The sequence below is a fragment of the Eutrema salsugineum genome, unplaced genomic scaffold, assembly GCF_000478725.1.
Source record: "Eutrema salsugineum unplaced genomic scaffold, Eutsalg1_0 scaffold_10, whole genome shotgun sequence".
In the NCBI taxonomy this organism is placed as follows: domain Eukaryota; kingdom Viridiplantae; phylum Streptophyta; class Magnoliopsida; order Brassicales; family Brassicaceae; genus Eutrema; species Eutrema salsugineum.
In genome coordinates this window covers 9,068,580-9,190,475 of record NW_006256908.1, presented here as the reverse complement: position 1 = coordinate 9,190,475, position 121,896 = coordinate 9,068,580, and the positions used below count along the sequence as shown (strand labels likewise).

Here is a 121,896-nt window from a genome sequence, read left to right as displayed (position 1 = left end):
CAATTTTATCTGCATTTGCATATATGTTTATTTGTTAAATCATTGTATTATTATATATTTTTTTTTCAAAAAAGAGAACAAAACTCTGAGTTGTGACTCCATTTTTTATTTAAAAGTGTGTTGAATTTCTCAAAACGGGCTATCTATTGAAGATTTTGCATAGATGTTTATTTGTCCAATTTCTAGCACATTCATTAAAGTTACTCAAAACCCCTTCCTAATGAAGGAAAGTTAAATCCTAAATTGAAAAATGAAATCCCAAATACAATGTTTTAATTTAATCATTTGACATTTTACTTTAAAAACAAATATATTTCTCTACGTCTGAAACAATTGGAGTCTAAGTTAACTAACTTCAAATAATCTTCTTTACTAGCTCAGAAATAATTTTGTTCAAAAATATTTATTTAAGACGTAGGCGTTAGCATTAACTAGACAAAAAAAATGTTGAAACTCTTTTAATGCGTTCAATATGCAATAAGCGCATTGTATTGTGTGAAGGTAGCAAATGCATTTAGATCGTTAGAACGTACTGACCCACACTATATGCAAATTCAAACTTTTCAATTTTCAAACCAATTTGCCAATTAGGTAAGAACATTTGCCCTCTTTACAGGAAAATATTTTATGACAAAAGATGAATCACCTTAATGCTTTGCCTATAAAAAAGTACTCCATCCGTTTCACAAAGAATGTTGTTCTGACATTCTTCACACAAATTAAGAAATAAGATGAAAAATATTTTGTATCCTTATTAATTTGCAGAAAATGACTCTTAGAATTATATTTATAATTAATTTTCTGAATTTATTGAGGTTAAAAATGGTATTTTATGTTAAAAATTACATTGAAATTCTAAAACAACATTCTTTTTGAAACAAAAAAAAGACACTCTTCGGAAGAAGTTTCAAATAGGAGCGAAAATGAAAAAAAATAAAATCAGATATTATAATATATAATTCTGTTCTTGGCGAAGAAAAGACAAAAAATATGCCGGGAGAGGTAAAGAGTATACTCAATAACATATCTACATTTGATCTTATATCAAATTAGAAATTCAAAAAGAAGAAAGAAACTTACAATTCCCTTTATATGTTTTATAACTCTGGAAAGTCAGAACCTTTCAGTTAGTTAAATAGTAGATAGAGATATACTCCTCTTCCTCCATCATCTGCTGCAGAACACAACAACAAATTAACATCGAGTAAGTCTTTACTAACATTACGTTAACATTATAACATTACCAAAATTAATGTGGGTTTAATCTCTGAAAGGATATGGTAGCTATGTTTGAGTTCAAGTGGCTTACCTTTGCAAAATTGGGTCAGCTATTAGTTTTTGAGGTGAGTGTCATCAAGAGCATCGAATTCCCAGTCATTGATTTCATCTGCCAAGAACTCTTCTCCGTCGTCCAGTTCCAACTCAAGCTGTTTCTTTGTCGGGTCTTCCTTCTCTGAAGACCCTTTTTCACTGGTTGGCGAACTAGACTGTTTCAGGACTGTGTCGGAAAGTGGAGTCTCGTGAATCATTTTCAAGGACGGTGAGCGTGAAGAAGAAGAGGTTCTTGAAGGAGACTCAATATCTAGAAGCGGGCGTTCGATGGACTCAAACTCTTCTTTTGTTTTGTCCAATGCCTCAAATAGTTCTTTCACTCTTTTATCGTCTTTCCTGGATCAAAGAAAACCAAACCAGGAAGGAGTGATGTTTTTTTACTGAATATGAATAAAACGTCTTAAAATGAATGGGCATAATTTTCTAACTTTACCTGGAGATACCTTCCGTTTGTGAATAGAATGGCTTTTTCATCGCATCCACAACACTTAATGTTGTTACAAACTGGTAAAGTTAACAAAGGAGAATCAGAAGAAAGGTTACAAAAAAGAACGGGGAGAGCACAAACTTGTACGACAATTTCTTGTCTATGCAGCAGGAATCAAGCTTGGAAATTTTCTGTTTTATTATTTAAATTGAGAGAAGTGGTCTAGATGTCTGTTTCATAAAGCCAAGTACCTTGGCTTCGAGGTCCAGATACTCCTTCTCAAGCTGTTTTCTAGAATCAGTTGGCTTTGTATCCTTATCGTCTATCGTTTTCTCTGTTTCTAACCTGATATTCCCCATAAACAGATCAAATAGAGCAATCAGCCTAACTCTGGTCAAATAAAATTTACAGGAACAGAGAAGTGATATATTACCCTTTACTTGGTTCCAAATTTTCGACAACTTTTCGAATCTTGGGTATAGACGGATCCAACTGTTCCTGAGTTGATTTTAACAATGTGAATATGAAATTAATCGTTAGTTTCCAGTCTGTAACCAAGTGAAATTCATTCAGCATAAGGTCCGACATTATAGGAAGTGGAATAATTTTTGTTGTAATGTAAAAAATCATCTACTGTTTTGTGATTAAATTGGCATTAATTTTGGGGTAAACAATTAAATTTACCTTGTAGAAAGAAAGGAGTTGAACAATCAGGTCGATGAAATGGTCACCATATCTCTCCATCTCCCCACTTGAGTATCGATCCATGGTGGAAGGAATGTCAAAATACGGGATCAAATGCTAAGTAATTAAGGAAAGCAACATAATTTCTGACTTCTTTGCATAGTGGAGATAAGACATACCTCACTTGTTTTTCCTTTTGTTGAGAAAATTTAGACTGGAGAATCCAGGTATCTTCCAAAAATTTGATCCACTTATTTACAACATCTGCCTCTACTCGGCATGAACATATTGAACGAGTCAGCTCTTCTTCCTACACCGTAAGCCAGCCAAACATTATGAACTATTCTAATGGGCTAATTTCTATACTTTATCTCTGCTTACGTTCCATCAAGCTAATAAGAACAAGTAGTTAGTTACCTTTGACTTCAGGTGCATAAGAATTTCATTACTTGCATTATCAAACTGCTCTCTTTCTTCTCTGGCATTGCGAAGGCGAGCCCGGGCAGACGTTATTGAGGTGTTGACCTTCAAAATACATGTGAACTCTGTAATACGACCTACAAATCTAAATCTCTACCAGTTCAGTAAATTGCACTGGAATAAGTTCTTATGGAAGTTACTGTTTTCAGCTGAGCTTCAAGATCATCCTTCATAATTTCAAGGTTTTTTAACTCTGCCGCTACATCCTGAAAATCATATTTGTGCATAATAAGAATATGTTAAAAGAAATCCAAAGCACTAAACCATTATTACATTAACAAGGTCAAAGAGATCAGGGGATAAAAACCTTCTCTAGCTGGCTGACTTCATTAGTTTTGGAAACTCGGTAGCTAAGAGCTTCTTCTTTCTGGCTTCTGCTTTTAGATACGGAAAGAGATACAGAGGTGAACTATGGTAATTTAGAAAGTAGATAAATTTGAAATTACCAGGTTACATTTGCTCTCACCTATGATCCACGATTCTTTTTTCGGCTTTCGAGGTAGAGTTGAGTAAAGATTCTGACAGAACTTTCAGTTTATCAACCTGCAAAACATAAATTGAATTCAGTTAGATTTTGACCCTATTTTAACACCAAAACCAACAGTTAAATGCGAAATTAGGTATATGAGGTCGTACACTAGTGACATCAAGGCAGTAATTATAGAACAGAGTTGAACTTTGCCAAATGAATCTTTGTATTTCCAAGATTTTGAACAAAATGTATGAGACAAATACCAACAAACTAACAAAAGCGGCAAATGTTCTGAATTGTCTGCAGTTTTTACCTTCTCACTGTGGCGTTGAACGGAATCACCATTTCTTAATGATTTTTTCTTCAGCAAGAGTGCTTCTAGCTTCGAAAAAGTGCGAACTTGCTCAAGAATTTCTCGGAGAGCCTGCAGCAACCCCATTTTTTCAGTACATCTCACAGGAATTGATCCATAAAATGTATTGAAAAACCATGAAGATACTTGAAAAATAAAACAATGCAATAAAGATTTCCTCGAAGCTATATGGGGGACTTCATTTCACATGGCTAGCATACATATCAAGACTTCAGTACCTTTCTATAAAAGCAAGATTGAGGCAGTAAAAAGAAGGAGAGACAATCTCACCTCTGTTGATGCAGCATTGGTTCCAGCGGTTTTTGAACTATCTTCATTTGAAGCCTGCTCGAGAACCTTGACCTTCGTATTATCGAGTTTCTCCATGAGCGTATGGGCTTCAGTATCTATTCTGAGGCAGTCACAAATGAGAAATGAAACGAGAGAAGTAAATTCTTAAGACTTTGACGTTCTCAAAACTCCACGCAAAGCTTCATCATAGTGAAATTTAGAGAGTGTATAAAAGGGTTCTTATCCAAAGAATACCTTGCAAGATCAGCACTGATTTTTAGCCCTGAGATTGCACCTTGGACATATTGAAGAAGTTCCTCGCGCTTTGCCTAGAAAGAAAAAATTAACAGAAAGAGGCATTACAGAATGCAAGATCTCTAACAGCTTGTTCAAGAACAATTAAATCCATTGAGCGTGTTCTTATTGCAAACCAAGAACATGTGAACTTTGAAATCATCTGGTCAACAATCCATACTAAGAAACAGAGTCTAGATGACAAAACACCTGCTTTGCAAAATCCAGCACATCCTTACCAGAACTTCATCCTTGTACTTCGAAAACACCGTTGCTAAGTCCTGCACATTTTGAATCACTGCTTCGTGAACTTCCTTCTCTCCTGACAAACAGAGCCTGTATGTATCAACCATGACCATTTGAGTCGAAACTCAACGCTTGAAGTAACTGAAAACAAAATATTCAACTGAAGGGAAACCAGCATCACCCAAACAGTTCCAGAAGCAGCTGGACTTCTTCCTCATTTGGTGCTTCCAGAATCTGTATCATAGAAAAGAGTTAACCGTATCAGCAATAAATAGTCATCTTCAATCTCTATTGCAATGTTTCAGAACCAAACAGCAGAAACCGTACAATGATTCTGTCTTACATAGCTACACTCCACTATCTAACTTACCATAGATAATACCATCCCTTCAAGCGCCTCACTGTGAAGAAAGACATCACGGAAAGTCATTGGCTCACCGGGGAGACCAGGATCAACGTAATAAACCTGTCCAATCTCACAAACGATTTAGCCACCCCAAAAACATGACTTAAATAAGCTAAAAAACTGCAGAGACATGTGAAATTGGATATATACTCACGGTGGTGAAGTTTTTGGGAGAATCCTTGGCTTCCTCGGAATACGGTTGATTCTGATCGTCGGTTTTGTGATTGTTAATCTCTGAAAACGAATCAGACAATCTCTCGATCTCTCTTAGAGCGACAAGCCATCGTCTCAACAACTGAACTCTCTCGCCGCCCCTTGAAGAAACCGAGACCTCTTCTAACCTCTTCACCGCGAGACTAAAGCTCTTCACATTCCTCGATCCCTGCGTCAAACGCGATTATAACGCGATTAAAACGCGATTCGACAAAACAAGGACAAGAAAATTCGTTCGAGAAGGAGATTTTTTAAGGAATTACGATGCGATCCTGGATCAGTTTCGCGCCTTCGGAAACGGCATTTCCGGCGGTAAGGACGACGGAATCGGCGTAATTTCGAACGGTGCGGGTGATATTGTTCTTCCCGCCGACTTCTACTGCTTTGTGCACCGCCGATCTCAACCACGACATTGCTTTCTCCTCCGCAAATCACAAGCTCGATTTTCGATTTTTTCGAATTTTGGAAAAAAATTAGCGTCTGTTTTTGTGGTTTCTTTTGAATATTACTGGTTGGAGAAAAATAAGATGGCAAATGGAAGAGAAAACACGGAGTGCGATTCGAGCGAGAGAGAGAGAGAAGAGAACAAGTCAGACGCAGCGTGTTCTCTTCGACATTTTCCCGGGTGTTGCTATTTTATTTTTATTTTATTTTTTAAGTATTCGATTTCCACTAATAATTGTTTCATTACCAAACTATTACTATTCAACTCCAGTTAGTTTTATTTTTAGTCAATTCAACTCCCAATTAGTTATCTACTGAACATATTTTGTTATTTTCTTGCCTTATTTACACTAATTTTCCAGATTTAAACATAGGAAAACAATAAATTTATTGAAATGTCTTTTTGTTTTGTTATACTGTTTTCAAAAGTACCAAAACATATGTTTTTCTAAAATTTAACTTTCAAAAAGTTAATTTTAACTTTGTATTGTATGTTTTAGGTTTTTTGTCGTTCCAATTATTGTTTATTTCATGTTGATGTTATTCATCTCTAGCACTTAAAGAGTAAAATGGGATTTATATGGATAGAGTGTTTAGCCATGCATGGATAAGTCTAGCTTCTAAGATGCTCTGAGGTTCCCTAGCTATACGGCTACACATTTAATCAAAGATGAGGGTGAATTATCTCCTAATCTATCCTAAAATCTAATTAGAGTTTGAGAAGTTGCCGGACTAGGTGTACTGGATTTACTGAGGCTATCGAAGAAGGCTCAAGTAAGGTTGTTGAAGCCATAAAATATTTATAGATAACATGTTCAGCAGTTAGGAGATTTATATAAAAATATGATTTTCTAATCATGGCACACTTCCAACAATCTGTCGAAGGTCTCGCAAACAGATGATATTTTACCAAAAAGAAATTCTATGTAGTTTGTTATCGGACTGTCGCAGCCGTATTGTATATTAATATGAATGTCTTTGATGTGAGCTAACTTACACACACAAAATTGATGGCTGTAATTTTCCTTAACTTTGGTTGTTTATAGGATGATAATGCTTTCCGACATTTTTTTCCGCATTGTTTGGTCTAATGTAGTTCTTTAGAACATTCACGGAGCTTTGTTTTGATATTATTCTTAGTAGTACTAATACATAATGTTAGAACTCTTATGTCTAAACAATGCTTAGAGCTGTAAGGCATTTGGTTATGGTATAACAATATTGGTCATGATTCACTGGAAAATGTTTCAATATATAATATTTGTAGATGCCACTGGCAAATTAGAAACTTGTGCCAAGAGAAGATATTTTCTGTTAAAAAAGTTTGTTTGCTTTTTTAGGTGTTTTAATTTAATAATGGATAGTTCTAAGTTATAACCTTCTAGGGTATACCCTTTGTACGTCAAAATGACGATATGAAATTCATTTTCAAAGACTCAAGCATACAAACACTTAGTTTAGAATGGTATCTTGCAAGCACTCAGTGTGAGTAAGTTATAAAATGTTTGCTACATGTTTTGCTTTTTTCAGTAATTATGATTTCACCTTCTAAGCATTGACTTTTATACATCCATTTCTAGCAATCTATCTATGCTCAAAGGTTTTTACTTTTTAGATTATGAAGGTAGTATTCGCAATTTCGAATGACGAGACAATTGTGATAACTATATAGTGCATATGCCACAATATCGCGTCTGAACGTCAGAGAGCAAATCTTTTATTTAGTCAACGGTTTCTTCTCTTTTTTTTTTAATAAAAATTATTATTATTACATCAAGTTGAACTTTTACTAAACCTGGATTAGTTAGTGTTGGTATCTGCATAGCTAGTAGTATAAATAATTTCATTTTCACTTACAAAGAGGAAACATCAAAAACCAATAGTAATTCTGTAAAATTATATGACTACAAATAATTTCGATAATAACGGATAATCAAGGTAATTTCCCAAGGCTAAAACACATAAAATTAAGGATATTTTTCGTTGGTTATATGCGAAACTTTATAACATCATTTCCAGCAAAGTGGAACAGGCAACCTTTCTAATTAAGAACATTCTTGTTCGACCAAGTTATAGCTACCAGATTTCGTTGATTCTAATTTGAAATATTTGTTTGTAAGACCTTTAGTCAACTTTTATTATAGGAAAAAAACTGAAAGGGACAGTTGTCGAAAAACAAACATATATAGTATTGCATATTTCTTTTTCTGTGCGTCATGAGATTTCTTGTAAGAATAGGTAAATGGATTGTACTGATTTAGATATCTATATATGAAGCGTATAGTATAAAGTCCTGAAAAACAGATATAACAGCCATACCAAACATTTATATGCCTACTTCTCCACGTTAGGCTTATATTATGCATTCTTTGTTCGTATTATATGCCTATTTCTTCACGTTAAGCTTACTTTTATCTATTTAGTAATTAGAATTTTGGGGTTTTCGTGTTGCCCGCTCTTACTATTGAAGTCGTGTCCACATTTTCTTCCAATGACTTTTTTTAATCCATTCCTTTTGTCGTAACTATCAAGTTGTCAAAATTTTACTAATTACTGTATGCCCATGTACGTGTGCACCTAAAATTTTGAAATCCTTAAAATCAAACATGTGAATTTCAAAATGATTTTAAAACAGTAAAATATATTTTTGGATTAAAGTATTTGTATTTTCTTTTAATACAAGAAAATCCAAATATGCTAAGATTCAATGAAACATCATTTAGAAGCCATTATAAGAATGACATGATTTGGACAAAAAAATTAAGATCGATGATACAAATACAAGCACAAATGAAATTGTTTGGATTTTCTAATCAATAAAGTTAAAAAATGTAAATTTCAATGGACGTTGTCCTCAACAGATTGCCTTCAAAACCATGTGTTTTTGTCTAACTTTTCTTAATCCATAAAACCCGTGTTGCCAAACCCACATTATCTAACAAAAACCTCCAAAACATCGAATTTTCAAAGTACCCTAAGCCCCAAGAAATAGACATAAACATAAGGGTTTTTGCACAACTCTTCTCACCTACCCATATACTTTTAGGTTAATACATTACATCAATATATACAAAGAAAAAAAAAGAGCCATCGTTAGATACTTAGAGATTACCAACTATATTGACCATTTCGTATCTCTTTCATTCTTCTATAAAAAATCCTCCATATATAGTCTCTTCTCATTTCTATTCATATCTTCTTTGTGGGTATGAGCTTAAACCCATAACCTGAGTAATACTAAAAAAAAACATGTCTGGCTTGCTCGCAAAATTATCTCCAGCCAAACGCGTAGCCGGCAACAATGATCTTCCTCTGTTTTACGTAAATCAGACTTCCATGGAGCCTCAAAGAAGTCCAAGAGACACGCCTAGAGTTACTGCCACACTCGCCGAGCTTCTTATGAATGTGGAAGATGCAAGAAATGACCAAATCACAACTCGCCGAGCTTTGGAAATGGTCTCGCCTCTCACTTCCTCTGCATCCTCTTTCAATTCATGGACTTCGGCTCCAGCTTCTTCTATATCTTCTTCCCCGTTTGTTCTTTCCTTCAACGACTTGACCTACAGCGTGAAGATCCGGAAGAAGTTTGAGCCTCTCGCTTGCTGCGGGAAGTCGTCAAATGATTCCGCAGTGAACACTAAGATACTACTCAATAATATTTCAGGTGAAGCTCATGAAGGGGAGATGATGGCGGTTCTTGGAGCAAGCGGGTCTGGTAAATCAACGTTGATTGACGCATTAGCCAACCGGATCGCCAAAGATAGCCTTAGAGGCTCAATCACCTTAAACGGGGAAGTTCTTGAATCCAGCCTGCAGAAAGTCATATCGGCTTACGTGATGCAAGACGACCTTCTCTTCCCGATGCTTACTGTGGAGGAAACTCTAATGTTCTCTGCAGAGTTCAGGCTCCCTCGCTCTCTCTCCAAGAAGAAGAAGAAAGCAAGGGTTCAAGCTTTGATTGACCAACTGGGCCTGAGGAGCGCTGCAAAAACCGTGATTGGTGATGAAGGACACAGAGGCGTGTCTGGAGGAGAAAGGAGACGTGTTTCGATCGGGATCGACATAATCCATGACCCGATTATCCTCTTCCTCGACGAGCCAACCTCAGGGCTTGACTCAACTAGCGCCTATATGGTTATCAAAGTGCTTCAGAGGATCGCACAAAGTGGCAGCATAGTCATCATGTCCATCCATCAGCCTAGCTACAGAATCATGGGTTTGCTAGATCGGTTAATCTTCCTTTCCAGGGGAAACACTGTGTACAGTGGCTCACCAACACATCTCCCTCAGTTCTTCTCAGAATTCGAACACCCGATTCCTGAAAACGAGAACAAAACAGAGTTCGCTCTCGATCTTATCCGGGAGCTGGAGAATTCTGCAGGAGGAACCAAGACACTTGTCGAGTTCCACAAGCAATGGCGAGCAAAACAAGCATCAAGCTACGACAATAATAACAGAAACCCCAATGTATCTCTCAAAGAAGCCATAACCGCGAGCATCTCCAGAGGAAAACTTGTCTCCGGAGCAACAAACAGCTCCTCAAATCTAACATCATCGTTCCAAACTTTCGCAAATCCGTTCTGGATCGAAGTGATCGTTATAGGCAAACGCTCAATACTAAACTCCAGGAGGCAACCGGAGCTTCTAGGAATGCGTCTAGGAGCTGTAATGGTCACCGGAATCATCTTAGCCACAATGTTCACGAAGCTAGACAATTCCCCAAAAGGCGTCCAAGAACGTCTAGGATTCTTCGCGTTCGCAATGTCCACAACTTTCTACACCTGTGCAGAAGCAATCCCAGTCTTTCTACAAGAACGCTACATATTCATGAGAGAAACTGCTTACAACGCTTACCGGAGATCCTCCTACGTCCTCTCTCAATCCATAATCTCGATCCCTTCTCTCATCTTCCTCGCCGCAAGCTTCGCAGCCACCACATTCTGGGCCGTTGGTCTCGCCGGAGGCGCCAGTGGCTTCCTCTTCTTCTTCCTCACCATCCTCGCCTCGTTTTGGGCCGGAAGCTCCTTCGTGACGTTCTTATCCGGCGTCGTATCCAATGTAATGCTTGGATTCACCGTCGTCGTAGCGATCCTCGCGTATTTCCTGCTTTTCTCCGGATTCTTCATCTCCCGAGATCGGATCCCTCTCTACTGGATCTGGTTTCACTATCTCTCCCTTGTGAAATACCCTTACGAAGGGGTTCTGCAGAACGAATTCGAAGATCCGACGAAATGCTTTGTTCGAGGGATTCAGATTTTCGACAATTCGCCGCTGGGCCAGGTTCCGAACGCCGTGAAATTGAGTCTTTTGAAGAGCATGAGCGGTGTTCTGGGAATCAATGTGACGGCGGAGACGTGCGTGACGACGGGAATCGATATTCTGAAGCAGCAAGGGATTACAGATATCAGCAAATGGAATTGTTTGTGGATCACTGTTGCTTGGGGATTCTTCTTTAGGGTTTTGTTTTACTTCACTCTGTTGATCGGAAGCAAAAACAAACGGAGGTGATGAAACAGTTTTTTTTTCCTTCTGCTGAAAATCGAAAAAAAAAAGAAGAAAACTTTGTCGGATTTTAATTTTTTTCCCATCTATTTATTTGTACTAATACTTCTTCATTCTATAATTAATCAAGTTAATTAAAAAAAGTATACTTGTCTCTCTTGAATAAATCCATTGTTTACGAAGTAATAGATTCCAGGTTCTATTTTAGTATCTTCTTTTTATTCAAAGATAGCAAAATGCTTTATAGGACAAGAAGAAGTTAAAATACTAAAACGTCAAACCAAATTAAGGATTAAAAAACCTAAAATAAATATAAAATTGATAAAGAATCAAGGGAGAAAAACTCAATTTGCAAAGTGGTTCCCATTAAATCAAAATGCAATTTTGAGTCCACTTAATTCTAAGCTAATCTCAACTAATAATAATATTTCTTCAACAATATCCAGGCTGAATTTGATTTGTTTATCTGAAGAATAATTTAGAGTGGGTTGGTAATCAGTTACCTTTATATCCTAGAAAAAGTATATGCATGAATGCTTACTTCTATCAGCAATTTTGGGACCAGATAGGTGATGATATCACGATGTTGGTTCAGAATTTCTTTAACTCAGGCCTCATGGAAGAAGGAATCAATCAAACTCTCATATGTCTTATTCCAAAGAATCCTTCGGCGACGAGAATGTCCGAGTTCAGGCCTATAAGCCTTTCAAATGTGGCATATAAGATTATAGCGAAAGTCATGGCCTTGCGCTTAAAGCCACTCTTGAATGATGTTATCTCGGATTCTCAAGCTGCATTTGTCCAAGGCCGGCTCATCAATGACAATATCCTAATCGCGCACGAACTCCTCCATGCCTTGAACTCTAATAATAAATGCTCGGAGGAATTTATTGGAATTAAAACCGACATCTCCAAGGCTTTCGATCATGTTGAGTGGCCATTCCTCCGTATGGCACTTGAAACCTTGGGTTTTGATGAGAACTGGATCTACCTGATCATGAAGTGTGTCACCTCGGTTTCTTACCAGGTACTAATCAATGGGAACCCTTACGGAAACATCGCTCCTACTAGGGGTTTGAGGCAAGGGGATCCTTTGTCCCCTTACCTTTTCATCATTTGCACTGAAATGCTAGTTCGCTTATTGGCGAAAGCGGAATCTGATGGCAAAATTTCTGGCTTGAAGGTTGCCAGGTCTGCTCCTCCTGTTACCCATCTCTTATTTGCTGATGATAGTATGTTCTACTGTAAACAGGATGAGGAGGAGCTGAATCATGTTGTTAATATTCTGGAGGAGTATAGTCTTGCCTCAGGTCAAAGAATCAACTATCAGATATCCAGTATCTACTTTGGATGAAACATTTCCCCTTCACGGCGTAATGAGATCAAAATGATACTTAATATTGAAGAAGAAGGTGGAGAAGGAACCTACTTGGGATTGCCCGAATCTTTTGGAGGCTCCAAAGTTTCAATACTTGGATATTTGAAAGACAAGATGTCTAAAAGAATAAATGGATGGCAAAACTCCTTTCTTTCCAATGCTGGAAAAGAGATACTTTTGAAAGCGGTGGGTTTTGCTTTGCCAACGTATACTATGAGGTGTTTCCTGCTTCCCAAAACAACCTGTAACAAATGGCCTCTCTAATGGCGGAGTTTTGGTGGAAAAATGATAAAGAAAAGAGGGGAATGCACTGGAAGTCTTGGGAATACCTTTCTAAGCCCAAGAACAAAGGTGGCTTGGGCTTTAAGGACATTAGAGCTTTCAACATTGCACTTCTGGGGAAACAACTCTGGAGAATTATCACAAAGCCAGACACTCTCCTGTCTCGTGTTTTCAAAGCCAGATACTTTGCTAACTCTAACCCTTTATACGCTGGACCTGGCTCAAGACCATCCTATGCTTGGAAAAGCATCAGGACTGTGCAACCTCTTATCAGAAGAGGCATTCGAAGAACTGTGGGAAATGGCAAAAACATTTCGATTTGGGAAGACCCTTGGATTAGTCGCAACCCGGCAAGACCTCTTGAGGTAACTAAAAGCATCCCCTCATCATTACATCATAATGTTAGTGACTTGAAAATGGTGAAGGACCTTTTATTACCGGAGTGTCGTGAATGGAATTATGCTGCATTGGAGTGTTTCTTCTTAGAGAATGATAGAAGATTGATAGAGGAAATTAGACCTGGGGGAGAGAATAGTATCGATGGATTTTGTTGGGATTTTTCGAAGAATGGTCAGTACTCTGTTAAGTCTGGTTACTGGGCTCTGCAAAATAGTGTTGACAAGGATCAAAAACCAGTAGAGACTGATCAACCTAGTATCGAGCCTTTGTTCCAAATGATCTGGAAATTGGACACTAGCCCCAAGGTTAAACATTTCTTATGGCAATGCCTGAGTAATGCTATATCGACCGCGGCTAATTTGTTCTACAGACACATTGCTAATGACCTATCTTGTGCTAGATGTCAGATGGAAGAAGAGTCGGTGAATCACCTCCTCTTCAGCTGTACTTACGCCAGACAAGTTTGGGCCCTATCCAACATTCCCTCTCCTCCAGGTGGAGCTGTGTCAGAATCCCTCTTCACCAACCTTCATCGAGTCCTCACCATTCCACACTCTCATCCAAATGGCAAAGGTACCAATCCCCTAATGCCTTGGCTTCTTTGGCGGTTGTGGAAGAACAGAAACGAATATCTATTTAATGGTAAGGACTTTGATGCCCTTAGTGTGGTCAACAAAGCAAAAGAGGACACTGAAGAATGGGTTAATAGGTTGGATGAGGATGATAAAAGAGATGGAATTTCGGTTATACGAGAAAGTCGAACGCGATGGAAGCCTCCCCCCAGAACTGGATTAAATGCAACACTGATGCGACCTGGTCCAATAATGCTACTTGCTGTGGTATTGGATGGGTACTTCGGGATCATCGTGGAAGAGTTTTGTGGTTGGGAGCCAAAAAAATCCCGAAAACTCGAACCGTTTTAGAGGCAGAGTTGGAAGCCATGAGATGGGCCATTCTCTCTATATCTGCATTCAATTATGAGAGTATAATCTTTGAATCAGATTCTAAAGCCCTCGTAGATGCATTCTCTGATCATCACCAATGGCCCCTTTACTCTCCAATCATACAAGACATGCATCATTTGCTGAAACGGTTTAAGTTCCATCAGTTTGGCTACAACTCTAGGGAAGGAAATATCGTTGCAGACAGAATAGCAAAGGAGGCTCTTTCTTTTTTGAATTATGTCCCTAAGTTATATTTTCTTCTGCCCTTTTGGATCAAATCTTATGTTGAGAATGATTACAGTGTAACAAATATGTAATCCTTGGTGCAATGAAGTTGTTTTTGAGTTAAAAAAAAAAAGTATATGTTAATTTGTGTTTTACTGTAATTCTAATTTCTAACCTTTTTAGCCACGTTTAAGGATTAAACAAATCAATGCATTTTGTGGTTCTGAAAATCTCTATGTTATATGATTTCAATCCATTAATGGGCTTACTACTATTTTAGGCCCAACAGATTGCAAAACATTCGTTAAGATGGATTCTTATCTTTTTGTTAAACACCTTGCGTCGGTTTAGGAGACCACATCAAATCACTACCGTTGAATTTAGTCGGTTTAATGCGGAAGCCAATATTTATTTTACTCTTCGGCGTACCGACTTTGCTACCATACGCTGTTCTTCCCCCTTTCGTCTCGAAATTAGGGTTTCCCAGTGCTCTCCTTTACTCCCCAGGTATTAAAAATCTATGAAATCTGACTGTCTGGACTGTAATTTAGTGTTTTCTGAGCTCAGATTCAGGTTTTACATTGGTTTTATACTTCTGCGGTGTTGTTTTTGCTATGTTTCTGTCTTTCTGCTAAGAAGTTTTTCTGTCTTCCAAATACAAATTCATCTTCTCGTCTCTAATCACATTAGCTGAGTGGCGTTTGATTGAATTTTTACCCCTTTGGATATATTTCGAAAGATGCAAGTATTCTTGTGTAATCTATGTAAGATAGGTCTTGACTTAGTGAACTGATGCGTTGTTCTAGCCTTTTGATCCTATCTGTTAATTGAATTCCCAGAGACCATTGTGGTTTTTCTTCTTGTATCTGATTTTTTTTTCATTTTAATTTCTAACAAGTTATGCTCAAATTTTGTGGTTTATTCGTTTGTTTTTGTGTTTTATAGTTTGAAAATGCCTCGCTATGATGATCGCTACGGGAACACTCGTCTCTATGTTGGCCACTTATCATCCAGAACTCGTACCCGAGACCTTGAACGTCTTTTCAACAGATACGGAAGGTAACTGAATCTTCTCAATCTCCCTATTTATTAATGATTTCTTGATTTATGTGTTAGGGATAAATGAGGGTCTGAATGTGCTCTTTTTTTTTTTTTACTTCAATTTCTGAGAATTTGTTTGTTATAGTACGAGGAACATATGCAGAAAATTAACACCAAGTATAGAGTTTGCTTCTTTATCTCGCTCGTAATACACTGTGTTCTGATATTTATATACTTGAGGGAAGATTGTGGATCTAGGTTTAGTGTATGTTTTTAACCTGAATGATCTTATTGAAGGTCTCTGGGATTTTGCCTAACCTGGAGGTGTTTGATGAATGGTGTTTGATGAATGGGTGGACTTGGTGGAAATTCTCGCCAGGTGTATAGGGGTGCCTCGGCGATTCTGTTTTGTAGATTTTTTTCTAAGTGTTTGAATGAAAAGTGGAGATTCAGTCTCAAAATGGTGTTTAGCAGTACCTTAAAGTAACGATGATGGCCTTAATTTTCTGCCAATAATTTCTTCCGCAGAGTGCGAGATGTGGATATGAAGCGAGACTATGCTTTTGTTGTAAGTAAAATCTCCTTTTATCATGATGTTTTGATTTTTTTTTTTTTTTTTTTTTTTTTTATTGTTGTGAACTATGTATGGTGTTGGCAAATACACATTATGCATGTAGCTTTTTTTTTTTTTTTTGTGGCCTCATATTTGTGAAAACAGGAATTTAGTGATCCCCGTGATGCTGATGATGCGAGACATTACTTGGATGGACGAGACTTCGATGGAAGTCGCATCACAGTGGAGTTTTCAAGAGGGGTAAGTTTCTCTATTTCAGGCTTTATTGTTTGTTGTTTGTTTGTATGGCTTGAGTTTGTTCGTCAAAGTCATGGATATCATGTTTGTGTATGATAGGCACCTCGTGGCTCTCGCGATTACGATAGTAGAGGCCCACCTCCTGGATCTGGTCGCTGCTTTAACTGTGGTGTTGACGGTCATTGGGCTCGAGACTGCACGGCAGGGGACTGGAAGAACAAATGTTACCGCTGCGGAGAAAGAGGACACATTGAGAGAAACTGCAAAAACAGCCCCAAGAAGCTTAGGTATGCAATATTTCTCTTAACCTACTGTGAATCGTTTAGTTTGTTCCATTTTCTTACAACCTTTTTTCTTTGGTTGTACGATAGGCGGAGTGGAAGCTACTCCAGGTCACCTGTAAGATCCCGTTCTCCTCGTCGTAGAAGAAGCCCAAGCCGTAGCAGAAGCCTTAGCCGAAGCCGAAGCTACAGGTCAGTACTCTTCCTTGTAAATGCTTGTAAACTTCAAGAAGTTCTTGGTTTACATAAGCTTTCCGTAAGCTTTGTCTCTTGATTAAACCGTTTTAGCTCTCTTTTTTCATTTCTCTTCTATTCTTTATGGCCAGCCGATCAAGATCCCCGGTGAGAAGAAGGGAGAGAAGTGTGGAGGAGAGATCACGCAGCCCAAAGCGAATGGAGGACTCTCTATCGCCAAGAGGCAGAGATCGTAGTCCGATTCTGGATGATGAAGGCAGCCCAAGGATCATAGACGGGAGTCCACCACCATCTCCAAAGCCTGAAAAGCAAGACGGATCAGACCGTGATGAAGGTAGCCCACAAGACAATGGAAATGGCAGAAACTCTGTTGTCAGTCCTGTCGTGGGACGCGGTGGTGACAGCCCTAGAGAGGACCGAAGCCCCATTGATGATGATTGATTCCGAGCAGTCCCGGCTCTAAACCCATGGCCAGTGTGGCGACCAGTCTTTTTTTTTTTTTTTTTTTTTAATGTTTCAAAATTTGATATAAGAGACGCATGGATCTAGAGACGCATGGATCTATTACCCTTTTTTAAAAAAACACAGCAAACCTTTGATCTACTATCTTTTATTATCTAAACAATGATTGGCTTTTCAATTTCAGACACTTTTAAAAAAATTTAGACAATTTTCTTCAAAGGTTGTTGGAAGTATGGATAAGTGAAACTTCAAGTTGAGAAGACATGAGTTTGTAACTGGTAAGCTTTAGTGAAGAAAGATGGCCAACAGAGATACGTACACATGATGCTACTAACCGTGGCTGCTCCAACCATCATGTTCATGACTACGATCTGAAGCTGGATTGCTTCAAGAGGCGATGCACCTCCCATTATCATACCGGTCATGGCCCCCGGTAGCGAGATCAGTCCAACGGTTTTGCAGCTATCCAAAACCGGAGATAGAGATATTACCAAAGCCCTCTTCACCTGTTGTAGCGTCGCTTGTCTTGGCGTTGCTCCTAGTGCCAATGCTGTCTCCACCTTCGGTTTGTGACAAATCAATTAAACCAGGAATCTAATTGAACCGGGAATCTAATTGGTTAAGATTTTGTAAGTTGTAAAAAGGGGAATTTACCAACCAGGTTTAGTTGCATTTTGATGTCGTCTCGTAGCTGTTTCATGGTGACTCCGGTGACCGTCATGGCGTTTCCGACCATCATCCCGGCAACTGGGATGATATACCTCGGAGTGAAAGGAAAGACGTTGAGGACGACGAGAAGGAACATTGTGATTGCAGTTCCGGCGAGGATAGATACTCCGGCCACGTACTTTCCACGTGGCACGTGCTTTGCACGTTGTCCGGCGGTGTATCCGGCGACAGAGACCTGTCCAGCATCAAAAATTATTTTAATTAGAAAGAAAAAAAACAGAGCAGAATATTCTCCGATGCCTGATTAAATATCTCATTTAGGAATCAAATGAGATAGATTGAAAGTACTGACCATGAAGAGATAAGCGAGAATGATCCAGCCGGCGTTTTCCTGATTGAAGATGAACTGAAGAACAAATCCGATAACGGAGAGCTGAAGAAACGATCGGAAAACAGAGTAGATCATTTCTCCTTCCAAAGAAAGCTTCTGAGAGTAGGAAAGAGCCACCGCCAAAAGCACCACCGCGAGCGCCGCAAAAGGCTTCACCATGCCTTTGAGATACTCGATGAGCCATTCGTAATCCTTGAAAAAGGCTGCCCAATCAAGATCCATCTCTCTCTTTTTCTTTCTTTTCCCTTTTGTCCTCTCTCTAGTGGTGCTGTGGTGGAGAAGGGTATTTATATATAAAGAGGACAACTTGAAAAGGAGAAGACACTTTCTTCCTTTATTATCTCACGTGGGTCGAACCTCTATGCTCGAGTGATAGACAAAGTGGCTTAGCCACCTAGAGTAATCGAGACCTCGTCGAATCGATTCCCACAAGTTTTGTTTAAGGTAAAATATGTGTTAAATCCATGTGATCCAAAAGAAAATGAAAAAAGAATACTAATCGTGCAAACTAGTAGCTTTAGTAGTTAAATAAAAAAACTTCGTTCATGAAACTATATTAAATTTTAGATTCGAGAAAAGGACGTCCTATAGAACAAAGTCAAAAGAGCTGGAGGGTTTTTAGATGGAGATCTCTTGGTGCATTTTACCTCATTATACAGCTATATACATTTGATTACCTGTTGATTACTAAATTAGTGTTTTTCCAATAGTCAACTTTTCATTGGGTCCTACTGTCTATAAAAGAAAAAGATATTCTGGATATGTTATACACTATGATTTCTTCATTTATTTTGAATAATCTCACTGTTCTCCTTAATAGAGGTATACTGGCGTCATATTAGAGGGAAGTCCATGTGATCTACGAGACAATGAAGAACATGAACAATCTCTGGCAATCTACAATTGCTACCATCTTCAGCTTTAAACATGAAAACATCATTATTAATCTCGATCCAACTGCAACCTGGATTCGTCCTCAGTCCTTTATCTTTCATCACTTTCCTCACTATCGCCGCTTCTTTCCAATACCGGACACTGGCGTATAAATTCGCCAGCTGGACATGCGTGGCTGCACATTCAGGTTCAAGCATCAGCCGTTCCTCTGCAGCTCTGATTCCAGTCCACACATCGCCGTGTACACGGCAAGAGAAAAGCAGAGATCCCCATATGACCGGGTTTGGCTCCATTGGCATGTTCTCGATCAGCTCTAAGGCTTCTTGCAACAGACCAAATCTGCCAAGAAGATCCACTAGACAAGAGTAGTGGCTGAGTTCTGGTTTCAAGCCGTGTTCCTCCATGGAATCGAAGACCTTTCTTCCTTCTTTTACCAGACCTGCGTGTCTGCACGATGACAACACTCCTAGATACGTGATTGCATCGGGCTTTGTTCCGCTTTTGAGCATCATTACTTCAAAGAGCTCGATTGCTTGACTTGCAAGGCCGTGCTGCGCGTAACCAGCAATCATAGAGTTCCAAGAGACGACGTCTTTGTTACTAAACTGGTCAAAGATACAGAACGCATCTTTCAAATCTCCGCATTTGCAGTACATAGAGATGAGAGCGTTTGAGATATGAAGATAAGACTTGAAACCCATTTGGAGTGTTTGGCAATGAACACTTCTTCCTTGCCCTAAGGCTCCGCTTCCTGTGCAAGCGCTCAAGAGAGCCGTGAACGTGTAATCATTCGGAAAAGATCTCGAATTTCTCATCTTTGAATAAAGATTCAAGCAGATATCCACTCGCCATTCCTGCGCAAAACCTGAAATCATAGCCGTCCACGAAACCACGTTCTTCTCAGGCATTTCTTCAAACACTTTATGTGCATCGTCCAAATCACCGGAACCTCTGTACAAAACGACCAGAGAACTTCCAACGTAGACATCTGAGGTAAACCCACATTTCAAAGCTACGCAATGAAACCCAGAACCGCTTCGAAAATCTCGATTTGACCCACAAGAACTCACGGCGGACGACAAACCATAAGCATCGAAACTCCACCCATCTCGCTGCTGAATACTTGAAGAATCCTCCAGAAGAACTTGTTCCAGCACACTTGAAATTCTATTTTTGGTTCTTGAGAGGTCAAAACCCTCGGAAATTGCTTGATCTTTGAATTGCCTCGAATCTGTTTGCAGAAACTCCTTAACGATTCCAAGATGATTCTGGCGATTCGAACCTCCACAAGATTTCGAAGATATGATGTCTAAAACTCTCAGAGCGCGAGCTCGTCTCTCAATTTCAGTTGCCTGATTAGTTTTATCACGATTCAATGATCGACTGTAGCTGGATCGAGATTGGATATAACTGAAAGCTCGACAATAATATTTTCTCAGGCAAGACATGAAACTAAAAAGTCCGTTGATTCCCCAATGTTCCCTCGCTCTATATAAATACTTTTAGAAAGCGATATTTATGGGCCTAAGGCCTACTAAAAGGCCCATGAACTTGCCTCAATATATACAATGTGTATATCTCCGGTTTAGCTTTTGGTTAGAGATGAATGAAGGTGGGATTCGAAATTCAACGAGCCTGGCAAGGCCTGCTCAACACGGCGGCGGTTGACGGCGGCGCGTACGGTCACCTCATCCAGCACTTCACCCGTAAACGACTTCCTCTTCACGCGCTTCAGCTTCACGCGCGCATTGTCCTCTTCTCCATCAAGCCTGACAACTTCCTCGCTTCCAGGCTCATCAATTTTTACACCAGGCAGGACCGTTTCCGCCAAGCCCTCCATGTGTTCGACGAAATTACCGATAGAAATGCCTTCTCTTACAACGCACTTCTCATTGCGTACACTTCACGTGAGATGTATTTCGAGGCTTTTTCCTTGTTCTCTTCCTGGATTAGATCCTCTTGTTACTCTTCCAGTACAGCCAGACCTGATTCTGTGAGCATCTCTTGTGTGTTAAAGGCACTGTCGGGTTATGATGATTTTTGGGTAGATTCGCTGGCTCGACAAGTTCACGGGTTTGTTATACGAGGTGGGTTTGATTCCGATGTCTTCGTGGGCAATGGGATGATCACGTACTACTCAAAGTGTGACAATATCGCGTCTGCGAAGAAAGTGTTCGATGAAATGTCTGAGAGAGATGTCGTCTCGTGGAATTCAATGATTTCAGGGTATTCTCAAAGTGGGTTTTACGAGGACTGTAAAAAGTTGTATAAAGCGATGTTAGGTTGCCCTGATTTGAAGCCTAATGGAGTCACTGTAATAAGCGTATTGCAGGCGTGCGGACAATCAAGCGATCTTCTTTTCGGGATGGAAGTTCACAAGCTGATGATTGAGAATCATATTGAGATGGATTTGTCCCTGTGCAATGCTGTGATTGGTTTCTATGCTAAATGTGGTAGCTTGGATTATGCAAGAGCATTGTTTGATGAGATGAGTGATAAAGATTCGGTCACGTACGGGGCTATAATCTCAGGATATATGGCTCATGGGCTTGTCAAGGAAGCAATGGCTTTATTTAGTGAAATGGAAAACATTGGTGTGAGCACGTGGAATGCGTTGATTTCGGGTCTTATGCAGAATAATCATCACGAGGAGGTTGTAAACTCGTTTAGGGAGATGATAAGTTGTGGCTCTAGGCCAAACACAGTGACCCTATCGAGCCTTCTTCCTTCGTTGACATATAGTTCAAATCTGAAAGGAGGTAAGGAAATTCACGCTTTTGCCATCCGTAATGGTTCTGACAGCAATATATATGTCACTACATCCATCATAGATAACTATGCCAAATTGGGATTTCTCCGAGGAGCTCAAAGGGTTTTTGATAACTGTAAAGACAGGAGCTTGATTGTTTGGACGGCAATTATAACAGCATATTCTGTTCATGGGGACTCTGATTCTGCTTGTAGTCTTTTTGACCAAATGCAATGTCTTGGAACTAAGCCAGACAATGTCACACTAACAGCTCTTCTTTCAGCTTGTGCACACAACGGAGAATCTGATAAAGCGCAGCAAATATTTGATTCTATGATAACGAAGTATGACACTGAGCCTGGAGTTGAGCACTATGCTTGTATGGTAAGTGTTCTTAGCCGGGCTGGAAAACTTTCAGATGCGTTGGAGTTCATTCTAAAGATGCCAATTGAACCAATTGCTAAAGTTTGGGGTGCATTGTTGAATGGGGCTTCTGTTCTTGGTGATGTGGAGATTGCAAGGTTCGCTTGTGATCGTTTATTTGAGATGGAACCCGAAAATACAGGGAATTACACAATCATGGCGAATTTATACACTCAAGCAGGGAGATGGGAAGAAGCTGAGATTGTGAGGGATAAGATGAAAAGAATCGGATTGAAGAAAATCCCTGGAACTAGCTGGTTAGAAACTGGTAAAGGTTCACGAAGCTTCATTGCGAAAGACGATTCGTGTGAGAGAAGCAAAGAGATGTATGATATAATAGAGGGTTTGGTTGAGTCAATGAGTGACAAAGAGTGTATCATGAAAAAAGAGCTTGATCTTTCTTAAACATCTCATTTACATTTTCTTGCCCCTGAAGTGAAATGATCTCAAAGTCTTCTTTGGTGGGCTTCTCAAGAAGTTACTATGTAATGATTTGTTTTTTTTTTCCCCTTTTTTTTGTGGGGCTTTTCAAAGAGATGCTAATTTTGTTTTCCCCATTTTTTTGTTGTTGTGATAGAACATAACGTTGAATAGTTGGTAAAGTTCAAGTCCAAGCTATAACTTAAGAGTAATTAAGTGATTTTGATTGAAGTGGTGGGGTTCCGAAAGAGAATTAGAATATAACTCTATATGATTCATTAATGTGATGAAAGGGTTTCGGTAATTAGTTTGGTATAGGAGTGAAGTACAAGCGAGCTCAGTGTTTCAATTACTCAATATTGTCCTTGATTGTTGGTAATTAGTTTATCTAATTTGAGAAAAATACAAATCATATAGTAACTTATAGTGAGAGGTTGGGAGCATTAATTTTCTGCGTGACCACTAATGGTTATTCGATTGTGAAAGCCGATATAATTTCAGATCTATAGAGGGTCACAAGATTTTCCCCATCTCCTTAATTTATTCATTTACGGTACCGTCCAAAACTGATACTTGTATTGTTTTTGATATTTTACGTATGCAATGCCGCATAACACAAGAAGCAGAACAAACAAGTCAGATTTTAGTAATGATTTTACAAAAAATATTGACTCTTTTCGTATTGCTGTCATATTATGGACAAAGAGTTGAGTGACACTTGGTATAACTAGATTCGTATTACAAAATGGTAAAGATTTTAGTAATGGTTTTTTCCTTTGGAATTAACGTCAAAGAACATTATGGATATATATCTTATCATTAACAATCAGAATGAAACCGAACATATCTTTCATGTAAGACATAGATAATATAAAAAAAAAACTTGCAGAGAAAGGTTGACATATATTTTTCTCATGAGAAAGCTCTTGAAGCGAGAGATTTACCAACTCACGAGAATTGTAGATTTTTGTCACTTAGTCTTCCAAATTAACAATGGTAACAAAAGTCCAATCCCACACTGTCGTTTTGCTCACACCTACACTGTCGTTTTGCTAAACAACCTGACTTCTTTACGGTCCCTACACCACAGATTCTGTTTTTCTTTTAAAAAAAGTTCAAATTTTTAGAGGGTTTATCGGTTCATTTCTCTCCTCTCTCTCAAGTCCGGAGATTTGGATCTGGATCTGTTGTTTAACTTGAACTTGGAAATATTTTGAATTTTCTTTAAAAGATTGTCGTGGTAAGTTGATTTTAAAGTTATGATGTTGATATGTTCCTTATTGAATGGACAATAAATTCAAATCATAATGACATGATCTAACAACACATTGGTCTTATTATTGTTAGTTCACCTTTTTGCAGTTATTTCTGAAGTTGAGCTTTAAGCTTTTACCAATTTGGTTCTGGTTTAACCAAAAAAAAAAAAAACAACAGTATGACAATTGATCCCTTCAATTACAACACAAAATGCAGGTGGGTTTCTCTCTCTCTCTCTCTCTCTCTCTCTCTCTCTCTCTAAATTTATTTGTATATAAGTAGTATGGTGTATTTTTTTAGAAATTCTGAAAGTAAGAAGATGGAGGAAGAAGACAATGAAGGTCTGAGAACTGTGGAGTGTCTAAGAGGGAGACTACTTGCAGAGAGGCAAATTTCAAGGTCTGCAAAAGAAGAAGCAGAGCTCATTACCAGAAAGGTACATAAAATCCTAAGTTTCCCTTTCTCAAAATCTGGGTTTGATCAAGACTGAACCAAGAAAGAGTCATTCTTGTTACTTTAGTACCAAATAGAGATTCACTTGCTCTGTTCTCTTTCCGAGTATGATCTTGGACCAAAAAGGAGATGTTTTAAAAGTAAAACACTGATTTTTTTCTCAAAATCTGGGTAAAAAGCTGATTTTGTTTTTAAAGCCAACCTTTAATATCTTGGAATCAGATGGAAGAACTAGAGCGTCATCTGAAAGAAGAGATCAGACTAAGGGAAAAAGCAGAGAAGAGACTAAAGTTTCTGATGAAAAAGCTCGAATTTATTAAAGGGTCACGCAGTTTGGAGGGATCAGAGCAATTGAGTTCATCTGAAGTTTCCTGTTTATCATCGGTTTCCACCTCAGCCTCCAAGGAAGAAGAAGAAGTAGAAGAAACTCAAGAAAATGGAGCTGTGGAGGAAGATAAAACTGATCAAGCAACTGAAAATGTGGCATCAATGGAAGAGGTTTCAAGTTCAAATCTCAAAGATGTTTCCTCTGGTGAAGCAAGTGTTGTTGCTTCAACCTCAAGTCATGAAGAAGAACCACAGTCTGGTAATGATTTTTCTTGGTACTCAGATACAACTTAAAGAGTTCAAGAATCAAGAATCAAGAATATCCATCTCTGATCCTCTAATCAACCTTGATCAGAACCGTTTCTCGTAGTGGGTCATGACTCATGAGCTTACTAATACTGTAGTATACTACCTTTGTGAAAGGCATGCAATGGAAAGGGTCTAGAGAACAATGGAGATAGAGAGGGAGAGGAAGGAGAAGGGATTAATTAGGCTTTGGGACACATTTGAGTTTGGCAGTATTAAATTCGAAGTGTTACTAAGAGATGGGGAGGACGACACGACACACATAATGTCTGTCTCCTTCTCTTCTTGTGTTTTTTGTTATCAAAGAACGAGAGTGACGTTTCTTGGAAACTAGTGATGTGACTGAATAAAGGAAGCACTATACTATTCATTGCGATTGCAGGGATGGGCTTGTCTTTCTTTTATTTTTCATTTCTGATCAAATCTCAATAATAATATTCGAAGTTTTAAACCATGATCAGTTCAAAGGTCAAGAGTGACACTATCTTGAATCTTCCTACGAATGTGTTTATTTAGTTAGAGCTCTGTTACTTCACTATCCATTCATTTTTTAAATCAAGAGAATTTAAAACAATAGAGATTAGCAGGCTGATATCGATTGCATGACCATAATCATGGTTAGCCTCGGTGTTTAGATGTATAATTAGAACCTCAAAATAGACTTAGTGTAGTTAAGTCGTCCATTTCAAGAATTGAAACAGATAATGAATTACAGTTTTGGTTTATCGTCAACTACGCAGAAGAACAACCAAATTGATCCCAAAAAGTTTAAGCTTTGATGTGATCAATTCCAAGTTCGGTTTGTTTTGGACGTTTTTCTTTCTACATTGAAATGATGGTAGTGAAAGTTAGGATTTTTTTTTGCTTAAGTTAGATTTCCAGTGCCAAAAAAAAAGGGAAAATTTTTTTAAAATACCTGAAGTTATTAACATTTGCTAGAAAAATACCTAAACTATTTAGGCTCTCCAAAAAATACCTAACATATTTTAAAGTTCTATTTTAATACACAGACTTTCAAAATTTGAAAGTTTAACTCCACAATTTTGACTCCATTTAATTGTAAGCCGAAAACCGTAGAACGCCGTTTAATTTTTTACACGATGTATCTGAAAAGACATTATTACCCCTAAATTAATTTTGTCCAAATCGACAAACCCTAATTTCATTCTTCTCTCTTCTCTCTTCACTTCTCCTTCTCTTCTTTCTCGATGTCTTCACAGACGTGAGAATCTCTCTTTCTTCCATTCTCTTATTCATCAGATCTTCTCTTCTTCTCTTACCCATCGTCTCTTCACTTTCCCTCTCTTACTCATCTGTTGTTTTTCCCAAATCTATTTTGCCCCAAATCAAAAGAAATCTTAAAATTGATTTTCAATTTCCAAGCACCAATTGTCGAATCAATTGGTTTTGGGTTGCATGATATTTTCCAGTGATACAATTATTTTTAACGTAAATTTCCATTTTGGAAGAGTAATTTTAGAAGAAAGCCAACATGTTCACATATACTATTAAAATGAAATAGTCATCAACCCAAATTATCTGAGGAAATCGAAAGAGAAGAGAAATGAAATAGAGAAGATAGAAATTAGGGTTCTTCGATTTGGGGAAAAACTAATATATGTTTAAATCGATTTATTAGGGATAATAATGTCTGTTTGGATTAGTAAGAACACGTGGGATTAAAATTTAAACGTCGTTCTATAGTTTCTGTTTAACAATTAAACGGTGTCAAAATCATAGTGTTAAACTTTCAAATTTTGAATGTTTGTGTATCAAAATAGAACTTTGAAATATGATAGGTATTTTTAGGGAGTCTAAATAGTTCAGGTATTTTTCTAGCAAAAGTTTTTTCCCAAAAAAAAAAAACATACTTCCCAAAACAGAGGATATAAGATTTTAGATTGCCACCAGAGTTTTACATTTGTTTTTGTAAGAAACAGACATAAATAATAATGAAAAAAATACGGAGATTTATTTCTGTAAACGTTTCAATATTCTTGAATGGAATGCTTGAACTAGAAGAAGAAAGATCCCTTTATTTATTTAATTTTGTTTTCTGATGAAAAATAATATAAAAATAAAAAATTTCGATCGTGCATGACCGATCATGGCGGAGAAACACTTGATTGTCGTCCACAACTTCCTCAAAGACAGGTGATTTCGACTTTGTATTAATCCGTATTTAATTAATATAATCTCCTGATTATCGGTAATCTCAATCTCTCACGTTGACGATTTCTCGATCTATCATTTGGGGGTCTCTCGAATCCTAGAATTTCTTTTCTTCTTTTGAATCTCTTACCATCGTTTCGAAAATGATTTGTTGTTAATTTAAATGTTAAAATCATTAAGCTGTCTATAGATTAATGCAAAAAATTTCGTTCGAAACTTTGTAAGTGTGCGTTGTAATGTAAAGTAAAGATAATGGGAATTAGAATCAGTCTTCTTTGTGAAATATGTTGTTATCTTTGGTGAGCAAACGCTCACTGGAGGTAGATTCCAGGTAGGTTTTTCAATCATTTTTGAAAATTTTGTGGTTAAATGATTATACATTTATTGTTGTCATCACGAAGAATTTGATTAAACAGGGACGCCTATGGATTTGCCTTGAGACCTCAACACGTTCAGAGATATAAAGAATACCTTAGCATCTATACGGTGAGTGAGTTCTTGCTCATGCTTCATTTACTGTCTCAGATAAATAGTAGATGATAAATTGGCATATTGTACATAAATGAGATCATGATGGATAATAGAACTGTTATAGCAACATGCAAGCTGCTAGAGAGAGCATCATAAGCTTACTTTGCCTAAGAAATGCAGTGTAAACTGGAAGAATGGTTGTTGATACAGTAGTCAACTGATACTGAAACGTTTATGTCTTATCTAATCTTAATACTACTGGAGTAGGAGGAAGAGACAGAGAGGGCAGAGAAATGGAAAAACTTCCTTGACCGGCTACAAGATTCTGCTGCACTTAGCTCCTCGGAAGATGAGTTTCAGGAGGCTGATGGTCCGGACTCTGGAGAGGAGAGTGCTTCAGAGGAAGTTTCAAGAAACGGTAAACATGACGAATGTAAACTTGATGGTACAAAAGTGCAGCATCTTGAACAAGATAGCCCTGAATCAATTGGTGAGCTTTCAAAAGAGAGAGGACCAGCCGAGGAGGCGAAGGTTCCTGAAGAGCACAAATACTTGAGGGAGAAGAGTCTTGGAAGATACAGCAAACCTGTGAAGGATGATGATGAGGAGCAATATGATGAATCTGAGAAAGAGAAGGAATTTTCAGTCAAAAGTGAAAAATCTGACCAAGAGCGTGATAAATCTCAATCAGTAAAGGAAGCCGTAGATAATGTACACCTTCATCAAAAAAATGCAACGGAAAACCCTGTGGTTGAAGCAGATAAATGTGGATTGGAACATGAAAAAGGATTAAAAGAAACAAAGACCCGTTCGGTTATAGAATGGGCTCATAATAGTCCTTGTCTTGCGTCCATAGAGGCCATGATGTGCAGTCGTGTTAAGAAGGTAAAGAATATGAAAAACAGGAAGAACACTTTGGAAGGGGACCATGCTTTATCAATAAAAAAATCGCTGCCTTCCATTGGAGAGTCTGAACAAAAATCTGGTGAAAATGACCGTGACAGTGAGACTTCCACGGGTGGATGTGATTCAATTAAGGAAGAAAACGATGCTCACTGTAGTGATTCTCCAGAGCCATTTTTCCCTTGGTATGAAGAACTTGAGGTACTTGTTCGTTTGGGAGTGCCAAAGGATCTCAGAGGGGAGGTAATTTTATACATACTAAGTCATTGATTTTACCATCTCAATAGAATAAATTTACTACTCGTGCCTAACTTTTGCACTCACAGGTCTGGCAAGCCTTTGTAGGTGTAAAGGCAAGACGAGTTGAGGGATACTATCAGGACTTGTTGGCACAAATAACTGACTCTGATGAAACCAAAGAACATCCTAGCTCATCTGAAATACAAAGAAAATGGAAAAAACAAATTGAGAAGGTCGATTAGATGCATACATGTTGTTGGAATTTATCAATGCCACCGAGATCACTTCTTATGCTTATTTTTTTTGTTTTTAATTCTTCAGGATATACCTAGGACATTCCCAGGTCACCCTGCTTTGAATGAGAATGGTCGAGATTCCTTAAGGCGGATACTCCTAGCTTATGCTTGTCATAACCCATCTGTTGGCTACTGTCAGGTGCTGGCAAAGCACATTGTGCTGTTTTGTTATAGCTATTTACTGAATACATAATTTGAAAGTATGTTAAAGTTGTAGCTGTTTTTTGTTTGGTTCTCAACTGGTTCCTATAATGCATCTCTAATCAGGTTTACGCCATGATCATCTTTCTCATATATAAACATCAGTAAAGTTTCAACTAGCTATTTATACGGTGAATGAATCAAACGTATACAGAATAGTTTTGTAGCACACTACTATTTGCCAGGTCTGAAAGACCAATGAATCTGCTGGTTGAATTCTTCATAACATTACGTTTGATTCTTTATAAATTGTTACAATTGTTTCAGGCTAAGCTAATAATAACCCTGAAAAACTGCAGGCTATGAACTTCTTTGCTGGATTGTTGCTTCTGTTGATGCCAGAGGAAAATGCATTTTGGTAGGGTCAATACTAAATCTTTCCTATTTTTCCAACGCAGCATTTCAGAAAATGATGTGGGTTTCTGATCAAGAAACTTCCATCTCTACACCCATTTTTATATATGTTGATGAAATTTCTCAGGACTTTGGTTGGAATTATTGATGATTATTTTGATGGCTACTATACAGAAGAGATGGTAGAATCTCAGGTGCCTGTTTCATCCAGAGGGCTTCTGTTTAATTCTCCTTAAACCTTTCTGAAAGATGTATTTTAATCACCAATTCGGATTTACTTCTTCTAGGTTGATCAACTAGTCTTTGAAGACTTGATGCGAGAAAGATTTCCAAAGCTTGGTTCGTAAAATTCAAGTTTCTTTTCATTTATTTGTATTTTCCCCCCATTATACAGAGCAATGTGATCGTTTCTCCTATACCAAAAATGCTTCTGGTGCAGTTAATCATCTGGATTACTTGGGAGTGCAGGTAGCATGGATATCTGGACCATGGTTCCTATCTATTTTTGTAAATATACTTCCTTGGGAATGCGGTGAGTTCTTAGCAAAATCTCTGCATTCATGTTATGCCAAAAGAATAACATTACACATCCGAAACAAGAAGTTTTTGTTTTTGTATTTGATCTTGATGTTTTTTTGGGGCCAGTTCTGCGGATGTGGGATGTGCTTCTCTTTGAAGGAAACCGTGTAGTGTTATTCAGAACAGCTTTTGCTTTAATGGAACTATATGGTATTGCTGATACTTGTGTATGTATCAAATGTGATATCTTAAGTGTGTGATGATTGAAGGAAACATATTTTCAGTCACTCTTTTTATTTCCATAGGTCCTGCAATTGCTGCCACACAAGACGCAGGAGATGCGATAACTTCACTACAAACACTTGCTAGTTCAACGTTTGATAGCAGTCAACTTGTTTTGACCGCTTGCATGGGTTATTTATCTACAAATGAGGCTAGACTGGAAGAGCTTAGGGAAATACATAGACCAGCTGTACTAGAGATTGTTGAGGAAAGGATACACAAAGGTCGAGTTTGGAAAGACAAAAAGGGATTGGCTTCTAAGTTATATAGCTTTAAACATGAAGGCTCAATCCTAGACGAACAAAAGCCTACTCAAAGGAGTGACGGTGAGAATCCAGATGACGATGAATCTCGTGCTCCCAATTGTTCCCTGAACCTGGATGGCTCAAATGTTGATTCAGAATTAGACTCTCTACCAGATCTTCAAGAGCAGGTGACTTTTTTTTTGTTCAATACTCTTTCCCTTTCTTTGGCAGCCTCTTATTGGTTATGCGTGTCTGAGACATATCAGTTTTAACTTCCACAAGAGTTCTGTAACTGGCTCTTTTATATGAATGGTGGTAGTTGAATGTCATTTCTGTTTCAGACATGTGTAATCAGGCTTGTGGTTTATTATGATTGATATGAGCAATCTATATAGATGCAACTCCTTTTAAATTTCATCCATAACAGTTATTGTGCAGGCGGTATGGTTGAAGGTTGAACTATGCAGACTCTTGGAGGAGAAACGATCAGCTGTATTAAGGTTGTTATTGTTACCTAAGAGAATGTCTTTGATACTGTCTGATTTGATTAAGTCCAAACATGTGCATATTACACAACTTCATTTGTTGCAAGACAGTGGCAAATCGAAGAATGAGTGTCCTGAAAAACTTTGGAACTAATCCTATGTGTTATTCCTCTGTACAGAGCTGAGGAGCTAGAGATTGCTTTGATGGAGATGGTTAAAGAAGATAACAGACTGGAATTAAGTGCACGGGTAAATTTAGACTTCCTTCAGAGAGTGTTATAATTAGCAAGAGGAAGCTTCATAGAACATTTTTACTGCATATTGAGATTTCTGTTTCATGGCATTTCAAAACGTTAAGCTCTACATGATTTTAAGTCGGTGAACATCACTGATAGACAAATCTGTTACAAAATGTCTGAAATGCTATTTTGGGACACAAGAATGTATATTTTGATAAAACTAAATATGTAAACACTTCAACGTCACAGATTGAAGAACTGGAAAAGGAAGTCATAGAACTAAAACAAGTGCTTTCTGACAAAAAAGAACAAGAAACAGCTATGCTTCAGGTCTGTTTCATTCATATATCCGTTTTTTCCACAAGTGTAAAGTACTGCATTATCGGTGTTTAAGCCCTATATTTCTGTACAACTAATCTTGATCTACCTTCTGGCGCATGCTGTAGGTCCTGATGAAAGTAGAGCAAGACCAAAAGCTTACAGAAGATGCTCGGTTAAGTGCAGAGCAGGATGCAGCTGCACAAAGATATGCAGTACACGTGCTTCAGGTGCTTCGGTTCATCTTTGTCTGAAATAAATTTAGATAAAACATGCAATCAGAGATACATCATCTTATTGATTTTAGTGACGATTCTTCGTACACTGCAAACTCATTACATTAAACTACTATTTTGCGGCTCTTGCCCCAAAAATTTCTAATATGCACAATGTCTTCATGTCAATACTGATACAGGAAAAGAATGAGAAGCTTGTGGCTCAACTCGCTCAAATGGAGAAGAGAGTAGTTACAGCAGAAACAACGCTAGAAGCTACTCTGCAATATGAATCTGGTCAAAATAAAGCTCTATCGTCTCCAAGGTACATCAAAACTCAGTTCTTGTCTTTCTCTTTTCTTTGGCTGCTTTTGATCTGTACAGATCTTCCAAAACCTGGCAACACTCCAGAAACAAAATCTACCCACATAGCTCTGTTTTTTTGTTTTCTTTATAAGATGCTTAGTGTGTTGTGCACCTTCATAAGTCTTCAACGTTGTATAGGTTTGCTCGGACTCAAGGTTCTGCACAGGAGACCCTTAAAAAGAAGACAGGCTTCCTATCATTTGGGCTTGGATGGCGCGAGAGGAACAAGGTGAAGTAATAAACACTCTCAAGCTGATGTAATATACAGCTTAGAATCGTTTTTGTCTCGTTGAATGTATATACTTGGCTTTGTTTTTCCTCTCCCTCTTTTCATTTCCAAAACTTTTTAGACTGATGCATCTATATGTTCCCTAGTGTTATGAAATCAGCTTACCTTACTAATGTAATGGTTGAAGTAACAGGCAACACAATCTGAAGAATCGAATGGTGATAACACTAGTAATGCAACATCTAAAACCAAATCCGAAGATCTTTTAAATCTGGAGACAAGACGCTAACCGATAAAGAGTCTTCACTGCAAAACATTTTGGTAATTTCCTAGCATCACATGGACCTTCATTTGATGTCTCCGCCCATATTTTAGCTTCTTTTTTGCTTATCAGTTACTTGCAATAAGAGATGCGATTGAGCTATAACGCCAAATGCGTATAACATAGATGCCTAGACAGATTTAGAACTATCAATATTGCTTTATGCATATTGTTACATGATTCATGCAACTACCCTGTGGTGTCTGTGGAGTCGTAAAAACTTTTCAGGTTTTATGAATAACAAATTTTTTGTGTTCTCAGGATCCTGATCAGCCTGCTAAATATACTTCTTGGGGGATCGTTAAGAGGCTGATGCGTTGTCGGAAACTCATTTTTTGATGAAGTTACTCTAAGCTTTGTTTCTCAAGGCTTCCATCTTCAGGAGCTTGATATCTGCTAACATTAGATATGAAGCAAATCTTTGTATCAATTTTCTTGATCAATCATGATTAGAATAGTTTAAGATGCACAAAAGAGTAATTCATATTTTTAAGTATATTTTTCATATATTAGCTGGCATAATCTAGTTTATTATTGTCATAACCTAGTACCCTGTGGTCTTGCTTATACAAGTTTTTGACCGTGTATAAAGAAAGCATCGGGTTGGTGTGTGATCGATCATCGTTTTTGAAAGTTGAGTTTGGCAACAAAGAAAGCAAACATAGAAGCCAATGCAATTGGGAATGCGATGAGAACAGTGGCCGTAATCATCAAACGATCATGATGGAATCCGAAATAGTCCTCTAAGAATCTTGAAACCGTCGTGGATTCTCCAAATGCATTGATCTCTTCATGAATATCGCCGTACTGAGACGACAAAAATACGTTGAGCGTCCAAGAGGTCGGGGTCAGATTGTAAAGCCAAACCCACCACTTTGGGATTTGCTGCATTTTTATCAAAATCAAGAAAACAGTGATTAAGTATAAATAAACATCAAATATGATGACTTGTTCAAAAGATCTTACCGGTCCAGGAATCAAGAATCCAGCAAAAAGGTTGAAAACAACAAAGAAAAGCGACTGGAGAATAGCTGCGACCATGAAGTTTGGAGTGATGGAGATGAGGAACAATGCGAGGTAGTTGAAGCAGAGCAAGTTACAGAACATTGAGTAGAGACACCAAAAGACTTTGTAGGCAGACGCGTATAATCCCATCATAGGATATATAACGATCACAAACTCTGCGCTTTGGATGAATATGTAAGGAATCTCAGTCACAACCTGAGCAAACGCATAAGCAAACGCAGAGTACATTCCCGCAAATCTTTCGCGGTACATAACATTACGCTCTGTCTCAAAATACTGCAAAGCTAAAGAGCAGTTGTTTATCCCCAAGAAAAGAACAAGACCATAAACGGCTCCGAGAACTGTAAACAAATTCTGTTGAGTATCTCTGCCAAAACATACAAGAAGTGAATAGAAAGTATAATGAAACTAATGGTTTGCGAGATAAATGGTTGGGGATGGAGATTTATGTAACTTACATCTTTTGGCCTTGCTTCCAAAAGAGTACACCAAAGATCAAAGAAGAGATTAGGGTGTGAGCGATTCGGACCAAGTTGTAAGAAGGACTTCTCCAGTAAGACAAACTCATCTTCCATAGACAAGATTTGAACTGTCCCCACCAGTTCTGTGCAAAAGTTCTCTCGAAATGCAAATCGCTTGACCCGATCTCCGGTTTTCTCAGCTCTTTAACAAGCTCGAAGTTGCTCCTGCCGAAACAACACATGAGCTCATTAGCCATGACTCTCCGGGCTTAAGTTGTTTTGAGAAATACTACTACTCACTTGTAAAGATCCGATTCGTGGTAGATTTTTGCGAAATCTATGTTGAGTTCAGTCTCTATAGACTGTGAAGTAACCTCTAGCATCCATGTTGCTGGATTATACTTGTCTTTAATCTTAGCAACTCCAGGGATACTCTGTTATATTTGCCCCCACAACAATAACAAAACAATTATTCTTTCCTTATTTACATGGACCATTGTAAGCAGTTTCAGATCACTGAATTGGCTTTTGTTTGCTGTGAAGAAGAAGAAGATAACCTGAAAATATTGAATGACATGAGAAGAATATTGTCCAAGTGGTCCTGTGTAAATCATGCGACCTCCTCTCTTTAGCAGTACCAACTGGAATTTTTTTTTTGTTATGAGAAATAAAGAAATGATATTACCAAAAATACCTTATGAATATTCAATTCAAGTAGCAAAAAAATTCGAAAATGATTTACCTCGTCGAATGCTTCAAAGATGTCGATGCTGGGCTGATGAATAGTGCAGACGATGGTCCGTCCAGTCTCTGCGACGTTCTTCACAGCTCTCATTACAATGGCGGCTGCTCTTGCGTCTAGCCCCGTCGTCGGTTCGTCCATGAATATGATCGACGGATTCGCCACCAACTCCACCGCCACCGTTAACCTCTTCCTCTGCTCCGTCGACAATCCACTCGCTCCGGCGACTCCCACCATCGCGTCCTTGATCTCCTCCAGCTCGATCGTCTCCATAACTTCTCTCACGAATCTCTGCACCGAATTTTTCAGGCGAGTTCTGCATTTAATTAATTTTTTCGATTTCAGCACGAATCAGTGTTGATTTAGGGCTTACGATTTTGGTTTTGGGATCGATTTCTGGAACCAGACGGAGCCAAGCGGAGTAGATTAGGGATTCCTCGACGGTGATATTTGGTGAGTGTATATCCGTTTGTTCGCAGTAGCCTGAGACTCTTGCGAATGTTTCCTGCACTTTTGGGAATCCGCTGATTCTGATGTCCCCTTCGATGTATCCGCTTGTTTTTCTTCCGGCGAGAACGTCGAGCAGAGTGGTTTTTCCGGCTCCACTGATTCCCATCAACGCCGTTAGAACGCCGGGCCTGAATGCTCCGGTGATGTCTGAGAGAAGCTGCAATTTCTTCCCAGCTGCAATCTCCTGAAATTATTGAACATTGACATAAGCAAAGATCCATGGAGTGATGAACCAAAGAACTTGCAGAAGATTTTACCACAGGGACGTCGACGTAATAGTTCAAGTCTTGAAAAGTAATGGTAAGTGGCTTGAAAGGTAAGACCATTTTCCCTGAATCCTCGTTTGTCTTCACTGAGGAATCTATTGTCCTTTTCTTCTTGATTGATGAATCTTTTGTTCCTTGCAGCTCAGAGAGTTTGTCTTGGGAAATCATCGCGCGGTATGATGTGGGAGCTGTCATGTGTTCAAAGAATCTCTTCAGTATGTGCTTTCGTCTATGGCCTTTTTTTGTCGAGAAATTTTTATTAACTTACGTTTTAAGAAACTCAGGGCAAGAGTGAAAATGGTGTTGAAGATAACACTGAGACCCAGCAAAGCACATAATGAGACCCAGAACATGTATTCATCGTAGTTCAGTCCTCGGCTTTCGAGTATGGCTCTCCCCAAGGTAACATTTGTTGGTTGCATCTGTAAACAGAACCGGAAAACTGATTAGTATTGGAGGCTGAAGTAAACTTCTATGATTAAGAGAAACGAGTAGGGGAACAGAGAATCACTTGCTGCCATCGTGGAGCAAGAAATTCGTTTACAGAGAGCCCAATCTCGGCGTAACTTATAGGATTTGCCCAGAAACCCCACTTGAGCCACCTTGGCATATCAGCTGCACCAAACCAGTGTCATGTTTTGATGGAACTTTGGAGCATAAATAAATATAAGAAAGAGCGCTGAATTCTTACTGTATGGGATGACGAAACCGGCGAATACAAAAGTGACTAATACGGCAATAGTACCAGCTTCCATTGAAGCAACTCCAGTCTGAAAGACTGCAGCTATACACCGGAACATGGATATGGATGTGAAGTGAACAGCAAAGAGCATGATGAGTTGTCGGAAGAACCTGAAACATCAATGATTATTTACTTTCCATTGTCATTCTCAAGCTTAGATGTGAATAGCGAGCAAGCAAGTGATGGTTTAAAGCTCTTACCGGGAGGCTTCAGGAGCGTATCCGATGACATAGTAAGTAAGGCAGGTCCAAACCAGAGATTCAAGTAAGGATAGAGGGACCTTTAACACCGTTGCAGGGATTGCATAAGCCCAAGCTGGATATAAACATAGTTGCTTCTGCTTGTAGAACACGGCAAGGCGTTGAACAGTCATAGACAACTCTGGAAGACCATCAACCAGAAGTACGATGATTGCAAAAAAGAGACAACCCATGTACGAATTTCCATGAATGATATCTATGCCCATCCGTGTACGAATAAACACAGTCATAGTGATGATTGCGAGCAAAACAAGCTGCACAACATAAAAGCAAGATGGATTCTTTAGTATTAACGCTAGAATCTTGTAAGAAGGAATAAGGAGAGAGGTATCTGCAATAAAAAGTCTCAATGTAACCTGAAACGTCTTGAAGAGGTAGACGAAATAGTTTCTCTTCATGAGAAGAAACTCTCTTGAGATGCATGCTCTGAACAGCTCCCAGTTTGGCAGAGAATACACATCGAAAGAAAGAGCATCCTTATGGGTTTTTGATCTATCATATGGCTTTGAGAGGGCTTCCTCAATCTTTCTCCCAATCTCTAAGTCCTTGAATCTCTTTGAAAATGTTTCTACTGAGACAAATTTATGGGGTACATCTTGGTGCAGCCAGTACTGTCCTTGGTCCTTTATAGATAGAACCTGCAAAGAAAAAAAAACCTCTATGTGTGCTGTGGCATTGAAAGGTAAGTAAGTGCCAGGGAACAAAACTTTGGCTTTTTTTACCTCTTGGAGAAAGTCTGCTACACCTTTCCTTTCTGGGCATCGAAATCCACACTCCTCGAAGAATTTCAAGACTTCGTCGCGTGGACCGTGATACACAATCTTTCCTTCAGCCATCAGGACAATATCGTCGAAAAGGTCATATGATTCTGGAGCAGGTTGGAGAAGGGAAACAAACACAGTTGCATTGGTAATGTGAGCCAGTTGCTGAAGAGACTTGACAATCTGAAAGGCCGTGGAACTGTCTAAGCCATTTGTTATTTCATCCATGAACAGAGATTTTGTTGGACCAACGATCATCTCAGCTGCAAACACAGTTTTTCAGTAAAAAAACAGAGCCGTTTTGCAGGATTCCTAGCTATGAATCAACCTGTGGTAAGTCGCTTCTTTTGCCCCCCGGAAATTCCTCGTCTCATCGCATTTCCAATCAATGTTTCTGCACAAATGTCAAGCCCCAGAATCTGAAAACGCAATACAATACATAAGTAAGAAGCTAATCAAGAAGGACTAGAAATCTGAATAGTATCATAGAAGGTACCTTCAAGATGTAATCTGTTTGCAGACTTCTTTTAAGCCCTTTAACCGATATTGCCTGCACAAATGGGATTACAAAAGGTTATAAACAACAGCCTGAGTTCAAAGATCAGTTTCATCATAAGCTTCAGGAGTGCACCTTCATGTAAGCATCTACTTCTGGGTCGGGAATGATTCCACCATCCTTTTCTCTTTTGGTGACCTCCATCATAATATCTGATTCAACAGAGAGATATCTTTCTCACGAAAACCGTTTAGAAAGACATTTGCTCTAGGAGGACATCTACCTGTTCGGCTACCGACACCTAGACAACGAGCTGAGAAGTCTATTGTCTCCCTCACTGTCATCTCTGCAATATGCAGATCGTGTTGACTTATATACGCCGATGTTTTCTGAGGAACAATTTCGTTCAGTCCGTGTCCGTTGTAAAAGATTTCACCAGAACGCTGTGGAAAATAAAGGAGAAGAAAAGAAGACATGGTTTAGACATCTGCAGCATAAGAATCAGTTTGTGAAAAAATCTGAAACCTTCAGATTCTTGGCCAAATTTCCGGACAAAGCCTTAAGCAGAGTAGTTTTTCCACATCCAGGAGGACCAAGCAGCAATGTTAACCTTTAGCATCAAGAAGTGACATTAGTTGAGCAACAAAGCTTGTATCGGAAGAGAGCTCTATTTGCAACTAACCTTCCCGGGTTAATTATGCCGCTAACATTGTGAAGTATGTTTATCTTGGCTTCGCGTGTTCTTACACCACTCAGCTTCACCAACTCCTGAGAAAGAAAAAAAATGAATTCAACCTTGAATACTACTAAACTTGCAGTCTTCATTATTTTCTTGAGTATACTCACAAAGAAAACGTGCGTCAAGGAGTTCCATAAAGTTGGAAGCGCCTTGCCTTCAACGACCTCACACTCTGCTTCAACTCCTAAATGCTCATACCTCACTTCTATGCTCGGAAACTCCACACCGACCCTGCACAAGTAACAATTCGGCTCAAGCTCAACTTTCAGATTCACAAGGTTTCTTTCTTCTTTTCTCATATTGCACCTTTCTAGTCTTCTTCTGATTTTATTGAGCAGCTTGAGATTATCATTCTCAATGTGTTTAATCAGCTTCTCAATCAGGAGATGACGTTCCGTGGCTCCAAGTTTGGTGACATCAGCGACCCTTTTCCCTTTCTCCACAGCCTCGTCGCCTTCTTCGTCAAGCAGAGACGATCTCAGCCGTTTAAAAGTAGGCAATCTCTGGAGCTCAGCCCATTGCAGAGCATACTCTGCCTCATCCTCAAGCTCATTTCTTGAAGAGCTGCTCCTGAAACTCGATCCAGTGCTTTTTCCAATCTCTGCAAGCTCCAGTCTCAGTTCATCTCCACCCATCTGAGGAGCCATGCCTCAAACGAGGCTTTAGGTTCTTGGCTGATGAGATGCTCAGAAATCAGTTATGAGGTATTCAATTTTCTTTTTCCTTCCAATGTATATGCAATTATTGGCATGGATAGGGATATCATGTTTAAGCACTAACGCCCACTAGTATTTATCTTTTTTGGTCCCACAGTGGGACTCCCGCTCTTCCTTTATCTCTCTCTTTCTTTTTGTTTTTCTTTGGTCCATTTTGATATTTTCTTCATAAACAGCAAGTTTCCAGCGGACAAGCTTGAAGTCGAGAGGTTCAATTCTACAACGGCGAATGCAAACACCGTCGTCGACGGAAGATGCTGACGTCAACAGTGACGGCTCCGACGGGGAAAATGGTGACGAGAAGGAAAGAGTTTTGGGAGTATAGTCGTAAGTTCTCAAGTCTTTTTCTCTTTTGTTACTTTCCCAATAATTGACCAATAAATGTTGGTTTCCTAAAAATGGTGTTGAGGGGAAAGAAAAAAAAGCACAAAAGGTACGATTTACCAAATTTACCCAATACTATATTAATAATATACATAATAAATATATGTAAACGTGTTCCTCAAACTGAAAATGTAGTTACATAATAAGCACCTTTTTGTGAATATTATCAGTATTCTATTCTATTATTCTCCACATTATTATTCTATGTTCTTTTATTGTTGATAATATTTCCGTTTTATTCAGTTTGTTTTAACCATCAAACAATTCAAACAAAAAATCGACTAGAAAAGGTAGCATATTCTCGTTAAAAATAAACCACTTCAAAATAAAAATCAGAAAAAGAGTTGATGATAATTAGATTTTTATTAAATATAGAGTATTTGCATCCTTTAACTCAAATTAATGTCGTATTTGCAAAAGTAACAAAGATAAACTTTTGTTACAGTTTATATTTTTAAAATTTCATTATACCCTTTCTTTCATTCTCTTTCATTTTTCTTATTCTCTCTCATTTCTCTCTTTTGCATCTCATTTTTCTCTTTCTCTCTCCTTTATCTCTTTTGTTTCTTTTTCTCATTTCTCTCATAACCTTTTCTTCTCAATCAAATAGAATCTTCTATTGTCTTTGTTTTCTTAGTGAGTTTTATGTGTAAAATTTCTGAGATTTTAAATTAATTTTGATATCTGGGTTTATAGCGATTACTATTCATTCATACATTAGGTTTTCTGGTGATTGAAGATAAATTGTAGAATCAATATTCTTCTCATGAATATTGATACGTTAATCTGAAAGTTAAAAAATCAAGATTTTAGTTATCTTGTTAAATAAAAAGTTATAGCTATATCTAAACGTTTATACCATACAATAACATGTTAACAATTAGAGATAATATATTAGTTAAACAGAAAATGATTAAGCTACCGTGTTAAAACAAATGATAGAGCTACAATATATAATTTAACGTGTTACAATCAAATATAACTTGTTACAAAATCATCACATCTACAAAAAGGTTGATATTCCAACAAAAAAAACATGAAAATTAACCGATAACAACTATGTTATCGTACTAATCAAAATGTTAACAGTAAATTTATAAATTTTACATGATACAATAACTTTTAATATGTTACAATACCATGTAACTTGATACTATAAAATATATCCACATCATCTTGGTTTTTATAACTTAACTGAATTTTGTCCGATTTTTACCAAATTTTCACCCAGTTCTTTGTATGATTTTGTACTGAATTATTGAGAATTGTCCAGATAAATTTTAAAAATGCTGTGGGTTTAAAAAAATGTTGGTTGCTGAATAAAGAAAAGAGGAAAGAGAGAAGAGTAGAAAGAAAAAAGGAAAACGAAATTCTAAGAAAGAAGAAAGAGAAATGGTTGTTCTTTTCTTTAGGAAGGTAGAGAAAAAATGTTGAAAGAAGAAAGGAGACGAGGGGTAAATGGTAATATAACCTTCTCATATAAACAGTGATGGAGAAATTATGTCACTTCAGTGTTACTTTTTTTAATTTTGATGCTTTCTATGAATATTCGGCTTATTAACTCTTAAATATACATTATAAAATCATTTTCTATTCTCTAACATTAAGTACACCTTTTTAAAAGTACTAGATTACACGCTTGAATTGAATGGGAATATTGTCTCACAAAAAAATAAGTGGGAAAATTATACATAACTTTTTGAAAAAGAAAAAAAAACAAAATACGTAGTGACTTGAATGGTCACTCTATTAAAGAAGGGATCACTTTTTTCAGTTATATTTATAATATAGTGTTCTTTACGCATTTTGAAAATTACATTAATCATCCATATTCTATACTTCTAGTCTTCTAATGAATAATTATTTTCATGATGAAGTCGATCTAACCTGATTTTCACAAGGTTTCCATCTTCAGGAGCTTGATACCTACAAAAACTTGAAAATGAAGCAAACTTTTGCACAAAAAAGCAAGTAATATTGAAACATCTGATATGTCTTTCCTAATTGTTGACATATTGTAGGTTATTGTTATCATAACCTAGTACCCTGTGGTCTTGCTTATACAAGTTTTTGACCGTGTATAAAGAAAGCAATGGGTTGGTATGTGATTGATCATCGTTTTTGAAAGTTGAGTTTGGCAACAAAGAAAGCAAACATAGACGCCAATGCAACCGGGAATGCGATGAGAACAATGGCTGTAATCATCAAACAATCATGATGGAATCCAAAATAGTCATCTAAGAATCTCGCAACCGTCGTGGATTCTCCAAATGCATTGATCTCTTCATGAATATCGCCATACTGAGACGAGAAAAATCCGTTGAGCGTCCAAGAGGTCGGGGTCAGATAGTAAAGCCAGACCCACCACTTTGGGATTTGCTGCATTGTTCAAAATCAAGAAAACACTTATTAAGTAGTATAAGTAAAGATCAAAGATGATGACTTATTCAAAAGATCTTACCGGTCCTGGAATCAAGAATCCAGCAAAAAGGTTGAAAACAACAAAGAAAAGCGACTGGAGAATAGCTGCAACCATGAAGTTTGGAGTGATGGAGATGAGGAACAATGCGAGGTAGTTTAAGCAGAGTAAGTTACAGAACATTGCGTAGAGACACCAAAAGACTTTGTAGGGAGACGCGTATAGTCCCATCATAGGATATATAACGATCACAAACTCTGCGCTTTGGATGAATATGTAAGGAATCTCGGTCACAACCTGAGCCAACGCATAAGCAAACGCAGAGTACATTCCCGCAAACCTTTCACGGTACATAACATTACGCTCTGCCTCAAAATACTGCAAAGCTGAAGAGCAGTTGTTTATCCCCAAGAAGAGGACAAGACCATAAATTGCTCCAAGAACTGTAAACAAATTCTGTTGAGTATCTCTGCCAAAACATATACAAAAAGAAGTCATATATTGAGAGAAAGTATAATGAAACTTATTTGTGTGAGATATTAATGTAACTTACATCTTTTGGCCTTGCTTCCAGAAGAGTACACCAAAGATCAGAGAAGAGATTAAAGTGTGAGCGATTCGCATCAAGTTGTAAGAAGGACTTCTCCAATAAGACAAACTCATCTTCCAAAAACAAGACTTGAACTGTTCCCACCAGTTTTGTGCAAAAGTTCTCTCGAAATGCAAATTGCTTGACCCGATCTCCGGTTTGCTCAGCTCTTTAGTAAGCTCGGAGTTGCTCCTGCCAAAACAACACATGAGCTTCTGACATGGTTTATGACCGGATTTAGTTGGCTCACATAAACAACTCACTTGTAAAGAGCTGATTCGCTATAGATTTTTGCGAAATCCAAGTCGAGCTCAGTTTCCACAGACTGTGAAGTGACCTCTAACATCCATGTTGCTGGATTGTAGTTGTCTCTAATCTTAGCAACTCCAGGGATACTCTGTTATATTAGTCTTATTTAGTCCGTAAAACTATAAGATTATAGAAACTAAAATTGAGTTTTGTTTCTTGTGCATAAACTAACCTGAAAATATTGAATGACATGAGACGAATGTTTTCCAAGAGGTCCTGTGTATATCATGCGACCTCCTCTCTTTAGAAGTACCAACTGAACAAATTAAAAAAAAAAACACTGTAATTTGAATTTTTTTTGTAATGTGAAATTCTAAAAAAAAATTATGAAAAAAAAAAGAGTGATTTACACTAAAAGACATTTTTACAATTTCTTCTTACAAAAAAGGCACTTTCAACTATTAGGAGACTTTTTCTATACTACAAATACTGTTCACACCAAAATAATCCGAAATTGCCCCTCGTGTTCACGAGAACGGTGGATGCAACTCGTGAATACCGAATTAAACCCAGATTTTAAAAACAATTATTTTTTCCCTTCTGTTTTGTATTGTATTTTTCTGTATTGTGAAACATATAAAACAATTTTTTTGTTAGATTGTATTCTAATTTTATTTGTCATTGTTTTAAGACCTATTATGTTATACTTTCTTTATCAAATAAGAAATTTTTCAAATAATCTTTATAAAAAAATTTAAAACAACAGAAATCTACTAAGATATTCATTCACAAAATACGATGTGGATGATGCATGATGGACATATAACATGGACACGATTGCATTGATAGGTTTTCATTCATATATCCACGTCAAATAAATGAATGAAAACATATCCACGTAATCGTGTCTATGTTATATGTCTATCATGCATCATCCACATGGTATTTTGTGTATGGATATCTAAGTAGATTTCTGATTTTTTTTGAATTTTTTATAAAGGTTATTTGAAAAGTTTATTGTTTGATAAATAAAGTATAGCATAATGGATCTTAAAACAATGACAAAATAAAATTAGAATTCATTCTAACAAAAAATTGTTTTAAATCTTTTATAATACATAAAAATATAAAATAAAACAAAAGGGGGAAAATAATTATTATTTTTAAAATCTGAGTTTAATCTGGTATCCACAATTTGATATCCATCATTTTTGTGAACACTAGGGATAATTTCGGAATAAAAAATAGAAAAATTACCTAATAGCTAGAAGTCCTTATAATAATGTAATATGAGTTTGAAAAAGTACCAACACACTGTTAAGCTTTAAGTAGCAAGAAAATCGAAAAAAAGTATACCTCGTCGAATGCTTCAAAAATGTCGATGCTGGGCTGATGAATAGTACAGACGATGGTTCGTCCAGTCTCTGCGACGTTCTTCACAGCTCTCATTACAATGGCGGCTGCTCTTGCGTCCAGCCCCGTCGTTGGTTCGTCCATGAATATGATCGACGGATTCGCCACCAACTCCACCGCCACCGTTAACCTCTTCCTCTGCTCCGTCGACAATCCGCTCGCTCCGGCGACTCCCACCATCGCGTCCTTAATCTCCTCCAGCTCAATCGTCTCCATCACTTCTTTCACGAATCTCTGCACCAAATTTTCAGGCGATTTCTTCAAAAAAAAAAATCGATTTCAGCACGAATCATTGTTGATTGTAGATTTGGGGCTTACGATTTTGGTTTTGGGATCGATTTCTGGAACCAGACGGAGCCAAGCGGAGTAGATTAGAGATTCCTCGACGGTGATGTTTGGTGAGTGTATATCCGTTTGCTCGCAGTAGCCTGAGACTCTTGCGAATGTTTCCTGCACTTTTGGGAATCCGCTGATTCTGATGTCTCCTTCTATGTATCCGCTTGTTTTTCTTCCTGCGAGAACGTCGAGCAGAGTGGTTTTTCCGGCTCCACTGATTCCCATCAACGCCGTTAAAACGCCGGGCCTAAATGCTCCGGTGATGTCTGAGAGAAGCTGCAATTTCTTCTCAGTGTATCCTTGACCTCTCATCTCCTGAGATTATCAAAGTTCCATGGATTATCATTGCAATTGGAAATGGTTATGAAACAAGAATGAAATTGAAGCTTTTACCACAGGGACGTCGACGTAGTAGTTCAACTCTTGAAATGTTATGGTAAGGGGCTTGAAAGGTAACACCATTTCCCCTGTTGATTGGTAAATGAATTAAGTCGAGGGAAATGGAGAAGAAAGAGTTTGAGTGAAGATATATTTCACCTGAATCCTCATTGGTCTTTATTGGGGAAGAATTTATAGACTTGTTCTTCTTGACTGATGAATCTTTTGTACCTTGCAGCTCAGAGAGCTTGTCTTGGGAAATCATGGCACGAGATGATGTGGGAGCTGTCATGAGTTAAAGAATCTATTCAGTATGTGCATTGTCAGTGGCATTTCTTCTATATTTTGAAACTTACATTTCAAGAAACTCAGAGCTAGAGTGAAAATGATGTTGAAGATAACAGTGAGACCCAGCAAAGCACATAACGAAACCCAGTACATGTAATCATCATAGTTTAATCCTCGGCTTTCAAGTATGGTTCTCCCCAAGGTAATATTGGTGGGTTGCATCTACAAACATAACCGGAAAATGGATTAGTCTTGGAGTATGAAGAGAAGTTTGAATGATTAGTAGTAGTAAGTAGGGAACAGAGAATCACTTGCTGCCATCGTGGAGCAAGAAATTCGTTTACAGAGAGCCCAATCTCGGCGTAACTTATAGGATTTACCCAGAAACCCCACTTGAGCCACCCTGGCATATCAGCTGTACCAAACCAGTGTCATGTTTTGATGGAACTTTGGAAACGGATTGAAAAGGAAAAGAGCACAAAAGGCTTACTGTATGGTATGGCGAAACCGGCAAATACAAAGGTGACTAATATAGCAAAACTACCAGCTGCCATGGAGGCAACTCCTGTCTGAAAGATTGCAGCTATACACCGGAACATGGATATCGACGTGAAGTGAACGGCGAAGAGCATAATGAATTGCCGGAAAAACCTGAAACCTCGAATATCATTACTCTACATTACATTTTTCTGATTTCTCAGGATGTGAATAAGAGATATATATATGGTTTTAAAAGGTCTCACCGGTAGACTTCAGGAGTGTATCCGATGACATAGTAAGTGAGGCAGGTCCAGACGAGAGATTCAAAGAAGGAGAGAGGGACCTTTAACACTGTTGCAGGGATTGCATAAGCCCAAGCTGGATAGAAACGCAATTGCTTCTGCTTGTAGAATACGGCAAGGCGTTGAACAGTCATAGTCAGCTCTGGAAAACCATCAACCAAAAGTATGACGGTTGCAAAAAAGAGGCAACTTATATAAGAATTTCCATGAATGATATCTATGCCCATCCGTGTTCGAATGAACACAGTCATAGTGAGGATTGCGGCCAACACTAGCTGCGCAGTATAAATCAAGAAGGGTTATTCAGAATTAATTCTAGAACCTTGAAAAAAGATAAAAGGATAGAGATGTCTGCAGAAACGAAGACTGTAACCTGGAATGTCTTGAAGAGGTAGACGAAATAGTTTCTTTTCATGAGAAGAAACTCTCTTGAGATGCATGCTCTGAACAGCTCCCATTTTGGCAGAGAATACACATTGAAAGAAAGAGCATCCTTATCGGTTTTTGATCTATCATATGGCTTTGAGAGGGCTTCCTGAATCTTCTTCCCAATCTCTAAGTCCTTGAATCTCTTTGACAATGTTTCTACTGAGACAAATTTATGGGGTACATCCTGGTGCAGCCAGTACTGTCCTTGGTCTTTTCTGGATAGGACCTGAAAATTAAAAAAAAAAAAAAAACTCTGTGTGCTGTGGACTTGAGAGGTAAGTAAGTGTCAGGGAACAAAACTTTGGCTTCTTTTACCTCTTGGAGAAAGTCTGCTACACCTTTCCTTTCTGGGCATCGAAATCCACACTCTTCGAAGAATTTCAAGACTTCGTCGCGTGGACCGTGATACACAATCTTTCCTTCAGCCATCAGGACAATATCGTCGAAAAGGTCATATGATTCTGGAGCAGGTTGGAGAAGGGAAACAAACACAGTTGCATTGGTAATGTGAGCCAGTTGCTGAAGAGACTTGACAATCTGAAAGGCCGTGGAACTGTCTAAGCCATTTGTTATTTCATCCATGAACAGAGCTTTTGTTGGACCAACGATCATCTCAGCTGCAAACACAGCTTTTTTAGAAAACCTGCCATGCCAGCTAAAAAAACAGAGCCATTTTGCAGGATTCTTGGCTATGAATCAACCTGTGGTAAGTCGCTTCTTTTGCCCCCCGGATATGCCTCGTCTCATCGCATTTCCAATCAATGTTTCTGCACAGATGTCAAGCCCCAGGATCTGAAAATGCAATACAAGACATATTCAAAGAAGCTATCCAAGAAGGACCAGAAATCTGAAAAGTATCATAGAAAGTACCTTCAAGATGTAATCTGTTTGCAGACTTCTTTTAAGCCCTTTAACCGATATTGCCTGCGCAAATGGGATTACAGAAGGTTATAATCAAGTTCAAAGATCAGTTTCAACATAAGCTTCAGGAGTGCACCTTCATGTAGGCATCTACTTCTGGGTCGGGAATGATTCCAGCATCCTTTTCTCTTTTGGTGACCTCCATCATAATATCTGTTTCAACAAAGAGATATCTTTGTCACGTAAACCGTTTAGAAAGACATTTGCTCTAGGAGGACATCTACCTGTTCGGCTACCGACACCTTGACAACGAGCTGAGAAGTCTATTGTCTCCCTCACTGTCATCTCTGCAATATGCAGATCGTGTTGACTTATATACGCTGATGTTTTCTGAGGAACAATTTCGTTCAGTCCGTATCCATTGTAGGAGATTTCACCAGAACGCTGTGGGAAAATTAAAGAAGGCATGGTTTAGATATGGTTTACACATCTGCTGCATAAGAATCAGTTTGTGAAAAAAATCTGAAACCTTCAGATCTTTGTCCAAATTTCCGGACAAAGCCTTAAGCAGAGTAGTTTTCCCACATCCAGGAGGACCAAGCAGCAGGGTTAACCTTGAGCAACAAGAAGAGACATTAGTTGAGTGCAATTACACAAATATCAAAGCTTGGATCAAAAGGAAGCTCTTCTTGCAGCTGACCTTCCCGGCTTAATGATGCCGCTAATATCGGTAAGTATGTTTATCTTTGCGTGGCGTGTTCTTACACCACTCAGCTTTACTAATTCCTGAAGAAAAAAAGATAAGAATTCAACCCCGGCTACTTTCAACTTGCAATCTTTATTACATTCTTGAGTATACTCACTAAGAAAACACGCTTTAAGGAGTTCCATAAAGTTGGAAGTGCCTTCCCTTCAACGACCTCGCACTCTACCTCAACTCCTAAATGCTCATACCTCACCTCTATGCTCGGAAACTCCACACCGACCCTGCACAAGTAAGAATTCAGTTGAAGCTCAAAGTTTCAGATTCACATGGTTTGTTCAGTTTTCTCATACTTCACCTGTCTATTCTTCTTCTGATTTTATTGAGCAGCTTGAGATTATCATTCTCAATGTGTTTGATCAGCTTCTCAATCATCAGATGACGTTCCGTGGCTCCAAGCTTGGTGACATCAGCGACCCTTTTCCCTTTCTCCACAGCATCGTCGCCTTCTTCGTCGAGCAGAGACGATCTCAGCCGTTTAAATGTGGGCAGTCTCTGGATCTCAGCCCATTGCAGAGCATACTCTGCCTCATCCTCAGGCTCATTTCTTGAAGAGCTGCTCCTGGAACTCGATCCCATTCTTTTTCCAATCTCTGCAAGCTCCATTCTCAGTTCTGCTCCACCCATCTGATTCTGAGCCATGCCTCAACGCGTCTCTAGATTCTCTGATAAGATAGATGCACAAAAAATTATGAGGTATGCGTTCTTCTTCTTCTTATATATGTCTATAATGTATTTAATAATATATGTAAATGTGCTTTTCAAATTTACAACAGTTAGGTGATGGAAGGTAAAAGTAATGCATCATAATCTTACTCAAAAAAATGTGACATACTAACTATCAAAATTCTCTACATCATTATTTTATGTATTTTTGGTAATTTCCTTCTTTTTCAGTTTTGTTTAACAAGTAAACAATTCTATTTGTCGAAAAGCAAAGACAATCCAGCAGATTGGCCTAAAAGTATCAGAAGAAGAAATAATAATAATATGGTTTTCTAAAATATAAAATAAAGAGAACATATAAAAGTTATAACAATAACTACAAAATATAGTTTAAAGTAGACTACAAGAATTAGTGGGAAGAACGTCGGAAAAATATAGAAATTACGCCTAACTTTGTTGAAAAAAGGCAATACCTAGCTAGTGTCTTGAATGGGCACGTTGTTGAAAATGTCATCAACTTCTTATTACTATCATATTGTGTGATTATGCATTAATTATCCATAATCTATAAATCTAGTGTTGCAAGAAAAACAAAAAATTCTTTCCGAGGTAATCATAAAACCGAGGAAAAAAATATGTATAATGAAGAAACTATTGAGGATGCCTAGAACATTGATGTGGTATTCTTCCAATGATACTCAACCAATATTGCACAGGACAAATGGTTAATATTATAAAGATAGTCCACGACTTAATTGTTGTTTGTTGAATCTCTTAGTGGTATAAAATACATTAATTAGTTTGCTAACGCGTGAAGACATTAGCTATTACTAGTTTTTTATGCCATTCGATCTGAGCCTTCGTTCTGGTTGACGTGGAGGAGAGAAAGAGAGAATGTAAGGGGGGGGTTTTTTTTTTTTTGACTTCATGAAAACTGGACCATAACTGACCAACTGTCAAGTAGCCCAAAGTACCCATGCCTCTTATCTTTTGGAAAGAGACGCCAAAGTTGACCCATTTGTGTCCTTCCGAGTGTAAAAGGGGGAAAGGTTTTTTGTTGAAAGTTGTAGGCAGTGGCCTTTCGCAAAGATTATTTCGGAAATGGATAAATTTTACGTTTGATCAGTACGTTATGTCATAAAGGACAATGAATATTCTTTCACTATATCATACGTTAATCGATAATTAATTAGAAATTTTGATTTGGTGAATGATTTTATACGAGGAAGAAAATAGTATGTTAGATTTTAATATCATGATTAATTTTGACATTTAAAAAATAACTTTTTTGAAAAAAGTTGAATCTAAAATTTTAATCAACTGAAAAATGTGTTTATTACAATGGCCACATTTTAAAAACTGGAACTATCTCTCATGTAGTTACGTGGTAATGTGAACGCGAGTGTTTTCCCCCAAATTAAAGGCAAATGATGTTGCTTTCGTTTTTTGTTTGTTTGTCGTTCTTCTTTTTATTTTGTTTTTCCATCACTTTTCTACGTTCTTGCATATTTTATTGTCGATTAAGAAATGAAAAAAAAAACAATGATCTCACTTTACAATCTTATACTGTGTTGGGCCCACGGATTAGACAAAAGAAACAGAACTAAATTGATGATTTATGTTATCGATGTTACGCTCCTTGAATTAATTAAAGTCACTAAGACGTACGTCAAAGCCAATGCATTAGGCTCAATTAATGCGTTTTTTGTCGGTTATATAATATATAATTCGTACAAAATGCATGATGGTTGAGTGAAAAAAGATGATGATTGTATTATGTATAGTCATCATTTCAAAGAAGAATGTATAGTTGGCATTCTAAAAATGAAATTATCACCTAAGAATCAGGCTGATGAGCAGTTTAAGAACTTATTTGATCATTTAAGCAGAAAAGATAAAACGTGCAAGAGAAGAACTCTTTGACTATGGACAATAAACCTAACCTAATCGGTATCTCTTAGCACACTTAAAGACAAGAGATTAATGTTTCTAGTTTTGTCAAACGGCAATTCAATTACTCGACCATTGATTAAACACATATAAATTTAAGATATTGATAACAATTATATTTTCTCAACAAAGATTAAGACAATAATTAATATTACACGATAGAAATTGTTTCCCTCATGTATCTACTTTACAATTATAGTATTTCCCTATAATTTTTGTTTATTTTTTTTTGTCATCTGTGGATTTCATTAGTAATAGCCAGTTACATCAACTCTACAAAAGACCTCACAAGCTAACATCTCAACAAAAAGGGCAGAACCAAGAGTTAAAACAAACAATATCTAAGGCAGCCTTTACAATATAAAGAATCTGAGAGAATTGCACCTAAGTAAATGAACAGCAAGCCTAACATAAGCCATTACATCAGGATAACATTACAAAAAGGATCAATGCTTAATTAACCTTCCAGAAATTCCAATCCATATCTAAAACCAATCTCTTTGCGGCAGCCATCAAGCCGTAAAAACAGAAGGCATGGGTCTCTTACTTTCAAAACAGCTCACATAACCAGAGAGGTGACCTTATGGCAACGTAAGATTGTAACCGAAAAACAGATTAGTTTTATTTTTCTTATATAAATCTTTAAAATTACTACATATCCGCAAACTGCCTTAGCGCTTTTTAGTGGTATTAAGTTTTAACCCAAGTTTTAGTCTCATAATAACTCTCTCATGCCTTTTCAGTGGTTTTGGCCCGTTTTGGGGCCCTAAATACAACCCAATTATAAAGTAAAACCAAAATTCACCCCTTCAAATAAAAACGATACAGCCCAATATATCCGAGCACATCTGGGCCTGACAAAGTCCATCTTATAACCAAAACTTCGGTATATTAGATTTTTAGGGTTTCGCTCTTCTTTTCAGCTTCCTTCTTCAAGCTGCGGCTAAGCAAACCTACTTGTTACCTCTGATCTCTTCTCTTCCACACGACACTTGAGAGCTCGAGGTATTCCGTTATCTTCTTCCATTTTGAGATTTCTATTTTGGTTTTTTTCTCGTATTTGCCTGTTTTTGCTAATCAGCAGTTGATCTTCCAGCCATGGCCGCCGCCGTCGAAATTGACGCTGAGATTCAGCAGCAGCTTACCAACGAGGTTAAGCTCTTCAACCGTTGGAGCTTTGATGACGTTTCGGTAATTTCCTCATCGATTTATTCTCTCTTTTTTCTTCTTACATTAAGTTTATTTGTCTGCAACTGTTTGGTTCTCTTCTGTCTCTCCTTCTGTTCTAGCCGATCTTTGCTCATTTTCAATCTGTCTGAGATCTACTCCTTGTCCTCCTCAAATTAATTTATTAGATTTAGTTGTAATCTAGCCTCTTCTAATGGGTCTTTCTCGTTGAAATGTGATAGGCATTGAAATTATTGGTCTCTCGTGATATGATAGTTACATTAGCTTAATTTTGTGAATTAGATCAAAGTTTAGGCCTCAACTGTCTTAAGTACATCAAAATAACTCCTGGAAATGGATTGTATATCACTGTTTCTGATGTTCTCGTTTTGTATCCTGCCTGAAAAAGTGTTCTTTTTCTTGTTGGTTTTCAGTTGATCTTCGCTATTCAATACACTTGCTTGATCCTGATGTTTTTTTTTTGTTTTGAATCTAAAAACTCCTTGGGTCTCAGAGATTCTGTTTGGTTTTTGTATTTTGGGACTCTGAAGTGACATCAAAGGCTGTATTGCAAATATGTGTGCTGATATATTGATTTGATCTTCGTATTTGTGTATGTAGGTCACAGATATCAGTCTTGTTGACTACATTGGTGTGCAGCCGGCGAAACACGCAACCTATGTTCCCCACACTGCTGGAAGATACTCTGTCAAGAGGTTCAGGAAGGCTCAGTGCCCAATTGTGGAGAGACTCACAAACTCTCTCATGATGTACGGAAGGAACAATGGTAAAAAGTTGATGGCTGTGAGGATCATCAAGCACGCCATGGAGATCATCCATCTCTTGACTGATTCGAACCCGATTCAGGTTATCATTGATGCCATTGTTAACAGGTAAATTTAACATGTGATACTGAAACTTGTTACTTTCTTGCAGTGCTACAATGAACCTTTTTTTCATGATGTTTGTTTGTTTAATTTTTGTGAGCCAGTGGTCCTCGGGAAGATGCTACCAGGATTGGATCTGCTGGTGTGGTTAGGAGGCAGGCCGTTGATATCTCTCCTCTAAGACGTGTGAACCAAGCGATCTTCTTGCTCACGACTGGTGCACGTGAAGCCGCCTTTAGAAACATCAAGACAATCGCTGAGTGCCTTGCTGATGAACTCATCAATGCTGCCAAGGGATCTTCCAACAGGTGATTAAAAACACTCTTTACACTCTCTTGTCTCTTAAATGGCTACACATTTGTCTTAGTTAGTAGCTAATGATAGCTACCATTTTGTTCTTCTCTTTGCAGCTATGCCATCAAGAAGAAAGATGAGATTGAGAGAGTTGCTAAGGCCAACCGTTAAGGGATCTTCCTTTGCCCTGAGTTTGCATTATATCTCAAAGAGTTTTTTTGTGCTGTTTTCATTAGCTTTGGACATGTTTCAGAAGATTTTCTCTATCTCGTTAATGAAGTTTTGACGCTTTCGTCGACTTGGGATATTGATCAAACGGTTTTCCTATTTAAGAATATTTCATCTATATATCTCTAATTCGAAAGTTGATAAATCAAAAATAGTGATATGTTTTCCATCTTCAAGAATTATTAATCTCCAAAATATAAATTGTAAATGGTGCCATAAATGCGTTAAGTTAGAAAATTGAATGAAATACAATTGGTGCATGTAGTCTACTCGAGTGATATATTAGCGGTAAGAGATGTGTTTATACGAGTACACGTCACTGTAGTTGTATATCACCAAAGACAAATGGGTATCGCACTCACTCCGTAAACTAGTCAATAAGCTTAAAGTCTTTGATGGGTTTTCCGCAGTAAAAGTAAAACTCAGACAAGAGAGGTTGGAAGCGGTTCTGTTAAGGGCATGGATTTGGTTGCTGCCAAGTGCGGTCGGTCTGGGAACTTGGACTACTGAATTTACAACGTGGAAATCAAATTCTCAAAATTTGGTCTCTTTGTCTGGTATAGTTCTCCTGTAGCAAGGTTTTGGTCTCTTTGTCTTTAAAAGAAGAAATTAGATTTTCTTTCATATGGAAACAAAGGAATGCAAGATTTCACCGCAACGAATCCCGCCCATACACTTGTCTTGTTCACGATATTGATCAAATCATAAGAGCAAACCTTGCCGGATTAGATCAGGATGCAGCAACATCTTTTCATTCATCAGCTCAAGATGGTGACAGTTACTTTTCTTAATACTTGGTTTCGGATAACTCAACGTTCTCAGTTTCTCTCCACAACTGCTTCTAGGAATTAATTCCTCTTCTGCTATCTCTCTTCACCCTGGTTAATCGTGTTTTGTAAAGTTAGTTAGCAGTATCTATTATCCGTATATGTAGTACGAGTATCGGAAAAAGCATTTTGTGGCACATGGCACAGCGAGGAATAATTCATTGTTGTTTTGTTTAGGTTTGTACTTATGTGTTCACAGCAACAATGCGTAAATTTATAATTAAAGACACTTTAGATTTTTAACATTTGATCCAACAAAAGAACATGCTGGTTTCAAAATTAAATTTTGTTGCATATCTTAACGTTATCACAATTAGAAGTTAAACCTGATTAATACAAATTTCGTAAATAATCAAAATATATATATATATATAATATATATATATAATATATTTCCGACAAAAAAGAAAATAACATGTTAATTTGATAAACTAAATGAACCGATTAACATTATCACGAGTAGTTAAATAATTAGTGAAACAACTCAACGCTAAATAATAAACAACATTTCTAAATCGAACGGTGGGACTTTTAATTGAGTACACCTCGATTCAAATACACCTAACCGAGACGAGATTATAACAAAGTAGAATCTCTATATTTTTGTGTATGCCAGTGCAAGTTGCAACCATCTTTCTTACATTTTCATTTATGTTGTACTACCAACTCCAGTTTCCATGTATACTGAGTCGGCCCTTGAAGCCAAGCAATACAAATATAGGTTTGCGGTCCTTCTTTTTTATATAAAAATTTTCTTTAACATGCAGTCCATTTTTTCTTTAGTTATAAAATTATTATTTTAGCTACAAAATGGCTCATTTATCATTTTAGCTTGCGGCCACTTAAAATTCAGGGCCAATTCTGCATGTATAGTTTATAATAACAGGTCGAGTCATCATGGTTCGTTGATATACGTTAAATCAAGTAACAATGTGACTAAGGTTTGAAAAAAAAGGTTGAAACTTTGAAGAAACAACATAAAAATTTTTTTATTTAACCATTCTTTTATACCCATTCTGTGTTCTTTGATTGAAACTCTATGTAAATATTTGATAGATCAATAAATTTCACATTTTAAAAAAGAAACAACATAAAAAGTAAGAACAGCCAAAAGCATTTAATTAAAGGGAAATAATGTAAGAAGGTAAGAATTAATAAGCAAGGTAAATTAAAATAAACTGAAGCAATAAAGTAAATAGGTAAATTATTCTCTATATATATACACACATGAGAGGCCCTCTCTTAGTTCATCACCTTGCCATCATTTCTAGCCTGCTTATTTTTCAATTCGTCTCTACAAAGACACGAAATATGGGCAAAACATATTGAAAACATATTTTCCTCATGTTTTCCCTATATTTTTCCCATGTTTTCCCCATATTTCGGGTCTTTTTTGGGGCCTTAAATCAAAAAGGAATGTTCTGATCTACCTTTGGTTTACGCATCCAACCATTGCAAGCACAACTATCTAGCTGTGGTTTAGCAATGTTAACCACTCTTACACAAGGAGGGTATGCTCGATCACCACTATATAAGAGTTTCTTGTAATCATATGCATGAGCGGTTCTAGAGTTCGGTTATCCACATTACGTTGGTTCAATTGTTACGTACCTCGAAGGTTGCAACAATTAATGTTGTCATTCATTCAAATACCGCATTTTGAAACAATAAAGAAAATTATGCCTTCATAATTTTCGAAAATATATAATCCAGTTTTTTTTTTTTTTTAAACTACATACTGATTAATTATGAATATGGATCGAAGAATAAACCAAGCCCTCCGTGTACAATGTGGTTCCAATATTGATCAAAGGGGACTTGCGCCAAAGGACTTTTAGATGGTTGTTTCCCTCTAGGTCTAAAATAGCAAGCACCTAAACCAAGCTTCCAAAAGTTTACGTCTAAAATACCTGAAATATTGATTGAAAGGATCTTCTCCACTTCACACTCGGATCTTCTTGCTCCAAACTCCATGCGTCCACATTCGGATACTGTCATATACATAAACGGTCTTTAACACTCCACAAACACACACACTACTATCGTCAGAATATTCCGTGAAGCAACTTGGCAAAACTACTTCACGAAATATTTCTGTGTTAAGATCCAAGGCTGCAGCATTCTTTTTGCGTTTATTCAACCAAAAAAGCGATCCATTTGCATAAGTTGATGCTTTATCATCGCAAAGTTGATCGTAAAGAATGGGAGAACAAATGCATTTTCTTTCACCGTCGTCGAGGTTCAAAACTTCTGTTTTGACGAGAATGTTCCCAAGAATACGTTCGAAGAAATACATCAAAATTATTTTGTAGTCTCCACTAATGTTATCTCTTCCAAACCCCACATTAATTGGTAATTCACCGGACCAACCTAAAAACACAAAACACTTTTACGTATATTAAAAAAAAATATATACATACGTTCAAACTAATGATATAATCTATATGCTAACAAAATAATTACCTCATCAAAAAAATTCAAATAAAAATGAGTTATAGTGTACCTTCGGCCTGTGAACTTTCGCAATGTAGCTGGAGAAAGAATTTTGAGTTTTCTCCTTGTAGGGCTTGTTGATAAATGAATATCGACAATGGGCAAAACAGTATTTTAGATCGGTAAACTTAGATTTTATTAGATCGAATCGGAAGAGTACAACTGAGTTCGGTTATTAAGTTGAGAATAACGAATTAAGACTTTATGAAACTAAGAATCTAAAGTGATGAGTTCTCAGTCTCTAAGTTTTCTCTGGAATATCTTGTGTCCTCTGAATCGATCATCAAGTGCATCTTCAGCGATATGGGACTGAGATGACTTTCTTTTTCTTTCGGTCATTTTCCTTTGCTCATAGTAATTTTTTTTTTCTATTAGGAAACTTTCCTATTCTTGACCGAACTCGGGGAACGAAAGCTTCTCGCCGACCTCGGCTTAATAAGCTGTGTTCGGCCCAAGACTTTACTCGGTCCAGTCTTCCCAATATATTCCTTCGTGAACCGAATTTATGTTACGCCGATCTCGGTTTGTACCGGAAAAAACTGGGGTGCGGTTTTCACCTCCAACAGAGCTAATTAGATAAATGTGCCCAAGAACATAGATGCAGACTATACCATCACAATATCCTACAATTCCATCAACATTATCGAAATAAAATTCAACGTATGGATCTTTAAAATCTGATTCACAGATATCACGAGAGTTTTTTCTATCGTCTATTGAAATAGTTTCCAAAAAAATTGTTCGATACTGGACAAGACGTTTCTCGGCAAGATAGCTGGATTCAATCATCGATTTCCATTGTCTCGATACAGATTTGAATCTACAGAGAACTTTTACAGGTAGGCGCTTGAGAAGTTCTTCTAATATATCATCCGGTACAATTTCACTAGTTCTAGGATTTGTTATATCTTTTCTCATTGTTTTCTGATTTCTAATGGTTAATTTGCCTTACATTTATTTTAAGGTATATATAGTCTTTTAGGATCTGGATTTGTTATCTCTTTTCTTTTTTTTTTTAATTATTTGGTGTTTTTGGTTAACCATTATTTGGTGATTTTTAACAACACGTTTCTTTTCTTCCTTGATTAACAGCATTCCTCCATCTCTTTATTACAAACACCAATAAGAAAATATCTTTTTTTTTCCTAGCCTCTTTATATCATTTGTCAGAACTAGGAATAGTTAATATAGAATACTAAAACAAATCAGAAGAGAAAAGGTAATAGTTATTACCAATTCCAAAAAAAGAGAGAAATTACCATACATTGCTAATACTATATTATCTCATATGGTATGATTTCTTAGCAAAAAAAAAAAGATATGATGTAATTAAAATTTAATCACCATACTATAATATCTGAAGATAATAAATGTTTGAGAGTCCAAACTCCAAAGGCCCCAAACACACAGCAAAAGTATTAACACGTCTTAGACCTTTTGGTTTCTTGGAAGTCAAGAAAGTTTTAGACTCATAATGATAAATGATGATACTGATACGTCTAAAACGTTGTATTTCATAAATTTTGCATTGAGAAATCATACGTTTATTTTATCTTTATTATCTTCCTTTACCATAAAAGATATTTCAATAACTCTTTTGTACTAAATTACAAAAAAAAAACAATAATATATTTTTAATATATTTAAAAATCATTTTAATAATTAATGAAAATAATAGAAGCTAAAGAGATTTTGAGACACCTATAAGCAAAATATAAATACATGTACTACATATTTTCCCTATAGGGACTTGAAAAACGTAAAAACAAAAGAATAATTATTACTATAAACAACAAAAACTTTAGTTTATGTCATGTAGTAGACGTGCAAAATTTTGCTGCTGCTATTCTCTAAAATATAAGTTGTAAATGGTGCCATACTGCCATGAAACCAAATTTCTTATGAAACAAACCAAATTACTACTGCAAAAGATTACTAATCACATCCAATTTATTCATTTTTGTTGGCGGCGACACCCAAAATATAACACTCTTTTTATTTTGCTTTTTTCTTGTTGTTGTTTCTTTGTTTGTTAAATAACAACTGTCTTCTTGTCCTTACAATTTTGATGTAAAATAAACAAATTCACAGTGCAAAACAAGAAAACGATTAATTAATGTGCTATGAAGATTGAGTAAGAAGCATCAAATCGGTTGCTTAGAATGCTGAGTGGAGTTAAAGGGAAGATTGGTAGACGAAGTAGGAGGTCTCAAGAGCAAATGGTGATTGTGTTTACCTTCGTAGGTTGTAATGAAAGCTCTTGGATCATCACTCGCTCTTTCAACGTGTTTCCTTGCTCTGCAATTCGCGCTCGTGCATCTGTAATAACTTCTCGGATAAGCATTGCCTCCAACCACTTTCTGTCCATACTTTCTCCACCTGAATCCATCTTCAAGACTGTCTGACTCCACTGAACCCTGTGATACTCCTGCTTCACTTGATTGCTTCTCGTTCTTCCTGCTATTATTAATACAACCATTCAAGCTCTAAGGTCAAGCAAATGCATATATGATTAGAGTTTTGAAACTATTCAATCTCTAATCTTACCTTCTTTTGCTTCTGCTTGGATCATCAAGCTCTCCTCCAATGCTTCCTTCATCACACTGGCTACTTCTGCAACCGGAATCCGAAGTACCACCAGTTGAATTAGCCGATCTAGGAACAGCAAACTCGAACGGAGTTACAACACAACCCTCATTCATCTTCTCTGTTCTGTTTTGGGAAGAGTCACTGCTTTGACTGCTCCAAAGAGATTGATGATAGACACTATTAGTGTCTTGTCCCATTGATCCTTCCGAAACAAGCCCTTTTGGTGGTTTCTGAAGCCCTGAAGAGGATGATGACGAAGCGCGACGTGGAAGAGGACAAGACGGTTTTAAGTGGTTATGCTCACCTTGATACACAATCTCTGAAACTTGACCTTCCATTGATCTCTCTACTTTCTTCTTCACCGGACATTTAGGGTGCGTGCATTTGTAGTAACTCCTTGGACACTCGCTTCCTTTAACTTGCTTCTGTCCGTATTTCCTCCAGTTGTATCCATCCACGGAAGATCTGTCCCCGATCGATGTCTCTGATTCCGTAAAGGATGGAACTTTTTGGACAAGATTAGTACCTGCTCGATGCGTACCTTGGCTCACACTCTTCCCATATGCTGCTGCTTCGGTTTGTCTCCAAGTCTGTTGAGGATTCCCCTGAAGCTAACAAAAAAAAACAGAGTTTTAAAACGACCTTCGAGAAATCTTGAAGCCTTTGAAAACAAACTTACCATATTAGCCAATACAGAGACGGTTGCTTTGGAGACTAGCTTTGCTTTCGGTTTATAAACGACGTAGTTTTTGCTATCTGAATCATCACAAGACTTGCCAATGCCATTGCCATCAGCCTAAGATTATCAGAAAGACTTAGTAAGGTCAAGACTATAAGATTGAGAGAGAAGATAACAATTGCCAAGAAAGAGACAACTCGTTGAATCACCCGCGGAGATGAGACCGGAGCTGCTGGCTGTTTAAACCTCAGAGTCTTTGGTCTTATAGCAGCGTCTACAGTATCGTGGCAATTCGATTGAGGAGATACGGTAACTGAATCAGTCAGAAGCTCAGTGAATGTCCTGAAGCTAGAGCAGGAAGGCCTTGAAGCCACTGGTTTTGCTATTACCACTCTTTCACTCTCTTTCACCTCCATTATTTCAGAACCTCACTACCCAAAATTTTCCAGTCAGAAAGCTTGATTCAACCTGAAAAAAAAAACAATAAGTAATAAACATTTTGCTTCCATAGACTAATAAAATTCAGAATAGATCTTCAGATTCTGTGTCATGAATCTAAACTCATTTGCCCAATTAGCAAAATAAATAGTGGTAAGAGTCTTCAAGTCTTTTTTGTTGTGTGTGTGTGAAGGAGTCTTAATTCATGTATTTAGAATGCATTCATAGGAGAGGAGGACCTAGAGCCAAGGAAACGAAAAGATTGGATTTGGACAGTGAGAACCATCAAATCCAAATATACAGGATCTATATAGAGCTTGAAAATTTAGTTGCACAATATTAGCATAAAGAAAGAAGCTTGCTGATACCCATGTGCCAATATACTTCTGATAAGACTCTGAATCATTCCAAATCAAAACCCCAAAATATAAATCGAAATGTAAACCAAAAGAGAGGCAAAGAAGAGGACAAAGTAGTTACTCACAAAGAGAGATCATGCCAAATCTAAAGCTCTGAAAAAGATTTGAGGAATGAAACCCTTCTTTGGAGTTAGAAAGATCCGGGCTTTATCCGAACTCGAGTTTTGGTTATGGCGCGTTGATGTATCTTATCCGTCGTATCAGTTCCAGTTCGTTGAGCCACGCCGACACTGTAAGGGACACGTGTCAAAGTAGGGCACGTTGGATGGATCAAGGTCCGTACTTGAGATGAGCTAGTCTATAGTGATGAAGAAGGCGATGAAAAGGAAAGAGAGAGAGAGAGAGAGAGAGAGAGAGAGAGAGAGAGAGAGAGAGAGGAGACAGATAGTTTCGTTGAACGTTAGTTGAGTTGAAGAGCTTCTTTGAAAGTTAGTTGGAAACGGCCAATGAAACGGCGTCGTTTGGGGTTTTAGTTGAGGCTCTAGCGACCAAAGGGACTGGTTTGGTTGTTGACACGCGCGCGAGCTTGTTTTTTTTTCGAAGTAAACACACGTGAACTGAACCATACCGACCTTTTTTTTTATGCATCATACCAACTTATTTAATAGTAGAAGAATGTGAACTGAACCGTACCGAAATTAGCGTAAGGAAAACAAATTAACTGTCATATTGTTGTTGTTGTCACACTTCCATCTGAAAATTTCACATTTCTTACTTAATTGTGGATTATATTGAACCGAAAATATTATTTAATGCATAAATTAAGAGATATAATATTATATCTCAATCGTCATTTAACAGAACATTTATCAAAGGTAACAACTATTAGCTTGCAATTTTCAACGACTGTTATAGATATGACATTATTAACTCTCTATCTAACAAACAGTTTGTTAGGTTAGTTTAAAAGCTGTTAAGAAGGTAGGGTGTTTAAGCTTAATCAATGCATATAAACACACTTGTACACAGTTTTACATTAATGAAGAATTACTTAATAGCTTAGCATCTGATAGACATTTTCTTTACGAACTTGGAACTTTTTAAAATGTTTTAATAAAATCAATACGGTTATTTCGCTTACGTTATTTCGCTTACGTTATTTCGCTTATTACAAAGTTCTGGACCCCTACGGTAAAAGGAGTTTGCGTCTAGAAAAACCAACTAGTAAAGCGACAGTTTCGACTGACCAAATAGACCAAGAGATAAAAATATCGGTAGTAACTTAGACAGTTTCGATTGACGCCTTTGTTATGTCTATGACACATCACAAAAGTATATACAAGAAGAATTCTGGATCCGGTTTATATTGCGAAATACTGTATCCAGTTTAGCCTTTTAACTGAGCCTGAATTCTCAGGCCATAAGAAGGATTTAATTGTCAGGTCAAAAGAATCTATCATAAAACCCCCCCCCACACAATATATCAGCGATGGCAAACGCAAAACATGAGCTAGAATTAATACACAAGGAACGATTCCACTGGAAATTGCAGAATGTAAGGAACACTTCTATCCCGAACCGCCAATTCTAGGACAGACAGGAGCTGGTTATAGGTTCCCAAAACACTTTAATGTATGCGGCTGTTTTACTTTACTGTCTGGTTGAGTCCTTTAACCAGCCAGCTCGGCCAGCCGCAAAATTATCTATCACATTCAACTCCAATAAGCAAATCAAAACACGAAGTACTACGTATAGCAAGTAATGTAGAAGTATCGATACATTCATGTGACCAGCAAAAAAAAGCTCATAAACAACCATGATACATCAGATTTGCAAGTATGGAACCAAAACCCCCGAGCTCGTGGGAAGATAATCGTTTGCAAGTGTGTATGATTATTTCAATTGAGGTAAAAAAAAACAATCTAAGGTTTTTTTTCTTTACTTTTATTTCCAACACAAAATTGTTTACGCATATGCCTTGCACATGCAAAGAATTTAAATACCGGGATTCGATTGGCCAACTATGCCACGGCAGACTGTTTCTCCTCGTATTCGTCAAGCCTCAAGGCTTCTAATAGTCTTGGCCACGATTCCGGGATGCCTCCAGGCAGGTCAAACTCCATAAGCTTTCCCTTGCTACGGTAGTATTCTTCAAGAGGTTGGCTCTGCATATAAAGAAATACACAAATCAACACTTTTGTCATGTGAAAGTTCATCAACCAAAACACTGATTATCGCTTGTGTACATTGATAGTTCATAATCTTAAAACTAGAAATGGGAAAACGGTCTTTGGCTTACCGTTTCACTGTATATACGAAGCCTTGCTTTCACCACCTCTTCAGTATCATCTGCTCGAGTGATGAGCTTTGACATACACTGTGGTGGAGGGAGAAGTGGATCCATGCTGATTCCAGGTTTTCCATTCTCACCCTTCAAGTTGATGTGAGCGATATTAAAACCCTTTCCACACTGATTACAAGTTCTCCTCCCAAGGCATTTTTCAACCAAAACTTCCTCAGGCAGCTTCAAATTCACCACCAAATCGATGTCAGTTACATCTCCCAGTATTTCCTGAAGCAAAAGACAAAAACAAAAAAAAAACCAATGTTGGAAATGAGAGTAAAAACGTGTATAAAACGGAGATTCAAGATGTAACACACAATGATACTTACAGCTTGTCTCATGGTTCGAGGAAAGCCATCAAGAATGAACCCTGATTCACCTTTCGCTTCACCAGCCTCGAGTCTCTTTGACAAAAGGTTTACTATGATCTCATCCGAAACCAACTTCCCCTGGTTCACAATCTCCGATAGCTGCATCAAGTGTAACAGTGAGCTCAGAAAACCATTACAAGAGATTCTTTTTAACTCTTAACACATATTGGTAACTAAGTTTTAAGGATCCGTTGACTCTAATTTACACGAATAGATCCATGACGATTCTGATCAAACATAGTCAGAAAACACTTGCAAATGGACTTAGACCATTAGATCTGTCAAAGAAGTGAACTTTTTTCCAGATCGAATCGGCGATAAGAAATGAAAACCCGATTTGCCAAAAAGATCAGAAATTTGGATCAAAAATCGAGCATAGGGAAGAATCTCAACCACAGGGAGATAAAAGAGAAAAAGAAAATTTGGCCGGACCTGTTGGGCGAGAGGTCCGGAGGAAGCAAGCTCCTCACGGACGAGATCGCCGGTGGCGATGTGAGGAACGCCGAGGAGACTCGACAGTCTACTAGCGTAAGTGCCTTTACCGACACCGGGACAACCCAGAAACACCCACTGCACGTTCCTATCCTTTGCAGCATCCCTGCGAGCTCCGCCACCGTGAAGAAACGGCGAGGACGGCGACGCGTGGCTAACACCGGCAGAGGTGGAGTAAAATCGGCTTCCGAAGCCGAAGAGTGAGGAGGAGGAGGAGGAGGAGGATCTCGCCACACGCACTATTCTCGCCATTGCAGAAAGAGAAATGGAAGAGAGATAGAGCGAAGAAGCGGCTTGAGCAAGAACGAGCACAAAACCAACATTCGCTTTTAAAAAGGATCTTAGATTCTTTTCCCAATTTGCCCTAACTTAGCTGACGTGGCATTTCACTTTCTCTCTTTCGGACCATGCTTACATCACCAGCCACGTGTAATAACCCAACTCCACGAGATTAGCCAACGGTTTGAGTTAAAAGTGGGATTTTTTTTTTTTTGATTTTTCTTATTTTTGAGCTTTCCCGGAGCAACAATGGCGGTTTCTCTAACGTCGCCGTCGACGATCACTCTCAGAACTCCGCACCCGAAGCTGAAAACGATTCATGGGTTAGGGACGGTACTTTCTGGTTATTCTCTCAAATCTCACCTTCGTCAAACCGTAACGAGTTTCTCTCTCCGGCGTAACGCCGTGGTTGTATCGGCCATTACCGGCGCTTCAGGTGAGCTTAAGTGTAATCTCTTCTATCTAATTTTGATGATTTTGAATTTCAACAAAATTCCAGATTTCTTATCGATTCTCCTCCACAGGAACTGGAACGGGGAAAGATACTGCTGATTTGCTAGATACAGTAAAAGTCTTGGATTTGAGAGGAAATGAGATTCCGATTTCTGATTTATGGAAGGATAGGAAGGCTGTTGTTGCATTTGCTCGTCATTTTGGGTGATTAATTTTTGGAGAAGTTTCTAATTAGATTGATGAATCTGGTTACTATGTATATACCGAAGCTTGATTGTTATGTTTTTCAGATGCGTTCTCTGTCGGAAACGAGCAGCTTATCTTGCAGCAAAGAAGGTGTAATGATTATCCATGCCAAAATCTTGATGTCGTTTACAAAAATTGGCCATTTATACAATTGAAAGTCGTTGATTGATACATTTGAGATTTTGTTAGGATGTGATGGATGCATCTGGTGTTGCTCTTGTTCTAATCGGACCCGGAAGTATCGATCAGGTAAGAGATTCGAATACACAGTCATTGTAAGCGTTGGATTAGTGAATGTTGAAAGAAAAAAAATGTTATCCATATCTGCTGCTTATTCTCATGATATAACAACCATCTATGCAGGCTAACACTTTTGTGGAACAGACCAAATTTGAAGGAGGTATAGTTCTCATTTACTTTTGTTTTCTAAAAAAACAAAAAGAGGTAAACATGTGTCATGAGATTATCTAATCTATAATCAAGTTTTTCTCAGAGGTGTATGCGGATCCAAACCACGCATCATACGAGGCGCTCAAATTTGCTTCAGGGGTTTCTGTGACATTTACCCCCAAAGTAGAGTGACTTGTACTTAGCTTATTATTTAGTTTTATCAAAATCTTACTGCATTTTTGGTCTCAGTAGCTTCTTCTGTGGTGTTATTATAGGCTGCTCTGAAGATAATAGAGTCTTACATGGAAGGATACCGCCAAGACTGGAAACTCTCGTTTATGAAAGATACAGTAGAAAGAGGAGGCTGGTAGGTTATAGAGTCTGAATCTTTCCTTCCATATTACTTTCCGGTTTCCTTATTAACAATGTGTTTGCACAATGGTCTTGTACCTCGTGCAGGCAACAAGGCGGTATCTTAGTTGCTGGGCCTGGAAAAGATAACATCTCTTACATCCGCAAGGTAATCTCTTCTCCTTTTTCTTCCTCTTATTGTCCAAAGTACTTGATCGCTGAACACTGCTATTTGTGTTTACACCATGTGATGTAATGTAATGCTGATGTAAAACTAGCCTCAACTTTGCGCACCCGTTAGACATTTAAACAAAAAAGGGTAATTAATCACAATGTCGTAATTCAACTATTTTCTTGGGAACATTTCAGGACAAAGAAGCTGGAGATGACCCGCCTGTTGATGAGATCCTAAAAGCGTGTTGCGCTTGAAGCAATCCATAGACAAAGCCAAAAGACATCATTTTATTTTATCAATAGAATCAATCTCTACATTCATAGAAGCTCGCATAGATGGAGATTTGTTCAAAAATCATATACTTTGTAACAATAAAACGTGTTTCTTACGCAAAGATATAAGACATAAACTTGATACATACGGTCTAGTGTATATATCTCCTTGTCTATCAGGTTTTGCAGTTTTGTCTTATCAAAAAACAGTTTCTGCTCGAAAGCATGTAAAGTTGGTTAAGTTTTGAAACCTCTGCTCCACTTTCCACTCCAAAGTAACACCAGTGTAAGACTCCGTTTGTCTTTGATTTCTAAATGTTAGAGCCCATTTATTAGCGGGCTGATATGTAATAGTTAACGGGCCTGGTTTGAATTCAGGCAGTACCCGACCCGAAACAAGATCTTGGATCCAGGACTGCATTTCCTCCCTAAACCCTACCGTCACTAAAATCTCTTGCTGTCTCCCTTCTTTCACTAGCTCCTTCATGTGGATTGAAAATTTCAGAAATTCAGAACCAAAGATTCTATAATCGAAGGTTTTCGTAAAAACCCATTTCGGAGTACAGTAAATTACCTGCTGTAATGGCTTTCATTTCCAGATCTAAACCCTATCAGTGGAGAGCTAGAGTTCGTCTCTCGCTTCCCAGATCGTCAGACTCGTCTTTCCTCTCAGTCTCCCGTTTATTCAGCTCGATTGAAGAAACCCAGAATCCAGTCGCGAACCCACAAACCCAATCTGCTGATGCTGTTAAACCCGAGACGACGAATCTGGGTTCAATACGACCCGAGGGAAGGCCGCTTAGGGAGAGATTCCAACGAGGTAAGCGTCAAAACCATGAAAAGCTAGAGGATACAATATGTAGAATGATGGATAATCGGGAATGGACGACCCGTTTACAGAACTCGATCCGAGATCTCGTACCCGAATGGGATCACTCTTTGGTGTATAATGTCTTGCACGGTGCTCGGAAACTTGACCACGCTCTCCAATTTTTCCGGTGGTCGGAGAGATCCGGATTGATCCGCCACGATAGAGATACGCATATGAAAATGATTGAGATGCTGGGACAGGCCTCAAAGCTCAACCATGCTCGATGCATTCTCTTGGATATGCCTGAAAAAGGTATTCCTTGGGATGAAGATATGTTTGTGGTTCTCATCGAGAGTTATGGCAAAGCCGGTATTGTTCAAGAGTCTGTTAAAATCTTCCAGAAGATGAAGGATTTGGGTGTGGAGAGGACGATCAAGTCTTATGATACTCTGTTCAAGGTGATTCTCAGGCGTGGTAGGTATATGATGGCGAAACGGTATTTCAATAAGATGGTAAGTGAAGGTATAGAGCCAACTAGGCACACTTACAATCTAATGCTTTGGGGGTTCTTTTTGTCTTTGAGGCTAGAGACTGCTTTGAGATTCTATGAAGATATGATTAGCCGAGGGATCTCGCCGGATGTTGTTACTTACAACACTATGATTAATGGGTATTGCCGGTTTAAGAAGATGGACGAGGCAGAGAAGGTTTTTGTGGAGATGAAGGGGAAAAACATCGAGCCTAGTGTTGTGAGTTACACCACTATGATTAAAGGATATTTAGCAGTGGAACGAGTTGATGATGGGTTGAGAATCTTTGATGAGATGAGATCTTTTGGTATCGAGCCTAATGCTACGACGTATTCGACATTGTTGCCTGGTCTGTGTGATGCTGGTAAAATGGTGGAGGCTAAGAGTATCTTGAAGAATATGATGGCGAAACACATTGCTCCAAAAGATAACTCCATCTTCCTTAAGCTTTTGGTTTCCCAAAGCAAAGCTGGGGATATGGCGGCAGCCACTGAGGTGCTCAAAGCTATGGCGACACTGAACGTTCCAGCAGAAGCGGGACACTACGGGGTCTTAATCGAGAATCAATGCAAGGCTAACGCACACAATCGTGCTATCAAGCTTTTAGACATTCTAGTTGAGAAAGAAATCATTTTGAGGCATCAGGACACTCTGGAAATGGAGCCGAACGCTTATAACCCAATCATCGAGTATCTGTGCAACAATGGCCAAACCTCGAAAGCAGAAGTGCTTTTCCGGCAGCTGATGAAAAGAGGTGTCCAAGACCAAGAGGCCTTAAACAATCTGATCCGTGGGCATGCAAAGGAAGGAAACCCGGATTCTAGTTACGAGATTCTGAAGATAATGTCGAGGAGAGGTGTCCCTCGAGATGCAAACGCATATGAGCTGCTCATAAAGAGCTACATGAGCAAAGGTGAGCCTGGAGACGCCAAAACCGCACTAGACAGCATGGTCGAGGACGGACATGTCCCGGATTCATCGCTTTTCAGGTCAGTGATTGAGAGTTTGTTCGAGGATGGTAGGGTGCAGACCGCAAGCCGTGTGATGATGATCATGATAGATAAAAACGTTGGCATAGAAGACAACATGGATTTGGTTGCCAAGATCTTGGAAGCTCTGTTAATGAGAGGGCACGTAGAAGAAGCCCTCGGGCGTATAGATCTTCTGAACCAAAATGGACACTCAGCTGATCTCGACAGCCTTTTATCGGTCCTGAGCGAGAAAGGGAAGACGATTGCAGCACTGAAGCTGTTAGATTTCGGGTTGGAGAGAGATCTTAGCTTAGACTTTTCGAGCTACGACAAGGTGTTGGATGCGCTTTTAGGAGCTGGTAAGACTCTGAATGCGTACTCGGTTCTGTGTAAGATCATGGCGAAAGGAAGTGTAACCGATTGGAAAAGCTGTGATGATCTGATCAAGAGTTTAAACCAAGAAGGGAACACAAAGCAAGCAGATGTTCTTTCTAGAATGATCAAAAAGGGAGAAGGAATCAAGAAAGACAAGAAACAGAGCACAGTCTCTCTATAGAAACTTAAAGAATTGATTCTTTCTTAGTCTTTTCACTTTCATTGGTAGTTCAAGAACTTCAAGCTTCTGTTATCCAAATAAATCCTTTTTACGAAACAAGTTTCGAAGGACACGTTTGTATGTTTCAGTGCTTTTTGGTAGAAGCTGTATCGTTTTCTGATTTAGTTTTCTTAGCTACCGTTGTTAATTTTGTTTTTAAAATCATTTACAAAGATATTTTGTTTGAAAAGGATGTTCAGTTTTTTTTTTCCTCGAGCAAGTTGAATATCTGTGCTGGAACAAGAGTGTACAGTCGAGTTGAATCTTCCGTTGGCTTTTAGTTAAATATCTTATCTTCTCGTAGATTTTTTTTGCCTTAGCACGAGACGTGCCATCTCCACTGTCCATCCAAATTTCGACGGCTCAGATTTCATCTCATACATCATTTCATTTAAAATTATGACAAGTTGTTAGTAGATAACCAAACACAATTCAAGTGATAAAAAAGCACTTTATCACAAATAATATTTTGGAAAATTGAGATCTTCGTGTACACTCAAATATTCAATAAGTAAATACGAAAAGCATATTAAAAAAATATTGTAAGAGAAAATATATCATTTTTTGAGAAAATACATAATTTCAGAATATAGTTTCTTATGATTCTGAATTTTTTGAGAAAATTAAATTAAATTTACAAAACTAGATACAATTATTATTATTTTTAATATTAGAAGAAACAGAACATTTAGCAGGAAAAATAGTTTAAGGTTAAATCTGTGAATAAAAATCAGGGATGAGATATTTATGCAAAGCTTTCGTAGAGTTTTTTTATCTTCTTCATTTCGCCCATAAATATCAAACACACTGCTTCTTATCTCCACTCTCAAATCTCACCCAAAAACCCCTAAAAGCCTTATCTCTTCACTCCCTATCCCAATGGCTGCTTCAGCTTCGTCTCTCGCTCTCTCTACCTTTAACCCCAAATCCCTTCCTTTCTGCGTCTCCAGACCCGCCTCCGCTTCCCTATTACCTCCTTCCGTCTCTTTCAAACTCAATTCCGAATCCGTTTCCGTCTCCATCTTCGCTTCCTCCGCCGCCAAATGGAGCTCCGCCGCGTCTCGCTTCGTCCGTAACGTAGCGGTCACTGAGGACTTCGAGGTTGAAGAAGACGGCATTTTCGCCGACGATGCGGCGCCAAGGGAGCAATCCTTCTCCGCTGACCTCAAACTCTTCGTCGGTAACCTTCCCTTTGACGTTGACAGTGCAAGGCTCGCTCAGCTTTTCGAGAGCGCCGGAACTGTTGAGATTGTTGAGGTATAGAATTTAGGTTTTTTTCGGAATTTCATTTTGCTGATTGATGTGATGTCGAATTTGGGAGATATAACATTTGCTTAGATTAAATGATTGTCCTTTACGGTTTCTGTTGACAATTGGCACTAGCAAGAAGAGGTAAAGATAGTTTTTGTGTTGTTGAGATTAATGGGTTTTGGTTTTTTGTCTTTGTAGGTGATTTATGACAAAATCACAGGACGAAGCAGGGGTTTCGGATTCGTGACTATGTCTTCAGCCTCTGAGGTTGAGGCAGCTGCTCAGCAGTTCAATGGCTATGTAAGAAGATTACTTCTCTATTCTTTGATTGTTGATAATGATATGAATCTTGTATCCTTTCTTGTTGGTATGCGTTTATGTTTTGGTGTTTCTTTAATTTGTGAATTGTTGTTCTTTTTGTGCGTGTTTGTGTTCATTTCCACAATAGCAATGATGTCGTTATGGTGGATACTTAAGGTGTCTTGGAAATTTGAACTTGTCCTTAGATGAATTAAATCTTCAATCTTGTGTGATGTTCTGGCTTCTTAAGATAAAAACCGTAACTTTCTGTTTGTTGTTGTTCTTATTGCATAAGCTTCTGGTTGCTTTTAGTTAATAATCATTTTGATATTAAATTGCAGGAGTTGGATGGTAGACCCTTGAGAGTTAATGCCGGTCCTCCTCCACCCAAGAGAGAAGATGGCTTCTCTAGAGGACCCAGAAGCAGCTTTGGAAGCTCTGGTTCTGGATATGGTGGAGGTTCCGGAGCTGGTTCAGGAAACCGTGTTTATGTCGGTAACCTCTCTTGGGGAGTCGACGACATGGCTCTTGAGAATTTGTTCGGGGAGCAAGGAAAAGTTGTTGAGGCCAGAGTCATCTACGACAGGGACAGTGGTCGATCAAAGGGTTTCGGATTTGTGACATACAACTCTGCTCAAGAGGTCCAAAATGCTATCAGAACCTTGAACGGTGCTGTAAGTAACCTTTTCTCTATTACTCACACCTATATATATATATATATATACATACAATGCACTGAATCAAACAGCTCTTAATATACTTTTTATGGTGGCTTATAGGATTTGGACGGCAGGCAAATTAGAGTCTCGGAAGCTGAGGCTAGGCCTCCAAGGCGCCAATTCTGAAATGTAACAGGCGCTTCGAAGCAAATAGGGGTTTTGTGAGAGGATGGCAGTTTCGGGCGGTACTAAGCTCTTCGCCTATGTTTGTTGCATTGGATGCACCAATGGTCTTTTTTGAGAAACTTATAATTAAGATTGAGATTAAAAGTGGAGACCGTTTTCTTGTCTGTCTGAATGCTGCCATTGACTACTTCGCTTTGGTTTGATTCAGTTTTCACTCTATTTCGTGGTCTCTTCATATTGCTTCTCTATTTAACAGTCTTGTCTCGTTTTCGATCCCCCTGCCCATAATATGAATACGATGAGCACATTTGAGAACCTCCCAAAATACTAAAATCACGGTATCTAAACTGAACCAATATAGTATGAAGTGGTATGAACAAACTGGCTTAAATGTTATGGACCTAATATCAATACTTATACAAGTCAGTTGGTCAATGGATTCAATACCCAGTCGCTACCAATTCCTGGAGATGGGTTCTTATAAAGCCCAAATGTCATGGACATGATGTCAAAACTTGCCGATTCGAAACATTTGGTCCAAATACCTCTACGGTCGTAAACAAAATGTTAGTTCAACTGCTACGCATAGGCTGTTTCTATTCTACGAAAACCAAGTTTTCAAAGTGTTTTCCAAAAAAAGTTATGATGCTTAACTGAGTCATGGAACAAATAGATTAGATAACTGGATGTTTTCGAAAGAGTATGGCCAAATACGGTATAAGATTCGAACAGGTTTTTGTAAGTTGAGCTCGTGTGTTAGTTACTTAGTTATTTTAGCGCTATAAAATTGGATGTTATAAACAAACATGACCAAACTTGAAAGGAATTTTGAGTAGTTATTTTAGCGCTAAAAAAAAAAAAGAGTACTACTAGACTAGAAATTTTGATAATTTTAAAAGACTATCACTTGCGATATGGTCTCAAGTATGTTAGACCATGTATCAATCCTCTACAGAGTTTTATACCAGAGATGAACGATGTCGCCATAGTCGTTTAAACCAATATTTAATTTCAAAATAATCTAATACGTTCATTATACCCTAATAAATTAAGATGGCTTTATATGTAGTAGATAGTTATATAGAATTCTTATGTGTATATGTACACGCATATGTGTAACAGGTTTTTCTTTTTTTTTTGCAGAAACGTGAAAGATACAATTTGGAAGTAGTTTATGATGATGAAGGGCATCACTTGCTTCCATTGCCAAAAGACGTAGTTCTCTTGGACCTCTTGGTTATGATGCTATCTACAAAACGTTAGTATCGTCCTTTATAATGTTGTTACATAAGTATAATCTCGATCTTTCAACAAAACACATACTGTATTTATTTTCTGTATCGTGGAAAAAAAATATAACCGAATTGAAAATGTTTTGGAAAAAAAATATATGTGTGTAAGAGAATTACATTTACTTTGTTCGAGCTTCTTCAGCAATTAAAAGACAATACAACAAACGCATTGCTAGAATTATATTTTTTTGCTAAAAAAAAAAAAGAACACCCACGATATGATCAACAAATAGCTATGTGGTCGTTCACTATCCAAGACTCGTCGTCATGCGTGAAGCAACCAATTCATATCCTATTTGCAATACTATTAAAACTCCGTGGCTCCTGACACATTAAATATCTTGAGTTTCTTTAACATGTCGACACATCTCTAACATTTGTCGGATACGATCTATCTCGTCTTTAATTCGAAGGAAACATTGAGAACTAAATAAAACGAAGCACCTACACTATTCTAAAATAAGAGTAATGGAGAAAATTATTATATGTTCATTTCCCATAGAAATCATGACATGAAGTAATTAGGGTAGTACATGTAACTTTGCCACACGAAAAAAAAAGGATTGTACATGTAAACCCCCATGAGTTATTATGGGCCATAGCTTTGTATCTGGTCAGCGTAAGTAGACCCAATTTGACTTATAAACCTCAAACATTGGACATGAACATGTTCAGTGTTTGCTCCTTTGCTATGTCCTATAAAATCCATTGCCCCTTGGCAGACACTTTTACTCTTATATATGTAGCAAACTTATAATGTCCATGCAATATTTTTTATTATTTCTTATCAATGCGATTTCATGTCTAAAAAGGATATTCTACATATATCTATTCACTATTTCAGAAAGGTGACTTGACATGCAATATTAGGTCTCGGTATTTCACTATCTTTGATTGATATTGTATGACACGACCAATTTTTTTTTTTGAAAAAAAGCCATATGAAATATTTACATGGTGTAAACAGGTCCAACTAAATATTATTGAATTGTAGGCGCTCAATATGAACTTCATATATTTAAATAAAATGAGAAAAAAAAATGTAATGGGGTATAGAGATGGCCGAAAGGTTGAGGCAATTGAAAGGAATGTAAGATAATGTCCCAAAAACAAATGACAAAAAATTGAAGTTCCAAAAGATAAAAAGGCAAATGAATGTTCCTTTGCTTCTTCGCTCCATCATATTTCCACCACTCTTCCTGCCTTCAAATTAGCTCATTTCCTCCTTCTGTCTTCAGTAACCCCTTACGTACATGTATAGATATTACTCACACATATTAATCGTATATTTCTCGTTTATATCTTCAAAATATATATATATATATATGGTCGCTATGTTTTGGCCATTTTAAAGTCCATATTCGCACCGTCCATCATAATCTGTTCATGCTGATTACTGGTTGAGAATTATAGTACGGAAACACAATGCGAAACATAAACACAGAAAATCATTGTAACCTAAATGGTTAAATATCATGAATTAAAGTTTGATTGCGTGACAGTTTTTTAAACATAAATAATTAGAAATAGTCGTTTTTCTAACTCCTTTTGTTTTTTTACTAAACTTCTTGAACATGTAGCACATTTAGTTGACATATATTACACATTACAATGTATAATATAACTGTAACTGACATTGTAACATCCTTATCCCAGGCTTTCTAAAAAAACTAGAGAAATCGGGCATGTTAGGTTGGCCATCTAACCACATTCGGTCAGACGCCTGGTTTGGTCCAGATGGTGAGCCTCAGGTCTGCCAGGATCGAAAATGCCCAGGTAACAATCAACAACATAGCCTTAGGCTGATCTTTCACCTACACCTGATAAGACAAAGGAAGAGGAGGGGTGAGTATTGGGGATTACTCAGTGAGAACCAGACCAGGCTCCCTTCCCACTCATTTATTTCCAACCAGCATGTCAAAAATAAATCCAACAAACAACACACAAGCATCCTAGCGATGCACAAACGACTAGCAAGCAATTGTGATGTCTCCAACCTTGCCAGGTCACACAGACAGGCACTGCCAGGTCACACAGACAGGCTCTACATCGCCAGGTCACAAAGACAGGCACCAGGTCACACAGACAGATTCAACATTGCCAGGTCACACAGACAGGCTTCCAGTCATATAGACTCCGGAAGGATCTGCGTACCTTCCCCCACCGTTGAACTACCACTTTGGTCACACTGACAGCAATAGCCCAGCAAACAAGTCCATACCTCGGCACATCACCACCGAGATGAACACCTGATCTGGCTACACTACCAATAACTAACCACACATCAGGGTGAACAATCAAATATGCTGGTTCTTCCTCTAATGAGATCCTATATCATTTCATTAGATTCACACATGGATCTAGCTAGATGCACAAAGAAACATCCTAGGCTCATCAGATCTAGACTCCACACACCAGAAGAAGACAAAAGAATAAGAAGAAGACCCTAGATCTAATCCTCACCTTAGCAACAAAGTAGATCTGGACACCCGACACAAAAACGACGATATCTCCTGGCATAGATCTCCGATCTGGATGAACTCGGTTTCCTTGGAAAGCTGACACTCGGGGCTACAGATTGATAGGTAGCTCGTCTCGTGGATCCACACGGTTCGTCGGTAAAACGTCATGGAAGGAGGCGGCGGCGGCTAGGGTTTAAGAGAGAAGAAAGAGGGAGCATAGCTGATGGAGGAGGAGAGAGCAGCGGCCAAGGGAGAGAGGAAGAGAAAGAGAGAGAGATAGAGGGAGAGGGCCACGGTGAGGGAGAGAAAGAGAGGATGGCGTGGCTGAGAGAAAGAGAAGATGAGAATGTGGCTAGGGTTTCCAAAATAGAGAATGAGAGATTAGAGAGGTATTTATAGTTAGGGTTAATTTAGATGGGCTGAACTTAATGGGTTGGATTAATGGGCTCGCAGGAGATTAAAAAGAGATTCAGGGTGGATTTAATTAAGAAAAATGTTTTAATTTAAATAAACCGGAAATTAATTTTTAGTAACAACCGACCCGGCGGGTCGGGGTGTTATAATCTTTCCCCCTTCAAGGGGATTCGTCCCCGAATCCTAGGGAGAAGTTCCTGAAAGGAAATTCGAAAGCTAAAGACCAAGAGAAATAAATGCACAAGGGAGGAGAGGAGCTTGGTCGCAGAAAGTGAAAGGAGTCAGGAATGAGATCAGGAAATGGAAGCAAGAAATGAAATGAATCCAGAAGAAAAAAATCGGAGTTGGAATCGAAAGGAGAAACAGGAATAAAAGTTCAGAAGGGGATTAGGAATGGAACCACAAGGAACTATGGCATTAGGGAAGATAGAGGTTAAGAAGAAAAAGACAAGAAGAAAAATCAGAAATGAAACAAGAAAGAAACAGAAATGAGGTTTGAAGGAAGAGCAAAAATGTAAGCAAAAATGGGACTAAAAATAAAATCAGAAGCGAAATTAGAAATGAACCATGGCACAAGGAGAAATAATGACTAAGACGAAAGAACAAGAAGGAAATCATATAACCCATATATGGCGCCAAGAAGGAGTTGAAGGCTAAAGGTTTAGAACGCAGAGTGATAGACAGAAACGTGAAGGAGGGAGAGTTTAAGGTATGATGCAATAAAACATTTTGAGTAAAATCCAAAAAAACCATTTGATTAATGTGACAAAGAGGAATATAACATTTTTTTTTTAGAGGGAAAAATGAAAACAACTTTTGCATAGAATCTAACTAATTCATTCCAAACAAATAAAAAATAGAGTTCTACTCCTTTGAAAACTTTTTTTTTAAATATAAAAAGGAAACAATCAGAGGGAGGACTTTATTCTGCTTCACTACAAGACGAAATGACAACCACCTCTTTGCTAAACTTCACTTGAGGAAAATGAGTGAACTTCTTGTGCGCAGACTCTCGGGTCTTGAACAGAGGTCTAAGGTAAAAGGAAGGAAGGAAAGGAAAAAGAAAGCTATTGGTTGATAAGGCTGAGCAGGATTGGATACACACTAAGGCCACCGTGAAATCCTCTGAATCCGGATAAGAGTGTGAATTCCCCAAAGGTATTCAAGCACATCCGTTCTCTTTGGATAACACAGCTAGGTTCCTCGTCATTCCGAGATCGAACTCGCCTGACTTTTTACAGTCTGACAATTTCTATGGACTCTTGCGACGCCTGCCTTTTAATACCTTAACTATGTAGACCAGGTATGAACCTAATCATACATGTTGATGGCTGCTATAGAACCAAAGATTGCATAGTCAGGACTGGCATCGCACGGTGTAGTAGTTCCAGAACAACCACCCTAGTACAGTCTGAACCACACCAATAATCAGTCTTGCCTAGAGGCAATTTTGTTGCAACTCCAAAGGCAGACTTAAACTACCACATGGTTAAAGACATAACCCTCTTCCATGCGGTTTCTCGCGTCCTGAACCTGGGCCCCTAACAACAAACAAGAAAGAGGATAGAGAAAACTATAAAACCAGCCGTCTATAAGTTGTTGGTTGTTCTAGGTTTGAAAACATTTTAAAACTTTTTAGTAAAAATGTTTTCACAAAAATATATATTATTTTTTTTGTAAAACATGGGCGCGACCTCCTATGACAGAACTAGGAGATCTCCCTGGGCTCTGATACCATTTGTAACATCCCTATCTCAGGCTTCCTAAGAAAACCAGAAAAATCGGGAATTTTAGGTTGGCCATCTAACCACATTCGGTCAGACGCCTGGTTTGGTCCAGATGGTGAGCCTCAGGTCTGTCAGGATCAAAAACGCCCAGGTAACAATCAACAACATAGACTTAGGCTGATCTTTCACCTACACCTGATAAGACAAGGGAAGGAGAGGGGTGAGTAATGGGGATTACCCAGTGAGAACCAGATCAGGCTCCCTTCCCACTCATTTATTTCCAACCAGCATGTCAAGAATAAATCCAACAAGCAACACACAAGCATCCTAGCAATGCACAAACGACTAGCAAGCAATTGTGATGTCTCCAACCTTGCAAGGTCACACACACAGGCACTGCCAGGTCACACAGACAGGCTCTACATTGCCAGGTCACAAAGACAGGCACCAGGTCACACAGACAGGTTCAACATTGCCAAGTCACACAGACAGGCTTCCAGTCATATAGACTCCGGAAGGATCGGCGTACCTTCCCCCACCGTTGAACTACCGCTTTAGTCACACAGACAGCAATAGCCCAGCAAACAAGTTCATACCTCGGCACATCACCACCGAGATGAACACCTGATCTGGCTACACTACCAATCACTAACCACACATCAGGGTGAACAATCAAATATGCTGGTTCTTCCTCTAATGAGATCCTATATCATTTCATTAGATTCACACATAGATCTAGTTAGATGCACAAGAAAACATCCTAGGCTCATCAGATCTAGACTCCACACACCAGAAGAAGACAAAAGAATAAGAAGAAGACCCTAGATCTAATCCTCACCTTAGCAACAAAGTAGATCTGGACACCCGACACGAAAACGACGATATCTCCTGGCATAGATCTCCGATCTGGATGAACTCGGTTTCCTTGGAAAGCTGACACTCGGGGCTACAGATTGATAGGTAGCTCGTCTTGTGGATCCACACGGTTCGTCGGGAAAACGTCATGGAAGGAGGCGGCGGCTAGGGTTTAAGAGAGAAGAAAGAGGGAGCGTAGCTGATGGAGGAGGAGAGAGCAGCGGCCAAGAGAGAGAGGAAGAGAAAGAGAGAGAGATAGAGGGAGAGGGCCACGGTGAGGGAGAGAAAGAGAGGTTGGCGTGGCTGAGAGAAAGAGAAGATGAGAATGTGGCTAGGGTTTCCAAAATAGAGAATGAGAGATTAGAGAGGTATTTATAGTTAGGGTTAATTTAGATGGGCTGAAATTAATGGGTTAGATTAATGGGCTCGCAGGAGATTAAAAAGAGATTCAGGGTGGATTTAATTAAAAAAAATGTTTTAATTTAAATAAACCGAAAATTGATTTTTAGTAACAACCGACCCATCGGGTATTACATACATAGTATATATTTCTCCTTTCAAACGACTATACTGATTAATAATGTCAAGATTGCAATTTTAACTATAATCATTTGTAGCAGCGCTATACCATCGTAGACGTCTTTACTTTAGTTACTGAGCTATTTAATTAAATAAATAGTATTGAAAACTATTACTCTAAAGACATTTTGATAATTTTTCATTCGATATTTAATATAAAAAAATCGAATTTTTCTGCCTCAGTTATATGTGTTAACAAATTTGGTTTAAATAGTTACTAAAACCCATAGTTCCTTATTGACATTATATCGTCATTATGTTCCAGTTGAAACATGTCTACATCAAAAGATTTGATGTTGAATGATTCTAATGAAAAAAGCTTTTAATATGCTTTCGAATGTTGAGTGAGGAAGAATATGCATGGTATAGCAGGGCAACATGTTATCAAGGCTTACACCCATATATGATCACTTTGGATCCTCTTCACTAGTTTACTAGTTTCTTGGTCTACTTGGCGTGGCACACTCGAGTTTCAGTTTCCACTTGTAATCCTCAATGTCTGTTTTACTTTAGCTTTTATTCATCTTAGAGATTAAAGATAAATAAAGGCAGAATATTTCAGGAAAAAAAAATTGGTATCACGGAATTTTTTTAAAAAAGGTTTTTTATTGACGTCAAAATTTTTTTTTAAAAAAATATGGCTTTTTAATTAGAGGAATATTCCAAAATACTACCATTAATTTTTTTGGAATTAGATTGATTGGAGGGGTTATTACTAATTAGTGATAAGTGAAAATGTGATAGAGATTTGACTTTTAAGCAACGGTATTAACTGTCCGACACTTTATGATAACTACTAAACAACGGATTTGTCCCTTTCTGACCTTTGACTGGCCCCCTTTTGACCATTTTCAAATCCATGTTCTTCCCTTTTCTTTCTTGTTTTGTTGTCTCTTTTTTCTTTTTTTCTCAATTCCATAATTTGTGGATTTAGCGTCGGTCCGTAGGGAGTTCTATTTTCGGTTAAAAGCGGTAACTGTTTTTCTTTGTAAAAGCCATAATTCAAAAATATTGTCGGAATCATATCAACCTTTTTTGGTTTTAAAGAATCAATATTAACCTTTGTCGATGGGTTTGCGTTAATTTTGACGTCTTGTGCATTCAAGATTTTTACCGAGGTAATCATATAGTCTCTTACATGGACCGTCTTTTCAAAAGATTTTAAAATTTTGATGATAAAATTAAATTTGAAAATAAGAAATTTTTAGAGGTATCATGATTTTGTTCGAAACCATCTTCAAACCAAATATTTAGAGGTATGATGAGTCTCCAAACCATCTTCTTTGTTTCAACGACCAAATCAAACCCTTATAAGGATAGGTCATAAACATCAATGTTCATGTCTGTAGAGTGGACACAATAATCCGTTCACGTCTACCTTTGAAAGAATCAACCACTATTCATATTCATTTCTTTATCCATCACGGATCAAACAACAACATTTATTTATAAATTATTCGATGGCAATTCAACAATCAAAGGAAAGTATAGACCAACACGTGAAGCTATGGGTCCATATTTCATCTAAATGACTAAATAATTTACTTTTGGAACACCCTGAATTATTCTCTCTTTGTTTTCGAACATATTCAAACGTCATAACTCATAACTACCATAAATTTAAAAAAAAACTACCATAAATTTTTTATCGTGCCTCCAAAGTAACATTTCTTTTATTGAACATATGCCGTTTGCATCTAATATACTAGCCTACTCTAAAGATTTTTATACCCACAACGAAACCAAAAAAAAATAAAAATCGTTAAAACAGTCAACAAAAAACTCTTCCAGCAATAGCCTACATATATATTGTCTTCTTGTTTTTCCTCGGATGTACATCCCAAAATTAATTTGGTAAAAAGTTGTTCAGCTTTTTATCATCCAGAACTAAAGATGAAAAATATATTATTCCTTAGTAATTTTAGTTACATCTTCCTTAATATTAAAACAGATTAAATTAAGCATTTCCTTTTGTCAGGAATATATGAAGAATATTCTAACAAAAAAAAAAAATTTTGTCAGATAGAAAGTGAGGAGCCTTTCCTTCATATGTATAGAAACTGATGAGCTTGTTTTATACTAATACCTTGGTGACTCTTTGTCGGTAAAATAATCTACTCGCTTTATATTACTCTACAAAATCGTATTCTGCACTTTTAATTAATATAACAAAGTTACTCAGAAAGTAATCATAAAATGGTCAACGTTTCAGCTTTCGGAACTTTTCTAATTTAACTGAAACTCTTTTTCGCAAAAGAAAATTCAAAAATGCTAAAATGAATGTCGACCGTTTCTAATTACTAAAGATTGAGAACTACTCGAAAATAATTTAAAATACTTTATTTATGAATGCGTAGAACCCTTTTATAAACAAAATGAGCTACTCCTATGACAACTAGTACATTCTTTTGAAAAATAAAAACCAATCTCCTTTTCAAGTGATTTAGATTAGTTCCGTTAGGTCTTCGTTAATGCTATGCTACTATTACTATACAAGTCTTTGACATCATGTAAAAACGACTGAGGACAGAATATTAGACTTTAAAGCCAAAATAAAAATCTTCGCATATTTACTTTTCTAATAAGTCCTCTTTTTCGTTTTTTCTGTACAGAGGTATTAAATTAAAAATATTTGAGTATGAAACCAAAAATATCCATTTTCATATATAATCTTTCTATTTAACTAGACTGCAATTGTTATCTAATGAAATTGTGATATCACTACCATCGTCATGTTTGTTAAACTAACATTAAAATTGGGTCGGGAGTGAAAAACCCAAGAAGAATGTGGAGGGAAAACTAGAGAAGAAGTATAAAAAAAAGGGGATAAATGCGCATGCAAGCATGCAGATACTAATACACACTAATTTACAAACTTACTTATTTGTTTATAATCTCTATAACCCTACATAGGAGGAATGGGCAGCATCTGCTCAGATCTTGGGATTGCAATTATTTAATTTTCTTAGTTAAATACTCACACGCTTATACACATATTATAAACAAATAAACATGGTATTAATTATATTGTAAGTGTCCGCTTACAGTTAAGTATAAGAGTGTGGGGGTTACTGCCATTCCAAGCCAGCAATCCAATAGGGTTATGTTATGATGAGTTCTTAATTGTAAAAGAAAAAGACTAAATAAAAAGCTCAATATCATAGTTTCATACTATACCTTATGATAATGATACATTTAGCTTATAACTTCGACCACAAATTTATTGGAACTCTTTTCAGAGTTTATTAAGTGGGGTGATGGAGTCTCTTAGATTTTTTTTCTTTTCTTTCAAGTGGGATATTCTAGATTGATAGTTCGCACTAAAGTTTTTTAAAACCAACTATAATATTAGACTAGATGTGTTATTAATAATGATTTTTTACTTTTTGGTCAAGTTATGAGTTCTGATGATGGATCAACATTAGAGGTTTTTGGTTGGTGATGTTTTTGATCTTGCAATTGCTTTCACTTCTAACTTTGTCAATCAGCGAAGCAGTTCGAGCTAGATTGAAAAACGAACGAAATTATAATCTGTCGAAATTATATTCAAATCATTTTCTAATTTCTTATCATACCACATCTTTTGCCGTGTTAAACGTACTATGTATTTCTTCATTATCCAGAACATATTTGTCGTTTACATTTCTATCAGCACTTCTTTATAGTGTTTTTTAGTGAAAAACAAAACTATAGAAGAATAACATAAAAAACAAATTTTAAAAACAACAAAATTAAAAAGAAAAAAAACAAATGAATTATCCATTAATGCGACAATATATATATATATATATGGAGCGATAACACCAAGTGGAATTAGAAAGAGAAAGTTACACAAGAAGATGGGAGAAAGCTTTAGAATTTTCTTTTGAATAAAATTATATTAAAAAAGGTTAAAATGAATAGACGGGAATAAAAAAGAGAAGAAATGTTTCCTATGCAAAGAACACGAAGAAGGTTGTCTACATAGGGAGGGTGAATTGGGCTACATTGGTAATAAAAGCCATAACTCACTTTGTGTTTCTTATTTCAATCATCAATGGCACATTGCTCCATATCCCAGACATCATCATCTCTTTAACTTCTTCATTCTATATATTATTAAATTTGTGTTGTTATATATATTAGTGTACCCATAACGTCTCCATGGTTCCATTAAATTATATTATTGGGTTTTTCTTGTCTTGGTTATTTTTGGTTATTTCTTTGCATGAGTATCAGTAAATAACGTTTGTACCCATCTTACACTGTCCAGATATAAGCTGTCCATTTTTTGACTATCTTTATATCGAAAATGAATTATTTGTCCTATTCTTGATAAAGGGGGGAAAAAGTGAGGAAGCTTTATCACTGAATCAATTTTAAAAATTGTAAAACTGATTTTTGTTTCATTGAGCGCTTTTTTTTAAGAGATACTAGATTCTTTATTGTTTATAATATTTTTTATTATTTAACAAAATTTGTAATATAATTTGTGTTTTTGAGTTTAGATATAATTATTTTTATAAATATATTTTTTTAATAAGCAAAAATATTGATTTTTGTGTTTAGATATATTTTTATAGTATTAAAATTAACTATGATTATAAAAATATAATTTAACCCGTCCGCTAATATCAATTCAAAATGAACTATTATAAAAACATAATTCTAATTTTTCCGTTCATATTACTGTATAATATAAATATTTGTTAAAAGTTTGAGATGTATTAACAATATTATTTAGCATTATAGTTTTCTAAAATTAATCAACGAAAGGAGTGTATAACTGATTTTTCAAACCACATATAGTGTATGCAATAATTTTTAGTTTTTTATGTTTTGATTTTGTATGAAAAATATATTTTCGATATACATGTATAATTCAAAATTAGTGATATTAGTTACCAAAATATTTTTAACCCGGTTTTTATATATATTTTTAGTTTTATGAATTTTAAAAAATATATTTTTAATATTTAAATTATACATTTGAATTTTACCAATTATTTTATTATTAATTTGTAAATAAATCATAATCGTAAATATATTATATAAACAACATAAATATCATATCATTTACATCATTATAAATATCTTCTATTTCAAATATGACCATTATTTTCATATGTGAATTTTTTTTTCAAAAATTCTAGATATTTTTGATAAAAATGTTTAATAGTATAGAAATTATTTAAATTAGAATCTTTAAATCAAATCTAAATTAATATCTGATTTATTATTTTTAATCAAATCAAATCAAATTTAAATTACCTATATTTAAGGAACTCTAAAAATATTTAAATTAATAACTAATTTTCGAAATTAAATAAAAATAATTATTAAAATTATTTTTAAACACTTAAAAAAATTAAAAGTGTTTGGAAGCAAGTACTAAATGTGCTTCTGTTTTAATATAATAGATATCGCAAGAGGGCTTTATTATATTGGTATAAAAGAAATTTACTGCATAATTGACAGTAAAATCATATTTTGTTATTTATGGCATGATAATTATCATGGTGTTCATTACTTAATTAACGGAACATGGTATTCATTAATGTAAGTGTATTAGTTAACTTAATTATCCACATATTATAGGTTCTGCATATTAATTTACTTCTCTAGTATGCTATTTATAAAATAAAACATACAAGAAGAAACTTCATATATATATGTATAAAATCTGTTTTTACATGTTTCTTTCACTTCTTTATTCGTTTGGACATCATGTATATTATGGCAAGATCTTATGGAGTCGAGGAACCATTTTTTCACATGTCCATTTTCAGCTTAAATTTGGGAGAAGCTGAAACGACGTAGCCTCAAATATAATTACGCCACCGATTGGGATGTCATTACTACGATTATCTCGAACCCTATACGCAAGAGCGTATTGCAGTTTTCATTTTGAGCTATGTTCTTTATTCCACGGTTTGTAGCATATGGAGAAAAGGAAATGGCAAAACACATGAAAATGTTATGTCTACACCAGTTCGACTAGCCACATTTATCGATAAGAATATAAAGAATTGAGTCAGTTCGATACAAGTTTCGAGAGACAAAACACACGAGGAAAGCCTCATATTTTGGTTTGATACAAAAATACAGTTGAAGTTTGTGAATATTTGATTTTTTACTTCTCAGAAAAGTGGAAAACTTCAACGTGTATTAAGTATTTAAGTGATAAATTATTTTTTAACCAAAAAGGTAATTATTTATTTAATCATTAGAAATAGGAGAAATTGACATTTGTTTGAGGATTAGATAGAAATGCCATGTTTTTTGTCAAAGTAGAAACGCCATGCATGCCCATCTTAAGGATTCATGATATATCGTGTTTAGACTCCGAGGACTTATTAAGTGCTTGTTAGAAATCACATGTTTTTCATTTGTATTGAATTGCTTTAATCAGATGTACTTTGTTACAAATAATTTTTCTCTTAGGTGATATAATTGGAATATAAATTTGAGTAACTATAAGAAAATTATCATCGCAGATTTTGTATTTGACCTATTTGCAGTGAGATTTCGTGGAAACAATGTAAGCAAACACAACATACAAATAATTTTTCCCTTAAGAAATTTTGACGCAATACAGTTAAAAAATAATGTATCACTTAAATACTTAATACATAATCTTTTTTTCTTCTTCCAAAATAGTCAGGTGTTCGTAAGTCTATGTATCTTTCTCTCTGTCTCAGCAGTACACGAGTTTGTCCAACCATAAGGTCCATAACGAAGGTTTACCTTGATGATCATAACAAAAGTTTCTGGTACGAGGAAAATAATAACGATATATTTTTTTTGGGACCAAAATAATAACGATATTTAAGAGGAAAATTAACACAAGGAAGAACTTGGTCACGCGTGCCAACATGAGCTGTATGTGCGGGTGGTGAACGACGCGCGTGCTTTAATCTCTCACGTGTGAAGACCTCAATATTAACAAATCCATTTTTTTGTAGGGAAAATACCCCCATAAAGGAATATTTTTTTAAAATTCCATATGCTTTATTTCTTTATTTCCCATAAAATATGTATTAGTTCGTATAAATGTAGGTATAACATTATGTTTTGATATTTCTAGAAAATAATTTTTTTCTTTAGGTTAAAATTTTTTTACCAAAAAGTCATTTGATTTTTTAAAACACCATATCTTTTTTTTTCTTTCTAGTAAAACATTTCAAAAGTGTTTCTAAGTTTTACTAATCGCTTTTCTCAAAATTTTGTAGTATTATATTAACTGACTAGTGTCGTCGTTCCAAAAAAACCCAAAAAAAGTAAGTAATTAAAAAATTAAATTAGATCAATGACGAGCATGACGAGACGACGCACTATATAACAACAATCCTTGAGCCAGGAACATTAGTGGTGAAGATACAATACAACACCAGGAGAAAAAAAAGAGTTTGGAGATTTCAAGTAGGTTTCTTTGACACTCGTATAGAAATTAGCTTCTTGTGCTCAAAGAAACCTTTACCTTTTAGAAGTTGGAGATCAGAATCAATGGAGATCAAAGCTGAAACGATGATGCAAAAGTCAAAGTTCAGAAGAATCTGCGTCTTCTGTGGAAGCAGCCAGGGCAAGAAGAGTAGTTACCAAGATGCTGCTGTTGATCTCGGCAACGAACTGGTAATACATATATGACTTTCAACGTATTCATGTCTTTGATTCTTGTGGTGGATTTTGGGTTAAGACTTAAGATGATGTGCTTCTTTGCTTTCATCATGTTCTACAAATTTGTAATTTTTTGTGGGTTTTGATAAATTTATGTTCACAAGATATGTGTCTGTATAATTTTGCAAATGCAGAGCATTTTTTCATTCTTCTTTGAAACGTGCCAAATGATTTAAACTTTGGAATATTGTGCTTGCTGCTCTGTTATACGGGTTTTAATCTCAAAGCTTCGATTTTTCTGTCTTCCACTTATTACCAAATTTAGGCTTCATGTGAAACTCTGTTTTTTTTTGGTCGCAGGTTTCAAGGAATATTGATCTAGTCTATGGAGGTGGGAGCATAGGACTGATGGGTTTGGTTTCACAAGCTGTTCATGATGGTGGTCGTCATGTTATTGGGTAACTTTTTTATCAGCCACAGCCCTTAAAATTTCATTAATCTCTTTTCTTAACAAATTTGTGATCGTTATTGTTAAGATCATACAAAAGAAAACTATCTCCCGAGTTTGTGATGGAACACCATTGTTGGGCTATGTTGTTGATTACTTCTAATTAAACCTCTTTTTGTCATCTTGTTGTCACTCTACAGAATTATTCCCAAGACCCTCATGCCTAGAGAGGTATGAACTTTTCATGTTTTTTAAAACTAAATAAACATTGTTATTTGTTATTACTTCTCTAAATCCCCATTCAAACCATATTTAATCTTCAACAGTCTTTGCTTCGGTTTTACTCTTCTCCCTATTTATAATTACCTTTTCTTAAGTCATGATTATGAGTAATTTCTCTTTTCTGCCTCCTCTTCTTCCCTTTAGGTATCCTAAAATAAAATAAAAATATCTTCTATTTTTCTTTTATTTTAAACAAAAGGGTATTTGAAGAAAATGATGAAAAAGTGGTTAACTAGATTAGGGCTCTGTGAAAAATAAAATGGAGTATGTAAGAAATTTCAAAAACAGCCAAATATTTACGATTACTTGCATTGCCATCATTGCTTTTGCCTGTAGAAGAGTCCAAAGCTGCTTTTTCCCTTTAACTACTTTTAATTATTACTTCCTTTTATTTAAAAAATTGGTGGATGGATGCTCTTTGTGTTTTGGCAGTTGACTGGTGAAACAGTAGGAGAAGTAAGAGCAGTTGCAGATATGCACCAAAGGAAAGCTGAGATGGCTAAGCACTCTGATGCTTTTATTGCCTTACCAGGTTTTGTTTTTAAACCCCCTCCACCCAAATTATCATCATTTTATTTCCTTTTTTATAAAAAATAATAAATTATTTATAAACCTCAAAATTTTGCTTTTCTTTCAAACAAAGCAATAAGTAAAACTGGTCAAACTCTAGTGACATAAGGAACCTCAGGAACACCAGCTTAGGCCTTTTTTTAGCTTCTTAGAAAATTGTAAGGGAAATCAAAATGTAAAAGGATGATTATTTGTTCATGAAAATAAAAGAAAATAAAATAAAACTGATTTTGCAAAAGAGAGAAGAAACGAATTTGGTAAGAACATGATTTCTTGGTCAAGCTGCAGATGTGAAAGCAACTGTGAAAGGTTTTATTTTTTTTTGTATGGAAAATGTAAAATAATAAAAGTCACCAGAGTCTAAGATAAAGGCCTTGACCCATCAACATCTGGCACTAAAAATTAGACCTTTTATTTTCTCTTCTCTTTACTCTGTTTATTGCTCTGCTTTTAACTTAGGGGGTACTCTCTACATAGCTTGTGTAGTCATACCGTGACCAAAGTTTTCTTCTTACCCATTTCAAGTTAAGAGACAAAACCTGAAACAGTCCCACAAATAGCATATCTTTGCCCACACTGAATCTGAAATCATTAATGGAAAGTCAAGTTCTTTCAAAGATCCTACTTTTGTAATCATATTCATACGTACCGATGTACAAACTGTAACAGAGATGAAGAAGAATCTATTATTTGGTTTTGTCTTGTGCATGACTCACTTGTTGACTTGACCATTAACTGATTAATCTCCTCTCTCTATTTTTTAACAAATCAAATCTAAAGTTTTATGTAAAATTTGCAGGTGGTTATGGAACACTTGAAGAATTGCTTGAGGTCATAACTTGGGCTCAGCTTGGAATACATGAGAAGCCGGTAAAAAACACTCATATCTTCAAAGTTTCGAATTTTATTGGAAAATTCAAGCACCAAAATCATCTAAACAAATTTTCTGCAGGTGGGTCTGCTCAATGTTGATGGATACTACAACTCTCTGCTCTCATTCATCGACAAAGCCGTTGAAGAAGGATTCATCAGTACGACTGCTCGTAAGATCATCGTTTCTGCTCCTACTGCGAAAGAGCTCGTGAAGAAGCTAGAGGTAAATTCAAGAAAAAATGGAATGTTTCTAAATTTCTTCACAATCTTATACATTGTCATTGTTGTTGTTGTTGTTGTGCAGGAATATGCACCTTGCCATGAAAGTGTTAAGCTTTGTTGGGAGATGGAACGGATTGGAGAATGATCAAGATCAAGATCTAATATATCTATATAACTATATTTTATATTTAGATATGGAAATGTCGGATATTTTCACGATTTATCTTACTAAGAAAAAGGAAGGAATTAGATTTGATTAGTTGGGTAAAGTAAAAATTTCCACTGCGGAGGAAATTATTTTGTGTAAATTATTAGTACTGTATTTTTAACTGCAAACTCAATTATTTTAATTCTGTAAGAGCCCCAACTGATCGTCTATGTAACCAAAAAAAATTTCACATCTTTGTGTTCATCTCATATCTTCTCGTAGAAAATCAATACAAAAACAAATATTTAGAAATATATCCAAGATTTTGCATAGTCAATACTCAATACCAGAGATTGTCTCCTAATAACAACAACAACAACAAAAAAAACACAGGAAAAACAAGACATTTAACAGGAAAAACAAGACATTTAAAAAACAAGACGTTTATAAGAGGGAAAAAAACAAAATATAGCAAATAATTTTGAGTGTTTTTTCCTAGCGATTTACATTTCATACTAATTTAAAAAATATACACTGGATCAAAATAAACTCAAAAATTATATCATACATATGTACTCAAACAGAAGTTAGAAAATCAATCAACCGATATTAATACTCTGTTTTTGTGGATGTTAAAGTCTTTTTACTCTGTTTTTGTGGATGTTAAAGTCTTTTTTATATTGTTTTATACTAACTTTTAACGTCGGTTAATGGATGTGATTTTAACATTAAAGCATCTTTTTGTTTGTGAGCAATAGTAATTTAAAAGTTAAGGAATCAAAACACATCACATTAATTATATTTTTTTTTAAAAAAAAAGAGAGGATATTTTAATTTGGCAAGTCAATCAATATTCAGACAGACGCAGCCAAATTCGCAGTTTTTGGTTTTAACTGTTTGAATTTTGCGTTAGCATATGATGAACGTGAGCCGACCGGCGATTCATCCGGTGGATGTGATTCCGGTGACTCCAACTGGCGGAGCTAACGATAGACCACCAGTGAGGATGAAGGATGTTCAGGGCATGCCCGGAACCACCGGCGGTCTCATCCTCCGCCTCTCTCAGTTCGTCCCCGCTCTCATCTCCGTCTCCGTCATGGTCACCACCTCCGATTTCCGCTCCGCCACCGCATTCTGGTAATCGAAACTCTAGACCCACCCCAACAGTCTGATTTTAGATTCTCGAAATGTTAGGGATTTTGTTCATTTCTTGATAACTGTTGATGATTTGGAGTAAATCCTCACCGGTTAATGTGAAATTAAGTTTTTTTTTTTGCTCATCTAATTGTTTTGAAGTCGAGATTTTGTCCTTTCTTGTTCATTTGTTTATAGGATTTTTGAGATGATTTTTGTTCTCATGGGTCTACTGAGTTCATGTGCTTGTAGAGCGAATTCAGGAATTGGATGTAGTTGAGCAATTTGGTTTAAGACAATAAGAATCTGACAAGACATGATATTAAAATTCTCATTTGTGACAGTTGCTTGGTTCTTGCGGTTGGCCTGCAAAGCATGTGGAGCTTGTCTCTTTTTGTAATCGATGCTTATGCTCTTCTGGTGAGAAGAAGCCTTCGGAATCACTTTGTTGTTCAATGTTTCACAGTTGGAGATGGAGTAAGGACCAAAATCAACCTCCCTCTATCTCTTTTCGATATCTGAAAATTTCGCTATTGTCTCTATTAAATCGGGGTCATCAGTTTCTAAGTTTGAATACCAGCAAGCATCAAGATTTGCACACACCACTCGCTATGTTTTAATTGGTTATTAAGAGGCATCAAAGTGACTGTCTTTACATCTCAACATTGTTGCAGATCACATCGACACTTACGTTTGCAGCTGCGTCTGCGTCTGCTGGCATAACCGTACTCATCAACGATCTTGATAAATGTAACGTCAACCACTGCACAAGGTTCGAGACAGCCACAGCGATGGCCTTCATCAGCTGGTTTGCTGTGTCTCCTTCCTTTATTCTCAACTTCTGGTCCTTAGCCACGCTATAAACGGGACACAAGATTTAGAGTAAAAGTTGGGAGAAATCTATCTGCCAAGTATAATGTAAATAAAGGGTGGAGTGTAATCATTGTTCGATTTAGCCAATGTTTTGGAACAGATATTAAATCAGAAAACCACAGTATTAGAAAACATTTTGCGTTATTGGCCCGACTTATGATGTCACTTTCCCTTAAGTCATGGTTGAGTTTGGGTGAATATGATGCTGAAACCTAACTTATTCTAGATTTCAAGTTATAAGCATGAACATGCAGATTATATGATTTGCTAATTTTGTGTGTTTTTCGTTTTGACTTATAAACTAGCCGAAATTATATGTCAACATTTATATATGCCCCCGAAGACATCACCGAAACCTAGTTCCTCTCTTATCCTCCCGTCGCTTGTTTCCTTCAGTTCTCTCTGGGGTTTCAGTTTTGACAGTAAAAGAGGTTATCGATTCTGATTTTACCGTGTCAATGATGATGCGCAACATGGCGATGCTGGGAAGAACGTTTGTGTGGTGACACATCAACAGCTGTCCGTTGGTTCACCACTGTCCGACGGTCGGGAGTCGTTAGTCCGGAAGGCTCGTAAGACTTGTCTACTGTCCTTGCAATTACCACATGATCTTTTCCCGTGCTTTGTCCTCACTCGCACGGTACCGCAGAGTACTTCCCGGTAGCTCACCCATCCTGAGACTACTCAGGCATCAGCACGCTTAACTTTGGAGTTCTCTCAGCACACTTGACTGGAAAAGATAAGTGCACTTTGTTGACATAGATAGCCAAATCAATTCTTATAAGCCTTTCCGACTACCCGAAAATCGGGATGTTACAGTTTTGATCCGTGTCTGGTCGGTCGGAGAATAGAAACGGCGTTGAAGAAACCAGGCTACTATGATCCTGTCACCATCACTGTCGTTGGTGACCTAAATAAGAGCCCTAATGAAGACGTGCTGCGAAAGCTTTCTTCCAGTGGAATCGCTTTTATACATGCCCCTCGTTAATCTTCTTTCTTTCTCTTTTTCAGTACAAGCACAAATGGATTTTTTTTATAATTAGGGTTTTAGGTTCAACGTTGCTTTCCTTTTACTGAAACAGAAACTTTAATAGCGTTGTATGAGTGGACCTGTCGAAGAAAGTGGAATCCATCTCAGACTAGTTTAATGCTCATATTTGGTGGTCGTAATGACATGGACCTGTTAGCTGAGGATATTAAAGAACTAGGAGATGACGGATGCAGATTTCTTCTGGCATATCATCAACGATTTCGAATCTCGCACTGGAAAAGATTTCTGAATAATGTTCATAAAGAGTGGCTCTGGAAAAGCTTACTGTCTGCAGGTGTTTGTTTTGTCCTCTCTCTCTCTCTCTCTCACTGTGTGATCTCTCGTTCCAGCAAAAACAAAGCTGTTTCTGAACTAATTTTGTTTTTATTTTTTTCCTACAGATGATGATATGGATTCAGGGTCTGCGGATAATAAACACCAGACAACAAGGCTTGTTCTTCAGGACAAGTACACTTGAATCTCCCTTATGGTGCAGAGTATGCGATTTTGCTGGCAAAAGCTTTGAAGATTTCAGCACGCATCTCAAGAGTGGAACACATGGATATTGGGTAAGCCTCTCTCTCTCTGCTAGCTTCTAAATATTGTTCTCAAAACATTTTTCATTTAATGTCTTTTTACCACAATATTACCCTTTCAAAGAAAAATGCCCTGACGTGCATTTGGTTGTTGTCAAGCAGGAGTGGGACTTATGGGCTAGTAAGAAGAGAGTGGATCGTACTTTCCCTGAAAACTTTGTATGGGGTCGATCAAAGGCAAGTTTTTGATATCTCTCAAGTTGAGATTTCTCATTTTTTGGAATTTACAGTTGCGTTCAACTAGAATACCCTTTTCACAACTTACCTTTATTATGTCATTGTCAAAAAGGTTCCCTTTCAAAGAAGATACCTCTCTCTGCTTTCCGCTTAATTTGCATTTGGTTGTCAAGTAGGAGTGGGACAAGCTCAATCTTCCGTATGAGCCTCTAGAGATTACCGTGGTGGAGAGTCCATCAAAGGCAAGTTTTCGAGATTCCTGATTTTTTTTTTTCCGGAATTTTCAATTGAGTTCAACTTAACCCACAGATGTGTAGTAGATAGCATGATTTTTGGATTTGCTGACTTTGGTTGATGCAGAAACAATGAAGGAAAAGTGCAAGAAGGAGAAGAAGCTGAAGGGACCCCTAACTGTGAACTAGACGGTGAAGAAGAAGAAGAGTACAAGGCTCATGGGGTGGTTGTTCTTATCTAAAGCACATTTCATATGGTTTATGGTTTGTTCTACTTCTAGTGGGAATTGTTGTGTTACTTATGCTTATTTTCTATCTAGTCTCGTTTTTTTTCATTTCAAGTTAACTAACATTTTTATCAACATCTTCTTCTTATGTTCATTCTCGTTTACCATGATTTTACATATGGCGGTCGTACATATTAAGTGGATAGTAGTTTTCATTGGTCTTCAATTGATTAATAATGCATTGATTAATAATGCATTGATTAATAATGCGACAAAAACGTTTTTGTGTACAGTAATGAAGTGGTTGACAGAAAAAAAATAACGTTCGAGGTAAACGCATCAAATTGGAACATCAAATTAATCGTTGGAACAATTTTCAAAAGCCAAATGGGCTTCACTCATTTTGTCAAATATTTAAAGAGAATGGACCATTGAAACTGTTTGAATTTTAGATTCTCGAAATGTTAGGGCTTTTGGTCGCCTCTTGATAACCTACCTTTGATAGTAATTCTTCACCGTTTGAGGTTTTTGCTTATCTAATTGTTGTGAACACAATGTTTTGTCCTTCTTGTTCATTTGTTTATAGGATTTTGAGATGATATTTGTTCTCCTGGGTCTACTACGTTCATGTGCTTGTAGAGCCAATTCAGGAATTAGAGTTAATAATATATATAAAAAAGGTGATTCATGTGGAATCTTGAGGCTAAGTAAACTAGGAAGAGATTGGGAGTGGTTGGGTTTTGGGTGAATAGATGATGTTGAAACCTAATTTATTCTAGATTTCAAGTTATATGCATGAATATACAGATTATATGATTTGCTAATTTTGTGTGTTTTTCGTTTTGCGTTGAGAAAATTTGCAAGTTAAACTTCTCCATAGTTTCAGGAGTCCGATCATTGAGTAACCAACATGAAAGTTAGATGTAAAGTAGTCATAGATAACGAAATCAATCAGTAACTCAGCTGTTCTTATTTTTCAGTTTTGGCATCTGCTTTCCAAAAAGAAAGCAAGGAAATTGAGGAATGTGATGGAATGGCGTTTTGACCAATTCGTATAACGAAAGCATTGTAAACGGTCATTTTTTTTTTTTTGAATTGAATGTAAAATTTATTCAATCAAAAACTTTTTTACATCAAAGTGCAGCAAATTTTGAAATTTAGTAAAACGGTCATTTTCATTTTTGCTATTTCTAATATTTTGTAGGTTATTATAGCAAATCATCGTTAAGGGTAAAAAAACAAAATTCAGCAAATAAGTTTTCAGTGTTGTTTCATTTCATACTGATTCCAGAAATAAAAATACACTCTTTCCAAATCAATAATATTCCTAAACTTTTTCGTACATATTTGTTTTTCTACTCCAATTGGAAAATATTTCTCCAAATATAACATATAGTAAAGGAAGATCATTCAAGCTCTCTGAAACTGAAGCCCGGATATAAGTTCGAGAGTCTACAGTACAGTTTTTCTAATATAAATGTAGCAATTAATAATTGAAATATTTATGTGCTGTATTTAGAAGATTGTTAAGCACAAATCGTGTAGATTCTTTTGAAAAAGAGTACAGTAAAACCTCTATAAATTAATACTCTATAAATTAATAATCACTATAAAATAATAAATTTTGGTGGTCCCAAGTCAGGCCAATGTAAAATTCTATCAAATTCGATAAGATAATAAGATAATAACTTTTTTTGAAATCCCTATGTAAATATATGGTCCCAACAAAAACATAAATTAATAATTGTATAAATTTATGTAAATATATATACTCCCTCCGTTTCATAAAGAGTGTCATTCTGACATTTTTCACACATATTAAGAAAATTATTAAAAGTACAATTTTATCTCTTATTAATACATTAAATAACTTGTTTTTATCTAATAAATACATTAAATTAATATGGTTAAAACTGAAATATTGTTTAAAATTTTGCATTGAAAATATAAAACGACACTCTTTGTGAAACAAAAATAAAACCTTAAAACGACACTCTTTGTGAAACGTAGGGAGTACTAAAATATGATTAATGTATTTTTTTTTACTTAAAGTTGAAATTTCATTGGTGTTCATCTTTTTACTTATTATATCTCTGCATTTTATTGTTGTTTTTCGGTATACATTCAAATTTTTGAAAAAAAAATTCCATGTGATAATTGATTTTCTTACATGTAAATGTTTACAAATTTATTGTAGTATTGTCTTCAATTTCATCTTTTTGATAATGCCTATGGTTTCTTATAAATATTGAACTTTTAAACATGTATATTTTTAATAGACAAATTAATATGCTGTTAAAAACTATTTTGTTATTATAGTTATGTTTATTAATTATAATTTTTAATAAGATATTCGCTTAAATTCTTAAATAAAACATTATTCGAAATTTTTTTAAGAAAATTATAGGCGAAAACCAAATTATCTCTATAAATTAATATCACGATAAATTAATAAAATTTCATGGTCCCAATATTATTAATTTATAGATGTTTTACTGTAATTATTTTATTGTACTCTCGAGTCTCAAATTCATTAATTAAGCTTTATTTTGTGAGTCGGGGTACCGTTTGATGGTTATTTAATGAATAAATTTGAATGTTATCAGAAGTCTGTAAAAGATGTTTTAAGCAGCTTCGCAAGGAGCCGAAGTATGACAGATCTATGGTCGGAGAGTATTATACTTAGAGATTAAGTAGTTTGAGTGAGAGTGTATTAGATCGCTTATATGAGTTTGATTAGGATTGATGTCTTTAAATGTAAGAAAATGCGTTGTTTTTTTATAAAGATACCTAGATATGGATCATATGGCTGGTACTCGGATCATTGGACCAAGTTCTATAGAGATTGTTCAATGTATTTTAGCAGTTTTACGTCATTTCGGTCGGCATTTGATATGCCTTTGTCATGTTAAATGTTCTATATCACCATCAGCCGCTCATCCGTCTAGCACTTTATCGCTTTTATTTTTTTAACACACGCCACAACACATTTGGTGAATTCGTTTTGTATGCATATAATGTGGCACTAAGAGTTGCTTTTTGGTGGACGTTGTTGAGAGTTTAAGATCCATGCCTATCTAAGGAGCTTGAGATCCGTTGCTACTATTTCAGAGGTCTATTTGTTTGCATATGTTGTGAATGTGCAACAAAAAAAAACTACAAGAAATCAAAATCTTAGAAGAAGACCAACTGAAAAAATACTCGTACGTATATAGTTCTTTTTTTGTATATACTTTTAGTGTTTTTAGAAAGCGAAAGATGTCTCATTTTATTTGGTGTTATAAAACATTAATTTTTTGGTTTCGTCATATTAACTTAAATGTTTGAATATGTATCATTACATATTACAATACGATGTAGTACCAACATTTTATAATGCAATTATTAAAACACTGCTACTCTTGGTTTTCTTATAAAAAGAGTGTAATATTTTTTTTTTAGTTAAAGGAGTGTAGTATTACTTAAGAAAATTTAAAACAATATGAATGCAAGGTTTTTAAGAAAATACTTTACATTAATATTACATCTGTTTAAATTGATATGATAATTTTTTTTTTGCAATTACAACATTTTTTGTCAATTTGGCTAGGCATTTTAAAAATACCCTCATAGTTTACTTAACTTGGTAGCAAAGTTTGTTTTTCTTCTAAGATTCCTTGGTGTATGAATAATTGAAAGCCATTAAGTTTGACCTTTAAGGCACTTGTGTAATCGCACGCGCATTTGCAAACCACTAATATAATCAATTCCACTTTCTTACTTATTGTGACCAGTGGCGGCTGTAATACTCTCGACTCTCGACTTTACCGTCCAACCCATTCACTTGCACACATAATGCTTTGTACCCGATTCACTTATCTTCAATATTCATTATGAAGATGATTTTTCCACATATTTCTTTACATCCAAAAGTATATTTAGTTTTTTCTAGATGCTTATGAGTAACGATCCTCTTTCACCAATCTCAGTTTCTACCTTTAAGATGTTCAGACGTGTGGTTAGTTCAATTTGTAAATAGGTAATATAACTAATCAGCTTGATTTGAGTTTAAATTGGAAGTTTTATTTTGATAGATATTTGTTTCCCCCTATTTATCGCACGATTATATCATGTAGTCTAGAGTTTGGGGTATGTGTGACCGATTTTGAAGAGCTAGCCAAATATTCAAAATAGCAACGACGGTGAAACGACAACGGATCTTTCCTTCAACATACTGTATGTGATCAAATATGTTTTACTATAATTGTTTAGTCTTAGCTACAGAAATCAATGTTTTTTTTTTATAAGTTGTGACTATAATACACTAAGACAGTTTTCTGTGATGAAACTTGATTATTACTTCTTAAGAATTAATATTGACATGGTCGACGAATAAAAGTTGATGAATGACAAAAATAGAACAAGAAATGTGGCGCTTGGTATTCCTTTATGACATTTTTAACAAACAAATTAGCATGTAAGTACAAGTCAACGTCTCTCTTAACTCACTATTGGATACTCTACACTAAATGAAAAAGTTGTCATTAGTTCTTCAATTTTTTATTTGTGTCTTTCTTTAATATAATCTGATATGGCTTCGCTTGCCTATGCTTCGGACCAGCGTTGCTGTCAATCTATAGTATCTTTAGTTTATTGTTTTGAAAGATGGAATTCAATTTAAGCTAATTCATTTACTTACGAAATTTCTTGCTATCTAGCTGTTGCTGCTGGTAATTCATCAACACAAAACATGTTTTAGCCACAATTTTTTTTTAGCCACAACTTTTTCATCTTAGCTCATGGAGGAAATAATCATTTGTGATTATGAATGCAAACGAACTGAATTTCTTGGTTCAAAGGTTATCTACAAAGACACGATGATGGAGAGGTTTGAAAGCTATGCCTAGGGTTTCAATGGCATCTCACCTTTTGTTCAAAACGTAAACATGACTACGTAAATATTAGAGGGCTCCAAATAAGATATGGTACTGGAAGATCCTGCAAACATTGTGCAGTTGAACCCGGGATATTTAAGAGACAGACGGCATATTGGTTATCTATGCAGCTTTTGATTTCCTGCTCGAAATCTTTGTCACCCGTAGCCACCAAAATGTTTGCTGGAGGCGGGTGACTAATGGTCCAAAACTTTAGCTCCCACTTAATTCTTCTATTTGCAGCCTGCATGTTCGAACATTAAAAAAAAAAAAGTAAATTAAACAAATTAATTTATAAAAGTTTTGACTGATAAGAGTTTAAGAATAGTTATCATATCTGGGGCCTGGTGTAAAGAGATTCAATGAAATAGAGATATCTGTTTTTTTGAGTTATTGCCTGATTTTAGAATTTAAACAATAAACAATTTACTATATATATTATTCCTAGACCCTCGAATGGCTAAACTGTCACAAAGCCTGTGTAGTGCTCGACCAAGGTTGCTTGGATTGACACCTTTTGGTATTCCCACATTTTCAAGGTCAATTATGACCAGTGTTTTAGCTGAATACTCGGTGTTGAAATATCCCTGCATGATATTGGCATAAAATTCAATGTTAGAAATACAATTTACATGATTTTGAATTATTAAAGACAAAAGAAAAACAAAACAAAAAATGTAGTTTTGTTCTTACCTTATCAAATGAGAGTTGACTAACCCTCACTGAGGATAAGGTTTGAGACAGCCACAACAATGACCTTCTATGTCTCCTTCCTTTATCCTCAATTTCTGGTCCTTAGCCACTGTATAATTTTTGCTTGATTTAGCCAATGTTTTGGAACATATATTACATCGGAAAATCACACTATTAGAGAACAGTTTGCGTTTTTGGCCTGACTTTCTTGATGTTGCTTTCCCATCAGTCATGCGGCCAATAATATCAACAAAAAATAGTGATTCATGTGGAATCTTAAGGCAAAGTAAATTAGAAAGAGAAGGAAGTGGTTGGTTACGGGTGGTAAATAGATGATGTTGAAACGTAACTTATTCTTGATTCCAAGTTATATGTATAAATATGCAGATTGTTGGTTAATTTTGAGTGTTTTCTTCGTTTTGAGTTAGAAAAATGTGCAAATTTTTAAACTTCTCCATAGTTTTAGGAGCCCGATCGTTGAGTAAACCACAGGACAGTTAGATACAGCCTTATAGATTACGAAATCAATGAGTAACCCAGCTATTTTTTATTTGTATATTTTGGCATCTCCTTTTGAAAAAGAAAGTAAGGAAATTGATGGGTGTGATGGAGTGAAGTTTTGACCAATTCGTTATAATGAAAACATTATAAAACGGTCATTTTCACCTTAGTAATTTGGTAAACTATGCAACTAGCTGAAACATGAATTATAATAACGAAATCATATTTAAAACTGATGATTACTAAGAGTCACAATACAGACTTAAGGATGCAAGGGAGATAACATATCCCGATCCAATACTCGGAAAACAACATGATTTCAGTGATATGGAGAACTCAATTCTAGAATTGATTATCTCACTAATACAAGGTGATGAACATTGTGTTGTATATATAATAGGTATTGCTGGTGCCTGTTCTAAGAAAGAGCCCATAAATTGTATATGACAACTGTTATATATAATACAATCAGAATGGAATATTCAAGAGTTTCTTGAGCGAAAACCAAATCAAACGCTGACGCAGCAGTCACGAAGATTAATCTAACGGGGTGCCTCTCTTGAACGGCACTTCAACCGTGAAGCTTCAAGTTCTTGTTTTAATGTCTCTATCTGAATAAGCAACGCCGCGTTTTCCTACCCAAGAGACAAATAATTAATGAGCCAACAAGCATCCAATATTATAAGGATTGTAGATTTGAATTTCTGATTGGAAATGTCACCTTATGTACTGACTCTAGCTTTTGATTGAAGGTAAAGGTGTCTCCATTCCCAGATAACTCTTTCATCTGTACATGAACAAGCAATGCTCCAAAATCAACCGAAACAAAGAAAGGCAGTGTTTTGCACTGATGCTTCTTGACCAACGGGTAAATTAAACTTTCTGTATCAACTTTCCATGATATAAAAGCTACGACCATTATTAACAGTCATAGAGCCAACAAAATAACCATTTACGAAACCAAAGAATGCACAAGCCGCGAATACAATCTCAGTAGAGCACACACGGCTGTACTTTTCAGAAGCAGATGAGATTTCACCACCAAGACAACCAAAACTAGTGCATTCTAATACATCTTTAAGGCAAAAAAGAAACCTTTGCACAAGGAGGAGCTTAGAAAATACCAGTGCCAGTTCTGTGTTACATTTAGAAGCTTTCTCTGCTTCATTGTCAAACATTCTCCGCCATTCTGCGGATTCATCCATTGCCTCTCTATTCGCCAAATCAAACTGTCTCCTACATCAAAGTAAATCTCAAACCATAAGCATTTACTTGAAAAATGATTAGATAACCACCACTACTACACTAACCATAAACCCTGGTTAGAAAAATGCATCTGAGATATGAAAGGCCAAGTCAAGGCACATTCAAAACTAAAGTCTGAAACTTGAAATCCACAGCTATGGAAACTGACGACCCCTCATCATATTACAAAAACCCAATACTTGGAGAAAACATCCACAAAACCCAGAAATTACAGTGGTTAAAACTACTCCAAGTAGGGAACAGAATCGTTTTCGATTATAGAGATAAGAGGGGAAAAACCTTAAGCGTTCTGTGTCGTCAGAAGATAGAGTATAATCGATTGTCCAGAGCCTTAAGTAAACAGCGACTCCAAGAACAAGAGCTAGAACCAGACCCACCAGTATCGTCTTTCTCTCAGATCCTCCCGCCATTCTTCCTCCTTCCCTGATCAGAGGCAACATCGACGAGCTTGCCCCGAGGAAAGCCTTTGTCCGACTCCGAGCAAAGAGACGACGATTTGTTTCCCGATTGAGCAGTAAAACGGTTCTACCAAACCGGTGACTATTAAACTTAACCGTAATAAAACCGATGATGTAATTTTGTTCAGTTTCGGAATGAAGCCCATATAGATGATAAGGCCCGAGTATACACAAGGGTAAATTTGTCATTCTTATTTCGTAAGCCCTAATTTCGACATCATATCTTCTACCTTCTTCAAAAACCTTCGAGCTTTACCCTCAAGCGCCTCCTCGTCTCGGGACTCGATCGCAACCGAGAAAAACGCAGAAGAATCCTTTAGAAATCCGGTTAACCAGAGACAGCCATGCCGCCGAAGTTGGACCCGAGCCAGATCGTCGATGTGTACGTCCGTGTAACCGGAGGAGAAGTCGGAGCCGCGAGTTCTCTAGCTCCGAAGATCGGTCCACTCGGTCTCGCTCCAAAGAAGATCGGAGAAGACATCGCGAAGGAGACCGCCAAGGAATGGAAAGGATTGCGAGTCACCGTCAAGCTCACGGTGCAGAATCGTCAGGCTAAAGTGACGGTGGTTCCATCAGCCGCCGCACTTGTGATCAAGGCGTTGAAGGAGCCGGAGAGAGACAGGAAGAAGGTGAAGAATATTAAGCACAATGGTAACATTTCGTTCGACGATGTGATTGAGATCGCGAGGATCATGAGGCCTAGATCTATTGCTAAGGAACTTAGCGGCACTGTGAGAGAGATTCTGGGGACTTGCGTCTCCGTTGGATGCACTGTCGATGGGAAAGATCCGAAGGATATTCAACAAGAGATCCAAGATGGCGACGTTGAAATTCCTGAGAATTGAAAACGGAAATGGAAATGGTGTGTTCGTTTCTTTCACTTTTGTTTTTCATTTCTGAGGTTTTAGCTTCTGTGTTTCAAATTAAGAACGAGTCAGTTTTGGATTGTTATTTTGCCGCTTTTATTGGATCCCAATTTTATGCTATGCTTGCTGTTTATCGATGCGCACTAAAACGAAAATGGTTGAACTTGGCCTAGGGATCTCAACCTGCGTTAGTTGAATTTGGTGTTGCAACTCTTAGTGGTAAGAGAACCTATGTTCATCAAATGGTGTAATCACTAGTACAAGAGTTCTTACTCGAGCTACTGCATTATGTTTTAATTGATTAGTTTTCTATCTCTTGATGAAAGAGATCCATTTGTCGCCTGAAGATGTCTCTATAGTCCATGTATCAACGTAACAACATATTATTTGGAAGAAGACGAGATCAATAAGCGAAGCAAAGTGGTCGATTTTTTTCTCAATACCCAAACTCAGTGACATTGCCAAGATGAAAGCGTAAAACACTAAAACTCCCCAATAATTGGAATTCACACAAATATAAGCAGAGGAAAAAAACGAAAGACACAAGGGGAAACAGGGCATGTTTATATAATCACGTGCCCAATTTCTACATAATAGCAGCCACAGTTTTTGTGTGTGTGAGGCTAAATTCAAACGTTGGCCGCACTTCTGAAGGATCCGAGGGACTTGGAACCTGAGGCCCTTAGAACGAACTGATGATAAAATGCAGCAATGGCAGCTCCGATGAATGGTCCCACCCAGAATATCCACTGTAAATTAGAGCAAAACCATTCCATTATTTTCCTCCATATACAGTATTAAACAATATAATCATTGTTAGATTAGTATTAAATTAAGAGATATAGAAGCATACGTGGTCATCCCATGGCTTGGACTCGTTATAGATAACGGCAGCTCCGAAACTCCTAGCCGGGTTAATTCCGGTTCCGGTGATCGGAATAGTGGCCAAGTGAACCATAAACACCGCAAACCCAATCGGAAGTGGCGCCAACACCTTTCATTACATAATTTATATTGATTCATTAGTATCAAACTTATATCATCTTAATTTTATAAATGAAAGTAATTGGATAATAAAGGGTATACTAACGGGAACGTGGGAGTCTCGAGCGTTGCGTTTTGGATCAGTGGCGGAGAAGACAGTGTAGACGAGAACGAATGTGCCGATGATCTCTGCGGCGAGTCCAGTCCCTGTGCTGTATCCCTCGGCGAGAGAGTTGGCTCCTCCACCGTAACGAACGTAGTAAGAGCTTTGAAAGGCCTTCACAAACCCAACTCCACAAATCGCACCCAAACACTGAGCCACCATGTAAAGAACCGCCCTAATCAGCGATACCTTCCGTGCCAAGAATAAGCCGAACGTCACCGCAGGGTTTATGTGACCACCTTCATAAAGTTTTGGGGTCAATGTCAGATAAATGATAAACCAAAGGGCAAGTTTACAATAATGTCACAACTTCTTAAAAATATAACCCGGGTATAAACCGAACCGGTTCGGTATAGTTATACCTGAGATACCGGCGGTGCAGTAGACAAGGATGAAGATCATGCCACCGAAAGCCCAGGCGATGCCGAGGATTCCGACGCCGCCGCAGTCGACTCCGCCGGCGGTTGTGTCGGACTGAATCTTGTAGCCGATGACAGTCAAAACGGTGACGTACAAGAAGAGGAGAGTGGCTACGAACTCGGCGATGACGGCTCTGTATAAAGACCACTTGGTCAGCTCCTCCGCGTCGAAGAACGGAGTAGGCGGTGGATCTTCGTAGTCCCTCGCCGGAAATCCCTCTGCTCCTTCCACGTCTTTAGCCATTTATGAAATGGATGTTTCTGGAATTTCTTGGAAATTGCTTTTGGTGCTGGTTGTTGTGGTTGTAAGAAGAAGAATAAAGGATTCTTTATATAGAGTGAGCTCTTGTTTTGTGTTACTGTATATATGACACTTTTTATTTTACTTCAAAATTGTCTTTTTATCAACATTTTTTTTTTATAAAAAAAGACATTTTACAAAGGAACATATTTTTTTTTTGTCAAGGATATAAATAACTGCAAGTCTATAACCCCTATAGTATTAGTAAATGAATTTTCCAAGGAAAACTTGTTAACTGTTTTTATATTTTCATGAAACATATAGTTTAACACTAAACTAGTTATATTTCTCATACTGTAACATTTCCAAATTAACTCCATTATTGGTACTGAGGGATCACCGTCCAAAAGTCACGTCATTTAGCGTTGCTAGCATCACTCGAAAATTTGACCGTTGACAAACTACCAAAAACCAATAAAACGTGAGCAAACACACAGTGAAGACTCAAGAGAAACAAAAAAATATATATATAGTTTTGACAACGAGAAACAACAGTTATTGATAATTATAAGGTACTACTGTATTCGGAATACATATCTCTACATATACACCTTATCTGTTAGCTGTACCACATGTATAACTACTTTTGAGTTTTTAATATTATTCATACATACATTCCATTAAAAAGTATTTGTCACCATCGTGTCATACGATTTGTTTGTTATCTGCCGTTTGTATAGTAGTACATTCTGGATTATCCCTGCATCTTTTTCATGCTAAGTCTGGTAAATACAGAGTACGCGAATCTTTTGAAAGAGAAACAACAAACTTATTTTTGAGTCATTTTTTGAAATGACGCATGCATAGAAATGTGATTTGAGACTTAACTTTACTTGTGTAAGCTGCAGAATGTATAGATTACACGACCAAACCAAACTAATGTTAAAACCAGTGAATTTTTAAAATTATAGTTGTTTTTAGTTTTTTTTAATGAAATTATAGTTGAGTTATTTTTGTAATTAGCGCATGAACATGTAATTTGAGATACTTTATTTGTGGAACCCGAAAAATATATTCGGAAAACGATCAACTAGTGTAAAATTTGTCATATATAGAACACAACGTCAATTAGTTACGACTATATAAGTCTGTATACAGTGTATACATATACTAGTAGATCGATGTAATTTTATTTGTTAGTTGTGGATTCATTGTCAGCAGATGTATATGTGTAATGTGTGTAAGTGTGTTCAAAAGACTTTGACACTTACACTATACAGTAGTTATCTCTCTACTTATCTCAAAGAGCCATGATATGAGAGAATATTATTGATTTATTTGGTACATAAAATGCTTATCTTAATATTTGCTAGTTTTTCTACAAGAGAATATCACACGTACTGAATATCGATTAGACAATTCTTTTACAAAAGAAAGGGAGCAGAAGGATGAAAAGAAAAGAAAAAATATAGAACTGAGAAGAGAGAAAGTCAAAATGCTGACGTGGAGCTATAATCCAATAAGAGCAGAGAGACTTCACTAAAACGATAAGGTTTCGGTAACGTGGCAAAACATTAGCCATAAGAACACCACATTACATCATATTCCTTTTGTCTGTCTTCATTTTTATTTATTTTTCTCTCAATAATTATGAATATATATGTAAGAAAATTGCTATTGGAATTGAGGTTGAAGAGAGAGAGAGAGTGAGAGCAAATGATTGTTGACGACTTGTGGGGTCTTCACTACGTGGCATGGGAGGAGTGGTTGAGTGGAACCGACGGCTGTACTGAGTTGGACTTAATCTGCTTGGACGGTGCCGATGCATTTGTCGGAGCTATTGTGCGGTTTCTCAGGTCCATCGGGCCCACTTCCACGTCACCACCCCAACGTCCATAATAATCGACCTTAGTGGAAACAGAACCCGTGAAACGCCGTATTTTTATCCTGTCTATGTAATAATTGTGTTAATGTAAATGGTAGGGTTAGATAAGCTCTTTTTGTTGAATACTTATATATACGTTTTTCCTTCTTTCCTTTGGAACTAATAACTCTTTTCGACATTAGTAAATATATATAATCTAATTTTTATATATATATATATATATATATATTTGGTTTACATAGGACTGAGATTGAGTTTTATGCGGTTAAACAGTGAAACTATTGAATTAACTAATGTGGTATATCATATATGATAATGATGCGATATTGAACTAATGTTTTGGTCAAATTTATGATTTGTCTGCGGCTAATTTACTTCTTTTAGAGAGTGTTGTAGTCTTGTAGATAAATGATTGGAGTAGCAATGGAAAGATGGTGGAATCGACATAATCCGAAATTTGATCCTTCACTAATCAATCTTATCAAGCTATCTCAAAATTTTCAACGCTATGGCAACTTAAAACCGAATGTTCATAAAAACCAACTTTCTAGTCTGCCTAAATTGATAAGATTCATAACAATATACTATGATTTTTTATGTGTAAAACAGTGACAGGCTATATTATTCTAGGGGGAGGACAAGGCTCATGACATAAGACAACAGAAATAAAACATAGAAGCATATATAGTATAAAAGGGTCGGTCCAAATGAAAGCTACTTTTTAGGTGATGGGGCGGCGAGGCTAAGTTAAATTAACCATAAAACTCCATTATCTACCACATAAATTTAGAATTAAAAGGTCGCTGTTCTTAATAGCGCCACAATCATTCTTTTAAATGATCCGAATCCTTAATAAGTTTATATGTAGTCTAAAGATTTGTAACATGTGAACCCTAAAATGAAAACTTAATATAACTTCTAATTTCGTCAACTAGAACGATAGTCATCAATTAATATTACAATCATTTTTCTACGACAAATACTAACATATACATACGAACGTATGTATGTAGATATCTATACATTTATTAATACATTAGATATGAATAGTTAAGTATATCATGAAAATCAGTACTATGCTAATGGATATGAAAGTTCTGCTTAAAGAAATGTGGAATGTATTACGTATGCAATTATGAAGCTATGATTAGATTGGTTAAGATTATATATCATGACAGCTAGCTAGATAATTAATTAGTGAACGCTAATTTTTAAAAAAATAATCATAATCGTGGAATACATTTCTATATTCATGAAGAATAATAAAAAAAAATAAACAACAAAAAAGCATAAACCTACCAAGGAAAACGCAATTTTAATATAAATATATATGTATAATCAATTAAAATAATATAATACGTATAGCTTACAATGATTAACATGTATGCAAAATTAACAAGAGCATTAATTCACTAAGAACTAATCACTCTATATAAACAACCTTGCTTCCTCTCTTAACAATCACACAACATAAATAAAAAACCCATTTTTTTCTAAATAATAATCATATTAAATGGCGAAGGACGTGGAAGGAGAAGGATTCACGGCGAGGGACTACGAAGATCCACCGCCTACTCCGTTCTTCGACGCGGAGGAGCTGACCAAGTGGTCTTTATACAGAGCGGTTATTGCTGAGTTCGTAGCCACTCTCCTTTTCTTATACGTCACCGTTTTGACTGTCATCGGCTACAAGATTCAGTCCGACACAGCCGCCGGCGGAGTCGACTGCGGCGGCGTCGGAATCCTCGGCATCGCTTGGGCTTTCGGTGGCATGATCTTCATCCTTGTTTACTGCACCGCCGGTATTTCAGGTATAACTATACCGAACCGGTTCGGTTTATACCCGGGTTATATTTTAAGAAGTTGTTGCCCTTTTGTTTATCATTTATTTGACATTGACCCCAAAACTTTATGAAGGTGGCCACATCAACCCTGCGGTGACGTTCGGCTTGTTCTTGGCACGGAAGGTATCGCTGATTAGGGCGGTTCTTTACATGGTGGCTCAGTGTTTGGGTGCGATTTGTGGAGTTGGATTTGTGAAGGCCTTTCAAAGCTCTTACTACGTTCGTTACGGTGGAGGAGCCAACTCTCTCGCCGATGGATACAACACAGGCACTGGCCTCGCCGCAGAGATCATCGGAACATTCGTTCTCGTCTACACTGTCTTCTCCGCCACTGATCCCAAACGCAATGCTCGAGACTCTCACGTTCCCGTTAGTATTTTTTTATTATTATCCAAATACTTTCAGTAAACCTGAGATAGTTTGATACTAATGAATTAACATGAATTATGAAATGAAAGGTGTTGGCGCCACTTCCGATAGGGTTTGCGGTGTTCATGGTACACTTGGCCACTATTCCGATAACCGGAACCGGAATTAACCCGGCCAGGAGTTTCGGAGCTGCTGTTATCTTCAACGAGTCCAAGCCGTGGGACGACCACGTAAGTTTTTATCTCTTAGTCTTAATCAAAACTAATCAAACAGTAATTATATTGTTCAATGAGAAAATAACGGAATAATTTTGCTCTAACTTACAGTGGATTTTCTGGGTGGGACCATTCATCGGAGCTGCTATTGCTGCATTTTATCACCAGTTCGTTCTAAGGGCCTCAGGTTCTAAATCCCTTGGATCCTTCAGAAGTGCGGCCAACGTTTGAATTTAGCCACAAAATTAACAACAATGATAACAACAATTACAAAATGGTTGTTATTTATTGTTATGATGCATGTACAAAATTGGCAACTTTTGTTTAAAAGTAAGCTCTGTTTTCTTTCTCTTTTCTAATTTCTGGTTTCATTGTGGTGTAATATTTTCATGTGAATGTTTGTGTACTCGGGGAAAAACAATCAATGAAATCAAATTGTTTTTTGCCTTCTTTCTAATTTTTTAGTATCATCAATATTTTCTGTTGATCTAAAAATATATCTACAACGGTTCAACACTTCGGGTTATAAAGTTTATCTAATTTAGGCTAGCCTTAAGGCATAATAACAAAATTGAAAGTAATCAACTCTAGTCGGACAACGCTGGTTAAACGTGCATGAAAGTGATTACTTTTGTCTAAGTTGACACTTGACATTCCAACGGTTCTGATTTTCTTTTGAAGAGCCTACTAAAAAGAAATTAAAAAAACCAAAGACAAATATGTATGTGTAAAATAAAAGGTTCCTAAGTTTTTCTCAAAAATTTGTGGCCCTAGGCCAATGTTTCTTATATCATAACGTGAGCACGCTCTGTCTCCAACCCAATTAACCATCAATGTTAAGAATTGATTCAGTTCGATCCATATTTTTCTTTGAAGAAAGAAAACATTCACATTGGCTTCCTTTCAAAACCAAGACCTGAAACAAAATGATTTTCAAACAGTGACTGAATTAACTGGAACCACCGGCCTTGCTGGTCAGTGAAGGTTTGCTTGTGGTTGGATTTGCTTCTGAGCTACTGGATTGAGTGTCTGGTCGTGTCCAGATCTTTAGATGGCCTTCTCTGCAAGCCGTTACGACTGATTCTTGAGTGAAGATCAACCCCGAGAGGGGCTCGCTGTGAACACGCTGAGCCACGACTGGTGAGAGCTTTGGGACGTCGCGCATGCACGGCGCTGGCTGAAGAGTGCCCATTGGAACGATGTTGTCCCAGTGAGCAGATTGACTCCCCGTGCTGTAAGTGGGTGATCCTCCTGGAGGTCTACGAAGTGGAACTACAATCTCATCCATTTCTAGGTCCCATAGCAGTAGTTGTGTGTCCTGTTCGCGCAAAAGCAGAGAGAATAAAAACACAGAAGGCGAGCCAGAAACACAGAAGAAACACTAAGAAGACCACAATGTATAAGTTATTAGCACAACTTTCACAGGCCAAGACAATGGAAAATCTCACTTTCTAACACATTTCTATAAAATCTGTTCCCGCAATCTGGCAAATATCACATGAGATATGGACAATGCTATCGCCCCATACGGTCAAAAGAAATCCCCCTAAAAACATTACATCTCATTTCCCTCGCTATTTCTCGCTCCTACACTAGAATCGTTCTACAGTCTTATATACTCTTAAGCTAAATTACACAATAATCATAGTAGCAGGAGACGTATTTACCACTGTTCAATCAATAAAAAAAGGTCAAGGCAAACCCTCAATGGTGAGGCAAATGTTTAGTTGGCATCACATAAATAGAAAAGAGAACGGGAAGAATGGATAATAGCATAGCTGATTACCTGACCAACGGAACCAAACCGATACATAACATTCTCGCCAGACCCATCTAAATTTGGTGACGACCAATATGAATCAAACGCCACTCCACTAACCTGAGAGAAAACATATCACATTAGTCAAGGAGTGTTGTTGTTACATAAAAAATTCACTAATACTCCAATTTATAATACTTACCCATGAATTGTGTCCCTCACCCCATGCCACAACCTTTCGGTCTTCCATACTCCAGACTTGAACCAAGTCATCTTCACCTCCAGTCAAAAGGTACTTTCCATCAAAACTGTCAGGTCGATCACAATGTTAGTATAGAATAACAATTCCATGCTAAAAGGAACTAGAGTGAACAAAAATTTATTTTACAAAAATTGACGCAGATAATTATTTTCCTTCAAATGCAATAAGGAAGATCAAAGGATATAGTTCCACTCACCTCCAAGCACAACACAATAGAGCACCATAATAACTTTTTCCACCACACACTAGCTTTTGGGTTGAGAAATCAAAAATTCGAAGATAACCTGTACATGGTAAAAAAGAAGACGAATGCTCAACCGAAAGAAACATATGGAGAAAGAACTGGAACCAGCGATATAACAAAAAAAACCAACATACCATCTCTTCCGACAGTTGCCAAGTATGCTCCATCATTTGAAAATGCAATGGAGTTTATTGAACCTTGACCAATATGCCATCTCGCTACTGGGTTACTCTGCAGGAATATTTGTGGGAGTGAATAATCGTGCATGTTTATACACGTAAAGACAGAAAAGAAATGAGCATTCTCATTCTGCCAGAGCTACACATAAACCTTGAAAGCAACATCAAATGGACCCACTACCAAACTCAAGTACCTTGCTATATTTTGATTTGTCAACTGAAAACTGTGTAGGATCTCTTATAGCAGAAAATGAAGATTCAGTTGCACCTTCTTTATTCTGCAAGTATAACACTTATTCTGGTCAGAAATTAGACATTAGGTAAATGAAAAGTCAAATGCAAGAATTTTGTTCCCCGATATCTGAGCTTGCCTTCTCATACACGTACAAATTTCCATCGGCATGAGCAACAACAAAGGATCCGTCACCTCCAGGCACCCAAGCTATACTAGTACAGCGGCTGTTAAAAGGGAACAAAGTTTATCTGGTTCTTAGAGTGGACAAGACAGATAAAAAAATATTTGTTTTTTTCTTTCGTAAAGGAATTTCAGCCAGATTCCCGTTATATTTAATTTAATCCGAGAAAAAACATACTCCTCTGAGACTACACCTATTATTGTACAATACAAATCTTATGACTCACTAAATCAAGAGTTACCAAGAGCATATATCCAGTAAAATGTCAAAAAACGAACGATAGCTACTTCAGCTTGTTGCATTTCACTCATTTGGCATAAATATAGAAGTACCAAAGAAGAAAACAGTGAGAATACTAGCGATCGATACACCAACAAATGTGAACCAACGAGATTGATACAAATTTCAAACAATAATAACAAATACTAGAACAATGAAGCACTGAGAAAGGAGAAAAAAATAAAAAATCTTGCCTGTTATTTACAGAACCATCTTTGTTATAATGCTGAGCACTAACAAGCTTCTTACCGACATCTTGTAACTGCTGTCTTAGTGATACGGTGTAGACTACAATAATTCACCAAAACAGTAAATAACGAGACGAATTTCCATCTAGAACAGAAGTAACAAACTTGAGCTAAAATTTCTACATTACCATCCCCAGAATTCAGCCCAATAAGTAGATCATGTCCATCCTTAGCATCAGGATCAAACGCGTGGCACATAGGGTTCGAATTGCTGATATGTATAGACTTTACTGGATCCTACACGAAAGAAGTTTTCTAAACTATGACCAAAACCAGGACAACAAATCAAATCTTAAGAGAATGAAAGAGGTAGGAGTAAAATACCTTGTCTTGTGAGTTCAAGTCGCATATAAAAATAGCATCACCCACATTAAAGACTAAGTAACTTCCTTTCCCATCAAAATTCGTATTAGTCGCCGAGGTACTAGAACTAGAAGCAGTGAATGAAGCACCAATTCTTGAACCTGTACTCACATTTTTGTTCCCTCCATTGCCACCAACGAAACTAAGCGCACGGTTACCATTCCCACCACCCAACAACCTCGCTGTTGCTGATCGGAAACCGCTAGTAGCACTGAAACTTGACGAGGTACCAGTTGGTGTCGATGGAGAAGGTTTGTCCTTGAGGTGAGCTAGAGTAACCTGACACCGAAATTTCCCAAATCCATCCTCAGAAACCACTTTTAAAACACGCAGATCAAATGCCCTTTTGATATTCCTACACAAAACCTTGCGAAATTCAAGTTGCTCATCAATGCTAGTGAAACACTGACTTATGCATCCTGGATTCAAATTTTCCACTAATTGAAAGTTTATTCAGAAATCGTAAGTCTCCCAAATTTTTTTTTGCAAAAGCACATAGCAATTCATAAGCAATCACAAACCAAACGCAATGAAATCTCTAAATTCATCCAGAAGTAATCAAAAGCTTTCACCTGAGTGACGGTTTTTCCATGTGTATAGTGAAGGAGCCCAGAAGGATGCGTCTTCTCGTAGTGGAGCTTGTACTTCCCTTCAGGGGTCTTGAAATACGTCTTGATTCCCGGCGAGTGAGGATTCGCCGCCGAAGCTGAAGAAGAAGAAGAAGGCGCAGAGATCATTCCATTAGAAGTGTTCATCATATTTGCTCACTGCTCTTCTCTAATTTACAAGCTACTTGTAGCATCTGATCATGTCCCTAGGGCTTTTGTTGTTTTTATAGCTCCTACTGTGTCACTGAACAAAATCCAGAAATCCACTCTTCTCTTCTTCGATGCAATTGCTCTAAACTCTGTTCCTCGTCGCGAAAATTAAAATCAAAAATTTATGTTTTGGATTCTTCAGGTCTTCAATTGCTTCCGGATCAAAAAGGATTAGTATTATGAATCCAATGTGGTCTCCGGTTCTAATATCTATATTCCGTCCGACTCGGCAAAAAACAATCTTAATTGCTTTCTTAATTATATCAAATTGAATCTTTAATGACGTCAAAATCAAAATGACTCACCATCAATTAAGGCCCAAATAAAGTCCAAAACATAGGCCCACTATGAAAGAACCAAAAAACTTTCCTTCTTCAGCTTTCGACGTGCCGCTAACCGTGAAGGAAAAGTAAAAGATAGAAATTAACACCATACAGTGATGATGATGATGATGTTAAAAAAAAAGAAAAGGAAATTAACACCATAATACATACGCCTAATCACGAGCCAATTTTGGGATATTTAATTTAATAAAATTAGTCGGCAAAATAATATTTACTCAACGGGGTTTACCGGTAACCGGTGGAGGTCGTCAGAGATACTAAATTTTTCCAGCAACGTACTCAACCGCTTTTATTAGTTTTCTTAAATATGAACCGATCATTGTAATTGCCCAACCATCGCCTTTTAAAAAAAAAACGAAAGCAAATTTTGTGAAAAACACATTCTCTCTCTAAAACCTCTCTTCTTTTTTTTTTTTTCTCAAAAGCTGCGTTATCTGTATACGAATTCATTCTTCTCTTTGCTTTCCTCCGATCGGTCTCCTTTTCTACATAGCCGCACGCTGTGGTATGTTTCTCTCTTCTTCGATCCTTGTATGAGCTTATGATTTGTGTTCGTTTATGTGTATATATGCGTGTAAATGTGCTGAATCGATTTTGTAATTTCATCAAATGTTTGTCCTGTTTACATGTTGTTACCGATCGTCTCTTTGCTTCGTTATTGGGACTGTGTTATGATTGTTTGGTATAACCCGGTTATTTCCGGTCGGCTGCTACATCGGTGACTTTTTAGTTTTTATTGGAGTTTTCCTGCAATCTTCGGGTATGATCGGTGATCATTTCCGAGAATCGGAGTCGATTTTGGATGTTTACGGATATCGGAGCTCCTTTTGCGTCCAATTTCGTTTTCTTTCTCGTAGTTGTTTGCTTTAGATTCCGATGCTGAGAATATAAACCAAATCGGTGATCAGCTTCAGCGACGGGGTAAGCTAGCTAGTTTGGGATATAGTCTGAGCAGTTTCCTATTAGTATAATCCTAGGCTTAGATGGTTTGTATCCTGCAGGTTTAGGGGCAGTGATGGTTTCTCAGTTTATATCATGCATGCCTTTCTCGACAACGAACCTGGGGTAGTTGAGAAACTGGGAAAAAAACGTTATTGGTGATTCAAATGTTAGCGAAATTTGAGAACTAGTTCGACTCTAGTTTCAGGTCAGAATACATCTTCCTACTTGAAGAGTTCTAGATTTTGTTAGAAACTATAGCATTCCTTCTCTCTTTAAAACTGGTTTATTAACACTTTTCCAACAGATGTTAGTTCCTCACGGTAGCAATTTCCAACAGATGTTAGTCCATTGTCATGCAGATGCGGTGTTGCACACCTTCTTGGTTGAATGAGAAAGTAATGTGAACTTGAACTCAGATAAGTGAACCCAAATTTATTAGCGTGGTTAGCTATATTCCTAATGTTTTGTGGCCAATAACTAAGGTTATGGTAGTAAAGGCTTTGTGAAGTTTACCTGATCCAGTTCTTCCGCCAGTTTTTCGTGGCGTAAGATTTGTTGTGATTCTACTGAGTTACATCTTTATGGGAGTAAGCAAATAACCACAACTGGTCCGCGTTCACATGCATATCTGAATGTGTTAATCAGTAAAATATGCTTGAAGTCTGAAATAAGGTAGCCATGGGCAGAGAACTTCAATCTTTCTTATGTGAAGACAACCATGCTATGAAGGTTTCTGGAATGATATGCTGTCACAATCGTTCACATGTATTTTATTTGGATGCACGATGATGTCAAGCATAATGCTGACTGTGTAATGCATCCTTTCACACACCCTACTTTGTTTTACAAGCCCTTGGACTCATAAGCCACGAGATTTGGGGTCCATCAAGGTGTGCTTGAAGGTTTTAAGACAATAAGAGCTACAAGATATTAAAAGGAGGTGGTAAGCCTTTGCTGGCTAGCACTTTTGAGTTTTGTGGACTAAACTCGTTCACCTAAGGGAGCTGTAATGTAGTCAATTATGATTTTGAACATGAAGAGACGGAACTACATTTGGAGTTTTTATTGTATTATCTAGTGAACTTAAGGGCCTAACTGTTTCTGGCTGATTTACTTTCGTGAATTGTGATTGGAAATGGTGAATCAATTGCTCAAATAAGCACGGCAGCCTTTTCAATTGAGTACTTTAGTGTATTCTTGTTTGGGACTGTTTTACCTTTTTCCCATACCCTTCTAGGATTATTTGCCTGCAGGAGCATTTTTGGAGGGTTTTGGTTCAGAAAATTAAGCTCATGTCCTGCTATTGAATCCTCCATGTAATTTTCTGGGGCATGCCAATAGTGATTGTAAGTTCAGTGAAAGACATTTACAAGGCCCTTTATACATACTTCAGAGCTGTGAAATCTATTTTGTGATAAAAATATTACTTGTGTGTCTTTTGTTGAGTAGAGAAGTCATCATTGGGGGGATGATGCATATTTATTCTTAACGTCTATTCAAATAGGTGACACATTTTCAGCCACCATTTGATACTTCTTTGGTTCACTTCAAGAAATACCATTCCTGAACGAAAACTGTTTTTGCTTGGTAATTAATGAATATTTCTTCTGAGCTTGCAAATGTTTTTCTGGATGAATGTTGAGAGAACTTTCTGTGCAGGTTTAGTTGGACTATAAGGTTGAAGCTTTGTGTAAACCATGGGGCACAGACATTTTCTTGGTTCATCCCAATATTTCGATGATGAACATGATCAAGGATGGAGTCATATACACCCAGAGCATCCATATACGAGTCTAGGTAATTAGTCCTTCATTCCTACATATCTTTAATCTGTTTTCGATTCATAAAAATCAATCTTTAATACTCGTTCTCCACTGATAGAGATGGATTTTCAATATTTGTAAGAGCTATTGGATTGATGATGCATGTCTATTTTTAGGTTAAGATGTTCTATGTGCTTTTCCCCTATGGGTAGTCTGGGTTTCACTACGAAAATTTTGAATCTTGATAAGTGGATACCCTCATCTAGTGAGAATTAAGGAGGCAACATTTTATAACCATCACAGATGTCCTCGACTTTTTCCTGTGCATCATGTCTGGAATTTCTGATTAATATTATTATCCGCCCCACATTTTCTCAGCAAGATCTGGGACTAGTGAGAACAGATCGCATGTTTATTCAGCAGAAAACATGTTGAATGAAGGAGTGCCAGATTCTTCGCATTGGAACTCTTCTACAGGGCCAAGTGCCTATACTGCCTCAGGTCATGGTGGGGAGAGGCTACGCTACAATCCAGGGACTTCGGGCCCATCCCACGATCCTTTCATGAGTTCAACTTTCTCTGCTCCACATGATAATTATGTGACATTTGCATCCTCTTCGAATTGCAACAGCCAGACATGGTCAAATGCTAGTTATGTTGGTCAACCAATGGAAAGTGTGAGAGGAGCACAAAAGCGAAAAAGCCCATGTGATTCTTCCATCTATGAAATGGGCAGTTCAAGTCATTACCACGGTGACAGAACTTCCTCAGACTTCCCTTTCTCCTCGGAGTCGCACCTGGGAAAATCAATAATTCATGATCATGATCCTCATTACATGCCGTGGCTCATGGACCCAACTTACAGAAGTAATAATCTCTCGATCAGGGGAGAGAGTTCTTCAAGGAATGTCCGGAGTCGTCCTACACTTGATTTAGAGACCAGCGTAGATAGAATTAATTTGGCAAGAAGCCCGGGCCTTGATTCTCATTCGACACACCACAATGCTGAGTATTCTGGCTCAGGTCAATTTCCTGGTCAGGCATCTTACAGAAATAAGGACTGGAACTGTCCTAGGCGCTCCCCAGTTTCTCCTGGAGGTATGGAAATTACACTTGGTCACTCTTCTTAAGCTTCAAATATGTTTTTCTACAATCTGACCACATTAATACTCGCTTTGCAGATATAAGTGGCTTTAGTCCAGAGACAAATACTTCTCTTCCTACGAGAAGTGTTGTCAACAGCAAATCTGTTGATATCACTGGCTATCACCACGGGCTAATCGGTAACAGAAATACTACAGTTTCCCAAGGTTTTCCTGGAACCTCAACACAATCTGCAAGCAGTTCCCGCTTCTCTCATAGGTCAACCCCAACCTATAGATCTTCTTCAAGCTGTTTGCAATTGGGACATGTAGCATCGTCTTCTGGAGACAGGTCTCACTTGGTCACTGAGACATATCCGTCTAGGCATCTAAGGCCACCACCACACATTTCATGGCGTAGCAGTGATCGCCCAGGGAGACGCAGGAGTTCCCATGAGAGGGTTCACCCTCCTTTCGATGAAGGTGCTCTCCGTGAACGGTTTTCATCTGAGGTACAGTTTTTATTCTTACAAATGCAATTTTTTTGGGGAGTAGAAGTATGTCCTAATTACACTGAACTTACCAATAGAAACTTATGCTATGAAGCTCAAGCCAGTGTGATATAGTGCGTATCTAGTATTTACTGGTAGGACCAATTCCGCAAAAGTTTTCCTATATAAACTTTCAATTTTCTTATTCCGCTGCAGACTGAACTGTTTTCTACTGTCTTCTTTTTGTGGGTGTGCATAAAAACAGGGATTTATGGTTGTAGATCGCCAACCACAGTATGGATCCAGAAATATGCTTGATCACCATGGAGACATGAGGCTCGACATCGATAACATGACCTACGAGGTTAATTACAAACCACTTATCTTCTTAAGCCTCACATAGCCAAAAGTCTTGAAAGTGATATATCTGAAATGATTGACATTATTCAGGAACTTCTTGCTCTTGGTGAAAGAATTGGGACTGTCAACACTGGTCTGTCTAACGGTGCAATCTCCAGTTGCTTGTTAGAGACGACATATTACGCATTGAATCAAACGGATGAGCAAACAAAATGCGCAATCTGCCTGGTAAGATCACTTGTCCTGAAAACACTTTATGTGCAAGCAAATGTTTATATAGAAAGTTAGAGATAGGCTAATGTTAATGTGGTAATGGCAACAATTAGGAGGAGTACAAGGAAAAAGAAGAATTAGGGGAACTTAAGGGATGTGGACATGGCTACCATGGTGGGTGCATCAAGAAATGGCTGTCTATGAAGAACTCTTGCCCTATTTGCAAATCACCTGCGTTATCTGATGCTTCTAAGAGCCCATTATAATTTATGTATATTCATTTTTCTTTCTTTTAAAGGGAAAAATATGTGATAGACTATACCTATAAGTTGTATTAGTAGTGGTTGTAAATAGAAGCAAGTCCAGGATTTTTCATGAGGGTTATAATATATGTTATTATTGGAAAGAAAACAAAAAAAAAATGACTCTTTGGAGAATCTGGAACTAAAAGAAGACCACATATAGTCTTTGAATTTTCATTTGGGGATTGATAAGTTCTTCACCGGTCGTGCAGGTCACATCTATCATTTTTTCCGGCATATTAGCGCATACATACATTGATTTGTTTCGGAACAAAACAAAACGAACTCAGAATTGTTTTCCAACACGCTAGCTAATGTATAGTCAAGAATTTTGCGGGGAGAAGCAAGGTAGGTCCATGCTTTCTGGAGCCAGAAAGTGATGGTCCGGATCCAAATCCACTTGTTTAAGTGATTTTAAAAACTGTAGCATTGCTTTTTGTTTTTTTAAATTGTAATGCTTGAAGATGACTGATTAACTAACATATCAAGGTTGACACCCAAAACATAGATATTTAAACCGGTTTGATATACAATGGAGCAAAAGTGAAAAACCGTTTGTATTATTATCGAATAATATTCGTCGCAAGCAATTAACATGTTTTACCCTGGTTTTGGAATGAGATTCGTAACACCTAATTTTTTTTCGAGGAAGATTTATATTCTGGAAAAGGCGAGGGATGATCGAAATGAGGAGGATGATTTGAAGAGGTTCAAACTCACTTATCATCTTATATTTTTGTTTCTTTCTTGTTACTTGTGATTATCTTTTTTGTCGTCCATCTTTTGTGTCCAAAATTATCAGATTTAGATCTCATTCACACACGTGTACAGTTAGTTAAACGTGATTAGTTGACTGGTAAGAGTTAGTTACTCTGATTAGCTTAAGTGTATAATAAACATTCAAAGTGTAGATAAACCATCATAAAAAGTCCGTTTCCTTTGTTCACGAGTTTATGTGTTCCGTTCTTATTATTTTACTTAACAGGTAACGTTTTTAATTTGGTTTCCTCGAGCGATTTTAGTTGCAATCACAATGCAATATGCGAGCTTTTGTGAGTTATTAGCCGTGTGAATAGTCAAACCTGTGAGAGCTGTTACGTCGTTCTTAATCATCGTGAATGTTTCTAATCTTTCCCGGCCATGAACTTATTATTTACATAGTTATGATTACGTTTTGAACAAAAGGTGATGCCATTGAAACCCTAGGCATAGCTTTCAACGTCTCCATCATTGTGTCGTTGTAGATAACCTTTGAACCAAGAAATTCAGTTCGTTTGCATTCATAGTCGCAAATGATTATTTTCCTTTTAATAAATATAGTGGTTTCCAAAGCTAATATGAAAATGTTGTGGCTAAAATATGTTTTGTGGTGATGAATTACCAGCAGCAACAAGCAACAGATAACAAGAAATTTTGGTAAGTAAATGAATTAGCTTAAATTGAATTCCATCTTTTAAAACAATAGACTAAAGATACTACAGATTGACAGCAACGCTGGTCCGAAGCATATGCAAGCGAAGCCATATCAGATAATATCAAGAAAGACACAAATAAAAAATATGAAGAATTAATGATAATTTTTTCACTTAGTGTAGAGTATCCAATAGTGAGCTAGAGAGACGTTGACTTGTACTATTCAAATTCATCGCAGGAAATTGTTAATTTATTTATTGTATAATAATATTCTTAAGAACTTTTTTTCACATCCGATAAAGCGATTCAGTATTAGATCTACATCTCCTCGTTTACTTTCTGGTAATGCTTGAACATGACAAATTAATATATATATATATATATACTTGCGGATATATACATGGAAAGTGAATTGAAAGATATTGTCCAACTATGACATACAATGGAATACATATAAACAGTGTTCGAGATATTTTTTCATTTATTTGTATACTACATGCTAATTTGTTTGTCAAAAATTTCATAAAGGAATAGAAAACCCCACATTTCTTGATCTATTTTTCTCATTCATCAGCTTCTATTCGTCGACTGTGTCAATATTAATTCTTAAGATATAATAATCAATTTTCATCACAGAAAACTGTATTAGTGTATTTTAGTAAAAACTTATAAAAAACAAAACATTGATTTCTGTAGCTAAGACTAAATAATTATGGCAAAAACATACATTTTATCACATATGTTGAAGGAAAGATCCGTGGTTTCACCGTCGTTGCTATTTGAATATTTGGCTAGCTCTTCAAAATCGGTCACACATACCCCAAACTCTAGACTACATGATATAATCGTGTGATAAATAAGGGGAAAAAAAATTCTGTCAAAAGAAAACTTTCAATTTAAACTCAAATCAAGCTGATTAGTTGTATTACCTATTTACAAATTGAACTAACCACACGTTTGAACATCTAAAAGGTAGAAATTGAGATTGGTGAAAGAGGATCGTTACTCATAAGCATCTAGAAAAACTAAATATACTTTTAGATGTAAAGAAAAAAGGGGAAAATCATCTTCATAATGAATATTGAAGATAAGTGAATCGGCTACAAAGCATTATGTGTGCAAGTGAATGGGTTGGACGGTAAAGTCGAGAGTATCACAGCCGCCACTGGTCACAATGATTAAGAAAGTGGGATTGATTTTATTAGTGTTTGCAAATGCGCGTGCGATTACCCAAGCTAAGTGCCTTAAAGGTCAAACTTAATGGCTTTCAATTATTCATACACCAAGGAATCTTAGAAGAAATTATTATTGCTACCAAATTAAGTAAACTATGAGAGTAATTTTAAAATGCCAAAAACAATTGATAACAGATGTAATATAACCTTATTAAATTATTGTAGTTTTAAAATTTTAAGTAATATTACACTCCATTTATAAGAAAACAAAAATTAGCAGTGTTATAATAATTGCATTATATATAAAATATTGGTACTGCATCGTATTGTAAGTATGTAATGATCCGAGTTTTAACAATATGATCCATATCTAGGTATCTTTATAAAAAAACTACGCATTTTCTTACCTTTAAAGACATCAAATCCTAATCAAACTCATATAAGTGATCTAATACACTCTCACTCAAACTGCTTAATCTCTAAGTCTGATACTCTCCGACCTTAGATCAGCCATACTTCCAGTAATTGATTCGTTGAGAAGCTGCTTAAAACATCTTTCATAGACTTCTGATAACATTCGAATTTAACCATGGAATAAACATCAAACGGTAGCTCGATTAACAAAATAAAGCTTAATTAATGAATTTGAGACTCGAGAGTAGAAAAATAAATTACTCTCTTTCAAAAGAATCTGCTACCGATTTCAGCTTAAAAAAACTTCTAAATACACCACACAAATGTCTCTATCGAAGATTGGATCCTCAACCACAATTCCCAACAAAATATTTCAATTATTGCTACATTTATATTAAAAAAACTGTACTGTAGACTCTCGAACTTTATCTGAAATCTATTTTGTTAATAGTAATAGGTAGTTATAAATTTTCGAAGGTTTTTACTTAATATATGATTCAATAA

The 121,896-nt window shown here is 36.9% G+C and overlaps 25 protein-coding genes and 1 pseudogene across 41 annotated transcripts; 15 read left to right on the top strand and 11 right to left on the bottom strand.

The window, feature by feature from the left end:
- Window positions 1–972: 972 nt before the first annotated feature.
- Window positions 973–5,783, bottom strand: LOC18026845 (polyamine-modulated factor 1-binding protein 1). 2 transcript variants are annotated; one of them, XM_006410856.2, is made up of 19 exons: window positions 5,461–5,783; window positions 5,139–5,366; window positions 4,949–5,044; window positions 4,760–4,812; window positions 4,572–4,668; window positions 4,294–4,367; window positions 4,039–4,159; window positions 3,709–3,819; window positions 3,390–3,466; window positions 3,231–3,297; window positions 3,064–3,129; window positions 2,861–2,968; window positions 2,623–2,753; window positions 2,444–2,510; window positions 2,193–2,257; window positions 2,011–2,104; window positions 1,766–1,836; window positions 1,310–1,668; window positions 973–1,174 (listed from the first exon to the last, which is right to left on the bottom strand). In XM_006410856.2, exons 1-18 carry the CDS (start codon window positions 5,608–5,610, stop codon window positions 1,332–1,334), a joined length of 2,013 nt encoding a protein of 670 aa, XP_006410919.1. In that variant the 5' UTR covers window positions 5,611–5,783; the 3' UTR covers window positions 973–1,174; window positions 1,310–1,331. The 2 variants fall into 2 exon arrangements, with proteins under 2 accessions (XP_006410919.1, XP_024004298.1); XM_024148530.1 differs by having other exon boundaries at window positions 973–1,171.
- A 2,885-nt stretch (window positions 5,784–8,668) lies between these two features.
- LOC18026844 (ABC transporter G family member 2) lies at window positions 8,669–11,264 on the top strand. The gene has a single exon (XM_006410855.2). The coding sequence runs from the start codon at window positions 8,891–8,893 to the stop codon at window positions 11,147–11,149; it is 2,259 nt and encodes a 752-aa protein (XP_006410918.1). The 5' UTR covers window positions 8,669–8,890; the 3' UTR covers window positions 11,150–11,264.
- Window positions 11,265–14,762: 3,498 nt separating this feature from the next.
- LOC18026843 (serine/arginine-rich splicing factor RS2Z33) lies at window positions 14,763–17,339 on the top strand. 2 transcript variants are annotated; one of them, XM_006410854.2, is made up of 7 exons: window positions 14,763–14,878; window positions 15,317–15,430; window positions 15,941–15,980; window positions 16,131–16,226; window positions 16,323–16,510; window positions 16,595–16,696; window positions 16,831–17,339. In XM_006410854.2, exons 2-7 carry the CDS (start codon window positions 15,324–15,326, stop codon window positions 17,138–17,140), a joined length of 843 nt encoding a protein of 280 aa, XP_006410917.1. In that variant the 5' UTR covers window positions 14,763–14,878; window positions 15,317–15,323; the 3' UTR covers window positions 17,141–17,339. The 2 variants fall into 2 exon arrangements, with proteins under 2 accessions (XP_006410917.1, XP_024003921.1); XM_024148153.1 differs by lacking the exon at window positions 14,763–14,878 and having other exon boundaries at window positions 15,710–15,980.
- On the bottom strand, window positions 17,158–18,477 carry LOC18026842 (protein ALUMINUM SENSITIVE 3). Its single transcript, XM_006410853.2, has 3 exons — window positions 18,183–18,477; window positions 17,820–18,065; window positions 17,158–17,721 (listed from the first exon to the last, which is right to left on the bottom strand). Exons 1-3 carry the CDS (start codon window positions 18,441–18,443, stop codon window positions 17,410–17,412), a joined length of 819 nt encoding a protein of 272 aa, XP_006410916.1. The 5' UTR covers window positions 18,444–18,477; the 3' UTR covers window positions 17,158–17,409.
- Window positions 18,478–19,027: 550 nt separating this feature from the next.
- LOC18026841 (pentatricopeptide repeat-containing protein At2g37320) lies at window positions 19,028–20,563 on the bottom strand. The gene has a single exon (XM_006410852.2). The coding sequence runs from the start codon at window positions 20,561–20,563 to the stop codon at window positions 19,055–19,057; it is 1,509 nt and encodes a 502-aa protein (XP_006410915.1). The 3' UTR covers window positions 19,028–19,054.
- A 158-nt stretch (window positions 20,564–20,721) lies between these two features.
- On the top strand, window positions 20,722–22,820 carry LOC18026840 (pentatricopeptide repeat-containing protein At2g37310). The gene has a single exon (XM_006410851.2). The coding sequence runs from the start codon at window positions 20,722–20,724 to the stop codon at window positions 22,690–22,692; it is 1,971 nt and encodes a 656-aa protein (XP_006410914.1). The 3' UTR covers window positions 22,693–22,820.
- Window positions 22,821–23,823: 1,003 nt separating this feature from the next.
- Window positions 23,824–25,468, top strand: LOC18026839 (myosin heavy chain, skeletal muscle, adult). Of its 2 annotated transcripts, XM_024148154.1 has the most exons (5): window positions 23,824–23,947; window positions 24,070–24,180; window positions 24,265–24,400; window positions 24,640–25,003; window positions 25,168–25,468. In XM_024148154.1, exons 2-5 carry the CDS (start codon window positions 24,143–24,145, stop codon window positions 25,203–25,205), a joined length of 576 nt encoding a protein of 191 aa, XP_024003922.1. In that variant the 5' UTR covers window positions 23,824–23,947; window positions 24,070–24,142; the 3' UTR covers window positions 25,206–25,468. The 2 variants fall into 2 exon arrangements, with proteins under 2 accessions (XP_024003922.1, XP_006410913.1); XM_006410850.2 differs by having other exon boundaries at window positions 24,640–25,468.
- Window positions 25,469–27,157: 1,689 nt separating this feature from the next.
- On the top strand, window positions 27,158–33,305 carry LOC18026816 (ecotropic viral integration site 5 protein homolog). Its single transcript, XM_024148152.1, has 19 exons — window positions 27,158–27,204; window positions 27,639–27,708; window positions 27,961–28,839; window positions 28,923–29,069; window positions 29,158–29,271; window positions 29,633–29,691; window positions 29,815–29,881; window positions 29,975–30,026; window positions 30,127–30,219; window positions 30,333–30,416; window positions 30,512–30,921; window positions 31,172–31,233; window positions 31,398–31,467; window positions 31,707–31,787; window positions 31,904–32,005; window positions 32,191–32,315; window positions 32,495–32,585; window positions 32,779–32,906; window positions 33,169–33,305. The coding sequence occupies exons 1-18, from the start codon at window positions 27,158–27,160 to the stop codon at window positions 32,872–32,874; spliced, it is 2,649 nt and encodes an 882-aa protein (XP_024003920.1). The 3' UTR covers window positions 32,875–32,906; window positions 33,169–33,305.
- Window positions 33,306–33,393: 88 nt separating this feature from the next.
- On the bottom strand, window positions 33,394–39,628 carry LOC18026815 (ABC transporter G family member 33). Its single transcript, XM_024148151.1, is given in 23 exon segments — window positions 33,394–33,792; window positions 33,874–34,300; window positions 34,392–34,619; window positions 34,695–34,828; window positions 34,952–35,035; window positions 35,137–35,427; window positions 35,510–35,830; window positions 35,904–36,100; window positions 36,181–36,334; window positions 36,424–36,527; window positions 36,604–36,764; window positions 36,855–37,168; window positions 37,271–37,552; window positions 37,637–37,938; window positions 38,004–38,094; window positions 38,172–38,225; window positions 38,307–38,383; window positions 38,455–38,628; window positions 38,631–38,675; window positions 38,678–38,781; window positions 38,854–38,939; window positions 39,018–39,141; window positions 39,217–39,628. Coding segments are annotated over 23 exon segments (4,362 nt in total). The 5' UTR covers window positions 39,558–39,628; the 3' UTR covers window positions 33,394–33,525.
- A 2,180-nt stretch (window positions 39,629–41,808) lies between these two features.
- On the bottom strand, window positions 41,809–49,234 carry LOC18026814 (ABC transporter G family member 33). The gene is made up of 23 exons (XM_006410847.2): window positions 48,816–49,234; window positions 48,618–48,741; window positions 48,455–48,540; window positions 48,284–48,368; window positions 48,039–48,198; window positions 47,891–47,967; window positions 47,764–47,817; window positions 47,595–47,685; window positions 47,209–47,510; window positions 46,838–47,119; window positions 46,426–46,739; window positions 46,173–46,333; window positions 45,994–46,097; window positions 45,751–45,904; window positions 45,554–45,679; window positions 45,410–45,483; window positions 44,999–45,331; window positions 44,624–44,914; window positions 43,500–43,583; window positions 43,282–43,415; window positions 42,983–43,210; window positions 42,472–42,898; window positions 41,809–42,389 (listed from the first exon to the last, which is right to left on the bottom strand). The coding sequence occupies exons 1-23, from the start codon at window positions 49,157–49,159 to the stop codon at window positions 42,123–42,125; spliced, it is 4,302 nt and encodes a 1,433-aa protein (XP_006410910.1). The 5' UTR covers window positions 49,160–49,234; the 3' UTR covers window positions 41,809–42,122.
- Window positions 49,235–52,021: 2,787 nt separating this feature from the next.
- LOC18026813 (40S ribosomal protein S5-1) lies at window positions 52,022–53,861 on the top strand. The gene is made up of 5 exons (XM_006410846.2): window positions 52,022–52,138; window positions 52,230–52,324; window positions 52,922–53,193; window positions 53,292–53,495; window positions 53,598–53,861. The coding sequence occupies exons 2-5, from the start codon at window positions 52,232–52,234 to the stop codon at window positions 53,650–53,652; spliced, it is 624 nt and encodes a 207-aa protein (XP_006410909.1). The 5' UTR covers window positions 52,022–52,138; window positions 52,230–52,231; the 3' UTR covers window positions 53,653–53,861.
- A 2,421-nt stretch (window positions 53,862–56,282) lies between these two features.
- LOC18026812 lies at window positions 56,283–57,947 on the bottom strand (annotated as a pseudogene).
- Window positions 57,948–59,028: 1,081 nt separating this feature from the next.
- Window positions 59,029–61,411, bottom strand: LOC18026811 (WRKY transcription factor 44). Of its 4 annotated transcripts, none has more exons than XM_024148122.1 (5): window positions 61,220–61,411; window positions 60,492–60,765; window positions 60,298–60,414; window positions 59,577–60,229; window positions 59,029–59,489 (listed from the first exon to the last, which is right to left on the bottom strand). In XM_024148122.1, the coding sequence occupies exons 2-5, from the start codon at window positions 60,711–60,713 to the stop codon at window positions 59,174–59,176; spliced, it is 1,308 nt and encodes a 435-aa protein (XP_024003890.1). In that variant the 5' UTR covers window positions 60,714–60,765; window positions 61,220–61,411; the 3' UTR covers window positions 59,029–59,173. The 4 variants fall into 4 exon arrangements, with proteins under 4 accessions (XP_024003890.1, XP_024003891.1, XP_024003892.1 ...); XM_024148123.1 differs by having other exon boundaries at window positions 59,029–59,486; XM_024148124.1 differs by having other exon boundaries at window positions 60,507–60,765.
- Window positions 61,412–62,856: 1,445 nt separating this feature from the next.
- On the bottom strand, window positions 62,857–64,615 carry LOC18026810 (adenylate kinase 1, chloroplastic). Its single transcript, XM_006410842.2, has 4 exons — window positions 64,242–64,615; window positions 63,768–63,908; window positions 63,394–63,666; window positions 62,857–63,259 (listed from the first exon to the last, which is right to left on the bottom strand). The coding sequence occupies exons 1-4, from the start codon at window positions 64,551–64,553 to the stop codon at window positions 63,116–63,118; spliced, it is 870 nt and encodes a 289-aa protein (XP_006410905.1). The 5' UTR covers window positions 64,554–64,615; the 3' UTR covers window positions 62,857–63,115.
- Window positions 64,616–64,746: 131 nt separating this feature from the next.
- Window positions 64,747–66,609, top strand: LOC18026809 (thioredoxin-like protein AAED1, chloroplastic). Its single transcript, XM_006410841.2, has 9 exons — window positions 64,747–65,016; window positions 65,105–65,237; window positions 65,324–65,369; window positions 65,469–65,528; window positions 65,643–65,679; window positions 65,773–65,852; window positions 65,945–66,036; window positions 66,129–66,189; window positions 66,390–66,609. The coding sequence occupies exons 1-9, from the start codon at window positions 64,830–64,832 to the stop codon at window positions 66,447–66,449; spliced, it is 756 nt and encodes a 251-aa protein (XP_006410904.1). The 5' UTR covers window positions 64,747–64,829; the 3' UTR covers window positions 66,450–66,609.
- Window positions 66,610–66,720: 111 nt separating this feature from the next.
- Window positions 66,721–69,434, top strand: LOC18026808 (pentatricopeptide repeat-containing protein At2g37230). Its single transcript, XM_006410840.2, has one exon. It carries the CDS (start codon window positions 67,050–67,052, stop codon window positions 69,333–69,335), a length of 2,286 nt encoding a protein of 761 aa, XP_006410903.1. The 5' UTR covers window positions 66,721–67,049; the 3' UTR covers window positions 69,336–69,434.
- Window positions 69,435–70,155: 721 nt separating this feature from the next.
- On the top strand, window positions 70,156–72,081 carry LOC18026807 (RNA-binding protein CP29B, chloroplastic). Its single transcript, XM_006410839.2, has 4 exons — window positions 70,156–70,631; window positions 70,824–70,925; window positions 71,267–71,599; window positions 71,705–72,081. The coding sequence occupies exons 1-4, from the start codon at window positions 70,254–70,256 to the stop codon at window positions 71,768–71,770; spliced, it is 879 nt and encodes a 292-aa protein (XP_006410902.1). The 5' UTR covers window positions 70,156–70,253; the 3' UTR covers window positions 71,771–72,081.
- A 14,370-nt stretch (window positions 72,082–86,451) lies between these two features.
- Window positions 86,452–89,411, top strand: LOC18026806 (cytokinin riboside 5'-monophosphate phosphoribohydrolase LOG3). Its single transcript, XM_006410838.2, has 7 exons — window positions 86,452–86,710; window positions 87,056–87,153; window positions 87,344–87,374; window positions 87,858–87,957; window positions 88,795–88,865; window positions 88,948–89,091; window positions 89,173–89,411. The coding sequence occupies exons 1-7, from the start codon at window positions 86,585–86,587 to the stop codon at window positions 89,233–89,235; spliced, it is 633 nt and encodes a 210-aa protein (XP_006410901.1). The 5' UTR covers window positions 86,452–86,584; the 3' UTR covers window positions 89,236–89,411.
- Window positions 89,412–90,070: 659 nt separating this feature from the next.
- On the top strand, window positions 90,071–91,433 carry LOC18026805 (CASP-like protein 5A1). Its single transcript, XM_006410837.2, has 3 exons — window positions 90,071–90,375; window positions 90,717–90,849; window positions 91,047–91,433. The coding sequence occupies exons 1-3, from the start codon at window positions 90,155–90,157 to the stop codon at window positions 91,233–91,235; spliced, it is 543 nt and encodes a 180-aa protein (XP_006410900.1). The 5' UTR covers window positions 90,071–90,154; the 3' UTR covers window positions 91,236–91,433.
- A 1,041-nt stretch (window positions 91,434–92,474) lies between these two features.
- On the top strand, window positions 92,475–93,523 carry LOC112081602. The gene is made up of 5 exons (XM_024148383.1): window positions 92,475–92,570; window positions 92,677–92,844; window positions 92,974–93,048; window positions 93,102–93,160; window positions 93,409–93,523. The coding sequence occupies exons 1-5, from the start codon at window positions 92,529–92,531 to the stop codon at window positions 93,521–93,523; spliced, it is 459 nt and encodes a 152-aa protein (XP_024004151.1). The 5' UTR covers window positions 92,475–92,528.
- A 6,425-nt stretch (window positions 93,524–99,948) lies between these two features.
- LOC18026804 lies at window positions 99,949–101,449 on the bottom strand. Its single transcript, XM_006410836.2, has 4 exons — window positions 101,161–101,449; window positions 100,740–100,851; window positions 100,337–100,402; window positions 99,949–100,250 (listed from the first exon to the last, which is right to left on the bottom strand). Exons 1-4 carry the CDS (start codon window positions 101,319–101,321, stop codon window positions 100,158–100,160), a joined length of 432 nt encoding a protein of 143 aa, XP_006410899.1. The 5' UTR covers window positions 101,322–101,449; the 3' UTR covers window positions 99,949–100,157.
- A 119-nt stretch (window positions 101,450–101,568) lies between these two features.
- Window positions 101,569–102,325, top strand: LOC18026803 (60S ribosomal protein L12-1). Its single transcript, XM_006410835.2, has one exon. It carries the CDS (start codon window positions 101,684–101,686, stop codon window positions 102,182–102,184), a length of 501 nt encoding a protein of 166 aa, XP_006410898.1. The 5' UTR covers window positions 101,569–101,683; the 3' UTR covers window positions 102,185–102,325.
- Window positions 102,326–102,612: 287 nt separating this feature from the next.
- Window positions 102,613–104,106, bottom strand: LOC18026802 (aquaporin PIP2-2). Its single transcript, XM_006410834.2, has 4 exons — window positions 103,715–104,106; window positions 103,296–103,591; window positions 103,059–103,199; window positions 102,613–102,954 (listed from the first exon to the last, which is right to left on the bottom strand). The coding sequence occupies exons 1-4, from the start codon at window positions 104,013–104,015 to the stop codon at window positions 102,835–102,837; spliced, it is 858 nt and encodes a 285-aa protein (XP_006410897.1). The 5' UTR covers window positions 104,016–104,106; the 3' UTR covers window positions 102,613–102,834.
- A 3,247-nt stretch (window positions 104,107–107,353) lies between these two features.
- On the top strand, window positions 107,354–108,770 carry LOC18026801 (aquaporin PIP2-2). The gene is made up of 4 exons (XM_006410833.2): window positions 107,354–107,708; window positions 107,815–108,110; window positions 108,200–108,340; window positions 108,437–108,770. Exons 1-4 carry the CDS (start codon window positions 107,411–107,413, stop codon window positions 108,554–108,556), a joined length of 855 nt encoding a protein of 284 aa, XP_006410896.1. The 5' UTR covers window positions 107,354–107,410; the 3' UTR covers window positions 108,557–108,770.
- Window positions 108,771–109,086: 316 nt separating this feature from the next.
- Window positions 109,087–113,100, bottom strand: LOC18026800 (dystrophia myotonica WD repeat-containing protein). Its single transcript, XM_006410832.2, has 11 exons — window positions 112,648–113,100; window positions 112,037–112,354; window positions 111,841–111,949; window positions 111,659–111,752; window positions 111,141–111,228; window positions 110,964–111,047; window positions 110,725–110,821; window positions 110,543–110,630; window positions 110,287–110,392; window positions 110,112–110,204; window positions 109,087–109,643 (listed from the first exon to the last, which is right to left on the bottom strand). Exons 1-11 carry the CDS (start codon window positions 112,831–112,833, stop codon window positions 109,275–109,277), a joined length of 1,632 nt encoding a protein of 543 aa, XP_006410895.1. The 5' UTR covers window positions 112,834–113,100; the 3' UTR covers window positions 109,087–109,274.
- Window positions 113,101–113,597: 497 nt separating this feature from the next.
- On the top strand, window positions 113,598–118,510 carry LOC18026799 (E3 ubiquitin-protein ligase MBR2). 11 transcript variants are annotated; one of them, XM_024161007.1, is made up of 11 exons: window positions 113,605–113,742; window positions 114,095–114,158; window positions 114,239–114,384; window positions 114,484–115,525; window positions 115,629–115,766; window positions 115,839–115,976; window positions 116,321–117,040; window positions 117,124–117,536; window positions 117,781–117,879; window positions 117,966–118,103; window positions 118,202–118,510. In XM_024161007.1, exons 6-11 carry the CDS (start codon window positions 115,877–115,879, stop codon window positions 118,352–118,354), a joined length of 1,623 nt encoding a protein of 540 aa, XP_024016775.1. In that variant the 5' UTR covers window positions 113,605–113,742; window positions 114,095–114,158; window positions 114,239–114,384; window positions 114,484–115,525; window positions 115,629–115,766; window positions 115,839–115,876; the 3' UTR covers window positions 118,355–118,510. The 11 variants fall into 11 exon arrangements, with proteins under 11 accessions (XP_024016778.1, XP_024016779.1, XP_024016775.1 ...); XM_024161003.1 differs by having other exon boundaries at window positions 113,968–114,158; XM_024161011.1 differs by having other exon boundaries at window positions 113,603–114,158; window positions 116,119–117,040.
- Window positions 118,511–121,896: the final 3,386 nt, after the last annotated feature.

Coding starts and splice junctions, on each gene's coding strand:
- LOC18026845 (XM_006410856.2), bottom strand. CDS start 5,610: ATGTCGTGGTTGAGATCGGCGGTGCACAAAGCAGTAGAAGTCGGCGGG. Junction 3,820..4,038: donor CCAATGCTGCATCAACAGAG/GTGAGATTGTCT, acceptor GGGTTGCTGCAG/GCTCTCCGAGAAATTCTTGA. Junction 2,969..3,063: donor TTGAAGCTCAGCTGAAAACA/GTAACTTCCATA, acceptor TGTATTTTGAAG/GTCAACACCTCAATAACGTC.
- LOC18026844 (XM_006410855.2), top strand. CDS start 8,891: ATGTCTGGCTTGCTCGCAAAATTATCTCCAGCCAAACGCGTAGCCGGC.
- LOC18026843 (XM_006410854.2), top strand. CDS start 15,324: ATGCCTCGCTATGATGATCGCTACGGGAACACTCGTCTCTATGTTGGC. Junction 15,431..15,940: donor CTTTTCAACAGATACGGAAG/GTAACTGAATCT, acceptor TTTCTTCCGCAG/AGTGCGAGATGTGGATATGA. Junction 16,697..16,830: donor AGCCGAAGCCGAAGCTACAG/GTCAGTACTCTT, acceptor CTTTATGGCCAG/CCGATCAAGATCCCCGGTGA.
- LOC18026842 (XM_006410853.2), bottom strand. CDS start 18,443: ATGGATCTTGATTGGGCAGCCTTTTTCAAGGATTACGAATGGCTCATC. Junction 18,066..18,182: donor TTCTCGCTTATCTCTTCATG/GTCAGTACTTTC, acceptor GATGCTGGACAG/GTCTCTGTCGCCGGATACAC. Junction 17,722..17,819: donor TCAAAATGCAACTAAACCTG/GTTGGTAAATTC, acceptor CACAAACCGAAG/GTGGAGACAGCATTGGCACT.
- LOC18026841 (XM_006410852.2), bottom strand. CDS start 20,563: ATGTCTTGCCTGAGAAAATATTATTGTCGAGCTTTCAGTTATATCCAA.
- LOC18026840 (XM_006410851.2), top strand. CDS start 20,722: ATGAAGGTGGGATTCGAAATTCAACGAGCCTGGCAAGGCCTGCTCAAC.
- LOC18026839 (XM_024148154.1), top strand. CDS start 24,143: ATGACAATTGATCCCTTCAATTACAACACAAAATGCAG. Junction 24,181..24,264: donor AATTACAACACAAAATGCAG/GTGGGTTTCTCT, acceptor GTATTTTTTTAG/AAATTCTGAAAGTAAGAAGA. Junction 25,004..25,167: donor TGAAGAAGAACCACAGTCTG/GTAATGATTTTT, acceptor CCTTTGTGAAAG/GCATGCAATGGAAAGGGTCT.
- LOC18026816 (XM_024148152.1), top strand. CDS start 27,158: ATGGCGGAGAAACACTTGATTGTCGTCCACAACTTCCTCAAAGACAG. Junction 27,709..27,960: donor AATACCTTAGCATCTATACG/GTGAGTGAGTTC, acceptor CTACTGGAGTAG/GAGGAAGAGACAGAGAGGGC. Junction 32,586..32,778: donor GATGGCGCGAGAGGAACAAG/GTGAAGTAATAA, acceptor TTGAAGTAACAG/GCAACACAATCTGAAGAATC.
- LOC18026814 (XM_006410847.2), bottom strand. CDS start 49,159: ATGGCTCAGAATCAGATGGGTGGAGCAGAACTGAGAATGGAGCTTGCA. Junction 47,120..47,208: donor TAGCAGACTTTCTCCAAGAG/GTAAAAGAAGCC, acceptor TTTAATTTTCAG/GTCCTATCCAGAAAAGACCA. Junction 45,484..45,553: donor AAAGACCAATGAGGATTCAG/GTGAAATATATC, acceptor ACCAATCAACAG/GGGAAATGGTGTTACCTTTC.
- LOC18026813 (XM_006410846.2), top strand. CDS start 52,232: ATGGCCGCCGCCGTCGAAATTGACGCTGAGATTCAGCAGCAGCTTACC. Junction 53,194..53,291: donor ATTGATGCCATTGTTAACAG/GTAAATTTAACA, acceptor TTTGTGAGCCAG/TGGTCCTCGGGAAGATGCTA. Junction 53,496..53,597: donor GCCAAGGGATCTTCCAACAG/GTGATTAAAAAC, acceptor TTCTCTTTGCAG/CTATGCCATCAAGAAGAAAG.
- LOC18026811 (XM_024148122.1), bottom strand. CDS start 60,713: ATGGAGGTGAAAGAGAGTGAAAGAGTGGTAATAGCAAAACCAGTGGCT. Junction 60,415..60,491: donor CGCGGGTGATTCAACGAGTT/GTCTCTTTCTTG, acceptor TGATAATCTTAG/GCTGATGGCAATGGCATTGG. Junction 59,490..59,576: donor CCAAGCAGAAGCAAAAGAAG/GTAAGATTAGAG, acceptor TATTAATAATAG/CAGGAAGAACGAGAAGCAAT.
- LOC18026810 (XM_006410842.2), bottom strand. CDS start 64,553: ATGGCGAGAATAGTGCGTGTGGCGAGATCCTCCTCCTCCTCCTCCTCC. Junction 63,909..64,241: donor CCGGACCTCTCGCCCAACAG/GTCCGGCCAAAT, acceptor CACTTGATGCAG/CTATCGGAGATTGTGAACCA. Junction 63,667..63,767: donor CTCGAACCATGAGACAAGCT/GTAAGTATCATT, acceptor CTTTTGCTTCAG/GAAATACTGGGAGATGTAAC.
- LOC18026809 (XM_006410841.2), top strand. CDS start 64,830: ATGGCGGTTTCTCTAACGTCGCCGTCGACGATCACTCTCAGAACTCCG. Junction 65,370..65,468: donor CTTATCTTGCAGCAAAGAAG/GTGTAATGATTA, acceptor AGATTTTGTTAG/GATGTGATGGATGCATCTGG. Junction 65,853..65,944: donor CTGTGACATTTACCCCCAAA/GTAGAGTGACTT, acceptor GTGTTATTATAG/GCTGCTCTGAAGATAATAGA.
- LOC18026808 (XM_006410840.2), top strand. CDS start 67,050: ATGGCTTTCATTTCCAGATCTAAACCCTATCAGTGGAGAGCTAGAGTT.
- LOC18026807 (XM_006410839.2), top strand. CDS start 70,254: ATGGCTGCTTCAGCTTCGTCTCTCGCTCTCTCTACCTTTAACCCCAAA. Junction 70,632..70,823: donor GAACTGTTGAGATTGTTGAG/GTATAGAATTTA, acceptor TTGTCTTTGTAG/GTGATTTATGACAAAATCAC. Junction 70,926..71,266: donor CTCAGCAGTTCAATGGCTAT/GTAAGAAGATTA, acceptor ATTAAATTGCAG/GAGTTGGATGGTAGACCCTT.
- LOC18026806 (XM_006410838.2), top strand. CDS start 86,585: ATGGAGATCAAAGCTGAAACGATGATGCAAAAGTCAAAGTTCAGAAGA. Junction 86,711..87,055: donor TTGATCTCGGCAACGAACTG/GTAATACATATA, acceptor TTTTGGTCGCAG/GTTTCAAGGAATATTGATCT. Junction 87,375..87,857: donor AGACCCTCATGCCTAGAGAG/GTATGAACTTTT, acceptor GTGTTTTGGCAG/TTGACTGGTGAAACAGTAGG.
- LOC18026805 (XM_006410837.2), top strand. CDS start 90,155: ATGATGAACGTGAGCCGACCGGCGATTCATCCGGTGGATGTGATTCCG. Junction 90,376..90,716: donor CGCTCCGCCACCGCATTCTG/GTAATCGAAACT, acceptor CATTTGTGACAG/TTGCTTGGTTCTTGCGGTTG. Junction 90,850..91,046: donor GTTTCACAGTTGGAGATGGA/GTAAGGACCAAA, acceptor ACATTGTTGCAG/ATCACATCGACACTTACGTT.
- LOC112081602 (XM_024148383.1), top strand. CDS start 92,529: ATGTTCATAAAGAGTGGCTCTGGAAAAGCTTACTGTCTGCAG. Junction 92,571..92,676: donor GAAAAGCTTACTGTCTGCAG/GTGTTTGTTTTG, acceptor TTTTTCCTACAG/ATGATGATATGGATTCAGGG. Junction 92,845..92,973: donor GTGGAACACATGGATATTGG/GTAAGCCTCTCT, acceptor GTTGTCAAGCAG/GAGTGGGACTTATGGGCTAG.
- LOC18026804 (XM_006410836.2), bottom strand. CDS start 101,321: ATGTTGCCTCTGATCAGGGAAGGAGGAAGAATGGCGGGAGGATCTGAG. Junction 100,852..101,160: donor GACGACACAGAACGCTTAAG/GTTTTTCCCCTC, acceptor ACTTTGATGTAG/GAGACAGTTTGATTTGGCGA. Junction 100,251..100,336: donor AGCTAGAGTCAGTACATAAG/GTGACATTTCCA, acceptor TCTCTTGGGTAG/GAAAACGCGGCGTTGCTTAT.
- LOC18026803 (XM_006410835.2), top strand. CDS start 101,684: ATGCCGCCGAAGTTGGACCCGAGCCAGATCGTCGATGTGTACGTCCGT.
- LOC18026802 (XM_006410834.2), bottom strand. CDS start 104,015: ATGGCTAAAGACGTGGAAGGAGCAGAGGGATTTCCGGCGAGGGACTAC. Junction 103,592..103,714: donor CTGCACCGCCGGTATCTCAG/GTATAACTATAC, acceptor AACTTTATGAAG/GTGGTCACATAAACCCTGCG. Junction 103,200..103,295: donor CTCGAGACTCCCACGTTCCC/GTTAGTATACCC, acceptor ATGTAATGAAAG/GTGTTGGCGCCACTTCCGAT.
- LOC18026801 (XM_006410833.2), top strand. CDS start 107,411: ATGGCGAAGGACGTGGAAGGAGAAGGATTCACGGCGAGGGACTACGAA. Junction 107,709..107,814: donor CTGCACCGCCGGTATTTCAG/GTATAACTATAC, acceptor AACTTTATGAAG/GTGGCCACATCAACCCTGCG. Junction 108,341..108,436: donor CCAAGCCGTGGGACGACCAC/GTAAGTTTTTAT, acceptor TCTAACTTACAG/TGGATTTTCTGGGTGGGACC.
- LOC18026800 (XM_006410832.2), bottom strand. CDS start 112,833: ATGATGAACACTTCTAATGGAATGATCTCTGCGCCTTCTTCTTCTTCT. Junction 110,822..110,963: donor ACAAATCAAAATATAGCAAG/GTACTTGAGTTT, acceptor ATATTCCTGCAG/AGTAACCCAGTAGCGAGATG. Junction 110,205..110,286: donor GTGAGGGACACAATTCATGG/GTAAGTATTATA, acceptor GTTTTCTCTCAG/GTTAGTGGAGTGGCGTTTGA.
- LOC18026799 (XM_024161010.1), top strand. CDS start 115,877: ATGGGGCACAGACATTTTCTTGGTTCATCCCAATATTTCGATGATGAA. Junction 117,537..117,780: donor GTGAACGGTTTTCATCTGAG/GTACAGTTTTTA, acceptor GCATAAAAACAG/GGATTTATGGTTGTAGATCG. Junction 118,104..118,201: donor CAAAATGCGCAATCTGCCTG/GTAAGATCACTT, acceptor GGCAACAATTAG/GAGGAGTACAAGGAAAAAGA.